Below are 137,251 nucleotides of genomic sequence, written 5' to 3'. Positions count from 1 at the left end.
TAGAAGAAAACCTAGGCAAAACCATTCAGGACATAGGCATAGGCAAGGACTTCATGACCAAAACATCAAAAGCATTGGCAACAATAGTCAAAATAGACAAATGGGACCTAACCAAACTCCACAGCTTCTGCACAGCAAAAGAAACAGTCATTACAGTGAATCAGCAACCAACAGAATGGGAAAAAATTTTTGCAATCTACCCATCTGACAAAGGGCTAATATCCACAATCTACAAAGAACTAAAACAGATTTACAAGAAAAAAACAAATAAGCCCATTCCAAAGTGGGCAAAGGGTATGAAAGGATACTTTACAAAAGAAGACATATAATAGAATGAACTGATGAAAATTGATTATAATTTTATAGCTTTTGTTGAGCATTGCTGTTTCTTTAATGTTATAGTTTCTAGATTTAAGAAATCTCCTTCTCTTAAGATAACTATAACTCACAACAATTTAGTAGATTACACTTTTGTAAATAGAAATGAATCATTTATCTTTTTTCCCCAACTGATTTCTCCAGAATTTTGAAATTCTTACTAAATGTCTTATTTTCATGACAATACAGTTGTTAGCAGAAGTCCAATAAGAATCTGTTCACCTTAGAACAGGACATAATTGGAAACTTTGGTTATATTATCAAGGCTTTTCCTGGAATATTATATTTAGAAATAGTGTACCTAAGATCCATTATGACCAGCAATTAAGGTTGACTTTTATGGAGCCCATCCTTCCAAAGCACACTGAGAAAAGCTAGCCTGATACCTAGATTACAGGGTTCACAGCCTTTCAGGTTAGTAAGGAAGGTCATTTTCTTGTAGGCCCAGGTTTTGGGGACAGTTTGGGAGCCTCAAGAAGAGAGGAATTCACCCAAAGCTATAAGGACTGCAGCTGAAATTTGATAGTATGTTCTGGGCTTGGCTTTTAGCCTCAATATGGCCTTTAAAAGTCCAATCTGAGATTTTGTATGAAAACTTCCAGCAAAGAAGCTTGAAAGCACTTATGCGGTCAGCTCTCATTCTTGCTGCCCTTACATAATTGGGCAAAATCGAACAAAACTAGACTTATTTTAAAAACAAGAATAATCTGACTTTGATTATGATCAAAAATGATGGTTACAATAGAGAGAAAGTTTATGTTTCGATGGAAAACTATAACTCAGCCAGGCATGGTGGCACATGCCTATAATTCCAGCACTTTGGGAGGCCAGGAGTTCAAGACAAGCCTGGGCAACATGGTGAAACCCCATCTTTACTAAAAGTACAAAAATTAACTAGGCATGATGGTATGTGCCTATAGTCCCAGCTAATCAGGAGGCTGAGGAGGGAGACTTGCTTGTACCCAGGAGATAGAGGGTGAAGAGAGCTGAGCTTGTACCATTGCACTCCAGCCTCAGCAATAGAGCCGGACCCTGCCTCAAAAATTTTTTTTAAATAAGAAAACTATAGCCCTTAAGGGTTATCAGATTCTAGTCTTGTTTCTTGTCTTTGGGCTGTTTTTACCCTTTTGAAAACTGGATGCTGCCATCTGATGAATTTTTTTCCCATGACGATATTTGTGGAACAAGAAGCCAAGTATTGTCTCCCCTACTAATGTATCTATTGTCACTTAATTTGAAGGCCTCTAACCCTGGAACAAAGTTAGAAAAGGAAAATTTTGCTCCCCAGAATGCATAACCAAGTTGTGATACATTCATGCAATGGAATACTATTTAGCCATAGAAAGGAACAAGCTATCAACTTACACGAAGGCATGAATGAATCTTTGATGCACATTGCTAAGTGGAAGAAGACAGTCTCAGGAGAATCCACACCATGTGACCTCATTTAATGGATTCTGGAGAAGGTAAACTACACAGATGGGAAGACTTCAGCTGCATTGAGTGGGGGTTCGAAGCATTCCATATGATACTTTAATAGTGGATACCTGCCACTATGCATTTGTCAAAACACGCAGAATTTTATAGCTAAATGGGTAAATCAAACTCTATTCTAATTAAATAATATTATTCAGGATATGGAGTATCCTAGCACAGAATACACAGTGTGAAAAATAATTTAACTATGCTACAAATTACTATGGTTTGCATGTGGTTTGTTCCTGCAAAAACTCATGTTGAAATTTGACCCCCAATGTGGCAGTGTGTGAAGGTGGGGCCCAGTGGAAAGTGTTTGGATTATGGAGATGGATCCCTCATGAATAGATTAATGCGCTCCCATGGGGGTGAGTTCTGTCTGCTCTCACAGGAATGGATTAATTCCTGCAAGAGTAGATAGTCAAAAAGAGTCTGGCTTCCTTGGCTTCCTTCCTGCTTTCCCTCTTGTTGTGATCTCTGGTGTACCCCTTGCTCCCCTTCCACTTTCCACCATGAGGTGAAAAAGACTGAGGCCCCACCAGATGCAACTGCCCAATCTCAGACATTCCAGCCACCAGTATCGTGAGCCAAATGAACCTTCTTTACTTACAAATTACCCTGCCACAGGCATTCTGTCACGGAAGCACAAAATGGACTAAGACACAAATGTGGGAAAAAACCTCACTGAAGGTGAAGGGAAAATGGTGCTGACCTAAGTCCCTTTGAAAATGAATAGAATCTGTAGGCTGGAGGCAAATGAACTATACTTCATCATTGGATTCCATTTTATAAAGTTCTTTCCAACAGGGGTAATTGTGAACAATTGTAAAACCACAGTATCTGTATCTGGAATAAAACAATGAGTGACATAAGTCGTAGATGATAGGAACCAGGTCTCTCACTGCAGTAGTGGGAGGTTACAAATTAGCAAGGGGAGAAGGGTAGAAAGATTCATGTGATAGTAGATCAGAGATGAAGACATCGATGTAAACTTATGTTTGGTTTAATACAGATTCATACAGTTCCACATTGAAACCTTTGTAACTGGGTGTGTATAGGTAGGTGACATACACATATATACTTCCTAGCATTGCTAAGGAGGGACAAGACACAATGTGCTCATTCGGCAGCCAGCTATAAGTTTTCCTACCATTCTGAAAGGAATCAGGCTCTTTGAAGAAATGTCTGATACTAGAACTGGAACAGTAAATATATGAGCCAGGATAATCTTGAAGTATCAGAAAGTAAGTAAGTACTAAAAAAAATTGAAATATGTCAAAGAAAAATTGGAGCCAATAAAAAGAGCTACCAATGACCAACACAGGAATGAATTGTGCAACATCATGCTGCAGTGTTTCATAGTAACTAACGCTTCAGGTAATTATCTAGGTGTCCATATTTGTATATGTAGGTGAATAAGCAAACGAAGTTGAATAGAAATCTCCTTTGCAAAAGAATTCCAAATAATTGATGTAGACACTCAGCCATCAAGAAGGTGGAGCTAACTCCTCACTCTGTGAGTATAGGCTTTTACATATGTGTAAACTTATTTATAGTATTTTTTTCTTGTGCTGTGGTTGTGTCCTGGGTTCCTTCTCTAAAATTCTGTTCATCTTAGACCAGGAAAAAAAAGTAACCTTGGCTGGGCGTGGTGGCTCACACCTGTAATCCAGGCACTTTGGAGGCCAAAACGGGTGGATCACCTGAGGTGAGGAGTTCAAGACCAGCCTGACCAACATGGTGAAACCCCATCTTTACTTAAAATAAATAAATAAATAAATGAAGTAACCTTACAGACTCTGCTTCAATTCATGGCTAAATATTTTAAAAAGAGTGACTTTGTAAAAATATGTTCCAATGGCAAATTGATTCATTGTGAGTGGATCACTTATTCCAAATACTTCTTGTCTTTATTTTGTTCCAGTGCCTACCTTTGAACCATAATACACCAGAATCAAATATTGGCCACTGGGAAAAAATATTCAAAGAAAGAAAGAATGTGAACCGAACTTGCGACCATCATCAATGTTTCACCACAACGCTTTCTAAAACAGAAGAGTTTAAAAGGATATTCAAAGTCACTCTCCTCAACAAGGCTTTGCAGAAAATGAGGAAACTAGAGAAACAAAAACGGCAGGACATTCTATGGGAGATTTTAGATGTTTCTATGTTTTATGGGGAAAAATCACTTTACCTTTTAAAGAATCACAAAGAATTATTGGAAACCCGAATTCTGGAATGTTTACAAATTAAGTTGAATTTCTATGTAATTATGTCTATACAGCTAGTCATGAAGTTGATGATTTTAAAAAAATGTGTGCCTTATTTGTGTAATAAAATACACAATGAATAATTAACACTCATAGAAAAACATGTTAGACCTTGTGAAAGGAAAATAAATCTTGGGGACCCAAAAATCACTAAGCTAAAGGGAAAAGTCAAGCTGGGAACTGCTTAGGGCAAACCTGCCTCCCATTCTATCAAAGTCACTGTCTGCTCACCGAGATGAATGCACATCTGACTGCCTCATTTGGAAAGGGTAAGTGGCACCTCAAAAGAACGAAACCATTCATCTTCATCTACCTATGATCTGGAAGCCTCCTGTCTGGCCTTCTCTTCCAGTTGTCTCACCTTTCAGGACTGAATCAATGTACATCTTATACATAATGATTGATGTCTCACGTCTCCCTGAAATGTATAAAACCAAGCTGTGCTCCTACCACCTGGGGCACATGTTGTTGGGCCCTCATGAGAATGCATCACGGGTGCGGGCACCCTCAAACTTGGCAAAATCAACTCTGTCAAAAATCTGAGACCTTTCTCAGATTTTCAGGGTTCATACATGTAATGTAGGATGCTAATGTTTGTAAAACCGACACTATTCTATCTACTATGACAACGACACTGCCAATTAGCCTTAGACTTTCTCCACAAAATAAAAAATGTTGATGAGGTACAAATAATATATTTAAACTTAAATAATGTTTCAAGTTTTAATATGCCTACTTTTCATTTTTAATACTGTTTTGACTACTTTAAAGCTTTAAGAAAAATGAGTAATTAAAACATGAATAAAAGTGTTTACAGGGGGTGGACATGTTTCCTCCAGCCTCAGGCTTGGGGTGACTTGAAAGACCCCTGCCCATTCCCAGCTATCATGCTAGCTGTCCTGGTGGTGGCTCTAAGCATTTCTCCTTTCTCTATGTGAAGATCAAATTCCAGAAACAAACCCAAATCTTACAATATGTTATGACACGCTATGATGAGCAGCCAAAGCCTCAAGCAAGGATGCTTCTGAAAACAAGACTTGCAGAATATAATGTGTGGAAGTAAAGCCAGTGTCGCAGTTCCTTCCTCTGCACATGGGGAGCAGACAGGAAGCTTTTGCCTCACCTTCGTCACATGGCCTGCAGCCACGTCCCCCCAGGTCAGACTTGAGGAGAATGAAACTTTGGTCTTCACTGTGGACACACTACCAGGTGCTCTAAAGCCATGGCCTCTCCTTGGGTGGGTCCTGAGGAGAACAAAGCTCTGGTTCTAACCCTAACCCTGTCCCTAGACTTTGACTCTGACCCTAACCCCTGATCCATACCCTGGTCCCTAATTCTGACCCTGACTTTGACCCTAGCTTTTATCTTGACCCTGACCATGACCCCACCTCTAACCACACTTCCAGCCCTGACCCTGACCCAGACCCCAATTCTAACCCTGACCCTACTATTATCACTACCGTCTATCTCTAATCTTACCCTCCAGTGCTAAATAGCTGTACCCAAAAGCACTTTTGGATTATTTAACTTCTTTTCCTTGAATTCTCTAAGGACATCCTAAAGGAGATGTCATTATGTATTTTGCATATGGCTTCAGATAAGAAGTTCTAATACTTTGCAAGACATAAGAAGTGTGAAGGGTAACAGCACTGGGTTGTTAGGAATGCATGCTGGCATTCACGGTACTCATTGGCGCTGTTCTCCAAATATTTTCAGTTCATTTTTTATGAATGCATTCTGACTGTTCCATCCCACCTACTTACATTTTGCATGGCCACATAACTTCTTCTTTTTTTTTTTTTTTTGCCATTGGAGATGATAAGAAATAATATGCGACTTTTTCAGGAGATATCTCTAAGAAACAGAGTTCTATCCAGCATGCTTTTGGTCTTATTAATGGTACCTCCTTCAGCCTTGATTCCTGTTAGGATGACACCACAGCACAGAGCTACCTCTCCCCTGACCCATGATGAGATGTAAATAAATGAGGAAGAAGATTTTTGAGCCACTGAAATGTGGAGGTTGTTTGTCACCATGGTTTAACGTAGCCCCCACTGACTGATGCAGGGCTGAAGAATGAGTCAGAACTGGATCTGGACATATGAAGGGCACTCCTCCAGGCTAAGAAAAATTCAAGTCTTGTTGCAAAGATAGCAGTGAGCACGATGTGTTATTAGGGTGAGTGTGGGATAGATAGGGTATATCAAGTGAGAATAATGAGAAACTCAACTTTAAAAGACAGTGCTAATTTGGACTGTGGAGAGATTCCAATGTCCTACTTAGCATTTGAGACTGTGATGGCTGAACAAACTCATTAAGAACCCTAAATGAAGGCTTGGGATAAATATCCGAGGGTGTCTAATATCCCAATTTTTCAGCATGGGCAGAGTCCTTCGCCCATTCTAGGGAGACTTCCAAAAGAAAAAAAGACTTGTATTTCTCCAACAACCCACATTGAGAGACTTTCCTGCACTTTTGACCTGTGGCTAACACTCCTCACCTTTCATTCTGTCCTCAGTGTTTTGGGGAAACACCTTTAACTCTCTATGACTTACAGATTATTAAGTGGCCCTTATAATTCCCTCCCGAGATAGAAAAGACTAATGATGAGGGAGTCTGAGCTCACAGCAGCAAGCGGGCATGTGTGCTCGGCAGCCACGTGGCCCATCTGCTAGATTACGTCATACGATGTTCTGCAACATTGCTTAACGCAAGGGGACACTCTCCTGACTCAGGGGGTTTAATTGCTCACCTACTGCTTTTTCTGCCCCCCTTGGGCTCCTAAAATGAAAAGTACCCTGGGTGATACAGTGAGTCAAAGGGGTGCCAACCGTATCACAGCAAAATAAAGATCCCTAAAAAATCCCTGGCCTAAGATGACAGCCTCGGCTGGGTAAGTCTGAATGTGCTGACAATGGACATGGGAGAGTGAAGGTGGTCAAAATGTCCACATTAAAGAACTTCCACGCAGATTGCAAGAAAAGAGAGAGGAATGGAGATGGCAGCACGAGTCCCTTCCATAAAGGCAGATCTTTTGAGATCAGTTACATTTATTCTGACAAGAATTAGAGACAGAAACCAAAGTTTAGCCTGAGGCTACAATTAATTGGGCAGTAAGCCAGAGGCACATGTGGTATAGACAGATGTAAACGTTCTCCCTTATATTAATATCAATACTAAAATAATATCATATAAATACAAACACTTGGGTCTACAGTAGTATCTAAAGGAGACCTCACAAACAGGTTTGGCTTTTGAAGGTTAGTACTGATGGTCTAGATAATTCATTTTGTTCCACAGAGAGAAAGTGAGGAATTTCTTGGGTCCCTTCAGGAATGCGTCTGGCTTTGCCTCATCTTGTATGTTTGAACTATGCATACAGCAGAAGAAAACACAAGGATGTCACAGATTTAAGGTGTGAAAAGTCACTGGGTGCTTTAAGAAGCCTGGGATTCTTCTGCTGGAAAAATAAGTTTGTTGAGACAAAATGAGTTGGAGAAGGCTGTTATTGAAGTGAAGAATTGCTTTTACTAATCTGCTTATTACCCTTACCCTAACCCCTACCCCTATCCCCACCTTAACCTCTAAACCTAACCCTAACCCCCTGACCCTAACCCCACGCCTACCCCAATCCCTGACCCTTGACCCTTTACCCCAACCCCCAAACCTCAACACCAACCCTAACCTTAACCCCTAACTCTAACCCTACCCCTACCCTAACCTTAACCCTTTACGTCTGCCCAGATTCTCCAGCAGAAGCAGGGACCCTTGGCTCCCAGCCGTGCACCACTGCATCTGGCACAGGACTCCATAACAGTCCCCAAATAGGCACATGAATGCCCACTGTGCCAGCCATGCAGTGCAAGTCCAGGGTGTATTCTCACCTCCAGAACCAGGGCCCAGGGCCTGCATCAGGCTGATCAGGGCCGAAGTGAGCTGGGCACCCATGGTCTTCATAAGACCAAGGCTATCCCGTGCCTCCTGTTAGACAGCGAGCTTTCACACAGTGAGGCTGCACACATTATTCTGTGTAGATGCCCACCTAGGCCACTGAGAGAAAGGGTGGTAGAGGGACTCTCATGTCGCCCTGTGGTATCCATGCTCTGGTTTATACGACTGCAAGCCATTTACGAGAAACTCAAGCTGATACGCTACTTGTTCCCAACGTTTTATTGGCAGAGGATTTACAATTTACTCTCCCAAACGAGCTAGCCACAGAGCACACTGAATACCTCCCCCTCTTAAGTCACTTTGAGGGCCTCCACATCAGTCCTAGAATCGGAAGATTGGTGGCGAACAACTGGGATGTTGAGGGGGTACTGGATACTTGCTGGACACCAGCCTCCCCTTACCTAAGACTGCAGACAGCACAGATCCTGCCTGACCAAATCAGACATCTTGACACACACAGCTCTCAATAGCAGGACTTACAGATGCGAAACTCTAAGGCAGGGATTGTCTCAACTCCTTGGTGTCCCAAGGAACTAAAACACTGCCTAGCACAGGTGCACCATCAACCTTATCACTAAATAAACCTCTGTATTTTATTCATCTTTGATTGTGAAAATGATGTGATAAACACATTGGACTAAAGACCTTTGAGATCTCTTCATGGGATCCTATCTGGTGGACCCCCAGGTCTGCCAACACAGAGAAGGCATCTGTAAACATCTGCAGGACAGAGCCAGACAAAGCTGTCTCTCTCAGCCTCAAAGTGGCCTGGCAGCCACAGAAACGGCCATGTTGGGTCCACCTATACGAGGAGTCAAGCTTTTAGCTTGAGGCGCCCCACTGCACCCGCAAAACCACGTTGTGCCTAACAAAGAAAAATCAGCCAGCCTACTCTCCCTAATGAAAGATTCTCCCCGGGACCTGAAAACTTGGGGGATAACTCCTCCCTCCTCAGGCCCGGTCCCACGGTACAAGACCACCTGCACCAGCATCGTCGGGCAGCAAGAGAGCAGAAGCCAGAAGAGGGCAGGCCGGAAGATAAGTACCCCCTGAAGATCAAGAGAGAGGCCGTCTAGGTCCCACGTAGCAGTTATATCAGACTGGAACACTTCCCATTTACAGGAGACTAGAAAACCCCTGCCTCACCCTCACGTGGGGCTGATGCCATTTTAGCCCTCAGCCATCTGCACCCAGGTGCTCATTAAAACAGCATGTTGCTCCACACCGCCTCGAGTTGTTAGTTGGCACTCTCAGAGTTCGAACCAAGAATAGAGCCTTGCACCTAATATCCCAGGTGGTAATCCAAGAGGAATATCTGCTTGACACCCCTCCTCCTTCACCCTCTGTATCCAAGTGATCACCAAGGATACAAGCTGGCCAGGCAAGGTAGCTCACGCCTGTAAGCCCAGTACTTTAGGAGGCCTAAGCATGTGGATTACCTGAGGTCAGGAGTTCGAAACTGGTCTGGCCAACGTTGTAAAACCCTGTCTCTAATAGAAATTCAAAAATTAGGCGTGGTGGCAGGCGCTTGTAATCCCAGCTACTTGGGAGGCAGAGGCAGGAGAATCGCTGAACCTGGGAGGCAGAGGTCGCAGTGGGCCAAGAAAGCACCACCGCACTCCAGACTGGGCAACAGCGCAAGACTCCATCTCAAAAAAAAAAAAAAGAAAAAAGAAAAGAAAAGAAAAGAAAAGAACTAGTATAGTTTTGTCACCACAAAAGGGGTCTATCTAAGACTCCAACAACGGGTTTTTGGATCTCACACGAGATGGAATTTATGGCGAGCTGCAGAGTCTAGTGACGTTAGGAGAGTTTATTAGCCACTACTAAGTTACAGAGCAGGGAATCCTCAGAAAGCAAGGGGAGGAACGCACCTGTTTTAAAGAAAAAAATATTATTTTTGAGACGGAGTTTTACTCTTGTTACAATGACATGATCTCGGCTGACTACCACCTCTGCTTCCTCGGTTTAAGGATTCCCCTGCCTCAACCTCCCAGGTAGCTGGGATTATAGGTGTGTACCACCATGCCTGGCTAATTTTTTTTTTTTTTTGTATTTCTTTTCCATTTTATTTTTACTTTATTTATTTAATTTTTTAAAATTCAGTCCCCATAGAGACTGCCAGTAATTGCCAATGCAATTGGCAATGACTATATTTCCAGTCGTCATGGTGGGGTATTGGGGAAAGTTCAATTAGCAATAATCATGCCTCAGATAAACCTCATTGGCTATGATACTGCCACTGTGCAAAGCTACTTTTTTTGTATTTTTAATAGAGACTGGGTTTCACCATGTTGGCCATGCTGGTGCCCAACTCCTGGCCTCAAGTGATCCGCCCTCCTCGGCCTCCCAAAGTGCTGGGATTACAGGTGTGAGCCACTGTGCCTTAATGTTTGTTTATATAGGTTATTAAGAATAGTGCTGTCTCTTACAAAGGCCTGTGATCAGTTTGTGTCAGGCTCTCAGTATTGGTACTTTTCTATGTTACTAGTGATTTCAACAATAATTTATGAGTGTACTATTATCTTTAAAGTTAAACTTATTTTTAAATTAAGAATGCTTTTTGCTTAACCTACTCTTATATTTTTATAAGTTCTGGGTTCTTTATTTAGTTATTAACTTGTTCCTGAAACCATAAATATTTTATAACCAAAGGTGCTCAACCCCTAAATTTATGATCCGACAAATTTAACGTGTGTGTGTGTGTGTGTGTGTGTGTGAGACAGAGAGAAAGAGAGAGAGAGAGACAGGTTCTCACTCTGTGTCCCAGGCTTGAGTGCAGCAGTGCGATCATGGCTGGCTCACTGCGGCCTCAAACTCCTGGGCTCAAGCGATCTTCCCGCCTCAGCCTCCTGAGTAGCTGGGATCACAGGCACGCACCACCACACCAGCTAATTTTTATATTTTTTGTAGACATGGGGGGGTCTCACTATTTTTCCAGGCTGGTCTTGAACTCCTGATCTCAAGTGTTCCTCCCACCTTGGCCTTCCAGAGTACTGGGATTACACTTATGAGTCCCGCACCCTGCCCGGATTTAACTTTTTCTATAGCTTTTAATTAAAGTCACTGTGGTTAAGATGCCTCTGACAGTTTTGCATTTTAAGTATGAAGACTATGTTGAGTGACCTTTTCCATGTTGTAAAATGTGCAGCCATGTTTATTTCATTCCTATGGTTTCCAATTAATTTTCCCTTCTTCCATTTTAGAAACACATGAGCTAGTGTGCTCTGTGTTGGTTTGCATTTCCAGAACGATGGCGCTGAATACTCTGCGCTCCGACTTTAAGTGGTACAGTGGGACGGCCACCAGAGGGCGTGTCCCCTCCACCAGCGCTGTGAGTGCCAGGGCCCTGCAGTGCCCCCGGCCACCAGCAGAGGGCGCGCTGGAGCAAGGCGGCATAACTGCTGAATAGCCAAGCTCCTCTAACAAACGGAAGCCCCGCCTTTATATAGGCTTACAACTCGAGACATTACATGTGAAAGGGTCTTGGGTTTACAGTTTTAGAAATTACATGTGAAAGGGTCTTGGTCCATGGAGTAGGCATGGGGTGGGGGTTTGAACTTAAGTTAAAACAATGCCTTCCAGAAAGATTCCCCCACACCATGCCTGCGATCTATAGGAGGGCGATTAAGGTGGCGTCTGGTAAGGCCAGCCTTTACTTCTATTGAAATGCAGTGTGGAAGTCAAGGGGAAGGTGATCTTAGATGCTTGGGTCTCCTTCCTCACCAGGCAACCTCCTCCATGTACACAGCCACTATCCCACGTGGGCTACTTTCCAGCCTCACTCACAATCGCTCTGAGCAACTGTGGAAAGAAGACAGCTGTGGAGCCTCTCCCTTGCCCAAGTCACTCTGCTGATAGACCTGCATAACTTGTCTCACTGAACCCTGGACTGCCCTGGGAAGAATACCTCTGCCCCTGTATTTCAGACAAAGACTATGAGGCGGTCGGGCATGGTGGCTCACACCTATAATCCCAGCACTCTGGGAGACTGAGGCAGGTGGATCATGAGGTCAGGAGTTCAAGACCAGCCTGGCCAAAATGGAGAAACCCCGTCTCTACTAAAAACACAAAAATTACCCAGGTGTAGTGACGGGCACCTATAATCCCAGCTATTCGGGAGGCTGAGGTAGGGAACTGCTTGAACCGGTGTCAGGTCTCCATATGCAAACCTGGAGCCTGAAAGTCTGAAGTCCTGCTTGCCTCCTGTCATGACTGGCAAGAGAAAATGTACAGCTCAATTTACCCAATGGACAAAAAGGCTCAAATAATGATACAACTTAGCAGCCAAATTCCTATCAAGTACAGACTACGGACATACTGTTCCCTCTCGACCTGCAACCGGGAACTTGCACATTGAGTGACGTCATTCAAAATTACCCTGCCCAGCCACACTCTTCATTTATTCTCTGAAGGGTGGTTCCAACAGACTCTCTGGGGCTTTCTCTGCATCATGAGAGGCAGTGCAGCTCTGCCCTTCACCTTCCTGCAGTTTGTCACCTCTTCCTAATGATCTCAGAGGAACTTTGTCTCAGGCCAACTGTTGGTTCCTTGGGCTCTTTCATTTCCCCTAAAAATCACTTACTCCTCCTCTAAGTTGCCTCCATCTCTATCTATTTCCCTCTCTCCCGAAAAGACAGCACTCTTTAAGCATCAACCATCTGGCCCTTCTTGCAGTCTCATTTTTCGGCTGGCTCCCATGTTTATGCCTGTTCTATGTTTTTCTTCTCCTGTTAAGCTGTCTGTTGTTGGTTCATTTCTGCAGTGAACCTTTAGAGAGGAAAGTGAAAGCTTTCCTTCCAGCCAAACAATAGAATTATAATGCAGAAAAGGTTAGACAGAATTTCCCATTTAAGTGCCAAAACTTCATACTCCATTTCTGATAAAGAGCACAAAGGTTAAAAAAAAAACAAACTTATTTTTAACCCAAAGCTCTGTTGACATTCCATTAAACAAACACCAACCTACTTATTTTTCATAATGTAAATGGCAGATATTTTTATAATTCTTATGCTAATAAATCATTTCCCTGATGTTTTTGGTAAAACCCAATATTCATAATAAAGTCCAGAACCATGAATTGTTTTAAATAATTTCTTCTTATGTGTGATTATAAGTATACCTCTACAGGAAGTTAGTATACTCTCACACAAGCTAATTTTTCAGAGGAAAAGTCCAACTGTAGAAACTCCCAGAAACACAATAGTGATAAGCATCCACAGAACGCCAAGAAAGTCATGCCCAAGATACAAATAATCTGGTGGAAAACTGACGGCCTGGAATAATAACAGTTGAAATAATGAAAAGGTCAGTGACATTTACAATATTTCAGTAAAAAATGATAATCTTCAGAAACCATCAACCTCCTTCAAGAGGTAACCACACCCCTCAGATATCACCAGGGTATTCTACGGCTTCGAAAAAGATTGGAAGTTACCAGTCTCATGTTTTTGGCATGGCTGGTAGTGTTTTTAGGCATTCCAAATGTAGGGTGTCTTTTTTTTTTTTTTTTTTTTTGACGTAAAGCAGGCATATCCAATTTTTTGGCTTCCGTGGGCAATATTAAAAGAAGGAAACTTGTCTTAGGCCACACATAAAATACATTAACACTAACAATAACTGATGGTCTTAAAAAAAAAAAAAATCACAAAAAGGCCAGGTGCAGTGGCTAATGCCTGTAATCCCAGCACTTTGGGAGGCTGAGGCTAGCAGATCACCTGAGGTCAGGAGTTCCAGACCGGCCTGGCCAACATGGTGAAACCTCATCTCTACCAAAAATATAAAAATTAGTCAGGTGTGGTGACAGGCACCTGGAATCCCAGCTACTCAGGAGGCTGAGGCAGAAGAATCGCTTGAACGAGGGAGGCGGAGGTTGCAGTGACCCGAGATCGTGCCATTGCCCTCCAGCCTGGGAGACAAGAGGGAGACTTTGTCTCAAAAAAAAAAAAAAAAAAAAAAAAAAAAATCACAAAAAATCTTTTTTTTTTTTTTTTAGAATGTCCTGCTCAGTCACCCAGGCTAGAGTGCAGTGGTACAATCTTGGCTCACTGCAACCTCTGCCACCTGGGTTCAAGCCATTCTCCTGCCTCAGCCTCCTGAGTAGCTGGTATTACAGGCACCTGCCACCATGCCTGGCTATTTTGTCTATTTTTAGCAGAGACAGGGTTTCACCATGTTGGTCAGGCTGGTCTGGAACTCCTGACCTCAACTGATCCGCCGGCTTCAGCCTCCCAATTACAGGCATGAGCCACCACACCTGGCCTGTCATTTCTTTATATTTGGATAACACAAGGACTTTAAGACCCTTTCTCCTTTGGTTCAATCAATGATCTGCACCATACACACTTTACAAAACAAAGGACAGTACAGTCCTCATTCACATCCTGATCATGTCACTCCTAGTGACTCCCATGTTGCAAACCTCCCAGCAGATGCAGCCCTTTCCTCTCCATCTGATGGGCTTCTCAGCTCCCATCGCAGTGCCTGGACACAGACTCCCTAGAGGCAGCCCCCAAGAGCAGAAGACATGGATGACTCAGAAGTTCCTAAAAAGTCATCAAACCAGACGACACAAAACTCAAATTTCACTTTGTTTTGGTTTATTCTGTTTGAGACAAGAGTGCAGTGGGCAACCAACTAATCTTTTCTGGAATCTTTTGTAGAGATGGGGTTTGTCTCTGATGTCCAGGCTAGTCTTAAACTCCTGGACTCAGGTGATCTTCCCACATTAACCCCCTAAAGCACTGAAATTACAGGCCTGCACCGTGAATTTGCCACATGACACAGCCCAATAACAAAGAAGAAACCCCACGGGTCCAGCATCTACTCATATGGGTGGACTGGTGGCTGGGAAGTCCCAGGAGGAGCCAAGAGAGCAGCCACAGCACCCGCATGTCCTGGTCCTCTCAGGGCGCCCTGAGGTGGCCAGGACAGAGGTGGGGGTGGCTTAGGGATGGGGGAGGGAAGGGGATGGTGGTGGGGTGGGTTCTGAGTTGGGGAGGGGAATGGGAGGAAAGGGGAGAGAGGGGAATGGGGGATGTTAGGAACCTGGAAGAGGGGTTCTGGGAAAGGATACGGTTCAAACTAAGTCTTCAAGGGCTAGTGGAAGGTTCAGCTAGAAGTCAGGGAGAAAGTCTGTCAGGGAAGCCACAGGATATGTGGGGCAAGCAAGCAGGGGGCTCACGAGCAATCAGACAGAGACTAGGGCTCTGGTTTCCACCATACCTTCTCCTGTCTGGGCGCTGCCTAAGCAACTCTGGGGCTTTATACTCCCTCTCCACCAATCCCTGGCCCTGGAACGTGGTACCTCACAGTGGACATTCATGGAGCACCTGTGTCCTCCAATGCCCCTCCCCCATCTCAGACCCCACGCGCCTCCCAAGGCTCTCTGGAACCTTCACACACCTGATTTCTGGTCTTCCCCACCAGCTCCCTGTCCCTGCTTCTGGGCAGCTCCTTCCTTCCTGAGCTCCCAGGGTTTCTCATGGTCAGTCTTGGCTGCAAAACCTAAGAAATAAATGATGGCAGGACGGCAGGAAGAACCTGACACACAAGCAGAGTGGGAGGCTCCACAGCCCCCTCTCGGCCATTCACATTCTAAGCAACAAAACATCAGAAGGATGCGGAAAGTCCCAACAGTAAACCATCTCCATCACATCCATGGAGCCATCTGTCCATCACCCTGTATCTCGGCAACAAATGTTGGAGCTACACTGGTTTTAAGCATACATGGTACATTTACAAAATTAATCTGACTTATTTTGTTCATCAAGCAAATCTCAATATATTTCAGACAAATTCAATCACACAGCAGGTTTCTGATTACAGAATTGTGCTAGAAGTCAATGATTAAAAGCTAACCAAAAATTATTATATGCTTGGAAATTCAAAGTGCCCTTTTAAGATATCAACAGAAGAAAGAATCCAGAATAAAACAAGACTGCCTTTACACACAGTGAGAAGATCATAACATGGCAATCAAATGTCTCCCTCTGGCCCGGGAATTCCACTGTGTGGCACAACGTTGTGTGGTCTCAAATCACCCCTAACACACCTAGACACGTTAACATCTGAAACAGGGTGATGGTGTCACTTATCTATATTATCTTACTGCCTGTGAAGGTGGACTTTTAATTCTGAACCCTAGTGAGGGGGAGAAAACCAAGTTGATTCTCATGGTTGAGCTCCCAGGGATGTCCAAGGAATCTGTGCATTTCAAGAGACAAAGTTCATCAGCCTCTCTCCTGGGGGATTTGACCACAATACCCAGAGGGTTTGGCAGCATCACGAGTGATGGCTAGGGAGTGCCAAGCTGGTGAGCAGGACCCAGGGGTCTGGTGACCAGGTCAGACCCCCACTGTCCATTATCTTTCATGGACCCGTCCTCAGCTAAACTTCCCAAAGGCCTGCCTCTGCCTATTCACACGGACTGTGCTCAAATGTACTCAGGCCTCTCGCAGCTGAAAGCCACTGCTTTAAATCTCCTTACAATTTACTATGACATAAAGTTATTGTAAACTGCAAATATATCTATTCATGCTACAAATGGAAAGCCAATGCCTTTACCATAAATAGAAATACAACCCTGAGACACAAGGAAAACCAAAAACAGGGATAACACAACTATGGCATTCAATTCTATCCATCTGCTGTCAGCTGCATAAAGAGCCCCAGATTTGGGTTGTCTTGCTTGTAAAAGGGTGACCAAGTGGGTGTGGAAGTCAGATGAGCTCAAAAGTAAATGGCAGAGAGTACCACGATGTCCATGAAGGGTTGCTGGGGTCACCCTGATTACAGCCCAAACAGAGACAGGGCAAGGAAGGAGATGTGGGCAGTGTTTGGGGCCTCCAACTAGGGAGGTGATTCATGCAGCCCAGGAAAGGCTCCTCAAAGCCAGGGTCAACCTCCCTTGCAGGCAGGTCCTTCATGGAGGCAGGGCCAGGCACCTTAGATTTGAGGCCAGCTGTGCTGCTGACCAGTTGTGTGACCCTGGGCTGCTTTCCTTCCACACAATGTAAGTGTCAATGGCTGTGTCAAAGACTGTCTGAGGATAGGAGGAAGCAACCTGTTGAGCACTTGTGTATCAAATGTCATCACCTCCCAAGGACATCTTTCCTTCCAGAGCTGGCACCTTGGAAGGTCCTTGGCCACTAAAGACAGTAATGATGACGACAGCAGCAAATCATCACTTATGCCTGTTGAGGGAGAGCCAGGGGTAAGGCTCCTAGGTCTTTGATAAGAATGAGGGTCTGTGGACTGCCGGGGACAGCTGAGTGAGTCCTGTAGGTCTCCTGGGTCCCCAGGGGCCAGGTCTGTCTTCAGTGGCATTGGGCCTAGGCTGGGATGCTGAGGCAGCCACTGGAGCATCAGCAGGACAAACGGGCACAGAGGCAGTGGATCCATCAGAGGTGGCAGGTGTAGGATCATCTGTCCACCAAGTAGAGTCACCAAGCCTGGCTGACCACTGCCCCTACAGACAATGCCCTGTCCTTTGTCTCACACCTTGACAGGGCAGCGGCTGGCACCTGGGGCCTCAGGGAGCATCACTCTAAGACCTCTGAGTCCTGGTCATTGAATGGGCACTTGAGTCACCCAAGACCATTGGAACAAGGAGGAAGAATCAGGCCCCACAATGTTTTGGGACAGTGTTTAGCACAGAATGCATGCATGACACAGGGGAACTGTTGGTGTGGGAGCCAATATTTTATAACCTCCAGCCCTAATCTGAGCATTCTCACCTGTGCCATCTGAAAGAAACAGGAGACTTGCAGGAAAGATAGTGCCTGGATTTAACTTAAAGGAACTAAAATGCTGAATGTTCACACTCCTGATATCCTTCCAAATCAACTCTCTCAGTGCTCCCATCTTCACCACTATCATGTGGGGTAACTGAGGCAGGCAGAGATTTACTGATTCAGTGCCACCCAGTTGACTTCTGAGTTCACTGCTGATCACATCTGAACAAACTGCTTTTTTCTGAGGTTTACCCTGTTTGATCATGCTGCTGATGATTTGGTGCAGCTCTGGGACAAACTCTACCTGGTAGAGGATAAAGGAAATGCACAGTGACTCAGTCCTGTTTTCATTTCCCATCAATTCCCTACTCTCCTCCTCTGCCCTTCCACAGTCTCCTGCACAGGCTGACACCGTATGGTGGCCCTAATGGAGTCCACTGAGTATTTCAGGTTCTCTGGGCCCCTTGAAGGTGGAGGTAGTTATGGGATTTGCTTCGACTCAGGAGACATGAGTGGGAGTGAAGTGTGCCACCTCGAGGCAAAAGAGTTGGGAGCCATTGAGACTGGCCACCCCTTCCTTCATCTCTTAGAGCTGCTGACAGGTCCCATATGAAGGCTGCACCTTTATTCTGGTGACAGATGAGGGGATGTGGAGCACAGGGCCCAGGAGCACCATGGAGGACGTGCAGCATGAGCAGACAAAGAGCCTTCAGTGTTGTAGATATCCATTGTTTGGGGCTGTTTATTACCTACAGTGATACCTGGTCCATCCTAGCAGGCACGCACCATCTATTCCATGGTCTATGAAGCAGACTAGCCTACTGTCAGAATATAAATTGGTTGTCAGGCGCACGTTGGGCTTCAGTTTCAGCTGTGCCACTTAGTAACTGCAACCTCAGGCATTTAACTTTCAGTCTCTGAGCCTCAGTTCCAACTCTCTAAAATGGGTTGGCTATATTATCTCAGGTAGTAGAGAGAATTAAATGAAATAAAAATGTATGCAGAGCATTGAGCCCAGGGCCTGGCATACACAGTGAGTACTCAACATTAGCCACGTAGCTTCAAAATGCATATTGACTGTCAATACCCAGACAACGCAGCAAAGTATTACAAAAAGAGAAATGTAAACTTATTTGCATATGTATTCTTTAAATCTTTATTTTTAAACAGATAGAATAAAACTATGGGCCAAGCACAGTGGCTCACGCCTACAATCCCAGCACTTTGGGAGGCCATGATGGGCAGATCACAAGGTCAGGAGTTCAAGATCAGTCTGGCCAATATGGTGAAATCCTGTCTCTACTAAAAAAATACAAAAGTTAGCCAGGTGTGGTGGTATGCACCTGTAATGCCAGGTACTCAGGAGGCTGAGGCAGGAGAATCGCTTGAACCCAGGGAGACAAAGGTGGCATTGAGCTGAGATTGCAACACTGCACTTCAGTCTGAGTGACAAAATGAGACTGTCTCGAAAAATAATAAACCATGTGCATTCTTTTATAACCAGTGTTTTTCTCTTAAATAGTATATCATTAAAATATTTTTAGCTCAAAAACAAAAGATCATTTTTCAGATTATCATTTTAAATGACAAGATAATGCTCAATTTTATGAGTAAATTTAATTATTACTATTGGACTTTTTGTGAATTGCAAACAGCATTCAAAACAAATGAAGTAGAATAAAAAATATGTATTACATGTTGCAAATATGACTTTAAGTCTTTTATTCAGAAATATAGAACATATATACGTAATATAGAATTTATTTATTATGAGTCGTGTTAAAAAATAGTTTAGAAGCTGCTGATTTGTTTCCTTTTCAAATGTTTTTGTTTTGTTTTGTTTTGTTTTGTTTTGTTGACAGAGTCTCACTCTGTGCCCAGGTTGGAGTGCAGTGGCACAATCTCAGCTGATTGCAACCTCCACCTCCTGGGTCCAAGCAATTCTCCTGTCTCTGCATCCTGACTAGCTGGGACTACAGGCATGCACCACCATGCCTGGCAAATTTTTGTATTTTTAGTAGAGATGAGGTTTCACTATACTGGTCAGGCTGGGCTTGAACTCCTAACCTCAGGTGATCCACCCACCTCTGCCTCCCAATGTGCTGGGATTGCAGGCATGAGCCACCACACCCAGCCTAAATTTTGCAGGATAATTAGTAACCTTTAGGCCAAGTGCAGTGGCTCATCCCTGTAATCCCAGACCTTTGGAGGATGAGACAGGAGGATTGCCTGAGGTCAGGAGTTCAATACCAGCTTGGCTAACATGGCAAAACGCTGTCTCTACTAAAAATACAAAAATTAGCCAGGTGTGGTGTCACAGGCTTATACCTCCAGCTACTCGGGAGGCTGAGGCAGAAGAATTGCTTGGACTCAGGAGGCAGAGGTTGCAGTGAGCCAAGATTGCACCATTGCACTCCAGCCTGGGCAAGGGAGCAAGACTCTGTCTCAAATAAATAAATAAATAAATAACCTTTTAAAGTATCGTTGGGCACTTTTCTGGTTGTTTTTCTTTAGGTTAACATGCCAGCAGTGATTCTTTTTGAGTTTCTGACACAGATAGCAGTTTTTATCCAAATAAGTCAATTACTCTGCCCCATCCCTAAGACACTGGTATGGAAGGAAAAAGGAAGAAAAAGCCAGTACTGTGACTGCCTACGCTTCCCCCAGCGTGCCCCCCTGTGAGACATGGGGCAGCTTAAGCCAGGAACTGTTCAAGGGTGCCAGGCCTCATCTGTCTGCACTCACTCACCTTCCTCAGGTCCTCACATGGGGGATGGCACTGACTTTACATGCTGCTGCTGCAGCTCCTTGGTGAGCTGGCCCTGGTCATGGGACAGGAACTGTGGGGTCAGGACAATAGAGGGCTTCACCACCTGCAGAATGGGCACAGAAGCTCATCATGAGTGCCAACCTATTAGACAATTTTTAAAAAAATGTTTGTTGAGTGAGTGGAAATACAAGGTGATGCTTGAGTCTATAGTGGTCAAGAGCATGGAGGCCTCAGAAAAGGTCAGAACCAAGTTTAAATTCCTGTACTTTGGATTTCTACTTCACGCCATGCAAAATTACTTTACCCCCTTCACCTCAGTTTCCTTCTGTGTGAAATGGGAACAATAAATTTTATTCCTCATTCAGTTTCTGTCAAGGATTCATGAGATAATACCTCTAAAACATCCAACTCACTTAAATGTATCATCATTTCTGTCATAACTTGTGGGATCAATTTCACTATTATTGTATATACAGTTCTGTGCCTGAAACCTACAAAATAAACAAAAAAGAAAATCTTAACTCTAAAAAGTATCAGTGATTTGTCATTTTTATATTATTAATCATAACCATATTTAATCACACAAGGTCTTGTAGATGGCAGGTGCTCAATAAACACTTGTGGAATCAATGCATGTGGGCTCCACAGCCACACTGTTTAGGTCCTATTCGGCTTCCACCACTTATTAACTGAGTGATCTGGGCAAGATAATTCACCTCTTTATGTTTGTTTCCTTCGCTATAAAATACAGATAATAAGAATCCCTAGCTCCTTAGGTTGTTTCCAGGGGTGAATAATTTGGCACATGGTAGGGGCTTTTTAAACACTAGCTGTGATAATCTCCTTCCAAATCTTCCTTTTCAGAGCCACAGATGAGACCATAGTGCCACCTGGTGACCCTAGAGTGTGAGTACACATGATCGTCAATATGCTCTCTCTCCACCACAGGTCCCAGACTGGCTAGTTATCACCTGGAGGTTTCTGCTGCATCTGCCTTCTCAGGGCTCACATAAAAACTTTTGTATTTTCCTCCTCGCATTCCTGCAGATGGGGTTCAGGTTGCCCGACACAGCTGGGTGATCCACAGAGCAGTGACCGCCTATGCCAGCCCTGTGAGGTAGCTGGAGAATGCTCCTTCCTTCTCAAGCTCTGGGCAGATGCCAGGGCTGGGGTGACCCATGCCCTCAAGTTTCTTGCTTTGGAGGGTCACATTTTCTGTTGGCAAGGAAGGCAAAGGTCACAGGAAGCCAGAGACCCTGGATCTCTCTGTGCCATGGGCCCAAACAATAAAGACTCTATGCTAAAAGCCCAGGGCTTCTCGCCTCACAGCCTCCGCTGAGGGAGGATGAATACTATGTCCTCCCAGAGCTTTGGGAGCTTGTAGTAAGCAGCATCCCCAGCACGAAATCTCTTGGAAACCTCACACTGTGTCTAAAACATTCGTGCACATTTTGCATCCTATTTCCCATATGTCAGCATGTTTTAGAAAAAAACTTCAATTTCCTAAATACACAAGAGAAATGGGTACTGTAGGACAATGTGGCTTTTTAAAACGTTGTTATTTAGGCCAGGGATGGCCTAAATAACCCTGTACACACTCGTCCTGTGTTTGATTAAATTCAAGTATTCTTTTTGATTACTAAGCACAACTGAGCTTTAAAAGGGCTAAAGGGTTTTGTTTGTTTGTTTTTGAAACTGAATCTCTCTCTGTTGCCTAGGTTTGTGTGCAGTGGCATGATCTTGGCTCACTGCAACCTCTGCCTCCCAGATTCAAGCGATCCTCGTGTCTCAACCTTCCTAGTAGCTGGGATTACAGGCATGCGTCACCATGCCCAGCTAGTTTTTGTATTTTTAGTAGAGATGGGGTTTCACCATGTTGGCCAGGCTGGTCTCGAACTCCTGACCTCAGGTGATCCATCTGTCTCAGCCTCCTAAAGTGCTGGGATTACAGGTGTGGGCCACTGCGCCTGGCCTAAAGGGTTAAGGTTTTTATATCCACGTAACTTTCTGTATTGCTTTTGAAGTCTCTGGTTAAATGAATATTCTTTATATTTATTTATTTTTGAGGCTGAGTCTTGCTCTGTCGCCCAGGCTGGAGTACAGTGGCACAATCTCGGCTCAATAAAACTTCCACCTCCTGAGTTCAAGCGATTCTCCTGCCTCAGCCTCCTGAGTAGCTGGGACTACAAGCACGTGTCACCATGCCCAGCTAATTTTTTGTATTTTTAGTAGAGACAGGGTTTCACCATGTTAGCCAAAATAGTCTTGATCTCCTGAGCTTGTGATCTGCCCACCGTGTTCTCCTAAAGTGCTGGGGTTACAGGTGTCAGCCACCGTGCCCGGTCTGAATATTCTTTTAAAAGTGGCCTGTGATTCTCTTTTGACCAAGTGTTTTCAAACTTGGTATCTTTGATGGGTTTGGCTAGCATCAAAATCCTAAATCAAGTATTCTTGGTTTAAAATTAACTTTGGGATTTTTCAGTTGGGTCCCTCGGGGAGTCTAAAGAATGTATGTCTGATCTTGTAGAGATATATTAAGTGACTAGATTTATTTGGCAGGTTGTATGGGCAGGCATTGTCAAATGTGGTGATACTGCATGGGAGGGCATCGTCAGACAAGGTGACAGATCTCATCTCAGTTATATTTATGGGTATATTGTTGATATACATGTTCCAAAAATTATATACACATACAATTTTAATGTTATGATTTGAATTTTGATTGGTATGCTAAATATTTGCCAAAGTCATACGTGTATACACATGTTATTAATGGCTTGGCATGGTCGCTCATGCCTATAATCCCAGCACTTTGGGAGACTGAGGCAGGTGGATTAACTGGGGTGAAGGAGTTTGAGACCCACCTGACCAATATGGTGAAACCATGTCTCTACTAAAAATACAAAAATTAGCCAGGCATGCTGACACATGCCTGTAGTCCCAGCTATCTGGAAGGCTGAGGCAGAAGAATTACTTGAATCAGGTAGCAGAGATTGCAGTGTGCGGAGATGGCGCCACTGCACTCCGGCCTGGGTGACAGAGCGAGACTCCATCTCAAAAAAAATAAAAAAATAAAAAAAACACAGTTACTAATGCATTCTCAAGATTTTATGAAATTTCTAAAAGTCTGGTGTTCTGGCCAGGTGAGGTGGCTCATGCCTATAATCCCAGCACTTTGGGAAGCCGAGGCAGGCAGATCACAAGGTCAGGAGTTCGAGACCAGCCTGGCCAACATGGTGAAAAATCCTGTCTCTACTAAAAATACAAAAATTATCCAGGCAAGGTGGTGCACGCCTGTAATCTCAGCTACTCAGGAGGCTGATGCAGGAGAATTGTTTGAACCCAGGAGGAGGAGGTTCTGGTGAACTGAGATCACTCCACTGTACTCCAGCCTGGGCAATAGAGCGAGACTCCAACTCAAAAACAAACAAAAAAACGGTCTGGTGGTCCTGATGTGATGCTGTCGGTCATGATTCCAGTTACTGTCTTAAAATGCTGCAAAGAAAATAAGAAATTAAACTTTCTTGTGAATTGGGAACTTTCATCAATTCTCATCATAACTACTGTTTCCATCATCCACAGTTACCATTTTGAATTCTACTCTAAAAATATTTGAAATCAGCAATAGTCCAAATTTTCTTTTTTTTTTTTTTTTTTGAGACAGAGTCTTGCTCTGTCACCTAGGCTGGGCACCTACTCTACCGCAACCTCTGCCTCCTGGGTTCAAGCAATTCTTCTGCCTCAGCCTCCAAAGTAGCTGGGACTACAGGTGCCTGCCACCCCACCCAGCTAATTGGTGGCAGTATAGACGGGGTTTCAACATGTTGGCCAGGCTGGTCTTGAGCTCCTGACCTCATGATCCACCAGCCTCAGCCTCCCAAAGTGCTGGGATTACAGCCATGAGCCACCGAGCCCTGCCCACACATTTGCCTTTTACAGAAAAAACTCTAAGGAGCCCTCTTGAACACAGGTTTCTGATAACTCACATCAATGTACTACCCAGGCTTCCCCACTATGTGACGCAGGCATGTGAGAAACTCACGCTTATCCCTGAATACATTACAAATAAATATATTTTTAAAAATCAATAGGCTGGGTGCAGTGTCTCACGCCTGTAATCCCAGCATTTTGGGAGGCCAAGGCAGGTGAATCACTTGTGGTCAAGAGTTTGAGACCAGCCTGGTCGTCACAGTGAAACCCCGTGTCTACTAAAAATACAAAAATTAGCCAGGTGTGGTGGTGGATGTCTATAATTCCAGCTACTCAGGAGGCTGAGGCATGACAATAGCTTGAACCTGGGAGGTGGAGACTGCAGTGAGCCAAGATTGTGCCACTGCTCTCCAGCCTGGGTGACAGAGTGAGACGCAGTCTCAAAAATAAAAATAAAAATAAATGAACTGAAAGCTAATTTCTAGAACTCTATTAAGGAAACCTAAGGATTCAAAAAACGGATAAGCAAGATCGAGCAAAACAAAGTCTATTAAGATAATGTTTTTATAACTTGTATTTAAAACATTTTTTATTTATTACTTTTTTTTTTTTTGAGACAGTCTCACTCTGTGGCCCAGGCTGGAATGCAGTGGTGCAACCTTGGCTCCCCGCAACCTCCACCTCCTGAGTTCAAACAATTCTCCTGCTTCAGTCTCCCGAGTAGCTGGGACTGCAGGCACGCGCCACTACGCCCAGCTAATTTTTATATTTTTAGTAGAGATGGGTTTCACTATGTTGGTCAGGCTGGTAGCAAACTTCTGATTTCAGGTGATCGCAGCCCCTCCCTCCCCCTGCCTGGGACTCCCAAAGTACTGGGATTGCAGGTGTCAGCCCCATGCCCGGCCCTTTACTTCTTTTGTTTTCTAGATTTAAGAAATGTATTTCTTAGAAGGCATCTAAAATTTACACTGATTTGGTAAACCACAATTTTGTGAGCAAAGGTGAGTGGAAGCTTTTGTTTTTCCTCTCCCTTCTTGATCCTTCCAAAGTTTGGAAACTATTCATAAATATCCCACCCCCCACCCCCCTCCCCGTTTTTTGTGAGACAGAATCTTGCTCTGTCACCAGGCTGGAGCACAGCAGTGGTGTGATCTCAGTTCACTGCAACCGCTGCCTCCTGTGTTCAAGCAATTCTTCCACCTCACCCTCCTAAGTAGCTGGGATTATAGGCATGCACCACCACACCTGGTTAATTTTTTGTATTTTTGTAGAGACAGGGTTTCTCCATGTTGGTCAGGCTGGTCTCAAACTCCCAACCTCGAATGATCCACCTGCCTCGGCCTCCCAAAGTGCTGGGATTACAGGCGTGAACCACTGTGCCGGAGCGAGATAGGCTGATATTACTCCCAATATCGCAGGGTGTATACCACCCCATTGTGACATCGTTTCTAATTTCCAGGAGGGAAGAAGACAATATTACTCCCCAAATCGCAGAAGGTGTACACCTTTCTGTGATAACTGCTCCTAATAACCAGGGGGGAAGACGATAATATTACACCCAATGACACAGGGGGTGTACACCTTCCTGTTTTACTGTTCCTAATATCCAGGAGAGAACGATACTAATTCCAGTATGTCGGGGGTGTACACCCATTCTGTGATATGGTTCCTATTATCCACATGGGAAGATGATAATATTACTCCTAATATCGCAGGGGTGTTAACCCCACCCTTGTGATTGTTCCTAATGTCCAGGGCAAGGGTGGCGGAGAGGATATTACTCCTAATATCACAGGGGATGTACACCCCCACTATGATAGTGTTTCTAATATCTAGAGGAAGAGTGGATGATATGACTTCCAGTGTCAGAAAGTGTATGTCCCACTGCAATTTTTTTCCTAATATCCAGGAAGGGAGAGGATTATATTGCTCCCAATATCACAGCCCCCTGTGTTGTTGTTTCTAGTATGGGGAGGGAGAGGATATTACTCCCAATATTGTATGAATTATACACCAATGCTGGGCTATTTTCCCTGGTATCAGGGGGTAGAGGATAATATTCCTCCCAGTATCGCTGGTGGTGTACACACTGTCTTTAATGTTGTTCCTAACAGCTAAAGGTGCATGGGGGATATTACTCTTCATATTGCAGGTCTATAATACTGTTATGGGGGGGGGAGGGAAGAATATTACTCCCAATAAAGCAGCAGTGTCCATCTCCCTCTGATATCGTTCTTAATATCCAGGGGTAAAGAGGATGATATTACTCCCAATATCCTAGAAGGTGTACAGCCACCCCCCCCACCATGATAGCGGCCCTAATATCCAGGGATGTACATCACAAGGGATGTATCACCCCTTGTGATATTGTTTCTAATGCTTAGGTGGGAGAGGATACTATTACTCACAATATTGCATTAAGTTTACACGCCCCTGTGATATTGTTCCAGTATCACAGGCGGTGTACAATGCTTCTGTGAAATAGTTCCTAATATCTGGGGAAGAGAGGATGATTATATCCTCAATATCGCAGGAAATGTACACCACCACTGTAACATTGTTTCTAATATCCAAAAATGGAGAGGATATTACTCCAAACATCACAGAAAGCACACAACCCCCCTTTGTTCCTAATATCTAGGGGATGAGAGATGACATTATTCCCAATGCGGCTGGGGCTGTACACCCGCCCTGTGATATTGTTCCTAATATCCAGGGAAGGAAAGGATGATATTACTGCCCGGTGTACGTCCCTTCTGTGATGTTATTTCTAATATCCCGGACAAAAGAGGGTATTACTCCCAATATAACAGGAAATATACTCCTTCCCCATGATATTCTTTCTAATATCCATGGGGAGAGGGAAATATTGCTGACAAATATCACAGATGTAAACCTCCCCTGTGATATTGTTCCTAATATCCAGGGAGAAAATATTACTCTCAATATTGCAGACGGTGTACACCCCAACTGTGTATTGTTTCTAATAAACAAGAGGTGGGGGTGAGAAAATGATATCACTCCTAACAACGCCAGGGATGCACACCCTCACTCTGATATTGTGTCTAATATTTGGGGGGGTATTACTCCCAATACTGCACGGTGTGTAGCGCCCCCCACCCCGTGATATTGTTCCTAATATCCAGTGGGAGAGAATAATACTCCTAATATCGCAGCGGGTGTACACCTCCCCGTAGTTTGTTTTTAATCTCCAGGGGATGATAGGATGAATTACTCCCAGTATCACAAAAGGTGTACACCCCCTCCCGTGATATTGTTTCTAATATCCAGGGGATATTATCGAAGGGCATGTACACCCCCCCCATGAAATTGTTTCTAATATTCTAAGGTAGAGAGGATCATATTACTCCCAATATTGCAGGGGCTGTGCACGTCACCCTGTGATACTGTTTCTAATATTCAGGGATGGGAGAAAATGACATTACTCCTGATTGGGCAGGTGTATATAGTTCCTAATCTGTTCTCACAGAACGATATATCCTTCCTAATATCCAGGGGAAAAGATGATATTGATCCCAATATCGCCTATGGTGTACATAACCCCACATGATATTGTTCCTAATATCTAGAAGGAAAGAGGATATTACTCTTAATATCGCAGAGGGTGTATACTCCTTTTGTAACATTGTTGCTAATATCTAGCTTCCCAGAATCCCCCCCAGCCCCGACCTGAGCCCACCTGGCCTGAGGCAAGGCTGCAGCTACTGGGAGGTGGGCAGGTTGGGGGGGGGCGGCCCAAACTAGGCTGCGCTTCCGGCCACCATCCCAGTCACCACAACAAGAGGCGCAGGGCGGCTTGGGAGCTGTTGAAGCTCCTGAACTACTTAAGGACTCAGGTGTTGCAAGGCGGTTAAGTTTTGCAGCCAGTGGCCATGGGGCCGGGGCTGCGACTAGACTGAAGTTGAGGCCTGGGCTTGGGAGTGCAGCTAGCCCAGAAGGAGCTGAGAAACCAGAGCAGAAAGCCATGCGGGTGCATTGCGGTCCCCAGAGCTCCCGTACTCTACAGCGGCTCTGGCTTCCGTAGGCCCCGCCCGTCTTGCCCACCCGGAAGCAGCCTCGCCCCGCCCACGTGGGCCCCGCCCCGCCCACGTGGGCCCCGCCCCGCCCACGTGGGCCCCGCCCTTGGCAACCAGACTTGCACTCCTCTTGCAGCAGTCCCACGTCGTGCCGATGGCCCACTACCAGGTGGTGAGCGTGTCTGGCTCCGAGGAGTTCAACCGGCCGTAGAACAGCACAATGGCAAGGCCATTTTCACCTACTTTACGGGTTCTAAGGACGCTAGAGGGAAAAGCTGGTGCCCTAACTGCGTGCAGGGTGAGGCCGGGATTCGGGGGCTCCTGTCCGGCGGAAATGGCAGGAAGGTCGAGGCTACGGCCAGAAAAGGGGCTTAGTGGAGGCAGAGTGTCTTGATTCCAAACATCCGTGGGGCAATCTGATCTGTCCCCGTCTCCTCCTATAAAATCCTACCTTGCCCTACCAAGAGCGCTCTTCTTTTTATAATTTTACCCGGATGATCTTGGAATCTAGTTCCTTAAAACTTCTCACTTACCCAGTAGTATTAGTGTCTTACAGGATGCATGTGTTGGTCAGCAAATGCATGTGCTTTCCATTGCTATGGGCGCGGTGGTGCAGGGGCAAATTGGGACTGGGATTTGGTCCTTACCCTTAATGTGGCTCTAACACCAGAAGTGAACGCCTGACTTCTGTTGACCTCTTTAGTTACCTGCAGGTTAAAGTGAGTATTTACCAAGACCAGGGGAAGGGGAGAAGAACACTGTTTATCAGTGCTTGATTGTCGAGTTGACGTGTTTATCTCAACTTTTTTTAAGCTGAACCAGTCGTAGGAGAGGGTCTGAAACACGTTAGTGAAGGATGTGTGTTCATCTACTGCCAAGTAACAGATAAGCCTTAGTAAGTGACAGTGTATACTCTATTTCACAGACGTGCGCAAATTGTAAACTTAGGCGGGAAGGGCCTCAGGGACTCACCCAGTTTCTCTGTTATAAGTTTATGTCTGACAAGATAAACAATTGGAAGCTATTAAATACAAATTTAAAATGCCCACCTGAATTAAGTAAGGGTAATTCAACGAATTTGGTCTGTGTAAACCCAGAACTTAGCTGGCTTTACTTTTATATCTTAGTCATGCTTTAAAACTTTGCACAGGGCAATTAATAGATTAAACCATAGTCCTCAAGGTTAAGTGTTTGCAAGAACAATGATTAATAAAAAATGTAGGGATATGTCAAATATTAAGCAAACTGTAATAAACCAAGTAAATTTTTTTCATGATGACTTTTTCTTTTGGAATAGTTGGAAAGATCCAAATAATGACTTCAGAAAAAACTTGAAAGTAACAGCAGTGCCTACACTACTTAAGTATGAAACAGTAGGTATCTTTCTTTAAATATGCTGGGCCTGTAATTCACTGTCAAAACTCTTTTAACTTGCTCTGGATCCAACTCTGATAAGATCTTGACACTGCATCTCAATTCCACTGCAGTTCAGAGTGCTGCTGAGAGTCCATTCCTATGGCCAATGCCAATAAACTGATAATGTAAATATCTAGCTATTAGGTCTTTTTCATGGTAAGTCACAGTTAACAAATTCTATAATCAGAAAGTAGGCTGACTCATAATTCCTTAAAACACCTGCATCAAGAGTTGTTTTCTATGTAATTCATAAGTCTGGTTAAAAAGGGCACCTCCTCTACTTCAGTCATGCCCCTGGGATCCTAAATTACAGAGTTGAGGGGAAGAAGAGGGTACTGGGCTTGCTGTCTCCTGTTTTAGTCTGTGGAGCTTCCTGGCATTTGGGGTTTAAGTCCCTTGAGCCAAGTATGTTAGTGATTCATCTTACAGCAAATATCTTGATTCCTAAAACTTGTTATAACTGGTTGATAGTTTCTCAATTGAGTAATTTGTCTTCAAAGATTAGTGTCATTCAAGGCAGAACTCATTCTACTCCTAGTAATGTTTTATAGGAGTAGTTAAGATTAGACTGTTCTTCTCTTACAGCCTCAAAAACTGGTAGAATGAGTGTCTTCAGGCCAACCTTGTGGAAATGTTCTCTGAAGATTAAGATTTTATGATGGCAATCATGTCTTGATTTCCTGATTTTAGTATCAAAAAACTGTATACTTGCTTTGAATTCATGTTAGCAATAAACGATGTTAAAAAACTGGCATGTGTCTAAACAATAGGGTGCTATTAAAATGCCCATGAACCTTTAGTTTGCTTGTAATATATCTTCAGAAGTAGCAGTAAAGGCTCAAAGGAATGTATTATTGAAAGTGACAGAAATGCATAAAAGCTCCTAAAGGTACAGAGGACACCTTCCAAATCTCTAAAGATCAGGATCTTTTAAATTCTATGTATCTGCAAAGCAACTGATACTCCTGAAACCCCTTCTTTGATTTTGGAATGTAGAACCTAACCTCACCACTGAAGGAAAGCACACTACCCGTAATCCAGCTTCTGCTTAATTCAGGCAGTTTTGTTTCATTTATTAAAAAACAAGACTCCTGAGTACTAGAGGCAGTTCGTTTTACAGCTATCTCAACGTGCTTTACTTGGGATGAGGCAGGTGGCAAAGAGGGGCTAGAGAGACTATATAACCTAGTGGTGGGAAGAACTCCAACCTGGGAGTCAGTCACACTGATGCTACCATTTACTAGCTGTGTAACCGTAGGCAAATTAAGTTACTCACCCTGTCCAAACCTCAGTTTTGTCTTCTATAAACAAGGTTCTGAGAATTCAAGGAAGAACTTAACATAGCACCTGGTTTGTGGTACCTCCCAAATCACTGTTAGCTTTTCCAAGTGAGCACCAGTATTTGAGGCTCCTCATCTTTGTTCTGAAGTCAAGAGACCAATTAGTAATTAACCACTAGTTGTCCTGCCATAACTAGGTCAAGTGAGGTCACAGTGATTCTTAAAGCCACCTTGCAAAGCAGGTAATAGAGATATTTCCTTTCCTGCAAAATTTAAGAACCTTTATGCAGCTCCTGTCTGGTGATTTAAAGAAGTCACTGACTCCGCTACTCTCACTTCATAGGTAAGAGTGGTAGAGTAGTTGATCTGAGACACAGTAAGGTTCCAGGAGAAGGCTTGCCCTACTATATGTCAGGAAAAGCTAGCTTTAGAATTCAGTATACTTGGTGGCCCACTCCTACCCCATGCCCCCCTGCCTTCTTAATTTGGTCTAAAGCACTTAATATTGCGTTCTTAATTTGGCCTAAAGCACTTAACTTTTCCATTCTTAATCAGCTGATTATGCTAAATGCTTAAAAAAGAAACACCTTAAAATCCACGTGGAAATCAAAGTAGAACACTTCAGGTTTAACAGTGATAGTCTATTGACAATAAAAAGTTAGCTGGATTGAAAAGCGCACTAAAGGTTCTAAGGGCTACCATAATAAGCTAGATAGGAAGAGTTTTCATTTTTTTTTTTTTTGTCTTCACTGTACAAAAGAAATATATATATATATGTATCTTCAGAGCCTCGTCTGTATCCAGTTTTTCATTTTCCCGATGTGTTATTTTGCTGTTGCTGCTCTGCCAAGGCTTGCAGAAGGCGCATCCACTTCCGGAATAGTGCTGCCAGTGTAGAATCTGCTGTTCATCAATAAATTTCGCACACTGGGCATTCACCAGCTCCTTTTGGAAGTGTTCATATTGGAGCAGCTCTAATGTGTAAACACTGAGGGTACCTGGGTTTAAGTTTATAAGTGAATGAACAACATAATTTAAGTAAATAATGCCAAGGTCTAATTCAGTTATTCTCTTAAAAATGATCTTGTAGCCTACCATTTCTATAACATTAACTTAGTACACTCTAGCAGCATAGGGTTTTTCCCCCGCATAGTCATCAAAAGTCAGTGTTCAGCAAAATTTTCAAGTGAGGAGGTTTAAGTTCAGAAAGATTAAATTAACTTGCTCAAGTCTACAGAACACAGTAACTGGTAAGCAGAGTGAAAATTTAGGGACAAACCTTGCTATTCCCTTCTAGTGGTTTCCAAGATGAAGAACATGAACATATTTTAGTAATTATGTGTTTAATTGATAGTTACTGGTTTTTCCATCAATAGTGATAAAAAGACAATTTTCAGTTTGAAAGAGGACTATGCATATACATTGTACTCTTGTCCACAGGGATATACCAATTCTGAAATTAGGTATACTCCAGGACTGGACAAGTAAATATACTGTGGATACGGAGAGCCAAATTTTGGCTATCAGAAAAGGAGTTATAGACAAGCAAAGGAAAAAGGCTAGAATGAACCCTGTGTTACTGAGCTGGTATTGAAAACAGTATGCACTTACGACTTTTAATATATAGAGACATAGATATATACGTGTGTGCATGTATACACACATACATACATATATAGAGTTCTTGAGCTTTGTGTACTAAGAGGGCCTAGAAGCAATGACACTGTGGTACTAATAAACACAGTGCCCGGTTTCCAAGGAGCAGGTTTCCTTGGAGAAAAGGCCGATTCAGGGATAAGACAGGGAAAGGACAAGATGAGCCTGGAACATTACGTAGTGCCAGAAGAAAACGTGCTAAAATTCTTAGGAGGATCAAAAGTATTCAGGAGCCAACTTGAAGGGACTCCTAATGGCCAAATCTGGAATACTCAGAGCAAGAAAATACATAATTAAAATTCACAGAATAAAAATAAGAATACAAAAGTCCATCCTAAATGGATGTAAATTTCTTTAATAATAAATAGAAAACGAGGAAAAGTACTTCCCTACAATCGAATTCCAAACTAATAAATGGAGAATGATAGAATTAGAAAACCACCACAGTGAAAATTGTTTCTTCAAAAGCAAGTATCTTCAAAAGATGCTAAAATTAATGGGCAAAAGTATATGTAATATGATATTTACATAGTCTCAAGGGATTTCCCCATAAGATACTTATTAAATATACAAGGAAAAATAGTAACTTGATACTGAGAAACCTAGAAGGTACCCCCCTCAACCAAGTTATCAAAATTAGTATCACCAGCAGTGGGACAAACAGACTTCATGTGACTATAGATATATGACAGATACAAAATCATTTCTGTTATAGTCATGGCAAAGAAAAGACCACTGAGATTAAAGGAGACTAAGAAAACAAGACAATAAATGCAATATGCAGGCCTAGACTGGATCCTGTACTGCATACAGCACACCAGCAGGACAACTGGCAAAATCTGACCTCTGTAGATTGGGTAATAATATTAATGTTCTGATTTTTGCTGATTGTATTGTTAAACATTTGGAATATCTGAGTGAGGAAAATATAGGAATTCTCTTTACTATTTTTTCAGGTATTTTGTAAGTGAAATTATTTCAAGTTGAAAAGACACAAAAGCATTTAAATGAGACAAAATACATTGAAATATAGGAAGTATGCAGATAAAGCCAAAGTTGTAGAAGTGATATGCAAATGACTAAAGTTTGGAAAATACGATGCTAGAGCGACGCTTCTAAAACTTTAATGTGTGTATGAATCACTTCTTAAAATGCAGACTGATTCCTTAGGTCTGCAGTGAGGCCTGAGCTCTGCGTTTCTAAAAAGCTCCCAAATGGAACCAATGCTGCTGATCCGAACACCACACTGAATAGAGGGCTTAGCAGCATGCTTCTAAGAGAGTAACTTCCAAGGGAGTAAAGGTTTGCTATCTACCCACTAAAAATACACAGTTGCTCTGATTGCTGGCTGCTTATGCTAGAATGCTCTATTCACACCTGCCCTGGCTAATTCCCTTTCATGACAGCATGAGTAGTTAAAATGACCAGGATATAAGTTCCAGCCAGGTAGCCTTTAACAAGGTACTTAACCTCTCTAAAGTTCAGTTTCTTCAGCTGTAAAATAATATGACAAGCAAGAGAAGTCTCAAGTAGCATTTGGTCGGTAACTAGAATTTAGACAGGCAGCGATTATATCAGAATATATTAGATGACAATAAAGAATCATACTCTGGATAGGCTACAAGTCAACAAGATGAAACAGAAGTAGTAAAGCAAAGTTCTGCATTTGGTGTTTTAGAAAATAAACAAGATAGGGAGAACTCAACAGCATTGATGAAAATAAGAACCGAAGGATTTAAGTTGACATTAATGCTCCCAGCAAGTCAACAATGTGATCCTCTCCCCACCCCCACTCCAAAAGTAATATAAACATAAGTTTAATTAATAGAGGTGTATGTCCACATAAAGAAAAGAAAGGACCTCTGGCCCACTGTACTCTGACCACATCTGAAGGCCTGTATTTAGTTCTTGGCTGAACTGCATAAGGTACAACTGCCAAATATCCAAAGGAGGGAACCTGAACTCATGAGAAGCCTGGGCACCATGGCACAATGGCTGAAGGGAGTTAAGAAAAACAGATGTAAGAGAGATGTTATAGTGGCAGCTACTGGTTAGCAATGAAGCAGGCCAAGTGGTAGAAAGTCTCTTCCACCAGGTGGAAAGCAGCTAGGAGTGACAGCTGCTCTCAGCTTCAGCCAGTTGTTAACTTGAAGAATTAAGATCTATGGCTGCTAGATCTTCCAGATTTTAAAGAGTAGCTGGCAATCTGCATTTATTAAATAAAACTTTTCGATCTTTAAATGCTGGCAAGCATTAAAAAAACATAAAAAACAAAAAACTAAAATCTTGGGCAGACTAAATAAAATGCCCAAAATGGGCTAATTTGTAATCTCTCTTGAATGTAAATATCTAAAAGGCTGTTGTCCTCAAGAGGGTATAGAATGGTTCTAGCTTAATCCAGGGACAAAGAGATTGAAGCTACAAGGAGGTATATTATATCACAATATAAGGAAGAACTTTATAACTTCTGGCTAACAATCGAATCCGCTGCCCTTGACAGAGTAACAGGGGATCAATGGAAACTTCCAGAGTGTAGATGACCATCTCTCAGCAACATTGTGGGTAAAATTAAACTTACTGGTGGATAAGGCTTCCAACACTGAGTGTAAATCTACACACATACAACACTTGTTGACATATACTTTTTAAAAAGTCTTTTCTTTGGATTATTAAACAGATAAAAAGCCAGAAAAGATACAAATGGTCCTGCAGGCAACACAAGATGTATATGCTTCATGAGTCATCTGTTACTGCACATAGAAAAGTGACTTTGAGACAAGTTTGAAACATTTTCCTCTCAAACTTTTTTTTTTTTTAAAAAGGCTCACTACTGCTTTCCGACTACCTGTTTAAGACAAAGCAGGGGTGTGAGTTCAAAGTGTAGTTGTTTTTTTACCATTAAAAGGGAATTGCTTTCTGGTTATAATATGCTTCCTGCAACTTAGTAAGCTTTTACAGGAAAGTGTCTGCTGAACAACCTGAATAGTAAACATATACTCATAAATGAATAAATGGATGTGAAGCATTTAGCACTGTTCTTGGCACATAAAAGGCCTTAAAGAAAAGATAGCAGCTCTAAGACTCAGGTAAGACTCCTCCAAACAACCCCAAACACCTTCCTTACAGATACCCTCTTTTTGTGTTCTTTAGTTTCAGCCCATGGCTATGTCACTACATTTACGGATTGTGAGTTCTTCAGGATCAGAAACCTGGTGAGATGGGAGGTTGGTAAAAGACAGGGTCAGACAAAGCAGAGCCAGATCATAGAGGGGTTTAGCCCAAAAAAGAGAGACTGGATTTTATTCCGCATGGAATGGAAAGCCATTGAAAGGTTCTAGGCAAAAAGTAAAGTGTTCTGATTTACATTTTTAAGTAATTAAGTTGGCTTCTGTGTAGAAAGCTGTTTTGCTTTGTTTGGTTTGGGGGTAGGGGCAGGGGGGCAGGAAGGTAAAAGTGGAAACAGAGATAACCAGGGAATAGATTACTGCAGTGATACAAGTTAGAGATGAGGGTGTCTTGTATTAACGTGGCAACAACTAAAAAAAGTGGAGAGATTCGAAATATATTTTTGCCAATGTGAAACTAAGAAATCTATTATATAACAAAGTATACACATGCTTAGGATTATAAAAATTAAACTTACTTTAGATACTTGGCATATTCTGGGTCTTTCCAGTAAAGCAAGTATTTAAGAAAATTAACAAAAGCTTTGTCTTTGAAGTAACCTCTCTAGGCAAGAATTGAAAAGCATTAAAAAAAAAGAAAATCTGTAGTTCAAACCAGTTCTTCAGCTATGATTTGTTACCCCTAATATAAAGGATCTAGTTACATAATATCCCCACCACCAACACACGTCGGATTCAAAACACAAGTCCCAGTGTGCACAATTACATCTATAAACCAGCATAAGTGTAATTTCATTCCAGTGAAAATGTGTACAAGTAGATACTATTTTGAATTGCAACTCTTCAGTCAGAAATTAATAGCTACTCAATTAATTGAACGAGGTGCTTAAAAACTTACAATTAAGGTAATTTGGGTTGGCTAAACATTGCACAAATTCCAATTCCAATTGAAACCGAAGTCGATTTCCAGAATCATCGAGGAGACAAGAGAGCAAAAATCACCAAAAATAAAGGTCACTGTATATAACACTGATTTGTGGTAAGGAAAGAATAAAGAAACCTGACTAATATTGAGATGTTCTTCCTAAACTGGGAATGGGTGGAGATAAACCTTTCTTCGAAATCTAAGAAAAGCGGAGCCTTGATTAAAAGGATTAAGTTAGAAATTTCTATAAAGAGAAATCATCAAAGAAAACAGCCACACAAACGGAGCAGAATTCTTACCACTTGTGGGCCACTTTGCAGGAATTTTAAGTGATCACTTAGGTAGGCTGTAATAATTGTGACTTCTCCTATTTTAATAATGCGTTGTAACAACTGTTAACGGTGATTAAGTTTCGAAAAAGCTACGTGCTGAATCCGTTAAGAAAAGCTTAGCATGCAAGCCGAAAAAGAGACTGCAGAGAGCCTAAAAGGTCGTGGAGTGTATGCATATATGAGAAGCACCAGCAGCAGAATGACACACAAGTCTAGCGACGATATTTCAAACATGCAAGCTCGTGAGAAGCAGAAAACCAATTAAGGAGGACATGATTTAACACCCACGTCCTCTCTTAATCTCGCCCACGCTGGGGAGCTGGTGGTTTTTGAATAGCAAAGATGTGGAATAAACCAAATTAGGAGAACTGCGAAAAGTACCTTGGTCTTTCTAGACGCCACAAGAGCCTTCTCTCCTCCCTGTCCAAATACGAACCCTGCCGAGTGAGGCCTGAAAGGCGGCCCCGGGGAAGCGGTCTGGGCCTAGGAGAATTCCATCTGTGAAGACTCCAGGCTCAGAGAGCCACTCACCTGTCTCCATAGCGACAGCGGCGACCGTAACAAACGGAGACACCAACTCGCCACCAGCAGGACAAAGCAAAAGCCCAAAATGGGGAGGGAAGTTCCGGAAACCACGGCTCCCTCTTCCGGTCTCGGGGCATTGTGGGATGAGGGGCGGGGAGGCTCCGCCCATCCCCGGCCAGCTCCACCCCCGCTGGCTCCAGAATGGCAGAGGGTGGGGATGGGGCCTTGGGAGCGACCGAGCGGCAGGAGCCCAGTGTTTTAGCCATCGAAGGACCATGGTGCTTCCATGTCACCATGTTGTGGTGCTCCCGCCTGTGGCAGTACAGTAGTTTTCCTCTGTTTTGCCTGCGGTGGCCATTGGTATGTGGGGTGCCCAGAGGCCTCCCTGACCCCCTCACGCCTGGCAGAATGGCCTCAGCTCGAGGAGACAAGCAGGCTTCGCCCCGGGTGGGGACCGCCTGCTACACAGAGACATCCACGGTCCTCGTGGAGACCTGGTCCCACCGCGTGGAGACGTCGTCCCAGCGGGTGGAGACCTCCCAACGCTGCAGTGAGGAGCTCTCCCTCTCACCGTCAGGAAAGCGGCTCCCTAGCGTCCTCGAGGCGTCCTCCCTGCACGTGGAAGCCTCCTTGAAGCACATGGAAACGGCCTCCCACCACGTCAGGGCCTCGTCCCTGCAGATGAAGACTTCTCTGCACCGCGCGGAGAGCCCGGCCCCTCGGGCCAGGCCGGCTGCTCCCCACCGAGGGAAAAAATGGCCTGATGAGATGCTGCTTCCCAAGGGCCACCAAGGAGCCAGGGCCCTCAGCCAGGACAGAAAGGCCTCCAGCTGCCAGGTGGACCAATGTTTTTTGGTTTCATGGAAACAGCCCATAAATCAATGTAAGAGACAGCCAAGCCGCCATTCCAATAAACATCCAAGGTTTATTGACCGTCGTCCTGCAGCATCTTGGACCAGCCTACTTTTGACCCAGCGAATTATTTTCACTTGAAGCCAGCACAAAAGGTTTTCAGGCCCAGGATGTTGTATAAATCGGGTTGATGGACAAAGAGGCTGTTTGAGCCTTTGAGCCAGGCGAGTTTGGGATCCAAAGCCCTCAGATGACCTTAACCCCTTAGGAACAGAGACCAAACTGAAATCATGACCTGTGGAATGATTCCGTGCCTGCTAAAAGCTTGAGAGGCAACAGACTCATAAATTAGTAATTGGGCTTTGTTTACGTTTCAAAGTAAATGGTTTTCTTTATGTTAAGTCTTTGTACCTGGCACACCTATCCATACACTTTTTTAAGGTAGGTTAGATGTACTTAAAAACTACAGCAAACCCACCAGCAAGCAAAAATAATCTTAGAAGAGAAAGTGAAAGGAGGTCATGGAAACCTGACCTGAGGTTTGAAGAAGATGGACAAGAGTCATATTTATTGAGAACCTGCTCTGTGCCAGGCACTACAGATGCTCCTCCACTTTCGATGGGGTTACCTCCCAATAAACCCATTGTAAGCTGAAAATATGGTAATTTGAAAATGCGCTTACTATCTACAACCTACTAAATATCGTAGCTTAGCCTAGCCTACCTTAAACACGTTTAGGACACACTAGCCTAAAGTTGAGCAAAATCATCTAACAGAAAGCTTATTTTATAATAAAATGTTGAATATCTCATGTAATTTATTGCTTACTATACTAAAAGTGAGAAACAATGGTTGTATGAGTACTTAAAGTAGTATTTTTACTGAATGTCACTTTTGTACCATTGGGAACTGTCTGTATTCTGGGAACTTGGACTATAGCAGTAAAAAAGGCAAAGACCCAACTCTAGTGGAGCTTACACTCTGGTGAAAAGGTAAACAAGCAATGATGAAAGGAGACAATTTTCTACTGTGATTAGCACTATAAAGGAAATATATGGGTAATGTGATAGAGATTACTTACTCATTAGGTGACATTTAATCTGAGATATGTGTGAACGAACAGTGATCTGGAAAGGGGACATTCTAGGCAGAAGGAACAGCAAATACAAAAGGTGGATGGAACAAGTTTTGAATGCTCAAGGAACAGAAAGAAGGCCAGTGTGGCTGGAGTGAGATAGGGGCAATTCTATACACATGGAAGCAGAATGGAAGACAGGAGATTAAAGCAAGCAGGGGCCAGTCCACAGAAGGCCTTCTAAGCCACAGTAAGGAGTTTGAGATTTATTCTAAGGTCAACAGGAAAACATTGGAGGGTCTCCAACAGGGGAATGACATGATGGCATTTACATTTTAAAAATATCCTTCTGGCTTCTGTGTGTAGAACGTGGGACAGTGGTTCTCAACGAAGTGTGATTTTGTCCCCCAGATGATATATGGCAATTTCTAGAGACATTTTCGTTTGGTGGAAAAGTTGGGGGGTGGTGCACAGAAGGTGCTACTAGCACCTGGTGGGTAGAGGCCAGGGATGCCACCTCACATCCTACAGTGCACGGATCAACACCCCCACCCTCTCTGCCAACAACGAAGAATCACTGGTCCCAAAATGTCAATAGTGCCGAGGCTGACAAACACTGACAGTTCTAGCAGTTTGAAAAGCTAGAACATGGTCCACTGGGGCAGCACCCCACTTCTGCACATCAGGATTGCAGTGAGACCTAAGAAACAGTCATGGAAGAGGGTTACCTCTAAGGTTAAGGAGAAGTCATCAAAGAAAACAGCAACACAAACGGAGAATTCCTACCACTCGTGGGCCACTTTGCAGGAATTTTAACAGTGATCACTAACGTAGGCTGTAGTAACTGTGGCTTCCCCTATTTTAATAATGCGTTGTAACAATTGCTAACAGTGATTAAGTTTCGCAAAAGCTATGTGCTGAATCTGTTAAGAAAAACTTAGGATGCAAGCTGAAAAAGATACTGCAGAGGGCCTAAAAGATCACCGAACGTACGCATATATAAGAAGCACAAGTAGCAGAATGAAACACAAGTCTGGCGACAATATTTCAAACGTATGCAAGCTCATGTGAGAAGCAGAAAGCCAATCAAGGACGCGCTTTAAGACATAAGGAGGACACGCATTAAGACCCAACTCCTCTCCCTTAGTGTCGCCCACGCTGGGGAGCTGGTGGCGTCGTGTTTGAATAGCAAAGATGTGCAAACAAACCAAATTAGGAAAACTGCAGAGTACCTTAGCCTTTCTAGACGCTACAAGAGCCTTCTCTCCTCCCTGTCCACATACCCTGCAGAGAGTGAGGCCTGGAAGGAGGCCCCAGGGAAGCGTGAGAAGCGGTCTCGGCCGAGGAGAGTTCTATCTGCAACGACTCCAGGCTCAGAGAGCTACTCACCTGTCTCCATAGCGACGGCAGTGGCCATAGCAAATAGACACTGAATCAACACCAGCCCAACAGAGCAAAAGCCCGGAGGAGCTTAAGAAGTTCCGGAAACCACGGCTCCCTCTTCCCGTCCCGGGGCATGTGGGATATGGGGGCGGTGGCTCCGCCCATTCCTGGCCTCGCGGGCTCAGCCCAGGCTGGCTCTCTAATGGCAAGGGTTCGGTGCCCGGCTGTGGGAGCGCCCGAGGGGCAGGATCCCAGGGAGGCAGAGAGTTTTACCCTCAAATGGAGTGAGTACTGGCTGGGCGCGGTGGCTCACGCCTGTAATCCCAGCACTTTGGGAGCACGAGGCGGGTAGATCACGAGGCCAGGAGAGCAACTTGGCCAAGATAGTGAAACCCCATCTCTACTAAAATACAAAAGTTAGCCGGGCGTGGTGGTGCGCGCCTGTAATCCCAGCTACTCGGGAGGCTAAGGCAGGAGAATTGCTTGAACCCGGGAGGTGGATGTTGCAGTGAGCCGAGATCGCGCCAGTGCACTCCAGCCTGGGCGAAGAAGTGAGATTCCGTCTCAAAAAAAAAAAAAAAGGATGGTGGGGGGGAATGAGTCCCAGAGTCTGGCACAAGGAAGACAAGTGTGCAAAGTTGGTGGAATGAATTCAGTAGCCTACATATACCTTCCTCAAGCGCCACGGCAGACTGGGTCTCCTTGCCTACTTCACCCTTTCCTGCAATCCAACTTGTGAGGCGTGTGTGCGTGTGTGCGTGTGTGTGTGTGTGTGTGTGTGTGTGCGCGCGCGTGCGCACGCGCTTCCCTTTAGATGGAGGTTGGCTTCCCAGCCATCCAGACTTGCCCCAAAGTCCGTGGTACACGCTCGCATTACTCCTTTCCCCACCTCGCCTGCCTGCTGTAGCAGGCTTTGATTCCTTCTTCCTGCGTGTTTTGGACAGAAAACACGCAGGTGGCACACAGTAAGCGCTTAATAAATGTCCCGGCTACGCGATCTCCTTGGAAGTGAGGGGATGCTCCTGTGCGCCCCTCGTTGCACAGAGCTCCCTTGTCTGAAAACTCAGCGGTCACTGGAGGGGTCGTCGGCCCTCTCAATTTCTCTATTTTAAAAAGCCGTTTCAAGCGCCAGCGCTGTTGAATCTCCGACCTTTCGGGCTTTATCGCCTGGGGTGGGGTGGGTGGTGAGAGGGAACGGATGGGAAGCCAAGACAGGAGAACACTCCCGATTTGCCGACCCACATCTCATCGTATATCATATCAACCTGGAGTTCCACCGGGTCCTGTTACTTTTTTTTTCTTCCACCAACCCCAAATTCCCATCACTGGTCTAGCTCTCCCCCAGTTCCCCAAATCCGGATGTCTATCCCAGGGAACTTCAAAGAAACTTGCCCGAATGAGGTCCGCCCCTCTTCCGACCTCCCAGAACTCTCCTCCTGCCTCCCCTGGTGTCACCCGCGCCTCCTCCCTTGCTTCACCTCCCTCACCTCACCTCCCGCTAAAGAATTCGGCGCAGTCAGTTCTAGACCCTGAGCATCTCCCGCGTCCTTGCTCAATATCCGCCCCGCCCCCGACCGCTCACGTCCCCTTGAACCTGCTGAGCCCTGCTCCCCACACCCCCATGCTCTTGCTCCGAGCTTCGGAGAAAGAAAATGCGCACAGAGCGGGTGGCCCCGCAACTCCACGGTGAGGAAACGGAGGACGGAAGGTGGAAAGGCGCACTCCTTCCTCCCTTCTTCCCTCCCTAGGGTGGGCAGCTGGTGACACACAGTAAACGCTCAATAAATGTTCCCGCTGCTCGATCTCCTTGGAAATTCAGGGATGCTTCTGAGTGCCAGCTTTGGCGCCTGGAAACTGCAGTCGCCGGAGCGGTCGTCGATCCTCCTGCCTTCTCGATTTTAAAAGTCGTTTCACACCTCCAGCGGCCTCGCCACCTCTGCTGCAGACCTGCCAAGCCCTTCTGAAGCCAGAAGGACTTCTCCCTAATTCACTCCCGCTGCTTAACACGTTTGAATGGCTTCCGCTTATTCTCGGGACCAAATGCAAAGCCTTTGGGGCCACCTTCAAGAGCCTCCCGACCTGCTGACCCTGTCTGTCACGTTCTGTCCCTGCCTGTCACGCCTTTCCCCTATCTACCCTCTCACTATTCCTGGCTGAGCCATCCCCACCTCCAGGTCTCCGGGAAGGCTGTCCCCAGGCCGGTGGGGCCCCTGAAGGGCCTCGGGGGAGGGGGTCGCACAGCGGGAATTGCCACCAGCACGTCCCGGCTTCACAGCGCGCTTGTCCAGGGCACGGCTCCGGGTTCCCAGCGCCCAGCCCAGGGCTTAGAACAGTCAATGACCACAGGGAAGAGAAAGTGAAGGAAGGAGCAACCCTTCTACCTGCTGCCCTCTTCCCCTCAGAACCGAGTCCCGCTCCCCCGCTCTCTTCGCACCGCTTTTTCAGAGGCTCCGAGGAAGGGCGTGGGCGCTGGAGGGCTTAGCCGAGTGCCCCTTGGCCAAGCCCCACCGGGTCCGAGCCTCTGCTGCCGCCCGCCCACAGGAGACCAAAGTCCAGGTGAAAGTACCGGAGTACCTGGGGCCGCTGCTGTTTGTAAAACTGCGCAAACGGCACCTCCTCCAGGGCGACGCCTGGTTCTGCAGCTGGATCGAAGTCAGGTTCCCTTGTTATCGCTGGGTGGAGGACGACGAAGTCCTGAGCCCTGGTGAGCGCGGGGCTGGGGATGTCAGGAGGCCTCTGGGGTGCGAGAGAAGCTGGAGGGATGCGGGTGTGGAGGAGAGGGTGCGGGATGGGGGCGCTGGAACCTGAAACGCAGGGGTCTTCGGGGGTGTCGAAGGGGCAGTGGATGCAGCTGGCACAGAGTGGCTGGAGGCTGGGGAAGGGTCGCGGTGCTGAAGGGGCAGGGGCCACCCAGAAGGCAGGGGTGATGAGGCTTTCCTGGCAGGAAGGAGAAGAGACTCGCAGAAAAAGTCATTGGCCAAGCCCTCCCCCCTCCTTCTAGGCCACACTGTGGTCGGCGACCCCCAAGGCCTGTTCAGGAAACACCAGGAAGAGGAGCTGGAAGAGAGAAGGAAGCCGAACCGGTGAGCCCTCCTCCCCTGACCCCAGGGAGCTCCTGATGCCTCTAGCACCCCTGCCTGATTTCACTCCTGCCCCACAGGTGGGGAAACTGGAAGGATGGGTTAGTTCTGAATGTGGCTGGGGCCAAACTATGTGACCTCCCTGTGGATGAGCGATTTCTGGTAGACAAGAGAGTTGACTTTGAGGCTTCTCTGGCCAACGGCTGAGAGCAAGGGGTGGCTGGGTGAGAGGGAGGTAGAAGGCAAGGGACTTATGGGCTGCACTGCACGGGCCCAAGACAGGTGCCTGTGGTTGTAATGCTGGAGTCTCAGAATGATGTTCAAACCCTTTGCCCCATCCTTCCCTGAAGGCTGGCCAACCTTGCTATCAAAGACTCTTTAAATGTTCTGACTTGCTGGAAGGCTCTGGATGACTTCAACCAGACTTTCTGGTGCAGCCAGAGCAAGCTAGCAGGTCAGTCCCCCACCCTGATACATCTGCTAGGACGCTTACCCCCAGATCTCACCCAATCCAGGGGAATTGGAAGAACCAGGTTGGGGAGACCAGAGACTTGGGTCCTCTGGTGGGCTGGAGTCAAGAAGTCATGTGTGATGAGGTTGGAAGGACCAAGAGCTCAGATCCCACAACTTGCTCAACAGCTGCCTTCCCCAGAGTGTGTGCGGCACTTCTGGAAGGAAAATGCCTTATTTGGGTACCAGTTTCTTAATGAGGCCAACCCCATGGTGCTGAGGTGCTCTAGTCACCTTTCTGCCTGCCTTGTGTTCCCTCCAGGCATGGAGGAACTGCAGGCCCAGCTGGAGAAGGAGCTGGAGGTAAGGCCATCAGAGCCCTGAGGAGGCTCAGCAGTGAAGTGAGGCAGGCTGGCATCAATGATGCCGCTGCGGGACCCACTGTGGGCCTGGCTTGCTGCCAGCCGGCAAGGAGGGATTCTGCAGGAGAGGCCCTGAGGGGTCCTGGGGAAGCTCAGCTGCACAGCCTCCTTTCCACACAGAAGTAGCATTCTGCAGAGGGACGGTGTGCAAGGTGGAATGGTTGATAGAAACAGGGTCAATCACAGTAAGGTGACTGGGCCTTGGTGCGAGGGATTAAGGGAGTGTGCAGAGTGTGCAAGGTCAGAGTGCTGTGGCTGTTAATCAGGAGGCAACTTGGAACAACAGAGAGGAAATTCATGGGATTACAGGGCAGTTAGGCTTGGACGTAAACGCTGGTTCTGTTATTTGTAAGCTGTGTGACCTCAGCTTACCTCTCTGATTATCTGCTTTTACTTCTGTAAAATTGAGGCTCATTCGACTATGTATAAAAATTATAAGGCTGGGCACAGTGGCTCATAACCTGTAATTCCAGTACTTTGGGAGGCCGAGGCAGGAGGATTGCCTGAGCCTAGGAGTTGGAGGCCAGCCTAGGCAACATGGTGAAATTCTCTCTACAAAAATACAAAAATTAGCGCCTGTCATTTCTGGTGTAGTGGCAGGCACCTGTAAGTCCCGGCTACTTGAGAGGCCAAGGTGGAAGGATCACCTGGGCCCAAAGAAGCTAAGTCTGCAGCGAGCCATGGTGATCCTGCCACTGCACTCCAGCCTGGCCAACAGAGAAGACCCTGGCTCTAAAAAAAAAAAAGTGATATGAGCAATAAGCACATGATCCATTACCTGGTACAAAGTAGGGGATGGAGACAAGTCAGCTCCCCTCTCTGTCTTCCCCTTTGGAGGAATCAGAGTAGGAAGAAGATGCCTTATGCTGATAGCAGCCCTTGGACTCTTCCCTACCCAGTGAGGCACACTGTTTGAAGCTGACTTCTCCCTGCTGGATGGGATCAAGGCCAACATCATTCATTGTAGCCAGCAGCAACTAGCTGCCCCTCTGGTTATGCTGAAGCTGAAGCCTGATGAGAAACTCTTGCCCATGGTCATCCAGGTGAGAGGACTCAGGATTTCTGCTCCCAGTCTCCGGCCTTCTCAGTTCAGCCCCATATTGAAATGCACTGAGCACCATCTGCAAAGGCGCTGGGGTGTAAGACGTCGGGAAGACCTGAAAGGAGGAATGTGCCAAGTCTCTGAACTGAAGCCTTGCAGTGTAGCTGAAGACACAGACTGGACCAGTCTGCAGAAGCTTCAGGACTGAGGAAGTTCCTGAGGACAGAGACAGCCCAGGAGGGATCTGGGGAGGTGGGTGTCACAAGCCTTGGAGGAGGGCCAGGTCTCAAGACAAGCAGGAGGGAGAGGAAGGACCCATCTTCAGGGGCAAGACAAACTGGGTAGAAGCTGAGGTAGAGGAGTCAGGACAGTTGGACTGGGGGTCAGACTAAACCAGGCTAAGGAGAACGAGGTGGGGAGCTGGAGAAGGCCGTGCTGAAATGTGCTGCGGGCACACGGTGTGGGCAGTCGTGTTTAGGATGAGTTAGAGAGGGGAGATGCTAGAAACGGGGATTAGGGTGACACACTCCAGTACTGGCCCCAGGAAGAGGGGAGCTCACATGTGGGTAGTGACCATCGGGATGGAGAGGACAGATGGATGCGAGTGCAAAGAGAGATCAAGGAGAGAGGAAAGGGAAGCCAGGCCAGGTGCCTGCAGAAATAGCACGGATAAAGAGGACAGGGTGCTCAGGTAGGCTTTTGTCTGGCCAATATTGAGGTAAAGGGAAGACACTGAAATTGTCCAGCAGGCAGCTGAGAACTAGAGATTTAGTCCTTTGTGTAGAGGTGGGACTGAAAGATGAGATTTCGAAATCAGAGCGTGGGATGAAGGAAGCAGGCAGTTTGAAACTTGTCCACACTGTGGGGACTGAAAGGGGAAGTGGAGGCTGGAGGAGGCCCTAGAGGGGCAGTTTCTGCAGAATGCTGGAGGCAGAGCAGCTTGCAGGGTGCCAATGCAGCGAGCGGGGAGGAAAGGGCAGGGAGGAAATGGTAGCTACAGGGAGCGGCAGCAGTGAGACGGGGAAAGCAAAACACCTTTGGAGGACAAGGGCAAGGTTAAACACTCAAGGGAGGGGATCAGATTGCGGAGCGCCTGGCACTCATGCCTTCTCTCCCCACGTCTTGCCCCTGCTCCAGGTCCAGCTGCCCAGCACAGGATCCCTGCCACCTCCGCTTTGCTCGTCCATAGATCCTCCAATGGTCTCGCTTCTGGCCAAATGCTGAGTGCATAGCTCTGACTTCCAGCTCCATGAGCTGTGGTCTCATCTTCTGGGGACACTTGATGGCTTAGGGCATTGCTGTGGCCATGCTGAGGTGCCTTCCATTGATAAATCCTATCTTCAAGGTAACACCTTATTCGCTTTTCTCCCATATTCAGCTGAATACTTGATGGGGACCTTTGTTTCTCTAGAGTTATCTTTCTGTACCGTGCTCTCAATTTCTGCATGCTGCCCTGTGAATTCTGGCTGTATTGGCCTCCCAGTACTGCCAGGTCTTTCTGTCTCCTTAAATCAGGAAGATGGTAGGACTCTGCTGGGGTTCCTTCTTCCTACTCTGCAGCTGGGAAGCTTTCTCCAGGCAGTAAGCTGGGGCAATTGTGGGGCCCACTTTTGTCTGTTTCTTATTTCAGGAAAGAGGGTAAATCCAGTTCCTTGTCCTTCACTCCAGCTGAAAGTCTCTTTCTCATTATTTTATATACATTTTGTTGAAGATTAACTTCATAATTTAGTTTTTAGACAACAGAATATCAGACAGGACTGTGACTACATTTATGGAGTGGTGACTTTTGGGACCTCATGTATCTCTTTTCTCAAGGAGAGACTAATAGTATCTTTATTTCTGAAGAATCATTGCGTTGTGTGAGATAGAAAAGAATGTTTTTTCTTTTTGGTATGGAAGTTTAAATATAATACTGGTTAACCAATAGAATTGACTGTGGCAGTTGGACTTTGTGCCTTGGCTCTGACCCGCTACCTTCTATACTCAGCTTTATGCCAAGGCTAGGTCTCTGCAAACCAGATTTCTGCCTTGCCACCTGGCTCCATGTTGAGCTCATACCAGCAACTACTTCACCCTGGTAGCGGCAGTTCCTTCTCTTAGTGGCAGCTGAATCCAGGTTGCAACTTTCTAATGTTTGAAGAACCAATTTTATCGCATCCCGGTTCAGAATACCGGTACCAGCCAACTGGCGCCCCTGATCAAAAGTCTGAGTTGCAGCTCTCCAGGGTCCTTCCTCCAAGTTTCTAAAGTTTTAGTAATTCTAAGTTGTTCTTTCCTGTCTACGAGTGGGGTAGAGCATCTTTTCAGATGCGTATTGCCACTGTGAGTTTTGTTTTCTGAGACTTCTCTGTTCATATCTTTGCTTGTTTTTCTTCTTTCATGTCTTTTTCTTACCTGAGTCCTTTAAATAGTCTGAATACAAAGTCTCACTTATTTGCATTGCAAACCTGTTCTCAAAGTTTTTGGCTTGCTCCCATCTTTGAATTTTTTTTTTTTAAGTTTCAAAAGACAGTTTCTCAGCTTTATCTATGTGCTTTTATCTTACTGGATATAGGAAAAGAAGTTCTAGTCAAAGGTTATTAGATTTATTAAACAAGAGTTAAAGTTCCTTGGGTTCCTTTCCTTCAGGGTTGACATTAGCTGAGTGCATAGGTAACTGGTTTCTAAGAAGTCATAATCTCATTAAAATTCATCAAGAAATTGCTCAAGCATTTAATCAGACATACAACTGATTTCCAAGAAGAGTTTTGTGGCTTATATTTCCCAAACATGCTTGCCCTAGCCAGTGTGTGGGACACTCTTCTTTTACAGCATATATGTTTCATGAAAACTTGTATATCAGTACATATGTACTATATCTTGAAGCAAACTTCATTTTTGACTCTGTGTCACTGTCCATGAGGTTTGAACAACACTGCTGTTCTTAAGAGCTGAGATCTAATCAAGGCCTCAGGAATTCCTGGGGTCCCTGAACCTGTCCTTGCCTGTAGTAAACCTCTTTATCTTTGCGGGCACCTAGGGGAGGTTCTCCTGGATGTCTGCACAGACATCCTGCATAGCTGTTACACTCAGAAGTCTATCCATCCCAGGTCTGCTTTTTGCCTCATAAGATTTCATTTGCAAAAGGATCCCAATGCTGAAACAAAATCTTTGAACATCAGCAAGCTAATCTAATCCCATTGTTTTCCTATCAGGAAACTGAGGCTCAGAGTGAAAACACCTTGCCAGTTACATGGCATTTGGCCCACCTGCAGTGGCACTGTCCCCACCAGTCTACTAGAGTAGCAAAGATTTCACCATGGAAACTCATGTACTTAGTGTTAATGGCCTGTCCACATTTCCCTTTGAAAAGACCAGGAGAAGCCGGGCATGGTGGCATGCACCTGTAATCCCAGCTACTGCAGAGGCTGAGATGGGAACTGCTTGAACCAGGGAGGTTACAGTGAACTGATATCGCACCACTGCACTCCAGCCTGGGCGACAGAGCAAGACTCCATCTCAAACAAAATAAAACAAAACAAAGCAAACAAACAAAATGAAAACAAGAAAAGAAGAGCTAGGCATGGTGGTGGGTACCTGTAATCCCAGCTACTCGGGAGGCTGAGGTAGAGAATTGCTTGAATCTGGGAGGCAGAGGTCACAGTAAGCAGGGGTCATATCAGTGCACTCCAGGCTGGGTGACAGAGCAAGACTCCATCTCAAAAAAAAAAAAAAAAAAAAAAAAAAGACCAGGGGAGAAGGGCTAAGTGGTTACATTGCTCCTTAGTGTATATTCATTGATCAGATTCTTTTGCCAGATCCAAGGCTACATCACCCATTAGTCATGATAGGGTATAGTCCTAAGGCCTGTGAATTTTTCAAGGGCCTGCAAAAATGGTTGAGGTTCGAAAAATGCATTGGCTTCAAAATACAGAAAGAAAACAGGCTGGTGTTTTCTGGGATTAATGGTGGCTCACACCTTTAATCCCAGCACTCTGGGAGGCCAAGGCTGGCAGATCATGAGGTCAAGAGATCGAGACCATCCTGGCCAACATGGTGGAACCCTGTATCTACTAAAAATATAAAAATTAGCTTGGCATGGTGGCACATGCCTGTAATCCCACGTACTCGGGAGGCTGAGGCAGGAGGATCGCTTGAATCTTAGAGGCAGAGGTTGCAGTGAGCCGAGATTGCACCACTGTGCTCCAGCCTAGTAACAGAGTGAGACTCCATCTCAAAAAGAAAAAAGAAAGAAAATTGAAATTAATCAGTGATAAAGTTTGGATATTTGTTTCCTCAATCTCCTGTTGAAATTTGATCCCTGGTGTTGGAGATGGGACCTCGTGGGAGGGGTTTGGACCATGGGGGTGGATCTCTCATGACTGGCTTAACGCCATTCTTGCAGAATTGAGTTCTCACTCCTGGCTCCAGCAAAATAATGCTGTTAAAAAGAGTCTGGCTTTCGGTTTTCAGCTCAGAGGAGGCCAAGGTGAAACTTTCTCCCGTCATCCTGAGTCCTGGTTCATCCAACACCAGCTGCCTCCACCATGCTGCCGAAGTTCACCCCAACGAGATCAAAGTCATATACCTGGGGTGCACCAGGGGTGAAGTCGGTGCCGCTTCTGCATTGGCCCCCAAGATCAGCCCCCTGGGTCTGTCTCCAAAAAAGGTTGGTGATGACATTGCCAAGGCAACAGGTGACTGGAAGGGCCTGAGGATTACGGTGAAACTGACCATTCAAAACAGACAGGCCCAAATTGAGGTGGCGCCTTCTGCCCCTGCCCTGATCATCAAAGCCCTCAAGGAACCACCAAAGATAGAAAGAAACAGAAAAACATTAAACATAGTGGGAATACCACTTTTGATGAGATCGTCAACATTGCTCCACAGATGTGGCACCAATCTTTAGCCAGAGAATTCTCTGGAACCATTAAATCCCATTAAACAGATCCTGGGGACTGCCCAGTCTGTGAGCTGTAATGTTGATGGCCGCCACCCTCATGACATCATAGATGACATCAACCGTGGTGCTGTGGAATGCCCAGCTAGTTAAGAGGCACAAAGGAACATATTTCAATAAAGGATCATTAAAAAAAGTCTGGCGCCTCCCTCCTCTCTTGCTCCTTCGCTCACTCCTTGTGATGCCTGTCCCCCTTCACCTTCCACCATGAGTAGAAGCTGCCTGAAGCCCTCACCAGAAGCATATGCTGGTGCCATGGTTCTTGCACAGTCTGTAAGATTGGGAGCCAAATAAATCTGTTTTCTTTGTAAATAACCCAGCCCCACGTGTTCCTTTATAGCAATGCAAAATGGACTAAGACAGTAAGTCCCAGTGTGCCTAAATTTTAGTATGCATCGTATGATATGGATCAGGATCTCCAAAAATAAGAACATGTAGGACCTAGGAAGGCATCTCTGGAAAGGCGTCTACAGATATCTGGGCTCTGCGGAGATGACAGTGTGGCGCCTTCTCTCTATAAGGCATAAGACTGATAGATTCAGCACAGCATTTGGTCAGGAGTGGCCTAAGACAACACATTTCTTTTTTTTTAATATTATTTTTAATTTAATCAATTATTTTTTTTTTTTTGAGATGGAGTCCTGCTCTGTTGCCCAGGCTGGAGTGCAATGGTGCAATCTTGGCTCACTGCAATCTCTGCCTCCTGGGTTCAAGTGATTCTCCTGCCTCAGCCTCCTGAGTAGCTGAGATGACAGGCGTCCACCACCATGCCCAGCTATTTTTTTTTGTATTTTTAGTAGAGACAGGGTTTCATCATGTTGATCAGGCTGGTCTAAAACTCCTGACCTCAGGAGATCTACCCACCTTGGCCTCCCAGAGTGCTAGGATTACAGGTGTGAGCCACTGTGCCAGGCCCATTTCTTCCCATTGACTGAGAAATTGCTATGATGAGTAGGTGACCTCAGATAAGTGAATTCATCTCACTGGGTCTTATCTTCCCCACTGTTAAATGAGGTGTTTGGACACATCTTTTTCTTTCTTTTTTTGAGACAGAGTCTCACGCCGTCACCAGGCTGGAGTGCAGTGGTGCAATTTCTGCTCACTGCAACCTCCAACTCCCTGGTTCAAGCGATTCTCCTGCCTTAGCCTCTCAGGTAGCTGGGACTATAGGCACGAGCCACCATGCCCAGCTAATTTTTGTATTTTTAGTAGGGATAGGGTTTCACCACGTTGGCCAGCATGGTCTCAATCTCCTGACCTCGTGATCTGCCCACCTCAGCCTCCCAAAGTGCTGGGATTACAGGAGTGAGCCACCGTGCCCAGCTGGACACATCTCTTAATCTGCGATTCCCAAAGTGAGAAATGCAGGTCCCTGCTCGGGTGCAAGGTAATGTTAGGCGATATAGAAAGAAACATTTTTTATTTTGGTAGTTAAATATTTAGTGTGCATCAGGAAAAAATATAACTGGACCTCAAACTTGCCATTTTTCAATGTTTTTGTTTACTTAGGCTATTGTGAGCATTTAAAAATGTTTAAGTGAATTGATTTGAAGAAAAGAGACTGATTACATGAGCAGTTGGTCTTGGAAGTGGCTAAAATTTCAAAAGTGATGTGGTACACAGAAGTTTGGGAAACTATTGTACTAATTTAGCATACTAAATTAATGTTTCCAAATCCCAGAAAACCTAAGAGTGTTACATCAGTTTAGTGAATTGCAACATTTTTAATTAAATAAATAAAATATAAAAACATAGAAAACATCAGAGAGCTCACACATAGTAAAGGTAATTTTTTTGTTTGTTTGAGATGGAGTCACATTCTTGTCGCCTAGGCTGGAGTGCAATAATGTGATCACAGCTTGCTGCAAACCCAGCCTCCCGGGTTCAAGTGATTCTCCTGCCTCAGCCTCCCGAATAGCTGGGACTACAGGCGCACACCACCACACCCAGCTAATTTTTGTATTTTTAGTAGAGACGGGGTTTGACCATGTTGGCCAGGCTGGTCTCGAACTCCTGACCTCAGGTTTCCGTCTGCCTTGGACTCCCAAGGTGCTGGGATTACAGGCGTAAGCCACTGCGCCCGGCTGGTAAAGATTATTTTGTGAAACTTTTTGTTTGGAATCACAGTGTAAAACGTATTCCCGGGAGTCAGGGTCTAAAGAGTTGAAGAAAATTGCATCTCTAAGGTCTCTCCCAGTGAGTGTCCCCGAGTTCCTGGCCATCTGTTCAGTTTGTATCATGACAGACAATGAACAGCAGAGGGCAGACAATCCCCACGGAGCAGCAAAGGCTGGACTTCGGAGGAGTTGGGAAACGTGGGAGAGTGCCAAGCAGGACAGAAAACTGAAGCCAGGCCTGAAGCTTCTGAAAGAGACGGGGCACAAGAGATGGTCCTCCCAGGCATCACAGCACTCTGTGTGATATGACTGCAGCTGCTTTCCAGTCTCCATTTACAGGCTGGATCCTTGTCTTTGGGTGTTTCTTACCTCCCTGGGAATACTTCAGGTATCTAGTTTCTCTTAAACCAAAGTCCTGTAAAACCATCTTCATGGCCGGGCGCACTGGCTCACACGTGTGATGCCAGCACTTTGGGGGGCCGAGGTGGGTGGATCACCTGAGGTCAGGAATTTGAGACCAGCCTGGCCAACATGGTGAAACCTCATCTCTACTAAAACTACAAACTGAGCTACAAAAACATTAGATGGGCATGGTGGTAGGCACATTTGATCTCAGCGATTCAAGAGGCTGAGGTAGGAGAATCCCTTGAACCGGGAGGCAGAGTTTGCAGTGAACCTCGTTGGCACCACAGCACTCCAGATTGGGCGACAGAGCGAGACTCTGTCTCAAAAAAAAAAATCTTCATATGACATACCCACATTGAGTCAGGAAGGACTCTCCCATCCTCCCTCAGTTCTGAAGGGATGTTTCAACATTCCCTTCCAAAAGGAACTTTGATATCTTTTTTTTTTGAGCAGGAGTCTTGCTCTGTCACCCAGGCTGGAGTGCAGTGGTGCAAAAATCCCTAATATATCCCTCTCACCACCCACTACCCATCTACCACATTCTTTTTTTTTTTTTTTTGAGACAGAGTCTAACTTTGCCGCCAGGCACCAGGCTGGAGTGCAGTGGCACTATGTCGGCTCACTACAACCTCCGCCTCCTGGGTTCAAGCAATTCTCCTGCCTCAGCCTCCGAGAGTAGCTGGGACTACAGGTGTGCACCACCACGCCCAGCTGAGTTTTGTATTTTTAGTAGAGATGGGGTTTCATCATGTTGGCCAGGCTGGCCTCGAACTCCTGACTTCAGGTGATCCGCCTGCCTCGGCCTCCCAAAGTGCAAAAGGATTATAGATGTGAGCCACCGTGCCCAGCCTGGAACTTTGATATCTGAGAGCAGTGAACACACACTGAGCTTTCATCTCCCCCAGGCACTGTGTAGTACTCTACAGGTACTAACTCAGCCATGCCTCACACCTGGATGAGGTAGGTTGGGACACAAGGGATTGGGAAGATTAGGTGACTTACCCAGCATTCCTGGCTAGGAAGAAGCAGAGCCAGGATCCAAACCCAGGTGCGCTGGCTCACTGCAACCTCCACCCCCTGGGTTCACATGATTCTCCTACCTCAGTCTCCCAAGTAGCTGGGATTATAGGTGCACACCACCATACTCGGCTAAATTTTTTTTTGAGACAGATTCTCACTCTGTCACCAGGCACCAGGCTGGAATGCAGTGGCGCAATCTCGGCTCACTGCAACCTCCGCCTCCCGGGTTCAAGCAATTCTGCCTCAGCCTCCCAAGTAGCTGGAGCTAATTTTTTGTATTTTTTTAGTAGAGACAGGGTTTCACCATGTTGGCCTGGATGGTCTCGATCTATTGACCTCGTGATCCACCCGCCTCAGCTTCCCAAAGTGCTGGGATTACAGGCGTGAGCCACTGCGCCCGGCCAAAATTTTGTATTTTTAGTAGAGATGGGGTTTCACTATGTTGGCCAGACTGGTCTTGAACTCCTGACCTCGAGATCTGTCCAACTTGGCCTCCCAAAGTGCTGGGATTACAGGCATGAGTCACCATACCCGGCCTCCTCTGTTGTTTTCTGTAAGCCTGAACTCTCTCTCCCTCTACCCTATGACTAGCAAATGTCAGTGGTCCCCAGAATTCTTTCCTCAGCCTTAGTTTCTCACTTTGCACGCTGCCCCAGCACTCACAGTGGCAACTGCTGCCTGACTGCACATGTCTCTCTTGCCCAGGCCTCTGTCCTGAGCACCAAGCTGTTATGGCCTGGGCATCTTGTTCTGGATTAATTAGATCCATCTTTTATTCAGAGCATCCAAAATGCCCATCTGCCTCTTGTCCCCAACTCCCCACTGTGACTTTGGTTGTATTCCCACACACGTCGGCCTGCTTTTCCTCCGGGGGATCCCCATCTGCCCAGCCACCTGGTAGAAGTCGCCACTATCTTTGACTTTTCTCTCACAATTACCCACTCTCCCCACCACACAAATCAACCCAGTGGATCCCCCTGCTTTGTCTCTTGAAACCAGCTCCAAAGCCATTGCCCTAGTTCAGGATTTCATCATCTCTTCGCTCTGTCTCCTTTCCTTTCTTCTGATCTATTTCTAAAATGGCTTCTAGGCTGGGCACGGTGGCTCATGCCTGTAATCCCAGCCCTTTGAGACCAGCCTGGCCAACATAGTGAAACCTCGTCTCTACTAAAAATGCAAAAATTAGCCAGGCATGGTGGCAGCCGCCTGTAATCCCAGCTACTCGGGAGGCTAAGGCAGGAGAATCGCTTGAATCTGGGAGGTGAAGGTTGCAGTGAGCTGAGATCGTATCACTGTATTCCAGCCTGGGAAACAAGAGTGAAACTCCATCTCAAAAAATAAATAAATAAATAAAATTAAAAGTAACATGCTTGTAATTTTTTGGAGGGGGGAGGTGGATGGAGTCTCATTCTTGTCCTCCAGGGTGAAGTGCAGTTGCACAATCTCGGCTCACTGCAACCTCTGCCTCCTGGGTTCAAGCAATTCTCCTGCCTCAGCCTCCCAAGTAGCTGGGATTACAGGCACACGCCACCAAGCCCGGCTAATTTCTTGTATTTTTAGTAGAGATGGTGTTTCACCATGTTGGCCAGACTGGTCTCAAACCCCTGACCTCAGGTGATCCACCTGCCTCAGCCTCCTAAATTAGTGCTGGGATTACAAGCATGAGCCACCACACCTGGCCCTTCTAAATATTTTTTGAAACACATTTCACTCCTTCACCTGCTTCCTCAAATACTTTTGGTGCTTCCCTGACTCCTCCACTTCACCCAGCCTCCTCCACCCGCCCAGCCTCCTCCACCCGCCCAGCCTCCTCCACCCGCCCAGCCTCCTCCACTCCGCCCAGCCTGGCCTTTGGTTCTCTGGCATCATTTGCCACCAGGTCCCTGTAGGTGCTGCATGCTCCAGCCTCGTGTCCCTAATGCTCCTTCCTGAAGAGCACACTTAATGTCAACTGGTTTCAAGTCAGGCTGGGACTCCAGGAACACCCTCTGGCAGAACAGGAAGAGGAGGGCCTGGGGATGGAGTTTTTTTGGGGGGCCCCATGTCTTGTGCGGGCAGCATGCCAGGCATAGCTTGTTCATTGTCTGACCCAGTGGGTGCTTCTGGATGAAGGTGGGACACACACCAGCACCCAGCCAAGAACACGAGTGTGCAGGGCCCAGTTCCAGCTGCGACCCTGAGACGAAGCAGGAGCCTAGCTGTGACGCAGGAAATGCTGTAATTTCCTGGATCCCAGGAAACAGTGCCATAAGCAGGCCTGGCTCCCTGTGGCCTCTCTGATCTCCTACTACCTTCCTCCCTCTCTCTTTTCCCGTCTTGTGGCGTTTGTGCTAATCCTTCAACATGCTTAGTTTATTCGTGCCCCAGGCCCTTTGCACTTATCACATGCTCTGCTGAAAATGCCCCTCCCCAGATTTTTTAGTGTTTTGCCTATTCACATCCTTTAGGTGTCAAATCAAATATAACTTTCCCTCTGAAGTTTTTCCTGATTAAATACTCCCTCCGGTTTCTCCACCTTTATCACTCTTCCTAAATCTTTTCTATTTCTCTCTAGCACCTACTAAAATGGGGCCTGATATTATTCATTCATTGCCTAATTGTTTACGGTCTATGTTCCCCACGGGAGGACGAGAACTTTGACTTGTTTACTCCTATGTCCCCAAACCTAGAACAGCAACTGACACAGAGCCAGAGTGCAGTCAGTGTTGGTGGAAGGAATAAATGAATGAACCAAAGAATGGCCAGGATGAACTTCTTGCCAGTGGTTCACTGATGAGAAGCTGGGGAAGGCTGAGGCGAACTCACATTTACCCCTGGACCTCGGATGCTCCTTCTGTCAGATAAACTCCTGTTTTTCCTCAAACTCCTGCTCCGTTTCCACCTCCCCCAAGGAGACTTGCCCAGTCCTCCACCCGACTCTGAGCCCACTTCCTGGGTGTTCTCACTCCTCACTCTGCTGCCTGTTTGTTTTCACAGCACCCATGTGGTCACTCCATGAATTATTCTTTGTTGTTTGCTCTGTCTCTCCCGTGAGATTGAAAGCACATCAAGGGCAGGCTGTCACAAAGCCTCTTTGTGCTCTGTAGCTATCCATGGAGTGAGTGAACAAGGTTAGGTTTATCTGGACCTGGGCATGGTCAGTGAATATTCTTGGCGTCTGTAAGGAAGGGCATCCCCTTGGCAGGTAGCAGGGCAGGGATAAGGGGCAGAGCATCTCCAGAACACGATGACAGGCACATTCGGAAAGCTAGACAGGCTTTGGATAGAGATGGAATTGTCTGGTAACACATGCCTATTCATACTACATGGTCATTATGCTACATTCTTAGAATATGTGAAGTTCTCACCTTTCATTCACCCACCACAATCCGCCGAGTTCCCGTTCAGTGCCAGCTTCTTTGATGGGTAATTGTGGGTGGGGAACACGCAGAACTGGAGGATCAAGTTTAGAATGAGATCCTGCCTACTGTTGGGGCAGTCCAGGAGAGGTGATCCCAGGATCCCTTCTTCCTTTGCCTTCAATCTATTCTAAATTGCCTCCAACCTATTCTAAATTGCCTTCAGCCGGTGATGCGCCCGCTGGGAGTCCAGACGTCAGCTGGCTTAAACAGACCGCTGTGCTTGCAACCAGCAAGACACTTCAGAACTTGCAAAACCACTGTATATCTTTCTTACATTAAGACCCAACCCCATGATCTCTTTTCTTTTCTGGTTTGGCCTCTCTAGGTGTGACATCAGAGTCACACCTCAGTGGATGTGACTCAGTGAGCACCACTTAGACGCCCCAGGGTCACCTCCATGAGCTGGCCAGGTGGGCAAGCTTTGCTGAGCTTGTCTCCCCACCAGACTGAGGTTTGTGGATTAGGCTTCATGACTGGGGCAGCTCCAGACAGTGAGCAGCAGGGCAGGCCCCTCTGTGGGAAGACAGGAGTGTCTGTATGGCCAGCCAGGATCAAGAACTGTTCACCCTTCACCAGCAGGGGTGGGGCTGCCCTGAGCTTTTGGGTAGCTGTTTTATGTAATTATTAATTTTAATGTACAGATGGTTTTATTTTCTGCTTATTTTCACATGTTCTAAGAACCCTTAAGTGTTCTACTATAGAGTTCTTTTTCTTTTTTTTGAGACTAAGTCATTCTCTGTCACACAGGCTGGAGTGCAGTGACACAATTTTGGCTCACTGCAACCTCCGCCTCCCGGGTTCAAGCAATTCTCCTGCCTCAGTCTCCTAAGTAGCTGGGATTACAGGCACCTGCCACCACGCCTGGCTAATTTTTGTATTTTTAGCAGAGATGAGGTTTCGCCATGTTGGCCAGGTTTATCTCGAACTCCTGACTTCATGTGATCTGACCTCCTTGGCCTCCCAAAGTGCAGGGATTACAGGTGTGAGCCGCTGTGCCAGGCCTATAGTCTTAATATTCCCTGTTTTAAAAAACATATGGAGGCCGAGGCGGGCGGATCACGAGGTCAGGATATCGAGACCATTCTGGCCAACATGGTGAAACCCCGTCTCTACTAAAAATACAAAACTTAGCTGGGTGTGATGGTGCGCACCTTTAGTCCCAGCTACTCAGGAGGCTGAGGCAGGAGAATTGCTTGAACCCAGGAGGCGGAGGTTGTAGTGAGCCGACATAGTGCCACTGCACTCCAGCCTGGCAACAGAGAGAGACTCCGTCTCAAAAAAAAAAAAAAAAAAAAAAAAAATCATGGTGGCCACAACGTATAACAGAGAGTGCCGCACTCAACATCTTTAGGTTTGCATCTTTCATGGTTCTGTTGAATGACTTCCATACAACACATTCCCAGAAGCAGAATTACCACATTAAAAGGTATGAACATTTTCGTAGCTCTGGAAGCGTATTGCCCAATTTCTTCCCTAAAAAGGCGGTGCTAATTTACACTGCTGCTGGCAGAGTGAGCTGGTTTCACCACAGCCTCAACAGCATGAGACATTATAATTTTGGCAATGTCTGCTAATTCTGTAGGTGTAAAATTAATGGCACATCAGGGGTCCTTTAATTTGCATTCCCTGATGATCTCCAGAGTGAGTCTGTTTGTAGGTGCTGATATGCACAGTCTGCCTAGTGGGAGCCTCTCCGCCCTGTCTCAGCCACTGTCTGTTTCTCAGCCTGTGTCTCCCCACACCTCTGTTCTTGCTGCTTCTCTAAGCCTGTCTGTCTCACTCTCTCAGCCTCGGATTCCTCTGACTTTCTCTGGTTTCTAACTGGCCAGGTGTGAAGCTGGTTCATGGAGGTCCTAGCCAAGCCCCGACAAGCTGCAGTTTAGAGTCTGGGCACAGGGCTCTAGGCTCCTGCCTCCAAGGGCTTCCTCCCTGGGGAGCTACCTCTGTGGACTCACATGGCACCCTTCTTTCCACCAGGACCTCATCAAAGGCTCCTTTGATTTTTTCAGGTAGCCTCACCTGGGCACAGTGGCTCATATCTGTAATCCCAGCACTTTGAGAGGCCAAGGCAGCGGATCACCTGAGGTCAGCAGTTCAAGACCAGCCTGGCAAACATGGCAAAACCCTATCTCTACTAAAAATAGAAAAATTAGCCAGGAGTGCTGGTGTGCACCTGTAATCCCAGCTACTCAGGAGGCTGAGGCAGGAGAACTGCTTGAACCTGGGAGGCGGAGGTTGCAGTGAGCCAAGATTACACCATTGCGCGCAAGCCTGGGCAACGACAGTGAAACTCCATCTCAAAAAAGAAAAAAAAAAAAGGAACCTACCTAGACCCACATAGACTCACATTTGGTTACTAAGAGTTGGAGCTTGAGTTTAACTTGTGCCGTTGGGTTCTAGGGCCCTTGCACTTCACCTCCATGCCATAGCTGCTACGTTGGATCCAGTGATTCTGAGATCCCAAAAGTAGCTGGGAGTGAGCAAACTGTTCTGTTCCTCAGTGGCTCCCTCTTAGGAAGTGTTCCAGATGCCCCTCCCTCGGGACAAGTCACCACTGTCATGCGTCCTGGCTGTTGGGAATGTGTGTTCTGAAAGAGACAGAGAGTGGTGTCCCCAAAGTCCAGATGCATGGACAGTAGACAGGTCCACAGAGCTGGCAGTGGCTCAGCCTGCCTACCTTCTCCAATGAGCCCCTTACCTGAAGGGGCAGAAAGAGTTCAGGCCAAACCCCACTTGGCACCAGGTGGAAAGGGGACCACCAAGGCCTTTTGGTTCAGCAGGGTCAGAGCAGGGCTCTCACACTGCCCACTTTTGATGGCACTGAAGAGTCTTCAACACTTGAGAAAGTTTCAGAAAGACTTTAGAAAGGCAGCTGACAGGCCAGGCGTGGTGGCTCACGCTTGTAATCCCAGCACTTTGGGAGGCCGAGGGGGCAGGCAGATCACGAGGCAGGAGTTCGAGACCGGCCTGGCCAACACAGTGAAACCCCGTCTCTACTAAAAATACAAAAATGAGCTGGGCCTGGTGGCAGGTGCCTGTAATCCCAGCTACTTGGGAGGCTGAGGCAGGAGAATCGCCTGAAGCTGGGAGGCAGAGCTTGCAGTGAGCCTAGATAGCGCCACTGCACTCTAGTCTGGGCAACAGAGTGAGACTCCATCTCAAAAAAAAAAATAAAAGGGGGCAGCTGACTTCAAGGGAAGTCTGTGCAGCTGTACTTGGCAGATCCCTGTGGTCAGTGAGTTGCTGACTCCAGGCTCTGGACCTGTCCTGTTGCTGCTTGTCACTGAGGCAGGCAGCTCTTGAATGAGTGGGTCTCTGCAGTTGCCTCTCAGACCCTGCGGGTGGTCCCAGCCCATTAGAATCATAGCCTGATAACAGCCAGAAGGGAACTCTGACATCAACCTCTACCCTCGCATTTTATTTAATATTTTAACGTTAAGCTTTAAAAAATTATACAAGTAATACATGCCTGTTTCTAGGATATTTGAAAAATACAGAAAACTATAAGGGAGGAAATATTAATCCTCCTCTCAGTTCATCAAAGATAACTGCTATTCTATTTCAATATCAACCTTTTCTGTGCTCACATATTTTTATTATCACTGAGATCATATATTATATGTGATTCTGTGTCTGCTTTATTCACCTCAGATTATACATAGCCTTTTCAACATAATGAAATATTCTTTAAAGACACCATTAATGACTGCATAATAGTCTTTTGAGCTGACACACCTTAATTACTATTACCTAAATGTTAGGTATATATGTTTTCAGTTTTTCAAGGGTATAACAACATACTTAAGTAAGCATCTTGGGCCAGGCATTGTGGCTCATGCCTGTAATCCCAGCATTTTGGGAGGCCAAGGCAAGTGGATCACCTGAGGTCAGGAGTTTGAGACCAGCCTGGCCAACATGGTGAAACCCCATCTCTACTAAAAAAAGTACTGGGTATGGTGGCTCACACCTGTAGTCCCAGCTACTTGGGGGCTGGAGTTGGGGAGGCTGAGGTGGGAGGATCACTTGAACCTAGGAGGCGGAGGTTGAAGTGAGCCAAGATAGCCCCACTTCACTCCAGCCTGGGCGACAGACTGAGACTCCATCTCAGAAACAAAACAAAACATACTAAAGTCAGCATCTTTATGCATAAACGTTTGTCCACATTTTGATTTTTCCCTTAGCTTAGATTCCTGCTCATGGGGTATGGCATGTTTTAAGACTTTACATGTGTATTTTTATTTTACTTTTGAAAAAGGTTGAACTAACACATGCCCATCTCTCCACACACCATCAACTACACCAAGAAATATCATTTAAAGAAACATTGACTAACTCAAAAGTCAATATTTCTGTTGCCTCCTTTCAATGATCAGTCAACTGAGGCTTGGAGAAGAAAAGGGACATGCTGAGGGTCGTTCTAGGAGTGTGTTATTTCATTCTGTCTTCACAGCAACCCTGCATGAATAGTGAGAGGTGGAGGAGCTAAAGCACATAGATTAAAGTCAAGGAATCTGCCTGGCCAGGCGCGGTGGCCCACACCTGTAATCCCAGCACTTTGGGAGGCCGAGGGGGGCAGATGACCTGAGGTCAGGAGTTCGAGGCCAGCCTGGCCAACATGGTGAACCCCTTTCTCTACTAAAAATAGAAAAATTAGCTGGGCATGGTGGTGTGTGCCTGTACCTGGCCAACATGGTGAACCCCTTTCTCTACTAAAAATAGAAAAATTAGCTGGGCATGGTGGTGTGTGCCTGTAATCCCAGCTACTCAAAAGGCTGAGGCAGGAGAATCGGGTGCAGCCAGGAGGCGGAGGTTGCAGTGAGTCGAGGTCGTGCCATTGTACACCAGCCTGGGCAACAAGAGCGAAATTCCATCTCAAAAAAAAAAAAAAAAAAGAAGAAGAAACAAGGAAGCTGCCCAGACAACTCACATTTAATTACTAAGACTTAGAGCCCGAGTTTGAGCCTGTGCCGTTGGGTCCCGGGGCCCTTGCACTTCACCTCCATGCCATAGCTGCTGTTCCTGGCTAGGATGCTGGCATGTGGATTGTGGCCAAGTCACAAAGGAACTTGGAGTTTGGATTCACCCTACAGACAGAGAGCATCAAATCTGGGTTTTACAAAGGGAGACAGGAAACAGGGAGGCCAGCTGAGAAACACAACATACGGATAACGCGATCTGCAAAGAGGACTCGCACGGATGCACACGTGCCTGTGGTTGCGGGAAGCGGGCTGTCGGGAACACCAGGGGTCTCAAAGGCCTCCCCCCATGCCCTCTTCACTGAGCAAAAGCCATTTTTATCTGCTACGCGTCAGGCAAAACCTGTGCCAACTGCCAAAGCCTCCACCTCAAATCTAGCAAATAAGAGAGAGGACGGTGTGGATTACGTTATATTTAAAACAAGCCCACACAATGCCTGTAATTTTTTATTCTGACTCCGTAATTATAGCTCAAGACCCGTCGGATCATAGTTATCCCCACACCGACCTGCTGTTGGGACACATGGAATTAAAGGCTTTGCTCTCTTCACATTCTATTTTGGAGGCCAAGCACTGGCAGGTAACGGGCCTTTCTCAAGGCCTGTCTTGTTGGAGCCCCTCCCAGGGCAGCCTCCACGAAGGCCAAGTCAGCACCGGGGTTTGGAGATGGCCACCGATGGCGTGGGAGCCGTTGGGATGCTACCACTTTGCCCGACCTGAGCCCTGGACCGCAACGGCTGAACCGGGGGCCTGAAAACGCAGGTAAGCACCGTTCTTGGAGCCGACCTTGGACAGGCCTATCCCAGAGCCTCTGCATTCTGGAATATTCCCAAATGCTGCTCTCCCCTGGCCCTAACCAGAGTCCCAGGCTCAGATGGGCCAAGCCCTGATCATTTGGCTCAGTAGTCACAGACAGGCTGGTATTGCCCAAAGAAGTGTAAGTTCAGAGAAGAAATAAAACGTCCAAGGAGTGTGAAGGGGCCAGGCTTACAAGGACAGCTTGGCTAACCGGGCCTGGGCCAACTTTCTTCCAGTGGGCTACCCCAACTCCCAGGCCTGGACACAGCAGGGAGCACCATCCCTCAGTCCCACCATGGCACCCCAGACAGAGCCCCTGCTCGTGGACCTGGGTTACCAGCAGGAGTCAGGAGGGCCATATGCCCTTTCTCCACATGGCCCTCCCAGGCCCAGTCCCACCTCCCATAGCCTTGCGGGAGAGGCAGAACAGCACCCATTCATCAGGCGCTGCAGGACTTGCTCTATCCAGGCCCTTCACACACCATCTCATTTACTCCTCCTGTCACTCTGCCAAGGAGGCGTGGTTAGTGTTATCACAATTTCCAGCTGAGACATGAACAGATGGAGCTCAGAGAGGCGCTGTGTGTAGCTCAAGGCCGCCCAGGTCAGTAAGTGAAGGAGTCACAGCTGGGACCGAGTTGTCGTAACACCCCTGGACCACACAGCGCATCCACAGGCAACAGGCCTGAGACCACCAGGCCTGCTCCTGGCTGCCTTGGGCATTGCCTTGGGCAACTTGCTAAGCTCTTAGGTCTAAGGAAGCTCAGGCCCGGTACCTGTCTCCCAGCCCCGTCTTCATATGTTCCACATTGCTCCCTTGCCTCAGCCACACCAGAGGACAAGCCAACTCCCTGCACGGGGCCTTGTTCCTTGTTCTCACGTCCCCACATGGATGATTCCCGCTTCCAGCCAATGGTGCCTCTTACACATGCTTCTGTTTTAACCCTGAAGACATTGTACTGTCACTATTCTTTTTTTATATAGATACTTTAAGTTCTGGGGTGCATGTGCAGAACGTGCAGGTTTGTTACATGGGTATACACGTGCCATGGTGGTTTGCTGCATCTATCACCCCATCATCTACATTAGGTATTTCTCCTACTGCTATCCCTCTCCAATCTGCCCACCCCCTGCTATCCCTCCCCAGCCTCCCCCACTCCCCACCGACAGGCCCTGTGTGTGATGTTCCCCTCTCTGTGTCCATGTGTTCTCACTGTTCAATGACCACTGATGAGTGAGAACATGCGGTGTTTGGTTTTCTGTTCTTGTGTCAGTTTGCTGAGAATGATGGTTTCCAGCTTCATCCATGTCCCTGCAGAGGACATAAACTCATCCTTTTTATGGCTGCATAGTATTCCATGGTGTATATGTGCTACATATTCTTTATCCAGTCTATCATTTATAGGCTTTTGGGTTGGTTCCAAGTCTTTGCTATTGTGAACAGTGCCGTAATAAACATACGTGTGCATGTGTCTTTATAATAGAATGATTTACCACTGTCTCCTGCTAGACTTCTCAAGGGCAGGGCCTGTGTCCTGTCTCTTTGTTGCTAGTTTTATACATAGCACATAGTAGGTGCTCAGTAACTGTTCTTGCAATTAAAAAAGAAAAATCTTTTTTTTCTAGAAATCTAGAAAACTCCTATTCAATTCACACAGACCAAGCTAACCCCATTTACTAGATGTGTCCTTGAGGACAGGGACAGAGCCTGATTCTTCTCTGCGACCCCATCTCTCAGCACGAAATAAGCATCTAGCAAGGGTCAGTAAATGTAGAGCTGAATTGCTCTTTGCAGTTACAAACACTCACACACACACACACACACACACGCACGCACACACACGCACACATACCACACACTGCTTCAGCCCCAGATTAAGAGCACCGTGACCTGAACCAGCCAACTGCCCGTGTTGCTGGCCAAAACCACCCCAAGCTGGCATGCCGGGATGTTTGCTAAGGAAGAAAACACTGAAATCCTAAATATAAAAAATGAAACAGTGAATATGTGTTCTATTTATATGAAAATCAGGTCTGTTTTTAGGTAACAGCCCTCCCCTCTCACCTCCCCAAGGTGGGTCCTGCCCTTGAACCAGTTTCTTCTACACCCCACCCAGTAATCATGGCCCTACCTGCCTCACCTCCCCACCCCTGTTTGCTCTCTGGGGTTTCCCTCGATTGCAGGGTGTGAGCTTCCAGACATCTCAGGGGCCTGTCTCAGACTGGCCCCCTCCCTCCCTCCCTGATACTGGAGTTACAGAGAGGCAGGCTGGAGCCAGGGCCCTAGGAGAGAAGAGTGGGCAGGCAGGGAGTCAGCCTGTCACAGGATCTGCCCCTTACCTGATCCCAAGCACAGAAGAGGCATGGCTGGTGCACAGAAGGAGCCAAGCCCTGCTCCTCCTAGGCCTCTGCCAAGCCAGCAGGGTCCTGCTCCTTAGCTTGGAGACCCCATGGTGCAGTGCAAAGAGCAGAGGCTTTGGAATCAGGTTCCGTTCCTGGTCCTGGCTCCTCCATTTAGACAAGGTGGGTTTTGGAGGTGGGTCATCCAAGCCTCAGAATCCTCAGCGGTCAAAGGGGGGCATCACCTGCAGAGAGGACCCACCAAGTCACACTTTGAGGCAGGAATGACACAGTACTAGCCACTCCAGTGGAGGGACTATTTGTGAAACCCAGCAGGGAAAGAAATTGGAGTTTGAGAGCAGCAGTTTTGACAGCTTAGAAATCATTGGGAGGCTTCCTGTGCACACATCAAACTGCAAGCTCCAGGTAGCCCAGCCCTGGTTCTGTAGGTGGCCAGATAGGCCCACCTGGGCCCTTGGCAGCAGGGGAGGAGCCGGTGGCTCTGAAAACAGCACTGGCTATGGCACCGCAGGGGCCAAGAGGACTTTGTCACCTGGCTGCTGCCCTTTCTCCAGCCTCCGGACTCACCCTCACCTCCTCCGTCCATTCCCTTGCCTTCAGGGGTCCCACTAAGGCCTGAGGACCACCCTGCTCTCTGGCAAGGTTCCTACTGCTGCTGGAACACCAGATATGAGCATGGGTGCCAGGAGCCCCTCACTATGCTGGCGGCCCCCTCCAGCCTCAGCTAGGTTCTAGGAAGAGACCAGGGCAAGCCTGAAGCTGGGGGCTGGGCCGCCCTCCCAGCTCAGCACTCAGGCAGGCACCCAACAAACCACAGCTGTGGCTTCCAGAGAGCCAGGCCTCCCACCGCAGGGACAGTAAGCTGAGAAGCGCTGTAGCTATAAATGTGAAGTGGTGAACCGCGGGACACTGCCGCAGCCCAGCAGCGGGCAGGAGCCTGTTCCCAGCCTCCCTGCAGCGCCAGCCCACCAAGCCTCAGACCTGCCCTGCCCATGGGGTCTCGGAGCCCTGTGCTCTGAGCAGGGCTGTTGGAGACCGCATGGAGGGGGTCCCAGAGACAGTGCAGGGCAGGGCAGGCACGACCCTCCACAGCATTTTCTTCACCGTCGGTGGCGCTGGTCTCCTCACAAGCATAGTCTTGTTTTCTGATGACTTACGCAAGAAGAGGGAAGGGGCCACATCATCATTTTGGTGCTTGGTGCTTCTAAAGGTCTTACTCCTGCCCTGGGTGGCATCAGGTCACAGCTACAGCCCCATCTGGAGGGTGCCCTGAGGTGGACCTGGGACTCATGTGGTCCGGGTGGGCATCCTGAGAAGCTCTGCAGAAAAGGAGACCCTGGGGAGGAGCCACAATGGCTGACATGAGCCCCCAGAAGCTCAGAAGTGTCATTGTCGCCATTTCACAGGCAAAGAACTACAACCAGCGAGGAGAGCCCGGAGCTCAGCTGTGCCTCCTGGTCTCCCGGACACTCCTACACTGCAGACTGGGGTGGCCCATGTGGAAGAGTCAGGAAACAGAGGAAGGGAAGGAGAGCCTTTTCCCATCTGTCCACTCAGAGCCTACCCAGGAACGGTCTCTCCTCCAACACCTCCTCCGCTGGTCTGTGTAGGGAAAACGTCGAGGGGTGAGGGGTCATCTGGCACAGCCTTCCCGTTAGGCTGGGGAGCTGGCCAGGTAAGGTCAGGTTACCTCAGCCTGTGTATGGCTAGCCCCACAGGAGAACTCAGACGAGCGTCAGCCCTTCTTATCGGAAAGAGCCCAGGAGCTCCTTCCTGGAGCATGACCCTCCACGGGATTGGCAACAGGAGTGAACAAAACAGACAAAAATCCCTGTCCCCAGGAGGCTTACATTCTTACAGATGTGGGAGAGACAGACAAAATAGAAAGTAAATTGCATAGTGTGTCAGAAGATGAAAAGTGCAATTGACAACAATCAAGGGTGCTGTAGAGAGAGAGTATGGAGCAGGTGAAGGAGTCGTCATCTGAACTAGGCTGAGAAGGGACCATTGAGCAGTGAGGGAGCAGGAGGAGACCCTGCATGCTCTAGACAGCAGGGGCCAGGGTCCTAGGTCAGAGTGGGTCGGTGGTTCTCAACTATGGGCAATTTTGCCCTCCAGGGGACATTTGGCAATGTCTATAGACATTTTTCCTTGCCACAGCTGGAGGGCGGGGCGGGGGCGGTTGCTACTGGCATCTAGTAAATATTAATAGAAGCTAGGATTCTGTTCCACAGTGTACAGAACAGCCTCTTACAACAAAGAAGTGTTTGGTCCAAAATGTCCATATTGCTGAAGTCAGGAAATCCTGAGTGAGTGAAGGGAAGAAGAATAGGAGAGATAGCCAGGGAGAGAAATGCCAACCCTTTTTTTTTTTTTAACTGAAAAAGCTGACTTAGAAATTCTTATGGAAAAATATGTGAAAATAGCTAGGCAAAAATAATGAAAAAGAATAAATAAAGTAGCCTCAGCAGATCTTCACATATATTATAAAAATCCTTACGACAGCCAAATGACTAATTTCTTAAATACATAAAGCATTCTTACAAATTAATAAGAAAAGGACTTAAACAAACAAAAAAATGAGCTCTTGGGGCTGGCTGCTATGGCTCACGCTTGTAATCCTGGTACTTTGGGAGGCCGAGGTGGGTGGATCGCTTGAGGTCAAGAGTTCAAGACCAGCCTGGCCAATGTGGTGAAACCCCATCTCTACTAAAAACACAAAAATTAGCTGGGAGTATTGGCGGGCACCTGTAATCCCAGATAGTCAGGAGGCTGAGGCAGGAGAATCACTTGAACCGGGGAGGTGGAGGTTGTAGTGGGCCAAGATTATGCCACTGCACTCCAACCCTGGCGACAGAGCAGGACTCGGTCTCGAAGGAAAAAAAAAAAAAAAAACTCTTGGAAAAAATAGGCAAAAGAGGGAAGTCATGGAAAAAGATACAAATCAATTATAAACATGAGAAAAAACATTCAATGTTACTTGCAATTTAAAGAACTGCAAATTAAAGTCATGAGATGGCATTTTCAGCTGTCAGATTCACAAAGGTTTCGGGGGTTTGTTGAGAGCAAGTCTCACGTGCAGTTCTTGAGAAAATGTATTGGAACAGCCTCCTGGAGGACAATTTAGCAGTATCTGTCCCAGATTTCCATACGCACCCCTTGTCTGATCATGTCATTCTAGGAAACTATTCTTACAGGCACACGAAGAGGTGTGTACAGACATGTTTATCACAGCATTAGCAATCCACTGGAAACAACCCAATGACGGCCAGTAGGGGACTTGATTATTCTGTGACACATACTTACAATGGAAAACCATGCAGATTTTTATTTAAAAATTTTTTTCTTAAAATTTATTTTATTATTATTTTTTCTTTTTGAGGCAGAGTCTTGCTCTTGTTGTTCACGCGGAACTGCAATGGCACGATCTTGGCTCACTGCAACCTCCACCTCCCGGGTTCAAGTGATTCTCCTGCTTCAGCCTCCCAAGTAGCTGGGATTACAGGCATACACCAGCACGCTGGGCTAATTTCGTATTTTTAGTAGAGACAAGGTTTCTCCATGTTGGTCAGGTTAGTCTCAAACTCCTAATCTCAGGTGATCCGCCTGCCTCGGCCTCCCAAAGCGCTGGGATTACAGGCGTGAGCCACTGTGCCCCGTTGCAGCTTTTAAAAAACTGAGGCTCACTCTTAGGTGTGCATCAGGAGACATGAAAACATATGCTTACAAAAAAAAAAACTTGTACAGAGATGTTTATAAACGGCTTTATCTATAATAACACCAAATTGGAACAGCCCAAATGTCCAACAGGAGACTATGCAAATTATGGCATATCCGTACAATGGAACACTATTTAGCAACAACAATAAAATGAACAGATATACAACAACAGGAATGAATTTCAGAAGTGTTTAAACAAAATAAATCAGACCCAAGAGTACGTATTGTATGATTCCATTTACATGAAGTTCAATGGACCCGACCAATCTCTAGTGACAGAGATCAGAACGTGGTTGCCTGCAGGAAGTGTTACTTGAAGGGCAGAGGGAACTCTGGGCAGGAGGATTACGGAATTTGGATGTTGTTTACAAGATGTAAACATTTGCCAAAATCGTTGGATTGTACACTTAAGAACTGTGCAGTTTTTAAACTTAATTTCACCTCTATTTATCTATCAATCTATCAATCTATCTATCTATCTATCTATCTATCTATCTATCTGGAGTCTAGATAGATAAATAGATAGATAGATAGAGTCTCGCTCTGTTGCCAGGCTGCAGTGCAGTGGTGCGATCTCGGCTCACTGCAACCTCCACCTCCTGGGTTCATGTGATTCCCCTGTAGCAGCCTCCCAAGTAGCTGGGACTACAGCTGCGCACCACCATGCCCAGCTAATTTTTTGTATTTTAGTAGAGATGATGTTTCACCACGTTGGCCAGAACGGTCTCAATCTGCTGACCTCATGATCCACCCACCTTGGCCTCCCAAAGTGCTGGCATTACAGACATGAGCTACCCGACCCCTTTTTTTTTTTTTTTTTTTTTTTGAGACAGAGTTTCACTCTTGTCACCCAGGCTGGAGTGCAAGAGCACAATCCCTGTTCATTGCAACCTCTACCTCCCAGGTTCAAGTGATTCTCTGGCCTCAGCCTCCCCTGTAGCTGAGATTATAGGTGCCCACCATGACACTCAATTTTTATAGTTTTAGTTGAGATGGGGTTTCGCCATGTTAGCCAGGCTGGTCTCGAACTCCTGACCTCAGGTATTCTGTCCACCTCGGCCTCCCAAAGTGCTGTGATTACAGGCACTCAGCCTAATCTCACCTCAGTTTATGACTAACATTAACTATTGAATGAAAAAAAATTAGCCAACCTTAATATGCCCCAAAATAGAATGATCTCCAAATAAATTCTTAGTTGGTGGAGGGGGAGGTGAGAAAAGAACAGAAAGTGTGTATTGTATGCTCCCATATGTAATAGAGTTAATAGATATCTATTACATAATCTTTCTAGATTATATAATCTTTCTAGAAGGATATGTAAGGAACCGTTGACAGTGGTTCCCTTTCGGCTGGGATAGTTTGGGGACACAAAGTCTGAAATGAGAGGAAAATGTCTCAATACCTTTCGTGCCACTGGAATTTCTTGTACTGTGTTTATATTAATTTTTTACTATAAAAAGTAGTTTAAAAAATTCTTGACTGGTCAACAGGGTTTTCTGAGATTGAACTTTCACATTTCTCTGCCCTTGGTAGCAGAAAGCAGGGACGCACTGCCGGCCATGGGTGGCTTGTGGCTCTGTGGTTGGAAGGGGGCGTTTATACAAGCAGATCAGGGAAGCAGCTGGAAGATGCTCCTGGGGCGAGGAAGTGAGTACACCTGAATTCTGGCTCAGGAAGCCAAGTGAAATTAACTGAATCTTGATTGCAGAGACTTCAGCCTGAAATGGCAAACTTGCAGTTGAAAAATGTAAAAGTCCATCCTGTGGTATGGAGGATTTATCTTGATAAAACTTTTTTTTTCTTTAAGTGTGAATAGATTTTTTTAAAAGTCTCTGGTAGGTTGGGACACAAAGGCTTCTCAGAGGCTGTGTGACTATGGGGAGAAAGTACCTGGAAGAAGGGATTCCAAGCTTAGAATAGAAGAGCCAGCTGTAGTTTTCAATCTGACAATACAGCATTTGGACTTTATTTCCACGGACAAGAACGTGCCGTTAAAGGTCTTCCGAGGATATCCTTATTTATTCATTTCAAGGATAGGACTTTGTGCTATGAGTTGATATCCTGCTTGGAACCCAGAGCAAAGGGTTGTTTTGTTTATATGCGAGAGATGGTGGAGAGGAGACAAGACATCACCTGTCCCAGGTAGATGCCAGAGTGGGAGACCCAGGTCCTCCTCATAGGAAGCTCTCAGCTTAGGATGAATGGGGAGAAGACCTGTGTCCTGCCCTTAGGAGTATTTAATTCAGAGATCAGAGGATAAGGAGCCCAGGGACTTGATTTTGGAATGCAAAGAATCCTTGTGGAGTCATAAGCCCCTGCCAAAAAAAAAAAATAATAATTAAGAGCACAATCCTGGTCAGAATTGTGTGTTCAGCTAACCTCAAGCCCAAATGTCTGATCCAAGCACTAAGAAGAGAGAACTTGGCCAGTCTCAGTGGCTCATGCCTATAATCCCAGCACTTTGGGAGCCGAGGCAGGTGGATCACCTGAGGTCAGGAGTTCCAGACCAGCCTAGCCAACATGATGAAACTCTGTCTCTACTAAAAATACAAAAATTAACTGGGTGTGGTGGTAGGTACCTGTAATCCCAGCTGCTTGGGAGACTGAGACAGGAAAATCACATGAACTCGGGAGGCGGAGGTTGCAGTGAGCCAAGATCATGCCACTGCACTCCAGCATGGGTGACAGAGCAGAACGTCATCTCAAAAAAAAAAAGAAGAGAGAACTCAAAGACCTAGGACAGAACCTCTTTACAAAATGTCAGAGGCAAGCTATAGATGGGAGAAAGGCCTGAGAGGGCCTTCAGCGAAGCCCCATAGGGAAGCAGGCAGTGGGACCTTGGAACAGGCTCCAAGCTGAGACTGCATGGAATTGGGGGCTGCATCTGGCCCAAGCAGAAAGAGAGTCAACTGGGGTAAGAGGATCCGTGACCCTGGGGAAAGCCCTTAGAGACCCTCTGGTCCAGTCCCTTCATGAAGGAAACTGAGACCCAGAGTGTAGAATGGCTTATCTGGTGTCAGATGTCAGGACTGAGCTCCATCCTCAGACTCTAGCCTCCCAATCCATGGGACCCCCTGCAGAAGGACTTTCTGTTGGGAATTGGAGGCATTGTTTAAGCCCTTGATCAGACAACCATGTACTCACTTCCTACCTAGCAACATGCTTCTACTGAATTCTACAGAAAGAGAGCCACTCAAGTCTCATGGAGTGATCAGACCACACACTTACCATCACCTACCCAACAGCTCCTCCCACCTTTTTTCTGCCAGAGCCTAGATTTTGTAGTAGGTGGAAATATCTTAATTTGGGGAAACATAGACCGATTCTCCAACCTCAAGAGTCTTAACTGGCCACAGTATTCCAGTGGTATTCCAGTCCCCCTTTGTCAATGATGGGTCTAAGGGTAGGCATGTGATCCACTTCTGGCCCATAAGACATAAAGGGAAGTCTGCATGGGGCTTCTAAGGAAGCTTTTACTTTCTTAGTAAAAGAGAAAGATGCAGTTGACACCCTCATGCCCTTACCCCATCCACCTTTCGGCCTTGAAGGAAAGCAGCTCTGTATGTAGCCTGGGGGTCAAGCATGGGGGTAAAAGTGTGATGGCCTTAAGATGACAGAGTACACTATGGAACCCAAATCCTTGGAGGCTGAAATGAGCTGTTGGGCCAATGCTGGCAACCATCTATTGCAGGCTTCCTGAAAATTAACATTAAATGACCTTACGGTTTAAGCCACTGTTTGCGGGGCCTTCTCTTATTTGCCATCAAAAGCAAATAAGAGAGCATGTATGGCCAAGTTAAGTGTTCAAAAATCACACATTGACTTAGTGGAAATTACGTTTCCAATCCAAATCTTCCAACTCCCCACTGCTCCTTCCACTAGCCACGAAGGGCCTTGGCCTCATAGGGCTTGTAGGGAAAGTGAGTGGCCAAGAGCAAGTCATGCCAAGGGAAGGTCTCTGAATATGGGTCCCTCTCTGTTGCCTCTTCTGAGATAGGCTGAGGAAACTGATCGCTGAGACAGAGTGATCCTTGCCCTAAGACGCCAAGTGTTTGGTTGGGGAGGTCATACATGTTAGTGCAACTCCAGCCAGCTCCACAGAAGTTGTTTAGGATTCGCCTCTGGTCAGCCTCTTCAGGTGGGAGTTCTGCACTCTGGAAGCTCTCCACACAGCTTTTTGTCAGCCCTCAACCAGAGGGCATCTGGGTGAGTCCTCCATCCACCCACCAGTTCCTCCCCCATTACTCCTGGCTGTTCTACTCATCCTCCAGTGCCCACCTTGCATGAACTTCATTGGCCTTGCCTACAACCACCAGCTTGCACTTACTTGACCACACTGACCAATCATTTATTTATCCATCACACTAACTGTATAGCCTGCTCTGGGTCAGCCATAATGCTGACACTAGGCTCGGTGGGCAGTCAGAGCCCCCAGTCTGGTGAGGCAGGCCAGTCAACAGCAGTGGTACGGAGAGCAGTGCTGGGGGGCTGGGGAGGAAGGAAGCCAGCAGTTGTACCTTGGTCGGGGAGGGGGCAGCCTTTTTCCTACTTCTCTCCCCAACCAGACACTTTGCTTGTTAGGGCAAGGACCACCCTGTCTCATTGATCACTGTCCTGTGCCTTTCTCAGAGGAGGCAACAGACAAGGAGTCATGTTTGGAGCTCTTCCCTTGGCATGGACTTGCTCTTAGCCACTCACCTTTCCCTACAAGCCCCGTAAGGCCAAGGCCCTTCTTCATGGCTAGCAGAAGGAGCAGTAGGTATGGAGTTGGAAGCTCTGGGTTGGAACCGTAACTGCCAGTAACTTGACCTGTGACTTTGGACACTTCGCTTGGCCTCTCTGAACCTCACTTTTTTTTTTTTTTTTTTTTTTGAAAGACAAAGGATAATAACACCTTCCTATCTCACAGGGTTGCTGCAAAGATCGAATGAGATAACTAGTGGATTCACCAGGGACAGGAAGGCCCGGCACCCAGGAGGTGGGCAGGGAGTAACCGTTCATTCATCCACCTCCCTGGGCTCCCCACACTGCAGAAAACCAGAGACGAGTCAGCAGCACAGTGGAACTTTCCATGGGAGACAGAGCATTTAATGAGAGTAAGACCTGGACAGTGCGGTCAGGAATTGTCCCACCCAGGGAACCAGACACACACTCGGTCCTTGAAGGGGTTTCCTGAGGCTCTCATACTTTCTCCTGCCCTGGAAAATGCCATCCAGGAGCTCATCTATCTGCTACTGCCTCTCTTCCAGAGCAGCGCAAGAAGGAAATACAACGGGCTTGCCGGGGCCAGAAGGTACTTGTCTCTCATGTCTGTATCTTACAGGGGAGTTCTGAGGATTCCAACGGCCCCCGTGGAGTTGCTGCCCCACTTTGGGGTCTTTGTCCAGGTAACTTCAAGTAGATTGGCTCACTGGCAGGGGTTGTCTGTTGAGGAGCCACCAAGCACTGCTCATTCTCAGCAGTCCTCTGTTGTCACCAGGCATGGCTGTGAAGGCCAGTCAACAAAGTGAAGACTTTCCCCGAGGAGCTCACGCTCTGGCATGAAAGACTCTGAAGTGGCCTAGCTAGGGGAAATTCGCAGCTGTGTCCACTCTGGGCCTCAGGTGAGGGAGGACCTAGAGAGCCTACTGTGGCGCCCAGACCGCCATCACAGCTCATACTTGGAGTGTGATCCGAGCTATTTGGGAATGGCAGGGAAAGCATCTCCCAGAAAAGATGACCTGCCTGGGAGAAAAGGGGGACACCAGAGGCTGCCAGTCAGGGCATCTCGGCAAACGTTAGCCCAGACAACAGGGGTCCCAGGAGTTGAAGGAGGCTCACTGGGGAGGTGGGACGGGGTCCAGTCCGTTAAAACAGAACGAAGTCACGAAAAGAGCAGGCTGGCCAGTGGTGCGCTGTAGGTGGGGAGCCAGGTGTCATCCTGAAGTTACAACTCAGATTCCTCATCCTTTTTTTGGTGGTGGCCACACGAGGAGTTCTGAGAGGCTCTGGTTCCCACTCTCACTCAGCAGTGGGAGGCTGCTCCAGACCAGGCACTCTGTCCCTGGCTGGGGTGTCCCCTTCAGAATGACAGAGATGAACTGAGGCAGCTCAAGGTGAGCCAGGAGGGACATGGGTGCTGGTAGGTGGTTGTCTTAGCTCTCAACCAGAGGATCTGATTCCCACTTAAACTACCTAGGATGAAGCGAGTGAAAACCAGAGCCCCATGTAGGGGATGCTGGAGGCAGAGCGGGTACAGGAGTCTGCATCCTGACCCCTTGGCTACCTGCCCTCACAGCGATAATGGCAAGGCTTGGGAAAGAGGGGTCCAGCAGCCCTTGAGGGGTTTCCTTCACTTCTGAGCCTGCCCTCCAGCCGCCCATTCCCATCTCTGCATCCGGGCCTGGAGGAAGAGATGGCCCACTGGCTGGGTTTTGATGGCATGTGGACATCATTGAGTCACTTTGGGGCATGACCCCAAAACTCTGTGCAAGGTGTGTCAGAAGGTTCCATAGTCCTGAGGAGGGGCTGTGTGCGTGGTCTTGTGGCTCTCCCTAAGTCTCGACATGTGTCACATTAGCCCAGTCAGGGAAATGATCCAAGTCAAATATGGCCCGTCCCCAGGTGTTGACAGACAAAAACACACAGAAGACTCCAATGATGTTCATCATGAGTCCTGTTTTCACCTGGAAAAGAGACAGGGTCAGAGTCAGCACCCTGAGACCTGCTGGGAACTCACACTCTCAGAGAGGAAGACAAAGGGCCAGTTCCCTGGGCCTCGTCCATGCTCTGTGCTCCCCCAACACCCAGACAGAGCCACTTCAGATCCTCCAGGTATCCCTGGTACTCAAGGCATCCCTGGGAAGTAGGCAGAACAGATGGGTTCTTTATGCCCATGAGCATTTGGAAAATGACCTCAGAAAAGTGGTGGGAGGCAGCAGCCTAGGCTATTCAGGGGAATGGTGACAGGGCCCAGCATGTGAGTTCAGGTTCACTGCTCACCCCAGTGCCCTAACCATCCTGCAAGGACGTGCCAGCTTCCCTGTGGACCTCCTTGGGCTCTTTCTGATGGCTGCTCTGCAGTCTTCCCCCATGATGGCTAACCACTGCTTCAATGGCCTGTTGTAGATATTTTACTGGGGATTGGAATCAGGTTTGCAGTACATGGCTTCTGGGATCCACTCTTTTTTTTTCTTTTTTTTGAGATGGAGTCTCACTCTATCACCCAGACTGGGGTGCAGTGGTGTGATCTTGGCTCACTGCAACCTCTACCTCCTGGGTCAATCGATTCTCCTGCTTCAGCCTCCTGAGTAGCTGAGATTGCAGGCACACGCCACCATGCCTGGCTAATTTTTGTATTTTTAGTAGAGACATTATTTCACCATGTTGGTCAAGCTGGTCTTGAACTCCTGACCTTGTGATCCGCCTGCCTCAGCCTCCCAAAGTGCTGGGATTATAGGCATGAGCCACTGTGCCCAGCCAGGACCCACCCTTTTTATGAAAATGCTCCATGGAGTCCCTGAGATACCCAGCAGAGGCTCTGAGATAAGGAACATCTGATTGGTCCAAGGTGCATTTCTGGCCTCCTGGGTTCACACACTTTCCCCTATCCCACCCCAGACCTGCAAAGCTGCCCTTCTTCTCCCATCAGAGGTGATAGAGCCAAGCTAGGCATGAAGATTTCTTCCTCTGACTGCATTTGTTCCCAAGGCATCATCTACCATCTACTCCCAAGGAGTGGTCTCTCTCTTCTTCTCTGTGCTCTACCTCTTCAGACACCCGTCTGAATCTTTGTGACTGTCAGTAGCGACTCCCTGTTGCCTAAGCCTGCCCTGCCTATCTTCATGTTCCGTCCTTGGCCATGTGAGTCCAGCCCCATCTTCGCCCCTTCCAAGGACTCCCCTGATGCCTGCACAGGCTTCTCCAGGTGGGAGGTTCTGCAGCCCACTTCAGAGAAAGAATAGTGTGTGAGGTTTGAGATCATTTAAAAAAAAAAAAAAAAAAAAAAGAAAAGCTGCATTGTAAATGTAGACAATGACTACAGGTCTGGAAGTTCCGTAGTATTCTCAAATCATACGACATCATTTTGAAACTCACACGTCATTCATTAATGGGGCATCTGTTATGACAACTGAATTATAGTTCCATGGGAGTAAATAAAAACAGCTGTGTTACCATGTTAGCAAACTTGAGGTACCCATAGGTTAACACAATGGAACACGATGAACCCCGTCTCTACTAAAAACACAAAAATTAGTGGGGTGATGTGGCTGGCACCTGTATTCCCAGCTACTCAGGAGGCTGAGGCAGAAGAATCGCTTGAACCCAGGAGGCAGAGGTTGCAGTGAAGAGCTGCATTATAAATGTAAACAATGACTACAGGTCTGGATGTTCCATGGTATTCCCAAATCATATGACACCATTTTGAAACTCACACATCATTCATAAATGGGCATCCCTTATGACAACAGCATTATAGTCCAATGGGAGTGAATAAAAACAGCTGTATTACCATGTCAGCAACCTTGAGGTGCCCGTAGGTGAACACGATGGCATTCGGAGGGGTGGCCACGGGCAACATGAAGGCAAAGGAGGCACTCAGGGTACAGGGGAGCATGACATACAGCGGATTGAGGCCGATGGAGCGAGACTGCAGAAAAACACAGCACTGCAACATCACTGTACAGGACACAGACGCTCTTGGGGATGGGATTCTGAAAAGCATTCTCTGAACGTGCCAGGTACGTTTGAACCTCTGTGCCTCTGTCTTGATTCCTCTCCCTTTTGCCATGTCTCTAGCAGATAACTTTACCTACCGAACACTGAAGGCTCAGAGGCAACCTCCCCTGGAAGGCCTTTCTGAATCCCCTCAATTCATTCAACATATATTTCTTGGGTACCTACTATGTGCCAGAAACCGTGCTGAGTACTTAGACTGCACTCAACCTTCCAGTGCCACGTGCAAATGTCTGTCTGTCCTGCCACAGACCGAGAACCCAGAGGGCAGGGACCACATCTTCTCACCTGCATATAAATCTTGGATGTGTGTGTTTCTATACACGCATGGGATCATTTTGCACATGGAATTTGGTAGCCACCTTTTAAATTCTACTTTAAAATTCAGCCACATTTAACAGCACCTATCAGAGAGTAGGCATTCATTAAATATTTGTTGAGTGTATGAATGAATAATTCCTAAAAGCTATCAGATCAATTATGCATCATGCAGATTTACATGCACATGAGGGCAGACACATGCAAACATGTTTGTGGCGACAATATAACAGGAAAATGCAGGAAGCCCACTCCATGGTCACTAATAGCAGGATGGTTAAATAAAATATGATACATACAAGCCATGGAATAGTATGCAGCTATAAACAATCGGATTGTTTTTGTGCTACTATGGAAAGATTGCCAAGACCTATGATTAGATTTTTTTAAAAAATTAAGATGTATGGCCAGGTGCTGTGGCTACATCTGTAATCCCAGCACTTTGGGAGGCCAAGGCAGGCGGATCACCTGAGGTCAGGAGTTTGAGACCAGCCTGGCCAACTTGGTGAAACCCCATCTCTACTAAAAATACAAAAATTAGCAGGGCGAGGTGGCTGGGGCCTGTAATCCCAGCTAATCGAAAGGCTGAGGCAGGAGAATTGCTTGAACCCAGGAGGCAGAGATTGCAGTGAGCCGAGATCGCGCCATTGCACTCCAGCCTGGGTGATAAGAGCAAAACTCCGTCTCAAAAAAAATTAAGATGTGTAATGACTATAGAATGATGCCATTTATTTAAGCAGAGAGAGAGAGAGAGAGAGAGAGTGTGTGTGTGTGTGTAATATATCCAGAAAGACACCTGAGAAATTAGTAACAGAAGTCATCTCTAGGGAGGAGGCTAGAGGTTTAATGTCTGTACACATCTTTGCATTATTAGACACTTTCAGCCATATACCATCTGCAATTTAGAGAAATAATACTATGAGCATGTTCCCATTTTATTATGCTTCAAAACTGTGATTTTTAATGGCCTGAGAGTGTTATGTTATATGAATATATGATAATTTATTTCATAGCAAACCCTCATTACTATGAATATATTTGTATAATAATTCTGCGATACAACCTCATAATATATGTTTGTAGGCATCTCTGATTATTTTCTTAAGATGTATTCCCAAACATAAAATTGCTGAGTCAAGGGGTCTGAGTAGATTTAATGCTATGGTTCCTGTTCGCAAACAGCCCTCCAAAATGACTGCAGCAAGTCCCACATCCTCTGGAATCACTGAGACGTCCCAGGCGGGGGCCTGGCTCTTCCCTGGTGCCTCTCCTCCACCATCCTCATTTTCTTGGCTCTGGGTACCATATGGTGTCTGCACCCCACACTCCTTGGCAACTCAGCTCAATGACCACCACCTTTTCTTTTCTCATAGGTAGGCATGAGACAAGATTGTGATGGGCCTTAGAGGTAGCTGGGGGAAATTTTACTTGGGGTTTCAGGTTCTAGAAAAGCTTGTTTTCAAAGGGCCCCTTAGAGCCTGCAGTTGTCTGGTTGGGACCCCTGCTGTTCCCAGTTAGGGCTGGAGATGACAAAGCCAGGGCCTTTGCTAGGAGAGAGGAGGCATCGCCACCACGCGCCTGGCATCAAAAGGTGCTCCTCTTACTGGGCATCTGTCTGGGCAGCCTGCTTAGGAGAAGAGGAGACAGGCCACTTTGCTATTTTTCACACTTTCATCTCCTTGCTATTTTTAACACTTTCATCTTCATTTGGAAAGGAAAAAAACCACTTAGTTTTGCTTTTTATACACACAGACGCCCAGGCAGCTGAATGGAAATTTACCAACTTCAGTCCTGTGTTCAGGCCCTTTGTAAATCTGTCTCTCAATTCCAGAATAATGACAGCCTCTCCCATGCTCATTTTGCAGTCTACAGAGGCTTTTCATAGCCCTCATCTTAATTGGCCATCAGCACAGCTCCAGGAGGAAAGAAGTTAAGGGCCATGTGCAGAGATCCCACATCTTGAACTCACGTCTTCTGACTGCAAGACCAGGGCTCTTTTCATACTATGCTGAGGCTGGTACGTCTTTGCAATGGGTGACAGAAGGAAATGCGAAAAAACGATAGCCACTGATTTTCCTATCAGCTCTGCTTTGTTTTCAATCCCAACTCAAAAACATGCTTGTCCACAGAACAGAACGCTTTAGCCTGGCACTCAGCAGCTTTTCCCACGAGCAACAGCTACCTCTCAACCCCCTGTGATCCTTTCTCCCTGTGCTCGTCAAGCAAGGCCTCCAGGAGTCCGTAGTCCTGTGTACCATTGCCTTTACGTGCACTGCTCCACGTTCCCAGAATTCTTTCTCTCCTTCCACCCGTTCCCAAGTCCCCACTCCTCCAAGGCCTCTTCCTGGGGGGTTCCAGCCAGTGCTGCTCCTGCTCTGCAGTCCTTCTGCACACCTGTGCTCCTTGCCCAGAGACCACGGCTCTGGCCTGCTCCTCTTTAGCCCAAGTCCTGTCTCCCCAGCTTGAAAAATAATCCAATTAAATTTATAAAACAAATCTGAGAACTTGGTCCATGTTTGATGCTTTGGCCAGCATGAGGTGTACAAAGACGAGTGGCAAAGCAGCGGAGGCCCCCCCAGGAGCAGAGGCATCCAGGGTCCACAAATCCACGTCACAGCCAGACCTGGGTCTCCAAAGCCTGGTCTGGCTCTGGCCTGGACTGCTACCTCTTTAGGGACCCAGAACATGGCCATGTGTTGACAGCTTCCTGTGAAATGGAAGGGCCCCTCCTCACCATTAGGTTACTTACCATGGAGGCAAAGATGGGCAGGAACAGGGTGGTGGTGGCCACGTTGCTTGTGCACTCAGTGAACACGGCAACGAGCAAGGATAAGATCAAAGTGATGGCTGCTGGGGGCACTGCGTGCAAGGGTTCCATCTGCTTCCCCATCCACTCAGACAACCCCGAGGCCTGGGAAGCACCAGGAGGGCAGTTATTGCAGGGCTCCTGGCTTGCAGTTCCTTCAGGGCCAGAGTAAGCTTGGCCCATCCTCTCCTCCTGACCCTCTTTCTCTACACCTCATAGGTGACCTCATCCATTCCCACCATTTTCATCCCCATCCTCTCTGCTGTCTCCTAAATCTGTACTTCCAGCCAGCTGGCCTACTATCTGGATTTACACACCCATATGCCTTCTGAAAATGTCCACCCAGATGTCCCATGAGCACAACAGACTCAATATGCGCCACCCTGCATTCATCCTCGATGGCCCAGAATCTGCTTCTTTCTCTGAGTCTCCCAGTTTGGTGAACAGACTCACCATCCACCAGCTGTCCAAACCCAGAAGGCTGGGAACCATGCTGCCAGGTCTGTGTTCCCCTCATTCCTTATACCCACTCAGCCACCAAGTCACCCAAACGTCTCACATCCATCTCCTCCTCTTAAGTCCTCCACAGTTTTGGAAGCTCAGGGGATTCATTTTGACCAGAAATTGAGGGTTTAGATTTAGGGCTTTGAGCTGAGAAGAGATTGTCCAGGGAGAGAACGAGGTGTAAAGAGAGGAGAGGCCAACGACAGAGCCTGGACGGACACTCCTATTTCATGGAGAACAGAGGAGAAGTCAGCAACAGAAGCTGAGCAGGAATAGTCCGAGTCTCAAGGGAAGCTGGAGATGGTGCTGTGCTGGGGTCCAGAGGAGGAGGGAATGTCAAGGAGAGAACGCCCACAGAGTCCAAAGTTCTGAGCCTGAATGAAATGAAGGCTGCAGAGTCTCCGCTAGTTCTCCTCCATGCCCTGCCCATCCCAGGCCCCGACTCCAGACATCAGAGTGATTTCCTGACCTGCAGATCTGACCAACTCACCCCCTGGCCTCAGTCCTTTAGTGGCTGTCTATTGCCTTCATGATCCAGTTCACACCCTGCTATCTTGGGGCTCTCAGAGAAGTGGCTTCTGGTAGCCTCACTAGCCTCATCTTCTACTTCTCCTCAGCTAAATACCTCATATTTTCTCCCTTGCTTGGGTCCCACTTCCTGAAATGCCCTTCCACATATGTGCCCCTCCCTAGTCTTGAAGTCTGTCAAGAACAGGGACCATATCTCAATCTCCTCTGTAATCTCTGTGCCTGGCCTAACACTAGGGACATAATAGGAATGTTGGATGGATGGATGGATGGATGGATGGATGGATGGAGGGAGGGATGGATGGAGGGATGATGGCTGGCTGGATGAATAGATGGATGGATGGATGGATAGGTGGGTGGGTGGATGGATGGATAGATGGATAGATGAGAGGGTAGATGGATGGCTCGGTGGATGGATGGATGGATAGGTGGGTGGGTGGATGGATGGATAGATGGATAGATGACAGGGTAGATGGATGGTTCGGTGGATGGATGGATGGATGGGTGAATGGATGAATGGATAGATGGATGGGTAGGTGGATGGATGGATGGATGGGTAGATAGATGGGTAGATGGCTGGCTGGCTGGATGAATGGATGGATGGATGCATGGATGGAGACTTGAATAGATGCATGGATGAATGGATCAAGAGATGACTAGATGGATGGATTATTTCACCCCCACAGAAATTTAGCACCCACTAGGCACCAAGCTGTGTCCTAGATAGTGAGGAAACAGCAATAACAAGACCATGTCTATCTATTACACTCCTGAATGGGTGGACAGTTGGTTGGAGGACAGCAGCAGCAAGCTGGTTCAGCCCTCCCTCTGGCTCATTTCTTCGCTAGGAGGGAAGTAGAGAAAGTTATATTTTTGTGTATTTTCCAAAATGTTCCTCTCCTCCTATGCTGCTACCTACTTAGCTAAAGAAAAAGTTTGAAGTAGCTACCGTTTTAACAAAGAGCTCAGCCAGCTGAACAACCAAAGGTAGTAGCAAACAATATTGGCAAGGACTTGAAAGAAAGATTTCCCTCAGAAAAATCAAAGCAGAGGTCACTAATATCAACCCCCAGAGGGTACCTGACAGTGTCCTCTGACCCTCTTGGCTAACCAGGATCACTCATTCACTCACTCCTGCAATCACTCAAAGGTTACTTTCTATCTTCCAGGCCCTATGTGTGGTGTAGAGTCCCTGTTCTCAAGGAATGTGCAGTTTGATACAGGCACAGAAACACACAAGCTCAGAGGTGGGAGGGTAGAGAAATGTCACCCTCTTGTCAAAGAAGAGGGCTCTAGGCAGCCTGTGGCTGGAAAAGTTACCTCGCATCCTTTAGCCAGAGCAAATCCGCCCCCTAGTAGCAGCACTATGCCCCAGGGCACTTTCTCTTGGGTGACCTTCCAATCCAGCAGGGCAGGGGGATAAAATGGAGTTTTCCTTTCTGAGAAGAAAAATAAACACACACACATACACACACACACACACACACACACACCCCAGAGCAGCATTAGAAGACAAAAGAAATCTAATATCAAGGGGAAATCAAGCCAATAAGAACAACAGGGTACCATCTCCTACCTATAAATGAGCTAAAGTTTACACTAATATATATGCATTGCTGGTGAGGATATGGTCAAACTATGACTCACACTGCCAATAGCATGAGAAATTGGTACAACCTTTTTGAAAAGCAATTTGGCCATACATTTTAAGAGCCATTAAGACTTTATATTCTACTGCCCCAGCAATATTACTCCTAGAAGTTTATCCTAAAGGAGAAATAACCCTCAAAGGAAAAGCTATATACAAGAAAACATTAATTTCTGAAAATAAAAAATTCAAAACACCCAAAATGTTCTATAACAGGAGAACGATTATATCCCCTCTACGCAATATAATACCATTATTAGAGAAAATATACTTGAGGACCATAGCAATAGTGAGAAATGTTTATAGTGTACTGTCAATCAAAAGCAGAAGAAGAAACAACAAAGAAATAGGATTCAAACTGTTTGTGTTTTGATTATAATGTAATATATATGCATATTAGCAAAGATATGGAGGAAGAGAGAAAACAAAAAATTACTGATGGTTGTTATGGGAAATTTAAAACATTTTCTGTTCCTGTTGCAATATAAATAAAATTTCAAGTGTTTAAAAAGCAAAAGAGAAGACATTTTGCACTAAATAATACCACCAGTGGCTTGAAAGCCACTGTCTCCTGGGCTTTTGTTATGTAGCTAATCCTCTTGGTTATGATGGATTTTCTCCCTCCAGAGCCCAGGGCATCCCATAGTAATCCTTTGCTTCCTGCGCTCCAGTCCTGATGACTAGAAGATCAGGACAGGAGCCTTACCTTCCTCAGTCTGGCTGCAGAAGTTGAACTTGGGCTTCTGTGAAGGCACAATGAATAGCAGGATGGCCACAAAGATGGCCACAGTGGCATCGGAGGCATACCTAGGTGAGGAAAAGCACAACTCAGCTGCTGCAATGACAGTCACTCAACAAAGCCATTCCAACACCAGCAGTTCTATGTCTAAATTCTCCTATGCAAAGAAACAGGCTCATATAGCCCTAAAAGTCAAGGTCAAGTATGGTGTGGTAGACTTAGTCCTGGCTAGAAATCAAGATGCCCACACTCTTGGCCACCAACTTTGGGTGACCCTAAACAGCCTCCTTCCCTCTCTCGGTGCATGCATTCTCCATAGGTGTATTTCAGGACCTCTTCTTGACCAGGTTCTCTAGAATTTTGGGTTCACCAGGGTGGCCACAGGACTTTGGTGCTGACCCAAGCCAACCTTCAAAGCGAAATGGCCATCATAGGCAGCATCTCCCTGCCCACATCTTTCGCTTTTTCTAGGATGTACATGTTTCTCAATCTTTCTTCCATTCTGACAGCATCTTAGCCAGGAGAGAAACTACATGTACCCACTTTGCCAAGCCTCTGTCTATGAAACTCCCTGGATGTGTGCCTTTGGAGGGATTTGACCAGATGTAAAGATAAGAAAGGGAAGATGGCAGAGCAGAGATTTAGAAACCAGAACTCTGGGAGCCCTAATCCTGGCCCAAGAAATCTCTCTCAGCACAGCTCTGGCCACCCTGCCTGGCCAAGTATTTTCTGCTCAGCTTACTCAGGGAGGAGAGGTTACCACAGGAACACATTTGGGGTCTTATTGTAAAGCTTGGTCAAAACACAAAAATAAGTCATGAAACCAACAGAGTGCTCTCTGAAACCCAACTCCCAAAAAAAGAGAAACCTTGACCAAGCATGAGTGTCTAGCCCACATTCCTCTTGCCACCTGTAGCTAAGAACTGCAGCATTTAGGCACCAGTGCACTAAGCCAGCAAGTTCTTTTTCTTTTTTTTTCTGTTTTTGTTTTTGTTTTGTTTTGTTTGAGATGGAGTCTCACTCTGTCGCCCAGGCTGGAGTGCCGTGGTGCAATCTCAGCTCACTGCAACCTCTGCCTCCCAGGTTCAAGCGATCCTCCTGCCTCAGCCTCCCAAGTAGCTGGGACTACAGGCCTACACCACCACGCCCAGCTAATTTTTTGTATTTTCAGTAGAGACGGCGTTTCACCGTGTTAGTCAGGATGGTCTCGATCTCCTGACCTTGTGATCCGCCTGCCTCGACCTCCCAAAGTGTTGGGATTACAGGCGTGAGCCAGCGCACCCAACCCTAAGCCAGCGATTTCTATTGAATCAAAGACTTACTTTGTCTCACCCTCCACCCAGGCGACAGTCAGCCAGCCGGGCATGAAGCCGGGGTCTCGGGAGAACCACAGGACGACCAGCAGGAGAAAGCAGATCAGGACGTTGACCTCCGCGAAGGAGAAGGGCCCCAGCTTCCTGTACTCCTCCTGCAGCATCTTGAGAGCAGCCTTCTCATTATTCTTCCTCTCTAGCCCACAGCCCCAGGACTTTTTAAAACTGGAGAATGCAAAGATGAGAGAAGGGCAGAGCAGACTGGTTGGCTCATGTGCTGGTCAGATGGAGCATAAACGTTCTACAGCAGAATGTGGCAGAAAGACACATAATGCTGCCCTTGCCTGCTGTGGGGCCTGGAGAAAGGCCCTTCCTGCCTCTTTCCCTCTCCTGTTCTTCCATCCCAGAATATAGTAGGGAAAAGTCTCTGTAGAGAAGCTGGAGGGTCTTGGCAGGTGCCCAGTCACCTGGAGACTGGCTGCTCCAGGGTCACTTGGGGAAAGGCCATAAGAAGTCCCAGAGCCTGCTCAAGGTGGGACCAGGGCTCCCTCACATCTTTCCCAAGTCTCCCTCCTTCCACCTCAACCTGGAGCTTTGATGGTGTTGGGATGCCAACCCCATCACCGAGGTGGCTCAGTAAGACACAGGGAGTGAGTATGAATCCTGGCAGACAGGGCTGGTAAGGAGCAGAATGGGTCTTTGCATTCCCAGGAGCTGGAGGTGCAGGATGAGGGATTCAGGAGGCCCTGGGGCTAGCAGCAGGCATGGCTAGGGCAGGAAGGAAGCCAGCCCAGGATGGGCACCTCCATCCTGGATGGGCTTCCTTAGGACCAGTGTCCATTGCCCAGGGTGTCCTGCAGGGCCTCCCCTAAAGTGGCGTTGGCATGAGGAGGCAGAGACGAAAGGAGGTTCTTGGAGGAGATGCAGAGGGTAGCTCAGCTGTGGAGAGGGGATAACTGGGGCCCCTGTGCACGGGACTAAGGCATGCACAGGGGCCCCAGTTTCTGAAGATTGCATTCACACATTCCAGTTCTAGCCACTATTGATTTGAAGGGGTGGGCAAGGCCAAGAGTATTGTCCTTGGGGAGCCGTCCCTTGGGAGAGCCCTTCAGGGGCCCCTAAGACATAATCCTAGGAGGACAGGGGTTGATGGAATAGGTGCTCATTCCCAAAGCCAGTGCTGGATGTAAATAGCCTTGGAGATTGTGGGTCAAGTGTTGGTGTGATGGTGGCTTGGCCCAGAGCATGGGGACACCAGGACATCAGGACATGGCTTTCTGGGGTGCTCAGGGGTCAAGAAAAGAGGAAACACTGATCGGATCTCGGGTCTGCACAGCTGGCCAGGATCTCCCTGCTGGCAAGGGGGCAAGGCTCTGTGTCGTGAGGGTCCCCTGCCAGGGACATTCTCTAGACACTGGGCATGAGGATGACTCTACTGGTGTCAGAGGGAGCCTCTCTGCTGTCATGCCCTTGGTAAAGTTTGTGATCTACCAAGCACCTCACATCTGCTGCCACTTGTCGTTCTAGAGACTCTGGGGCTCAGCCAAGGGCTTCAGGTTTCTAGGATAAGGGGTGACCTTGCTATTCCTAGTGGCCCAGGACCCAGAGCCTACATTTGGTGCTGGCAGCTCATCCCCAACAGCACAGTAGTTGCAGACTCTGAGGCTGCATGGAATATGCAGTCGTCCAATGCTGGTGCCCACAGGGTACCGCCAAGCCTTCAGTCTCCCGTGCTAAGCAGCTTTGCTCTCATCTCTGGGTTAATTTCATCTGATGACTACCAGACTGGCATGAGATGCAAGCCAATGGATCCAGTTGACCTGTGAGGGACCTAGGTCGGGATCAGAGGCGGGGACCGCAGTGTCTTTCTGCCTTCACCAAGACGCCCTCCAGTGAACCTGGACTGAATATGCTGCAGAGCCAAGAAGAGGGAAGAGATTCTTGAGCCTTGAGTACCTCTGCCCTGACAGAGGTCCCAAAACCCTCGTACCTATTCCAGGAGATGAGCCTGGTTGGGACAGTTAGGTATAACCAGTAATAATATCCCACGTAGTTCTCGGTGGTCCTGCGGTGGGGTCTGGCCCCCTTTGCTAGATATAGTCTAGGAGGCTACACTAGACTCCTCAGCAAGGTAGTTTTTCTGGATTAGGCTAGAGGCCAAGACCTTAACCTTGTTCTCCACGGCCATTCAGATGAGGAACTCAAGTGGGAGCAAGAGCTGACAGTGCAGCTGCATCCTGCAGTAGAGACAGGTGCTCCCTGGCCTCAGGAGGGGAGATCTATGAGGCCACAAGGCAGGCAGGGATCACCAGGTCCTAGTTTGCGGTAGGACATGGCCTGGGCCACAACGCTGTTCCCATCACTCAAACCAAATGTAAAAGCTGTCCTCTACCTTCCAGATCTGGAACCAAAACAAAGCTCCTGTGAGCCACCCTGGCCAGCCACACTGCAGGCGTCTAAACTGGAGTGGCTGTCAGGAGGGGGTGGGACTGGGCTGCAGATACACACCCCACTGCGAGCATGCTCAGAAGCCCCCTGCTGCAGACACTCCCAGGCTCCCCTGCCAGTCAATAAGAAGGCCATGCCAGGCTGGGTGGACTACAGCTTCAGGTTCTTGGCTGTGAATCTCCAGGGCCCTGACATCCACCTCTGGCCAGAAAAGAAGCTGATGATGCCCTTGTGGTCCCAATGCCATGCCATCTTCCTCCTCTTCCTCAGTGGGCCTTAGGGTTCTAGGGCAGCCCCTGGGCCGCAACTAATGCTCTGACACCTGGTCATGCTTATGTCTAGAGGCAACTAAGGGCAGCAACCCTCAGCCTCCCCAGGAGGGGTTGTCATACAGTGGAGCCAAAGTGCCTAGGCTCAAGTCTCAGTTCCCTGCTTCCCTGTGACACAACCCTGTGTACACGACATCACCTCTCCATGCCTCAGTTGCCTGGTCTGTAAATTAGGAATAATAATAATAGTGCCAACCTCATAGGTTGTTATGAAAATTAATTAAGTTTAAGAGTGCTCAGGCCAGGCGAGGTGGCTTACATAATCCCAGCACTTTGGGAGACTGAAGCGGGCAGATCAGCTGAAGTCAGGAGTTCAAGACCAGTCTGGCCAACATAGCAAAACCCCGTCTCTATTTCAAAATACAAAAATTAGCTGGGGGTGGTGGCGGGTGACTGCAATCCCAGCTACTCAGGAGGCTGAGGCAGGGAGAATCGCTTGAACCTGGGAGGCGGAGGTTGCAGTGAGCCAAGATCGTGCCACTGCACTCCAGCCTGGGCGACAGAGTGAAATTCCATCTCAAAAAAAAAAAAAAAAGTGCTCAAAATTGTGTCTGGCACATCATGAACAATCAATAAACGTTAGCCATGATTATTTCTATTGCCCCATGAGGAGACACAGATGCCCACTGGCAGCAGGTTCGAGATCATCTCCTGGGAGGCCTGTTAGATGGATGTGAGCAAATGAACAGGACTTTGGTATCGATGCAAGACGCAGGGCAGAGAGAGCTGCTGTCAAAGGTGGCCAGGCAGCCATGTGAGCAGCTTCCCTTCCCCGTCCACAGGTAGGACAGAGTGAGGTTTGGGCAATGATCATTAACACTGTTATTGTTGGCTGCGTGCGGTGGCTCACTCCTGTAATCCCAGCACTTTGGGAGGCCAAGGAGGGCGGATCACGAGGTCAAGAGATTGAGACCATCCTGGCCAACATGGTGAAGCCTCGTCTCTACTAAAAATACAAAAATTAGCCAGATATGGTGGCATGAGCCTATAGTCCTAGCTACTCAGGAGGCTGAGGCAGGAGAATTACTTGAACCCAGGAGGCGGAGGTTGCCGTGAACTGAGATTGTGCCACTGCACTCCAGCCTGGGTGACAGAGTGAGAATCCGCCTCAAAAAATAAAATTATTATTCTTACTATCATTATTATAACTGTTTTGAATGTGTATAGTAACTTTGAGACGGAGTCTCGCTCTGTCACCCAGGCTGGAGTGCAATGGCACGATCTCATTTCACTATAACCTCCGCCTCCCGTGTTCAAGCAATTCTCCTGCCTCAGCCTTCCAAGTAGCTGGGATTACAGGCACGTCCCACCACGCCCGGCCAATTTTTGTACTTTTAGTAAAGATGGGGTTTCATTTACCATGTTAGCCAGGCTGGTCTCGAACTCCTGACCTCAGGCCATCTGCCCATCTCAGCGTCCCAAAGTGCTGTGACTAGAGGTGTGGGCCACCACACCCAGCTAATTTTTGTATTTTTAGTGGAGATGGGGTTTCACCTTGTTGGCCAGGCTGGTTACAAACTCCTGACTCAGGAGATCTGCCCACCTCGGCCTCCCAAAACGTTGGGATTACAGCTGTGAGCCACCGTGCCCAGCCTGTATAGCAACATTTTAATGGCAGTTTTCAAAACAGTTCCTCCTTCAGAAGAAGACTTAGGAAAATTCCCTATTTTCCTCATGAAATCATAGGTTTCTGTGGGCACTTTTGCCTCTCGGCTCTGCAGTCTCTTCCCTCTGGTCACATCTTCCCCTGTTTTTACTTGGCTTGAGTTCTGTGTGGATTGAGGCATAGAGCATATGCACTTAGCTCAGAGCTGAGCACTTTCTATCCTGCTGTGGCATGTTCACCCTTGCACCACAGATAAATTTGTGTGTTCTAAAAGAACAATAACTTTTTTTAGATATTTGCAAGCCACCAGTCATGGTTCCTGTCCAAAGTCTGGCTGCCATCAAAAGTGGCCTCTGATGAACTTGCCTGTGTGCTGGGAACGGGAAGGTAAACTTTCCAGGACCCACACACTGCTGGGAACACCAGAGGCATGCAGTAAAGGTCTAGGTTTGGATTGATTTGGACGTCATCACTCCTGGTTTTACTTGGCTTAAACTCCCTGTGAATTGAGGCACAGAGCATATGAGCTTAGCTCAGAGCTGAGTCACAGATTTGCTGTGACCTGGCCTGATGGACCCACATGGGCAAGAGGAAGCTTGTCCGGTAATATCAAACAGGCACGTGGGGACCAGCTTATCTTTAATTGTTTTAACCCACTCACTCTTCCTCCCTGTGCCAGAGCTGTGCCAGGAGCTGTGCCCGGCATCACAGTGGCTCTGGAGGAATTCTAAGTCACTGGAACCCGAATGCAGATACTGAAGGATAGGGCTGTGATATGACCAGGGACAGCTCAGAGATGGAATGGGGGGTGGGGGGAAATTCAGGGAAGCAGCATTTGCACTGGCCTTGAAGGCTGAGGAGGTGGGAAGGTAGAGAATGGCATTCCAGGAAGAGGGGATCATGTGTGCGGAAGCTCAGAGAGCAGCCCAGGGTTGAAGGAACAGGAGGGCAGACTAGCGAGAGACGGGCTGGAGGAAGGTCAGGGCCAGAGGAAGGCCTGTGTAAACCCGCCTGCGGAGTCTGAAGGCTTTTCTGCAGCCTTGAGGCATCATTAGGCATCATTTATCATCAGGCTGTGAGCAGCTCAAACTTACTTGAATCTCATGTAAATACACTGGAGCCACAGCCAGGAGAGCAGGAGCATTATCAGCATGTTGGGAAAGGCAAATGCAAACCAGGAGGCAAAGTTCACCAGGTCCTTGCTGTCAGGAAATAATCTGCAAAGGAGACACCGGTCCCCACCTCAGATGCTGAGCTGCAGGGAGTGGGCCAGGCCCTGTGTGTGGGGAGCAGACCAGCAGCTGGGCCCTGAGAGGTGGGCCTGAGTGGAGGCCATATCCTCCTGAGGTCTAGCCACCAAGTCCATTGCTAAGCATTATCCCCTAACTGAGTGGGAACACAGAACATGGCCACAGCACAAGACAAGGCCAAGAAATGACCCACTGACCCTTCTATGTGTCCAGGCCTTGCTAAGAGTCTCATGAACGCTGCGGCTCATCCCTCCAGAAAAATACACCTTTGTATACATATGCATGTAATTTGGCTGATAGCTTTGGGGATCCGAAGAGAGACCTCAGCAATTTCACCCTGTAGGTTTCTGCAAAGGATGCCCTCCCCAACCCTTGGCAAAGCAAGCCTCAAAAGCTTCCCAGAGTGGAGGCTGGAGAACGGTCACTTCTGCGGCAGGCTCTGCCTCTCATTCCCTAGGCTCTGCTAGCCCCAGGGGCTGTCTCCTTTAGCTCAAGAATGTCAAAGCAGGCCAGGTGCAGTGGCTCACACCTGAAATCCCAGCACTTTAGGAGGCCGAGGCAGACAGATCACAAGCTCAGGAGAGTTCAAGACCAGCCTGGCCAATACGGTGAAACCCCGATTCTACTAAAAACACACACACACATACACACACACACAAATTAGCCTAGCGTGGTGGCACATGCCTATAATCTCAGCTACTTGGGAAGCTAAGGCAGGAGAATTGCTTGAACCGGGGAGGCAGAGGTTGCAGTGAGCTGACATCGCACCACTGCATGCCAGCCTGGGCAACAAAGCAAGACTCTTTCTCAAAAAAAACAGAGTGTCAAAGCAGACACAGAGCTTTCCCCACCCAGCCTAGACAGGCTGCTCCTCCCAGAGAAAGTTACCAGAGAACTATAAGGATATCATTACGGAAAACACTCCTGACATTAAAACCAACAGGTTGTTGAAGCTCAAGTTTCTACCCAGCCAGGCTCCAGGCCTGTCCTTGCCACCTCCTACTTCCTGTGCCCACTGCCCATCCCACCCCTATCCAGGCTCCTGTCTGCACTGGATGGCACCTCCTTATTTTCATTCCTGCCCACTGCAATTAGCACATACCTCAATTAATGCATTTATTTACCAGACGTGCCTGGAACCCCCCGGCATCTTGCCACCCTCAACAGACCATGAATATCCTGTGGCAGGGTCCAGCTTTCTCTCCCTCTTGTGATCCCAGTCCCACCCAGCAGAAGGCCAGGCACAGACATGGGGTCCTCATGGCCTGTGTCCCTTTGTGGCCAAGGCTGGAAAATTCCAAACCATCTCATGGTTCAGCTGACACCTCACAAGGGGACCTGTCACCTCAAAGGCAATTTGTGGGACCATAAGGAAGCAGTGAGGCCTTGAATGACCCAACCCCAGCCCTTCATGGCATCTGTAGGCCTCAGATATCATGGGACCATCACCATTAACAAGCACAGGGAGTGATCCAAGGGAGTGGTGGGGAGTCTTTTAGAGGTGTCTGTTTTCTACAAGTTTCAACCAAGGACCCAGCGTCTAGGAGTACATTGTCATCTCTTATGACTTTAGCTCAGAGTTCAATCCACAGTCACTCTCTGAGCCAGAATCCCTGAGCCCAGGGGAGATGGTAGGACTTGCATCAGAGCAGAAAGTGGACTTGGGTGTTAGCTCCTTGGCATTAGCTCCCTATGGGCTTCTGTGTGGGCACAGGGGTGCCAGGACACAGAGGCTGGAAGGGGCCACATCTTTCTACCCCTGCCAGGCTCTCCCAGGCCAGATCTGGCTGCCTCGAGCTCCAGGACCCTGCGGAGGAGGAGAGAGACGTGGGCAGGTCCCTCCAGCCCTGGTACCCACTTTGTTGTCCCCAATGTGACCAAGGACTCACTCGTTCATCTGGCCCAGGAGCACCACGTTGGGTCCTGTCCCAGTCAGGGTGGCGGTACCCCCAATGCTGGCCGCGTAGCAAACACATAGGGTCATGGCCTTGCACATCCTCTTTCGCTCTCGGTCCTCCTGCTGCCCCAGAGGAGGGCCTTCAAAAATCACTTGGTTCCCTGTGGTGGGCACAGCACTGTTAGCTAAGCCGCTGATGGGGGCTGCCCACCCAGCCCCAGCTCCTGACTCTGCTGCTGACCTGAGGATTGGGACATCCCAGCCCTGCTGATTTAGCTGCCCCATTGGGTTCCATAAGAGTTGTCAGCAGGGATGTGCCCGACTCCTGTCTGTAGCCCCAGGACCTTGCCCTGGGTCTGGCAATCAGGCCATCAGCCACAGACCCTGTGTCTACCGCACCGTGCCTGGGATGGTAAGGAACATGGTAGATGGCAAGGCAGATACTAACTTGCCCTCCCTGAGCTTGGCACCTAGCAGGGAAGCAAGCATGGGACACCAAGACCAAGCTCCATGGGAGCAGAGAGTGGAAGGATTTGAGCTACTCAAGAAGGTCAGAGAAGGGCTCCTTGAGGATGAGCAGGCCTAGCAAGGAGTGAGGGGCACCCAGTAAATGCTCAAAAGATGCCCAAATGAATAATCGAGTGGACACATTGATTTCAAAGCTCTATTAAAGGATCCAACTTTTATGCAAGAATCCCATTCCTAAAACTGATGACAACAGCATTTTCTAATTGTTTTCTCTATGCGTATTTAAAGGAGGGCTTCAGGAAGCAGACAGGGAGAAGGAGGTGGCCAAAGCGTTTGCCAACAGAGGGAGGGGAAGGCTGCTGTTGCAGCCTGGCAGTGCCGCCAGGGGCTCACCTGGCAGCTCATTGGACTTGCCCTTGTCCGCCAGCTCCAGGGCCCCCAGGCCGGCCTCAGTGGCTGTGTTTGTGGCTTCCATCTGCTGCAGCATGGCCTCCACAATGGGCACCATCATGGCTGTGGCGGCCGTGTTGCTGATCCACATGGACAGGAAGGCTGTGACACCCATAAAGCCCAGCATCAGCCTGCAGAGGAGGGGCAGGGAGGAAAGCCAGAGAATCCCCACCCTACCCCCCAACACTTCCCAGGGAGCAACCATGGACGGGGTCCACCCCTGCGGGGTTGCACAGGTGTTGGGGCCAGTTCAAGACTGGCTATTTGAATAGGGATGACAGGTTCGTGGCCTTCCCTCCCTCCCTTCTTCCGTCCTTTGCCTCCTCCCTTCCTCTCTCCCTCCTGCTTCTCCCACATACATTACTGATGTCTACTGTGTTTGCTGCTGGGGTTACCAAGAGGCCTCAGATCCAGTCGTGGTTCTAAGGAGCACCCCTGCCCCACCATCTAGCAGGGGAAGCCCAGGCATCCAGATGGTGCCAACTCAATATGGAACTTGCCCTAGGGTGTGCTGGAATACTCCACGTGCAGGCAGTCCCAGCTTCCCACTTCTGGCTAGGAAATCCCCACCCACCCCAAACCCTGCCGCACCTCTCGGAAGTTCAGAAGGGCTAAGCAGAGTAGGTGTAGGGTGAGCTGGGGAGGGAGCTTGGGTGAAGTGTGACTCTTCTCCCAGCTGGAACTCCGCCCCCGCCGTCTCCCCCACACATACACTTTGACCCCTCCACGCTGCAGTGGACCTGATCACACAAACAGTATTCAGAAAACAGGCTCCCTTTGCTTATAACCCCTGCTCCCTTCTCTGCCATCTATCAGGAAGACTCCTTGTGGTCCCTCAGAACCTGCCCAAACAATGTCCCTCCTTTTGGACCACCCTCTCAGTGTGCACCAGGTGGGGCTGGCCTCACCCTTCTCAATCCTTCCCACCACTCTCATCATCATTGTGCTGGGGTCAAAGCACCTGTTTCAATGTCTGCTCTCTCCTTAGGCTGTGAGCAGGGCAGGGCCTGACTCTGCTCTGTGGCTCCACACACCCTAGCTGTACAAGGCTAGGAACAGAAGGAGCTTGCATGGCTGGGCACGGTGGCTCATGCCTATAATCCCAGCACTTTGGGAGGCCTAGGCAGGCGGATCACGAGGTCAGGAGATCGAGACCATCCTGGCTAACATGGTGAAACCCTGTCTCTACTAAAAAAAAAATACAAAAAAAAAAAAATAGCCAGACATGGTGGCAGGCACCTGTAATCCCAGCTATTCGGGAGGCTGAGGCAGGAGAACTGCTTGAAACCGGGAGGCAGAGGTTGAAGTGCGCCAAGATCGTACCATTGCACTCCAGCCTGGGCAACAGCACAAGGCTCCGTCTCAAAAATTGAAAAAAGCTTGCCTGTTCTCAGTCTGCATGTCCTGCTGCAGTCAGGCTCCTCCTCAGTGTTCCCAGTTCACCCGGGGGTAGGAACCTGAAGAAGGGACCTAGGAGCTTTTCTCCACCAGGACCCAAGCTGGTGTCCACACAGGTAGACATTATGGACCCATAAAAGCAAAGCCTGGGACCCAGCCTAGGAGGAGGGTGAGAGTTTGCATGATTGGAGGTATCTTAGAAGGACCAAGGCTGCTACATGGTGTTTCAAGGCACCAAGGTGACCCCCCAGGACAGGCAGTGCCTTGGACTAACTGGAGACGCTGCTCAGAGGAGCCAAGTGGCAGGAAGGAGAGAGAATCGTGGATGAACTTGGGTTTGGAAGGGGAAGCTCTCCAGCATGCTGAAGAATGAAACCCACTGGAGTGGCCTCCCACGCTGGCCACTCAAGAGGGCCAAGAACAAGAATTCTGAGGGCTTCGAGGTCCACTTTCTTGGGGTCTCTCATTTCTGGAAAATACAATGGCTTTTGATTTGATGCTAAACCAATCACTAGAAGGAATCAATGCCAGGATGGGTAACAGAGATCAGAGAGCCACAAAGTCACCCGCTCAGGGGAGTCTGAGGCACCAAGGGAGCCCCAGGCATGGGTCACCTGTAGGGCGGCCTGGAGTCTGTGTGTGCTCAGGGCCCGGCACAACCCCCACACATGGGCAACTCAGGAGGAATTTACTGTGAACTGACCAGCAGCTGACTCTCGAGGGCTGAGCCCAGGACATGCCAACATTGAGGGGACACATTGCCTCAAAAGGAAGATGTGCCCTGAGTTTTTGATTAGAGAGGACACAGGCCTTATCAGATACGCTGGGTCCAATCCCCACATGACTATGAGCAAATCACTTTATCCCTCTCTGCCTGGAATGCCTCATCTACAGAATGTAGGTGGTAAGAATACTCAGCTCTCAGAGTTGTGGTGAGAATTAAATAAGGCAATGAATAAGCTCCTGGTATCATGCCTGGGGCTGTGTAGACACTCAACATACCCATTATGATTATGATTGATTATATCGACTCCATGGCTTAGCTGGAAATGGCCAGCTAGATTGGCAGGGGAGATCTTGGAAATGGAGAGAGAAGCTGGGATACAGAGTGATGTCGGGGAAGAAAAGAAGCTTCTTTACAGGGGGAATAGATGCCCCAGCTTGGAGAGAGGAACTTTCTGCTTCCTCATGAGCTGGGTAGTTGAGCCACTTCTGGTCTGCTTCCCCTTCCTCATCAGGCACAGCTTGATCCAGCCTCTATTTGATTTGTTCCCTGTGGAACCCTGCAGCTAGCTGCCTCCCACTGGAAGCCTTCCAAGCCTGCAAGGACTCTTGCTGACCCACCTCCTCTGGATTCAGAGGCCCTTACCTACTGCTGCTCACCATGGGCCACCACCACACGTGCATCTGGTGTCTCCAGCTAAAGCTGTAACTCACTCCACCCAGCCAAGCCCAGGTAATCCCATGGCCAGTCCTCACCAGTGGGTGGTCTGGTCCGTACCACCCTCTACCCCCTTCCAGCCCTGGGGCCCACGCAGAGCCACATGTCAACAGAGAGAAGGCGTAATTACTGTGCAGGCTTGGCCCCCACCCAGAGGAGCGTGCGCAGGGCGATCCTCTTGTGCAGGTTCCAGCGCTCCACGGCCACGGCCACGATGAGGCCACCCAGGAATAGCATGTTGGTGTCCTTCATGTACTGGACACACACCTAGAACATGGCACGGAGGCCCCATCAGGGCTGCCCCTTGCCAAACTCGTGAGCCACCCAAGTCCCCGGATGCTGACTTCAGGGACAGCTTGGAGTGGGAATGCAGGCTCCAGTGGTGTCTCCCTGCCAGGGGGATCCACAAATGGAGCTTCTCCAGTCACCCTCAGGCCTGCATGGCTCAAAGGGGGCACTAGAGAAAGAGGCAAGGGGAGAACCAGGAAGTCACCAGGATCCCCTGGGTCTGCTCACCTGCTTGGAGTCCAGAATCTGGAAGAGTGGGAAAAGCAAGACAGGCATGAGAGAGGTGACAGCCAGAGGGATGACTTCTGTGCACCAGTAAATGGCCATGAGGATGATGACGTAGGCACACCTGACAAACTGAAGAGACGGTCCTGAGGCCTCGGCGTGGGGCCGCCTCGCTCTCCCCACCCCCAGAATACCCCGGACAGTGGCTGGCATGGATCGCCAAAACACAGCGGTGTCCTCAGAGGGAATCGCCTCAAAGTCATCCTGTTCCCCAGCCCTGGTCAGCACAGCTTTCCGGGGTCAGGACAGGGAGGCAGGCGTAGGATCCATCCTCAAAGGACTCCTGCCCTGTTCCCATCCCTCCTTCCCCCTCCCTACTTCCCAGCTGTGTGGTTCCAGGGAAGTTCTTTCATCTTCTCAAACCTTGGATTAGCTGCCTCTCAAAAGAAAAGACCAAGAATAGGACAAGGAAGAAAAGGAAAATGAAGGAAAAAGGAGGAAAAGGAGGAGGAAGGGATAGAAGAAAGAGAGGAAGGGGGAAGAAGGGGAAGGAGAAGGAAGAAAAGAAAGGAGGAAGAGGAGAAGGAAAAGGAGAATAGAATACTTTTTTTGAGACAGAGTATCGCTCTTGACACCCAGGCTGGAATACAATGGCATGATCTCGGCTCACTGCAACCTCGGCCTCCCAGGTTCAAGCGATTCTTCTGCCTCAGCCTCCCAAGTAGCTGGGATTACAGGAACCCACCACCATGCACGGCTAATTTTTTTTTTTTTGTATTTGTAGTAAAGACGGGGTTTCACCATGTTGGCCAGGCTGGTCTCAAACTCCTAACCTCAAGTGATCCGCCCACCTTGGCCTCCCAAAGTGCTGGGATTACAGGCATGAGCCACCACGCCCAGCCTAAAATACCATTTTTAATGACATGTTGTAAGAATTAGACAAAATCATTTTACAAAATAGTGAAATTCTCTCCATTTTGAAAGCTAAGTGCAATTTTTCTCCATGTTCGCCTTCAATTCCACTTCCTTTTCTCAATGTTCTACCATGGTCATTTATTCATTTGGCTAGTAATGTTCATGCTGATCATTTTTAAAACTGAAATACTCTGTAGGTTTGGCAGATCATTTCACTTCCGCTTTGCCTTCCTGCATCTGAGTAAATGCGATTTCTTTAGGCCCTCAAAAGAATGCTGTGATCACTCTACTTTCTTTGGCTCACCTGTTTTTAAATCGGTCTTTCCCTTTTTAGGAGAGGCTCCAGGAAGCACTTCCTGGAATTCCTAATACCTATTCCTAATTTCTTTCTCAAAGGGCTGCTCTGACTTTCTCTGCTCCAGCAATGTGCCTGTAAACCAGCTCCTCCAGAAAATCACCAGCACGGGGAGTTTTCAAGGTTTGCTTGGGGTCTTCTTCTTTTCTTTTCTCTTTTTTTGGGGGGGAGGGGATGGAGTCTTGCTCAGTAGCCCAGGCTGGAGTGCAGTGGCGTGATCTCGGCTCACTGCAACCTCCGCTTCTTGGGTTCAAGTGGTTCTCCTGCCTCAGCTTCCCAGTAACTGGGATTACAGTTGCCTATTTTTAAGAACATTTTTAATAGGGACAGGGCTTCACCATGTTGGCCAGGCTGGTCTCGAACCCCTGACCTCAAATGATTCACCTGCCTCATCCTCCCAAAGTGCTAAGATTACAGGCATGAGCCACCAGGAGGGCCTTGGGGTCGTTTTCATTACAATTGAGAAGATGGCGCTTGGTGTTCCCACTGGCATCTCTCTAATGACAAAGGCCTCAAGCTATGCTATTCATACTTACATTTCTGTGAACGTTCCATTCACCACCTTTAGCCACTTAGCACTGGGATTTGGCTTTGGGGTGAGACTGGGCTGGGTTTTCAAACAAGCACTTGCTGGCCTGGCCCCTCTCTCATCCTAGAACTTTGCATCAATAATTTAACCTCTTTGGTTTGAGGACTTATCACAATTTCAAAGACATGAAACCAACCTAAGTACCCATCAACCAAGGAGTGAATAAAGAAAACGTGGTAGATACACACCATGGAACACTATTCAGCTATAAGAAAGAATGAAATGATGTCTTTTGCAGTAACTTGGATGCAAGTGGAGGCCATTGTTCTAAGAGAAGTAACTCAGGAATGGAAAGCCAAATACTGCACGTTCTCACTTATAAGTGGGAGCTAAGCTATGGGTACCTGAAGGTATATAGTGTGGTATAAACGACACTGGAGACTGACAAGCAGGGAGGTTGGGAGGGGAGTGAGGGATAAGAAACCACACGTTAGGTACCCCATATACTACTCAGGTGATGGGTGCACTAAAATCTCAGACTTTGCCACTATACAATTCATCCCTGTAAGCAAAAGCTACGTGTACCCCTAAAGCTATTGAAATAAAAATGATCATAATTACATAATAAAAATAGCCACCTCCCTAGGTTGTTTTATGTTTCATCAGCATTCTTATTATCATTCTAATTTAATTACCCAGGCTGTACCCTCTCCCTCATTCCAGCCCCCTCCAATTAAATCAGTCGCCGACCTACCGCGCTCACCTCTTATTCTGGGGCCTCTTTCCCACCCCTCCTTTATCCCCATGGCCACTGCCTTTGCTCAGGCCGCATCTCCTCCTCTCTCCATATCTCACGGCAATTCTCCTCTCATTTGTTCTTCCTATCTGCATCAACCCATACTGTCCTCCCTCTTTCTCTGCAGCAAATCTGATCATAGCACCGTGTTATAGCGAACCCCAGGTTTCTCTTCAAATAATCAGTATGTCAGTATGTCCATCTCTCTTATTATTTAAATCTCTATTTTAAAGTTTAACTTCCTTGTAATTCCAGTAAACAACCTTCTCCACCGGGCTCATCAGTAGTTCACCTCTGCTCCCCTTACCCCCTTACACCCCCTCCTCCATCCTGACTCATCCTGGTCACCTAGTCACCCCAGCTACCTGCTCTGACATGCCCACAACCGTCCTTCCCACAAAAACACCCACCCTGCCACTCCAGCTTGGACCCCTGCTCTTTTGAAAATAGCCAATCAGGATTAGTCTACTTTGTGCAGTCTAACCGTAGCCAATAGGGAACGACACAGCAGTAGGGATGACCCCTGTCAGCCATAAGTACCGCTTCCCCGCTTGTCCAAGAGTGCAGCAGCCATCATTGCTCCATCATGTGTCCTGCATCCTTCTATACAAGTAAACTGCCATGCTGAGAGGACATATCTTCGAGTGCTATTTCTTTTGCGTCATCGAAATTTTACTTATTAACAACCCCTTTGTTTAAAAGACTCCTGTTGCCTTCAGGACAAATCCCAAGTGCTTCAGCAGGACTTAAAAGATCCTCCTCAAGGGACCAGGCTTTATGGATCCCCTCAGCCTCCTGTTGTCACCCACTCACACCCTCGGTTCCAGCCACCCCAAAGCACTTTCAGTAACTGAGGCAGCGAGGTGGGTGCTCTTCCTCTCACAGCCTCCTCCTCTTATCCAGGCCCTGGGCCTGGGGTGAGGACTCAGGGTTCAGCTCCAAGTTCCTTCTTAGATGTCTCCCTATGCCCCCTCCGCAGCCTGGTTTGTGCCCTTCCTCTGAATACCACCCCCCCACCGCAGACGTTAGCATATGGGATTGTCCCTGTTTCCTCAACTGTCCTTCTACCACCACAAGCAGTGTGTGACTCGAGAGCACAAACAGTACAGTGAGTCCTCCCTTCACACCATCGACTGGTTCTCGGAAGCTGCAACGTGGAAGCCGAACAACAGAAACCAACACTCCCATAGACCAATTGCTAGAAACAACAGTGTCTACAGCATATTCCTGATCATGAAAACATCACAGAGCTTCTATATAAACACTTCCAATATTAAACACCAAAATAAACGTGAGCTATACAGATATTTAAGAAACATGAATAAAAACAGGTGAGATAATTATTTACCCACTTACAACAGGTTAGGGCCTTGGGTGACCAGAGCCTGTCCCAGCAGCTCAGGGTGCAGGTGGGAACCAGCACTGGACAAGATGTCATTCCACTGCAGAGTGCACACTCGCATGCACGCCCACACTCACTCAGGTTGGGAAAGAACACACACTCCAATTCGCCTAACATGCACATGTTTGAGATGTAGAAGGAAACCACAGTACCTGGAGAAAACCCTTGCGGACGTCAGATAATGTGCAAATTCCACGGACAGTGACCCCAGCCAGTAATCATTTTCTTTTCTTTCTCTCTTGCTTTATTTACTTATTTATTTTTGAGACAATGTCTCACTCTGTTGCGGAGGCGGGAATGCAGTGGCACGATCACAGCTCACTGCAGCCTGCATCTCCTGGGCTCAAAAGATCCTTCCTTTCCCCCTGATCAACATGATAATGAAATCATGTTGAATGAAACAACATTATTCAAGAACCTGCTGTATTTCTGATTCACTCTGCCCTCTGCATCTAAAACAGGCCTAACACTTAGGATATCTTTGCAAATGCTTATTAAAGGAATCAACGGCATTCATCCGCGTTTAGCTATGACAAAGCTGCTGAAGAACAGATGCACCTGGACGCAATCACTGCTTGTCATCACCCAGAAGAACATGTATTATTTGCACAACACATTGCAGGAAGACTTAGAAATTCCTTGTCTGGGTTGTGTTATCAGCCACAAAAAAAGTAAATCTTTCTTCAGCATCCCATGAGCAACCCAGGGCACCTCCCTACTGGCAAGGCTGGGTTTCTCAGCCAGGCACACTGACACTGACATTTTGGGTTAAATGATTCTTTGTTGTGGGGGCTGTGCACAGCAGGATGTTGAGAGCATTGCTGGCCTCCACCTATGAGATGCCAGTAGAACCGTCTCCAGTTGGGACAGCAAAGTCTTTCTACTTTGCCAAAGCTCCCCTGCTGTGGGGCAGGGTGGGGGCTGGAGAAAGGATCAATGCTGGTTTACAGCCACTTAACTAAAGACAGAACAGTAGCGTGACTGGAAGCCCAGGCTTTGACACCAGACAGACGTGATTGGTGTCCGCTGTCAGCTACTGTCTGGCCCTTGGCAGTCACTAACTTCTCTGGGCCTTGGTGTCAGGGGTGTACCCCTGGGCAGGCCATGAGAATGATCCCCTCCAGGAGCAGATAATGAGAAGGTGCATTGGAGAGAATTTTAAAACAATAATATTAGCTAAAAATCAGTTTGTTTCTTACTATTATCATGAGACAGCAATTCTAAACAATGTCACTCAAAGATTGCTCCTCCTGCTCCCAACCCTGGTCTCTCTCCTCTTGTTTCATGTCTTCATCTTCCAATTGGGGATTTAGAAGTGCTCATTTTTCACATATGGCACACAAAGTCCTCGGTAGCTTTTGATTCTCTAAATTTAGAAGCAGTAGGTGGCACATGTCACCAATGTACATTCCTGGAGGCGTCAAACATACCCACTAGGAAAGAGGATGAGACGCAAAGTTACCTGCCTCCTCAACTCCACCCCGCTATTTGGAAGCCCAGGAGGTGCCTCATCCCTGAAGTCAATAGGCTTGACCCTTCCTAGTCTAGAATGGCCCCCACAGTGTCAGGGGAGAGGGTAGGATAGGAAGGGGATGTTAGAAAAGTCTGACATTAACAAGTCACGGTGTCCTGGCACACCACTTAATGAAAAAGTGCAGGCAAAACCTACTCTGTGTGTATTTGTGTGTGTGTTTGGGAAGAGAGAGAAGAGATTGATCGGTTTCTGGAAAGATGTTCATCAAATTATGAATAACTTATGGAATTTGAGAGTATTTTCATTTTTACTTTATACCTTACAGATTTGTAAAATGAATCCTTTTACATTTTAATAAAATAAATGATACAAGAAATTTATCATTTATTTTTTTAAATTATTATTTTTTTTGAGATGGAGTCTTGCTCTGTTGCCCAGGCTGCAGTGCAGGGGCGCAGTCTCGGCTCACTGCAACCTCCGGCTCCCAGGTTCAAGCGATTCTCCAGCCTCAGCCTCCCAAGTAGCTGGGACTACAGGTGTGCACCGCCACACCCAGCTAATTTTTGTATTTTTAGTAGAGATGGGGTTTCACCATGTTGGTCAGGCTGGTCTCAAACTCCTGACTTTGTGATCTGCCTGCCTCGGCCTCCCAAAGTGCTAGGATTACAGGTGTGAGCCACCACGTCCTGCCTTAAATGAATTTTTAAATAAAAAAGGACCTAGAGAAAGGATAGAGAAAGTAAAGCAGAGATGAGGCCAGGAAGAAACCAAGGTAGAGACAGGAAAACTGGAAACAGCGGGTGAGGAGAAGGGCCTGGGTGTTGGCAGAGGGTAGTGTGCCCTGGGAGTCACCTCCTGGCAAGGACTGTGCTGCTCAGGCTGCCAAGGTCCCGCCGGCTTCTCAGCAGCTTCCCAGCTGCCCTGCCCGTGCTGTGTACCCTCTGGATTTCCTTGTACAATGGGGTGGCCATGCAGGGTGGAGGCAGGGTGACCGAAACAGAGGCACAAAGGGAAAAAACAAGAAGACAAGGTACAGGGTCCTCAACCAACCCAATCAGAAGGAAAGCTCCTCAAGGCAGTCTTTAGAAGGACTCTCCCTGGGCCCTCCTCTTCCCCTCTCTGGTCTTCACTCACAGGACAGCTTAATCTCTCTCTCTTTCTCTCTCTGTCTCTCTCTCTCTCTCTCTCTCACACACACACACACAACAACAACACATGGTGAGTTGGGGTTCCAGCTCAGTGTGTGTGCGTGTGTGTGTGTGTGTGTGTGTGAGTAGGGTCTCCTGGGGAAGGAAGGTCGGCCAAGCTACTATAATTATTCCAGGGAACATCACTCTCTGCCAGCAGAACTAAAATCCCAGCTCTCCTGCCTGGCTCTTTTCTTTGGGCAATAATGGCCACAAACCTTTTGCTACAGAGGAAGTATGACTGCTCACAGATGGTGTGGCAATTCCAGAGCCTCCACAGTTGGATCTGCTGTCCTTGGCACACCCAGGGCCTGTGCTAGGCCCACCCAAGGGCTCCTCCCAGTCTCTCGGCCCCCATCCTAGGTACCAACGTTAATCCCTTTTGATTCCCAAAGCCTTAAAGTGTCAGAACCAAACCACCTAGTCCCATTGTACAGATGAGAACACCAAGGCCCAGAGAGCACAGGCACTTGGCTAAAGTCACAAAGATGAGAGAATGATGGAAGTCCAGTTCTCTTGCAGTTTCGCTTTCTGACGCCCCAAAGCACCCCCTTCCTCTAGAGCTGCCCCCAGAGCATCCCATGAAGAACTCCTCTGTTTCCCAAACCTGCCTGGGGAGGCTGGGGGTGGGGGGAGCTGGAGGTTTCCTGTCTGGGCTGAGAGTGAAAGGGCTAAAAGAAAGAACAAGGAAGGAGCAGCCAGCAGCCACAAAAGGCTTCAAAGGGCTCGGTCCTCTGCCAAACTGGCTGTGCACAGCCCAGCGGAGCCTGCCCCCACCCTGCGGCCAAGACCATTCATTCTCTCTCTCCCTCCCAGAAGCATTAGGAGGCCAGGGCCTGGGAGGAAGCTTCCCTGCAACCCCAGGTCCTGCCACCCAAGGCGTGAGCTCTGGGAATGTGTCCCGCCTCCTGCCACAGCCCCAGCAGGCAGCGGGCAAAGCAGGCCAACTCCCGACTGGCCTGCAACCTGGAGCAGGATTTGGACTCAGCTGTGGCTCTCGGGGTTGGAAGAAGTGTGGATCATAGACAGAGACACTAAGGCCCAAGGAAGGGCCAGAGAGTGGCAAAGACTGCAGGGTCCACGTGGCGACGATCTTTTCCTGTAGGTCCCTCCTGACGGCAGAAGCCACCTACAGCTTGAAGTCTCCATGGGCGAAGGGAAGAGACAGAAAAGATGGAGGGAAAGGCAAGCTCCCAGGCTCCCTGTTGGCATAGGTGACATTTTGGGGAAAACGGAGTTATGCACTGTGGGGAGATTCGATTCGGAGCCAGGGCTGAGTCTAAGGCTGGGATCTGTGTGGCTGAGATCTGTGCTCACTTCGAGGTTTCTGTGCTTGCCTTGACGGCTCCTGCGCCCGGGGATCCATAAACCCCAAGGTTGGTGCACCCTGCGGTCGCCATGCCCCTCGGATTCTTTTCAGGGCACCTCCCATCTGGCACCTGGAGCTCCCGAGTGCGCGCGCCTGGGGAGAGCTGTGCCCCGCGCGGAATCCGTGCGCTTCAGCTCGGGGCTCCCAGGTTCGGCGCCCGTTAGTGGGCACCGGGCGCCCGGTGTCCGCGGGGCTGCCTGGAGATGCAACTGACCTTGGCGGGCATCAGAATGATGAGTGGCAGCAGCAGGAGCGGGGTGATGAACAAGATCACGAAGGACTTGAACTTGGCGACATAGCTCAGCGCCGAGGCCATCGCGCGGGAGGGAGACTGACGGGAGAGACGAGTGAGGGGCTGCTAGAGGCGCCGCGGGCTTAAGAAGCGGCCGCAGTCCGCGGGGATTGGGGAGGGGGCGGTGACAACTCCGCCCCCCACAGTGGGGCCTCCCCCCGGCCCTGGGGGCGGGGCCACCCCTCGGGGTCGGTGGGACGCGCCTGCCCCCAATTCTGCCACCCCGCGGCAGCGGGAGGCCTCTTTGGACTCCAACGCTTCGGGCCAGCCCTCTAGGGGCAGCCTGGGCCCTAGCACCTCGCGCTCTCCAGGACTCTGCTGCGCTGCCTGGGCAGAAGTGCGCCCCGGGGCTGCCCAGCAGGGCGTTTCGGTCACTGGTGCTGCCAGCTTTGTCGTGAGGCTCCCTCCCGCGTCCGCACCTGCTCTTTCTTGGGCTCTGAAGGGTCCTAGATGAAAACCTCTGCAGGCCTCTGGGTCTCTCAGGTCTCTCTCCCGGATCTCCCTCTCCTTTTCACCTCCTTACTTCCGCCCCTACCATGCCTCTCCCCAAGGTGTCCCCGCGCGCCCCGCGCCCTCCGCACCGCGGGCCTCGCTTCCCAGTCTCCCCTGGCTTCCTTGCCGCGTCGGCCCCACTCCAGGTGCAGGACCCCTTTTCCTCAGCACGCCCCCTTCGGCCTGGAGCTCCTGGGTGATCGCAGGGGAGGCGAGGCCACTGTCCTCCGCGGTCCGGGCGGCTCTCGCGCTCCAGTGGACACCGCGCCCCGCAGACACCAGGCGGGCAGATGCGGGCGCGCGTCTTGAAGGGGCCGCACTGAGCCCCAGCAGCCGCAGCTGCCCGCCCTACCCAGGTCGCTATTGCCATTTTTTACAGAGGAAAAGACACTACTAAGGCGATTCTGAGACAGTCGTCCATGTGTTCATTCAGCCCGCCAGGCAGCAGACAGGTACCGAGAACCTCTTCTCCGCTAGGCCCTGTTTTGGGCACTGGAGACACACGGATGCAAAGATATCCCCACCTCTGTGATTTTCTTCTTTCCTCTCTTCTGCCTGCCTTCTCATTCTGCAGCTTCCTTTCGGGAAGTCTCATCCTTGCTGGTGGCTTAACCACAGCCTGCTCCTTAGTCATTATCATCCTCTGCTTTCAACCCAGCCATGATGCCAGAGTCCCAGATTTCCTTATGTCCAACCTCCCACAGACTGGACGTATCTCAGTCCGGAAAACTCAACACATACTGAATCACGCTCATGAGTCCCTTCCTGTGACCTGCACCCAAAGACACACATTCCTCCAAACCCCTCCTTCAATTGCCTCCCTCATGCCCCCTCTCTTTCTGATTCTCATTCATTTAGCCCTGGGTTTTCCCCTTTCCTCTTTTCACCAGGGCACTCAGCATAATTTGTACCTCTTATATTTATTGGTGTAATTTTTATTTTTTTACTTTTTTTTTAAGTAAAATAAAAATACAAAATACAAATAAAAATAATTAAAAATAATTGACAAATAATTGTCTATATTTATGAAGTACCATGTGATTTTTCAGTGTATGTATAATTGTGACATGATCAAATCAGGCTAATGAGCATATTCATCACTCAGATATTTATCAAATATTTGTCATTTCTTTGTGGTGACAACATTTAAAATATCTTGTAGCTTTTAAAAAATATATGATACATTATTATGATGTCATTTCTATTTACTGTCTGTTTTATTCATCACTGCCTATCCAGCTAGCACCTTTCCCAGTGCCTGACCCAGGGTGTGCACTCAAGCCTTTTTCTCTGGGATGAATGAATGAGAGCGAGTAAACATCTTCAGTTCTTTTTTTTTTTTTTTTTAATTTTACTTTAAGTTCTGGGATACATGCCCTGAATATGCAGGTTTGTTACATAGGTATACACGTGCCATGGTGGTTTGCTCCACCTATCAATCTGATATCTAGGTTTTAAGCCCCATATGCATTAGGTATTTGTCCTAATGCTCTCCCTCCCCTTGCCCCCTAGCCCCTGACAGGCCTCAGTGTGTGATGTCCCCTTCCCTGTGTCCATGTGCTCTCATTGTTCAACTCCCACTTATGAGCGAGAACATTCAGTGTTTGGTTTTCTGTTCCTGTGTTAGTTTCCTGAGAATGATGACTTCCAGCTTCATCCATGTCCCTGCAAAGGACATGAGCTCATTATTTTTTGTGACTGCATTATATTCCATGGTATATATGTGCCACATTTTCTTTATCCAGTCAATCACGATGGGCATTCGGGTTGGTTTTAAGTCTTTGCTATTGTAAATAGTGCTGCAATAAACATATGTGTACATGTATCTTTAATAGTAGAATGATTTATAATCCTTTGGGTATATACCCAGTAATGAGATTGCTGGGTCAAATGATATTTCTGATTCCAGATCCTTGAGGAATCACCACACTGTCTTCCACAATGGTTGAACTAATTTACACTCCCACCAACAGTGTAAAAGTACAACTTCAGTTCTTAATACAACTGCTTCTGAGGGGATTCACCACAGCATGGACTCCGAGGCTAGTCTGCCTGGGCTTATATGCTGCCCTAGCTCATCCTGGCTGTGTGCCTCAGACAAGTTGCCCTCTCTGAGCTTATCCCGTCATAAATGGAGATAACAGCACCAACTTTGATTTTAAACAGCTGTTTTGGAGATTATATGAGTTCATGCTCAGAGTGTAGATGGGAACTCTCTGTACTATTTTGTAACACCTGGTGAGTCAAACTATTTTAAAATAAAAATCATTTTTAATTGTGACAAATAAAAAACATACCTCAGACTGATGAATCCAATTCTTCCCAGCTATATTTTATGGCTGATATTGGTAGCTGAGAAAATTGGGATACTAGCCTAGGCACCATAGCTCACATCTATAATCCCATCACTTTGGGAGGCCAAGGTAGGCGTATCACTTGAGTTCAAGAGTTCAAGACTAGCCTGGGCACCATGATGAGACCCCCATCTCACCAAAAATACCAAAAAATTAACCGGGTGTTGTGAGAGGGTGGCTTGAGCCCAGTGGGCGGAGGTTGCAGTGAGCTGTGATTGCTCATTGCGATGAGATTATGACATCCAGACAAGCCAAGGAATACAGCAGGTGACTAGGATTTTCTCAGATTTTGGATACTTTCATTTGCATCTTACTTAAACTTAAGTAAGTAAGTTTATTTGCACTTGGGCTTAAAGAGGTATGTGAGTATTTCTATGGACAGAGCTGCGCCCTTGGTCACTAGAGTAGTCTTATCAGTTTCCCCCCATATTTTAACTTGAGAACACTGTTTTATTTGTAAACAAGCTTTAGTTGCTAAAAAGGCAGGTCCCGGATGTTGTCAATAGAAGAGAGTATTGGTCGGCGTTCCTGGGTTGGACTTACAACCACCATATTTATGGGGGTGCTGCAAGTCAGCTGGGAGTCCATGGTTTGGCAACTCTGCTCCAGGCTGTGGGTAGATGGTGGGTGGTTCCACGGCCTTCTGGTTCTGCACCGTGGATGGACATCACCCAGACTGAGGAAGCAGAGGCTCTTGGGGACATGTTGTTTTCATGGCAGGAGCCAAGAGTGCTGGTGGGAATTTGCAGTACCTCAAAAAAAGCTTCTGCTCAGGGATAGCGTGCTTCACCGATCTCACCTTCTACTAGCCAATGTAAGTCTCATGGTCAAGTCCAGAATCAAGAGTGGGGGAAATATACTCAGTCTACGGGAAGGGGTGGCAAAGTTGGGGGGAATTAATAACTGTGAACAAATAATACAATGTACCACCTACAGTAAATACTATTGAGTCCGGGGCAAGACACCTGTATCTCTCTCTTAGTAAAGTGTGTGGAAATGGTATCAACTTATGTGAGTTAGTTGAGTTCAGTTCTACGAGTTATATGAATTCGAAGATGGTTGTCACAGGGATGATAATTAGCATATATTCAAATTGGAACATGAATCAGACTCTTTTTGGGGGCAGGAATTAAGTCTTATTAGGATGATTAATATGACAGTAAAGTCTAACTTTGCCAATTAGGGTTTATAGAGGATGCTTCCCATAACCAGCTGAGCTAAACTTGTAGCTCCAAGCTTTTGACAAAAGTATATTTGAAACACACGCTACCAGAAAATCATTTACTATTATCTTGGCTAAGATGTGTTGAAATTAACATTTTTATTACCCAAGATCTTTCTGAGTATACCAGGTCTTAAAAGATGCCTCTCAAGACGATCACTTGAACTCAGGAGTTCAAGGGTACAGTGAGCTATGATCATGGCACTGCTTTTCAGCCTGGGAGACAGAGCAAGACCCTATCACTAAAAAAAAGAAATGAAAAGAACATAGGCATAAATAAACACCAAATTTAGTTTAGCTTTAAACTATTTAGGTTAGCTCAGGTTGGAAAATTCAACACATCCTGAATCAAGCTCATGAGTCCTTTAATCACAGGGGGCCTGTGATTAAAGAGTGATACTTCAGCTGTATCTGAAGTGTTTTATTATTTTTAACTGGTTATGTTACAGAGATGTTTATCATATTATCCTTTATTCTTTTAAAAATATTACAAAGAAGGCACAATACATGTTTCTAGCCTTTTTAAAGGAACCCACATGCATTTAATACTAGAAATGTATTCATGAGATTCAAGGCATAAGATTAAGAAAAAAATATTTCAGACAAAATAAAGAGAGCTGATATCCCACTTACTGAAAATGTAGTCTCCTCCAAAACTATCCTTTTTTTCCGGAGGCAAGGGTTGTTAAGTTAGAGAGAGAGCCACCCAGGATGAAAAGGCTGCACTGTGTGTTTTTAACTTAGGCAAGTATCTTTTTATCACTGTGTATATAAATGAAGCCTGAAGGAAAATGTGAACTTTGATCTCTTTCCAAATTGATGCTGAGTCCAAAGTTTTGTGTCACCATAGTACTAGTAGCCTTGAATCCACAGTTTCCTTTGGACTGAGTGAGGCTTCATATTTTCCCCTGCACTCTATTTAGCTCCTTTTTTGTTGAGTGGCATGCAATTCTTAAGCCCTTCCCCCCCACCCCCAGATGCATTAATCAATAGAAAAGATAAAAATATTTGTGTTGGGGGATATCTTTCCATCAGTAAAATGTGTACATTTTTATGACACATGGCATATCATTGTTAAAGATGCCATATAAAGTTTACCCTCTGGATTAAATTAGACGATGGTTTCCTTTTTAGAGAAAGTTGTCAGAATTCCCCAGTAAGACATCTGTGTTGGGAATGGAGAGGATTAGTGTGAGATATTTCATAAAAAGAGTCTGTAGGACAAATTTTTCCTCTTTACTGGAAGATTCTCAATAGTGCACACACACATTTAGTAACATCTATCTCAACAAAACCTTGTCTTCCTTAACTGCCCATCCCCTACCAGCTAAAGCCTTGTTTTTCTCATGCCTTAGTGGCAAAACTCCTAGGAAGAGTTGTTTATACTCACTGTCTTCACTTTTTCTCCACCCAGTCTCCATTGAACCCATTCCAATCAGGATTTTGCAACTCTATTCAGACTGTCTGTCAAGGTCACAGTCACCTCCAAATCACTGATCTCGTGGCTGGCCACCTTTCAGCCTTTATCTCTCTCTGCCCCTTGGCAGCATCTGTTATTACTGAGCATTCTGAATTACAATGCCTTTTCCACTTGCCTCCCAGACACCACACTCCCTGGTTTTCCTCCCACCTTCTCAGCGGCTTCTTCTCAGTCTCTTTTTCAAGTTCTTCTGAAACTCCAAACATTGGCGTGTCCCAGTGCTCAGTTCCTTCCTGATTTCTCCCGTTTCATGGCTTTAAACACCATCACATGTAGACAGCTCCCAAAAGTATGTCTCCAGGCCAGCCCCAGCCTCTCTCCTAACTCCACATTTGCATCTCCAACAGCCTACCTGACAATTGTACTTGAATTTCTAAGGGGCATCTCACACTTAACATGTCCCAAATAACTCCAGAATACCATTCTCCAGCACAAACTGGTCTTTCCCATCTTAGTAAATTGCAAGTCCATTTTTCCAATTGCTCAGCCCAAGGCACTTGGATTAGGCCAGGTACAGTGGTTCATGCCTGTAATCCCAGCACTTTGGGAGGCCGAAGCGGGTGAATCACTTGAGGTCAGGAGTTCAAGACCAGTCTGGCCAACATGGTGAAATCCCATCTCTACTAAAAATACAAAAATTAGCTGCGCATGGTGGCATGCGCCTGTAATCTCATCTACTCAGGAGGCTGAGGCAGGAGAATCGCTTGAACCTGAGGCAAAGTTTGCAGTGAGTCAAGATCACACCATTGAACTCCAGCCTGGGCGACAAAGCAAGACTCTGTCCCCCACCCCAAATAAAAAAAACAGTTGGATTATTCTTGACTTTCTTTCACACCCAGGCTTCCAACCCAGTCCTCTGGGCTCTAACTTCTAAATATATCTGTCATGCAATTATTCTCATCACCTCCATGGGAACCAACCTGATCTAGCCCCATGCCTAGATGTCTTTCCTTTTCTTTCTTTTTTTTGAGATGGAGTCTCACTCTGTTGACCAGGCTGGAGTGCAGTAGCATGATCTCAGCTCACTGCAACCTCCACCTCCTGGGTTCAAGTGATTCTCCTGCCTCAGCCTCCTGAGTAGCTGGGATTATAGTCATGCACCACCACACCCAGCTAATTTTTTTGTATTTTTAGTAGAGACGGGGTTTCACCACGTTGGCCAGGCTGGTCTCGAATGCCTGACCCCATGATCCGCCAATCTTGGCCTCCCAAAGTGCTGGGATTACAGGTGTGAGCCACCGCTCCCAGCCCCGCATGACTAGATTTCTAACTGATCTCCCTGCCTTCACACTTGCCTCTGTTCAGTCTATTCTCAGAAGAGCCCCCAGAGATAACTTTTTAAATCATAATTCTGATCATGTCATTTCTCTGCTCAAAACCCTTCATTGACTTTCCACCTCGTTCACCATTTGACAATGACTTCCCCAGGGAAAAGATTTACCCTGAAAAAAAAAAAAAAAAAAAAAGAAAGGGCTCTGCCAGACCGGGGAGACACCAGCCTTTAGCAAATGGAAGGAGGAAAAGATGCTGATGGAGAGGACAAAAAAGGTGCACCAATGGAAGAAGGAGGAAAACAAAGGCAGAGGAAACCAATGAAAGCCAAGGATTGGAAGGGATTCAGGGAGGAGGGAGGGGCCTACAGTGCTGACTGTTGAGTGCATGACGACTGGGCAAAAAGCTCATTGCAGATAGAGTGGAGTCCAGTAGCAGTGGAGGCAGAAGCCAGATTGAAACAGAGTAGGGAGAGAATGGGAAGCGATGCAAAGCAACACCAGCAAGGTTAGACTGCTGCTTCCAGAAGTTTGACTGCGAGGAGAAAAGAAAAGGGAGGTGTACTTGAAACGACTAAAGGGTCAAAGGAGATTTTCCGTTTATTTGCTTTTATAATGGGAGAGACACGCACAAATTTATATCTGGGGGGAGGGGAGGAGAGAAGAGGCTATAGGAAGTAAAGAAAAAGAAAAGAAATAGAATCGGGATGCTATGAAAGAAAGCTATGGAGGGCTGGATAGAACTGCCTTTGATAGGAAGAAGGAGCTTGGTAGGGATGAATGAGAGTGCAGAGGTGCAGATGTCAGGGAAGATAGAGCTATATCAGTAAATAAAGCCCAAAAGAAAGCAGAAAAAGCTATGCGTGTTACCACAAAGCTAGTGACTAGACACTGGGACCTCTGCTGATGTTAAACTCAGAAAATCCCAAAGCCTCCCAGACTGAGCTGGCCGACAGAAAGAAGCAGGAAGCCCAGACTCCACCTTCCCTTTTTCTTACAAATCTCTTGCAATGCACCTCATTGTCAAAATGAGAATCACATCTGAAGCCTTAAGCCCTAGCTACCAAGGAAACTGCAGTTGGGAAAGTACACAGGAGGAGGATAGAATGGATGTTGAGGCCCAGTTTTCCATATCCAATCACCTATGTGTGTGTGTGTGTTTTTTAGATGGAGTCTTGCTCTGTCGCCCAGGCTGGAGTGCAGTGGTGTGATCTTGGATCACTGCAACCTGCATCTCCTGGGTTCAAGCAATTCTCCTGCCTTAGCCTACTGAGTGGCTGGGATTACAGGCACCTGCCACCGTACCCGGCTAATTTTTGTATTTTTAGTAGAGACAGGGTTTCACCATCTTGGTCAGGCTGGTCTTGAACTCCTGACCTCGTGATCCACCCGCCTCAGCCTCCCAAAGTACTGGGATTACAGGTGTGAGCCACCACACCCAGCATATGTTGTATGTATGTATGTATATATATATATATATACACATACATATGCAAATATATATTATAATGTGTTTTTACATGAAATATAAAATTATAAATGCAATGCACCTCATTGTCAAAATGAGAATCACATCTGAAGCCTTAAGCCCTAGCTACCAAGGAAACTGCAGTTGGGAATATATAATTATGCATTATATGTTATATATTTTTAAAATATTTTTAATCTATTTTTGAGAGACAAGTGAGCTATAACCACATTACTGTACTCCACTCTGTCACCTGGGCTGGAGTACAGTAATGTGGTCATAGCTGACTGCAGCCTTGAACTCCTGGGCTCAAGCAATCCTCTTGTCTTGGCCTCCCAAAGTGCCGGGATTACAGGCATGAGCCACTGCACCTGGCCTATATTTACTTTTTATATGTAAATGTCATGTATTTAGACATATATCATCTTTATTGAGCTATAATTCACATGTCATACAATTTACCCATTGAAAGAATACCATCAATGGTTTTTAGTGTATTCAGAGTTGTGCAACCATCATCACAGTCAATCTTAGAACATTTTTATCACCCCAGAAAGAAACCCTGGAGGTGGAGCAAGATGGCCAAACAGAAGCCTCCACAGTCATCCTCCCTCCTGCTGCCTTCTGGACAGCAGGTGACTCCAATTCAACCGCTCAAAAATGATATTGCTTCTGTTATATCATTTTGAATTCTGGCTTCTGCCTCCATGGCTACTGAACTCCACTCCATCTGCAATGACCTTGTCGCTCAGTCCTCATGCACTTGACAGGAGGTGGTGCAAGATGGCCAAATAGAAGCTTCCACCAGTCATCCTCCCAAATTTAACAACTGCCTACGCACAAAAAAGCACCACTGTAAGAACCAAAAATCAGGTCCATGATCACGGTACCTGGTTTTAACTTCATGTCACTGAAAGACATACTGAAGAGGGTAGGAAAGGCAGTCTGAAGTTGTTGATGCCATCCCTCCCCCACCCCCCGGCAGTGGTCATGTGGTACAAAGAATTTGTGCATTTAGGAGAGGGAGAATACAGTGATCATGGGACTTTGCATTGGAACTTGGTGATGCCTTACCACAGCAGAAAGCCACACTGGGCAGAGCTCAGCCAACACCCACAGAGGGATCCTCCATCCCAGTGGGTGGAAGCTGAGTTCTGACAAGCCTCGCCACCGCAGGCTAAAGTGCTCTGGGGTCCCAGATAAACTTGAAAGGCAGTCTAGGCCATAAGGACTGCAACTGCTAGGCAGGTGCTGGTGCTATGCTGGGCTCAGAGCCAGTGTCTCACTAAGGCCTGAACCTTGTGAGATACCAGCCAGGGTAGCCAAGGGAATGCTCGTGCTACTCTTCCTCTAACCCCAGGCAGTGCAACTCATAACCACAGGAGAGACCCCTTCCTTCTGTTTGAGAAGAGGAGAAGGAAGAGTAAAGAGGGCTTTGTCTTGAATCTTGGATACCAGCTCAGCTACAGTAGGATAGGGCACTGGGCAGAGTCCTGAGGCATGATTCCAGGCCCTAGGTCCTGGATGACATTTCTAGACATACCGTGGGCCAGAAGAGAGCCCACTTTGAAGGGAAGGACCCAATCCTGGAAGAATTCATCATCTGCTGACTAAAGAGCACTTGGGCCCTGAATAATCAACAGTGGTAGCCAGGTAGCACATGCCACGGGCCTTGGATGAGACTCTGAAATGTGCTGGCTTCTGGTGTGATGCAGCACATTCCCAGCTATAGTGGCTATGGGGAGAGATTCCTTCTGCTTCAGAAAAGCAGAGGGAAGAGTGCAATGGACTTTGTCAGCATAGGTACTAGCTCAGCCATGGTGGAGCAGAGCACCAAGCAGGCACTCAGGGTTTCTGATTCCAGGCTGGGCCCTTGGATGGCATTTCTGGACCTGCCCTAGGCCAGAAGGGAGCCCACTTCCCTGAAGGATGAGACCCAGGCCTGGCAGCATTCATCACAAGCAGGCTGAAGAGCCCTTGGGCCTTGAATGAACATTGGTGGTACCCTAGGAATATGCCACCTTTGACCCTCTGGGCCTGTGGTAGTGGTGACCATGGGGAGAGACTCCTCTGCTTGTGTAAAGGGAAGGGAAGAGTATAAAGGCTGTATATAATAGTCCCACAGCTAGTGCCATATTAAATGGGGAAAAACTGAAAGCCTTTCCTCTAAGATCTGAAACATGACAAGGATGCTCACGTTACACCTGTTATTCAACATAGTACTGGAAGTCCTTGCTAAAGCAATCAGACAAGAGAAAGAAATAAAGAACATACAAATCAGGAAGGAAATAGTCAAATTATCCTTGTTTGTAGATAGTGTGATCTTACGTTTGGAAAAACCTAAAGACTCCACCAAAAAAAACTGTCAGAACTGATAAACAAATTCAGTAAGTGCAGCATGCAAAATCAACATATAAAAATCAGTAGCATTTCACTATATTAATAGTGAACAAGCTGAAAAAGAAATCAAGAAAGTAATTCTCTTTACAGTAGCTGCAAGTAAAATTAAATATTTAGGAATTAACCAAAGAAGTGAAAGATCTTTACAATGAAAACTATAAAACACTAGTGAAAGAAATGGAAAAGGACACCAAAAAAATGGAAAGTTATTTCATGTTCAAGGATTGGAAGAATCAATGTTGTTAAACTTTCCATAGTATCCAAAGTGATCTACATATTCAATGAAATCCCTGTCAAATTACCAATGGACATTCTTCTCAGAAATTAAAAAAAAACAAACCCTGAAATGTATACAACCCAGAATAGCCAAAGCTAACCTGAGCAAAAAGAACAAAAGTGGAGGAGTCACATTACCTGACTTTAAATTATACTACAGAGCTGCAGTTACCTCACCAAAACAGCATAGTAACGGCATAAAAATAGACACAGACTAATGGAACAGAATAGAGAACGCAGAAACAAATATACAAATCTACAGTAAACTCATTTTTGACTAAGGTGACAAAAACATACATGGTGAAAAGACAGCCTCTTCAATAAATGATGCTGAGAAAACTGGTTATCCTAAAATTACAAGATCATCTTAACAGATGAAGAAAAAGCATTTGACAAAATCCAGCATCTTTTTATGATTAAAAACCTCAGCAAAATTGGCCTACAAGGGACTTACCTCAATGTAATAAAAGACATCTATGACAAACCCATAGCCAACATAATACTGAATGAGGAAAAGTTGAAAGCATTCCCTCTGAGAGCTGGAACAAGACAATGACACTCACTCTCATTGCTTCTATTCAACATAGTACTGGAAGTCCTAGGCAGAGCAATCAGATAAGAAAAATTCATATGGAACCAAAAAAGAGCCTGCATAGCCAAAGCAAGACTAAACAAAAAGAACAAATCTGGAAGCATCACATTACCTAATTTCAAACTATACTCTAAGGCCATAGTCACACAAACAACATGGTACTTGTATAAAAATAGGCACATAGATCAATGGGACAGAATACAGAACCCAGAAACAAACCCAAATACTTACAGCCAACTGATCTTCAACAAAGCAAACAAAAACATAAAGTGGGGAAAGGACACCCTATTCAACAAATGGTGCTGAGATAATTGGCAAGCCACATGTAGGAAATGCAAATCAAAACCGTAATGGGATACCACCCTACTCCTGCAAGAATGGAATAATAAAAAATAAAAATAAATAGATGTTGGTGTGGATGCAGTGAAAAGCGAACACTTATATACTGCTGGTGGGAATGTAAACTAGTACAACCACTATGGAAAACAGTGTGGAGATTCCTTAAAGAACTAAAAGTAGAACTACTATTTGATCCAAAGATACTTGCACATGCATGTATATAGCAGCACAATTTGCCATTGCAAAAATATGGAACCAGCCCAAATGCCCATCAACCAAAGAGTGGAGAAAGAAACTGTGGTGTATATATACAACAGAATACTACTCTGGCACAAAGAGGAATGAATTACTGGCATTCACAGCAACCTGGATAGCATTGGAGACTATTATTCTAAGTGAAGTAACTTAGGAATGGAAAACCAAATATTGCATGTTCTCACTCATAAGTGGGAGCTAAGCTATGAGGATGCAAAGGCAGAAGAATGATACAATGGACTTTGGGGGCCTGGGGGAAAAGGTGGGAAGGGAGTGAAGGATAAAAAGTCACACATTGTGGTCAATGTGTACTGCTTGGGTGACGGGTGCACCAAAATCTCACAAATCACCACTAAAGAACTTACATAACCAAATACCACCTGTTCCCCCCAAATCTATGGAAATTTTTTTAAAAAGACAGTTGATTTAAAGTCTGTGTCTAATAATTTCAATGTCTGTGCTTCCTGAGGGAATATGATGGTTAATTTTATGTGTCACTTTGGCTAGGCTATGATGCTCAGGCATTTGGTGAAACACCAGACTAGATGTTGATGTAAAAGTGTTTTCTAAATGTGATCAACATTTACATCATTAGACTTTGAGGAGAACAAATTACTCTCCATAATATGGGTTGGCCTTATTCAATCACATGAAGGCTGTAAGAGAGAAGACTGAGGCTCCCTGAAGTAAAAGAAATTCTGTCTCCAGACTGCCTTCAGGTTCAACACTACATCAATTTCTGCTGGAATTTCTAGCAAGTTTTGGACTTGCCATTTCCCACAATTATATGAGTCAATTCCTCTAAATCTTTTTCTGTCTTTCTTTGCCTCCTTCTTCTCTCCCTCTCTCCTCTCTCTCTCTCTCTCTCCACATATATATGATAGCTACATAAATATATTCTGTTTCTCAGAAGAATCATGACTAATGGAGACAGTTTCTGTTAACTTTTCTGCTGTAAATGGACCATATTTTGCTTTTTCTGTAAATGCCTCATAATTTTCGGTTGAAAACTGGACATTTTGAATACCATAATGTGGTAACTCTGGAAATCAGAGTCTTCTCTGTCCTTGGGGCTTGTTAATGTTGCTTGCTGAAGGTGTAATTGTGTTTTTAGTAACTTTTAAAACTATTTTTTGTTGTTTATGGTTTTTGAAGTTTCTGTTACTTTATCTTGTGGTCACCTAGTGGCTTGACAGAGATTTCCTTAAGTACCTGGTGACAAAAATTTAAAAAGAAAAAAAAAGGAAAAATATACCCTTTCAGTCTTCGCCAGTTGGCTCTGTGTTGGGACACTTTCTCAACACATATCCAGGCTGTTTATAACTCCGCCTTAGCCTTTACTTCCTGCTTGCACTGAGCTTAAGGTTTATCCTCAAGTGAAAACTTTAACATCTTCCTAGGTCTTTTCTGAGTTTTCAACCTACCCAGGGTGTGCACATGGCTTTCTAGATTCCTCTAGCCTATGTAGGAACTTTTCAAAGCCCTTGTCTCTCAAAGTGCCTCTCTTTCAGCTTTTCCTCCCAGGCTTCTGCTGTGTCTATTATTTACCCTAATTGTAATACCTCACTAAAAGCAGCAGTGTCTTGTTCACTTGACTTTCAGTGTTTTCAAGGAAATTTAAACTGCTGCGTGCTAAGAGAGTTCTAAGATACTTAGATGCTACAAAGGCAAGGGTCTTGAATCAGTTCTTCAGGGAACCTCTAGATAGGTTCAAATATACAAACAGAAGTCCTTGAGAACAAGGTTCACTCTGCTTCCCCTAGAACCAGGAACGCGTACTGGGAACATGGGTTGCCATTTTCAAGACTGCCACCAAGCTGGAGAGAAGAATGGAGCAAGAGTAAATTAAAATGCCACAGAGCTTTTCTATCATGTTTAAGTCATCTTCTTCTTGATTCAGCATTTGTGTGGTTGCTGTAAACCTTAGGATGTTTTCTGAAGTTCCAATAAAGTTGTTGCTGGTAGTTTTTGCTCAGTTTTTGGGTGTTTATGTGGAGGAGCCCTCGGAGTTCCTTACTTCACTATTTTCACTGACGTCATCACTTAAAGTGCATTTTTAAATGTTCAACTATATGGAGATTTTGGTTACCTTTTTATTATTGATTTTTAATTGCACTTTAATCAGAGAACATGATTAATATTGATTTTATATTTCTTGAAACTTGTTTTATGACCTCTGTGATCAGTATTTCCTACGTACCCTTTCATTAAGTATGCAATGTTTCAAGGGTCTCAGTTTTACTGGAGGTGGGGACAGGTGTCAGTTTCAATGCCTAGTTCAAGAGAGCCGGAAACTTTATATCCTTTTCCATGCGGCTGTTAAGACTCAGTCTATTATTTTAAAGAATGGAAAGCCTCTCCTGATCATCACCACCATTAGGATTGCTAGGGAATAAGCTCACTTTCTGAATGCCCTGGTTTTTAGTTCAAGTTTGGTCCCTGAAGATTTCCCTACCTTCTTGGGTGCTCATATATGCATTTTAAAAGTTTTCTGCATTTCTAGGTGCTTTGTAACAGTGGTTTTTCAGATTTGTTTGTAATATGGTCAAAAAGAGAAGTCTTCATTTTCTTTCTATTCTTCGTTTTATCTCTAACCTACCTTTATTTACAAAATGAAGTATTAAGTTATACTCCTGTGGTAAGTTGTAGAATTTCTGCTGGCCCACTATGAACAAGCAGCTGAGACAGTATGGCCACATTGCCAACACGAGAAAATGCATGGGGGGAACTTTTTACTCTTCTCTGTCTTAATAAAGATAAATCCATTTATGTGATCTTTCCTGGTCAGGCTCTTTTGCTGCCAAAATAATTAACTGATATAGACTGGATTAGAAATATAGTACTTAATTGACTAATATTACATAACTGAGATTGGAAAGTAATCTCTATGTGGTTTATAACCTTCAAAGAGAATGTCAAAAGTTTTGAGGATCTTTGGATCTTTTTCAGTGAGAAAATTAAGACACAATCGGCACTCTTTTTTTAAACGGCACATCCAAGTCTTATACAACCAACTACCATGGTAACTGAGGTGCACACTTCTACTGGCTCTCCCCCATCACTCAGTGATGGGGTACTCTGAAAATTCATCACAAATTATCATGCCCACTAAATTATAATGCCCATAATTTGAGATAAATATAAATATATTGTGAGACATCACATGTTTCATCTTTAGGTTTCTTTGGGAATTGGTCATTTTCAGACATTTTAGTAAAGCTATAAATAGGTTCATGAACATTAGAAATGACATATGTAGCCAGGTTTGTCCTATGCACTAAGAGTCGGCTGAGACATGTTGATTCTCTAGCATGCTCCATTAACTTATTGGACAAAACATGAAATACATCTTCTGAGAAATTAGACAGCATAGAACCATGATTTCTGAAAAAAGGAACCTGACAAGGTATGATTCCAGCCTTTCTTCCTGGAGAAACTCTCCAGGGACAGCAAAGCAGCAAAGGGAGATAGAATCTGCGCAGAGCACAGCTGTCTTGCTGAGTTGAAGATACAGAAATCGAGTTTAGGGAGGCTGAGGTAGCTGGAGTTTTCGGAGTGTTCTGAAGCTCCATATATTTATCTATAAGAGTTTTCTTGAGTTTTTTCTGAATATAATGCTACACATAAGTAGGGCGAGACTCCCCAAGACCAGATAAAGAACAACAGATAAAGAGAAACTATCAGAGATTTATAAACTGAAAAATTACCAGAGCTTTCACTGAGTCAGGAGAAATTAAAGTTTCCAACATCAGGCGTAGAGAGACCTAAATGAACAGGACATTTTGTAAAGACCCCAGAAAGTTCATGCCTTAGGTGTAGAGCTAAACTACCCTGATAGTAAAAGCTATTATACCTCTACCTGGGAAAACAATCTTCAAAGCAAGCTTTCTGAAGATCAAGCCGATCTGCAAGTAAATAACTGCCCGCCAGAACCAAACTCAACCTTCTTAAAGGAACATAACCAAATGCAAAATGTAGCATTCAAAATGTACAACATCTAATTAAAAATTAGCAGATATGTGAAGTGTGAAAGTAAGACCCACAGCAGAAGAAAAGTCAGTCAAGAATTTACAGAGATGAATTCACAGACAAAAGATTTAAAACAGCTATTATAACCATGATATGGAAACATTAACACAATAAAGAGGAAAAGGAAAACTAGAAAAAAGAAACAAATGGGGCTACAAGAGCTCAGGTGTACAAATCTGAATAAAAATTTACAGATAGACTTACTAGCGTATTAGATATTGCACAAGAAAAGATCAGTGAACTTGAAAACAAACAACTTAAAGTTTAAACTGAAGCAAAGAGAAAAAAAGATAGTTGGAAAATTCACAGGGCTGCAGTAACATGTGAGACAATATTAAGCAGTCTAACATTAAGTGTAATTGGAGTTCCAGACTGGCATAGGAGCATAAAATAAAGAGGCGGGCCTAAGCTCCCTGGATAAACCAAAGACACAGGAAGCTCCCTGGATAAACCAAAGACACAGGAAGCCTACGTAGCAACTGGACTGCGTCCTTGGCAACCCAGCAGCACCTTGACAGGCAGACAGGTGACCTCATCAAGCAGCTCCCTGAGATCAAAGCTAGATAAATCCACGAAGATGGGAAGAAACCAGTGCAAAAAGGATGAAACCACCAAAGACCAGAATGCTGCTTCTCCTTCAAGAGATCACAACTCCTCACCAGCAAGGGAACAAAACAGGATGGAGAATGAGTTCGACAAATTGACAGAAGCAGGCTTCGGAAGGTGGGTAATAACAAACTTCTCTGAGCTAAAGGAACATGATCTAACCCAATGCAAAGAAACTAAAAACCTTGAAAAAAGGTCAGAAGAAATGCTAACTAGAATAACCAGCTTAGAGGAGAACATAAACAACTTGATGGAGCTGAAAAACACAGCATGAGAACTTCGCGAAGCAAACACGAGTTTCAATAGCCGAATCGATCAAGCAGAAGAAAGGATATCAGAAGTTGATATACAAAGCAAATGGAGAGGGATGAATGGCAAAATACTATCAACTGACATGGAATTCAAGAAAAAGTATTAAATGGGAGAAAGAGGTATAACATGTAATAAGAAAAAGGGCACATGAAGAAGCCATGTATACGTCATAAGCCCTAGTGCAATGAACATATCATCAGAAAAATATATAAAGTAAAATGATCCTAGACCTATAAAAATTAGATTAATTTTTTAAATGATTGGCCAGGTACAGTAGCTTATGCTTGTAATTCCAGTACTTTGGGAGGCCAAGATAGGAAAATCATTTGAATCCATGGGTTTGAGACCAGCCTGGGTGACATAGTGAGACCCTGTATATACAAAACCAATTTTTTTTGTAATGAATCAGTTGTGATGGCATGTGCCTCTAGTCCCAGATACTCAGGAGTCTAAGCTGGGAGGATCACTTGAGCCCAAGAGCTTGAGGCTGCAAATGGTTACATTATTGAGAATAGGCTACAATACGTTATATTAGCAAATAAACTCCAACATTTCATGATTATTACAATAACGAAAGATTGACCTGGAAAGTAACACGGGATGTTTTTAAAGTCCAGACCTAGAACAGGTTCACAGCATTGTTGACCAGATTCTATCATTAATCAGATTACAATCATATACCTCCTCACTACAAGTAAGTCTAGGAAATATAGTTTTCCTCTGGTCACCTAAGAAGAGGAAACAGTGCAGTAAACACTCATTATTTTCTTTACCAAACTAGATTTTGAAAAAATCTAATAAAATCAACATGCCCCTGGCAAGAATAATCAAGATAAAATGTGAAAATGTACAAGTAAAGAAAAAGCAAAGACAAAGAATACTGGGAATGAAAAGGATATATAACTGCAGATACAGCAGAGATATGAAAACAGATTACTGTGAACAACTTTGTCACTAAATTTAAAAATACTGACGAGAAGGACAACTCCTAGAACCGTGTAACATACTGAAACTCACTCAAAAAGAAATGAAGAACAGAATCAATTCATAACCATTGAAGCAGTTGCTAAAATGTTATCCACAACATTGTGCACCCACCAGGCCCAGAGAGTTCAAAATATGAGTTATAGGAAATATTCAAAGAATAGATAAGCCCATTATTTATACATTGTTTTTGAAAATAGAAAATATACTTCTATTACATGAGGTTGACATAACCTCAACACTAAGGCAGTTCAAAGGAGAGCAGTTCAGAGAAGGAAAAGTATAAGCCTGGTTCGCAGGTAAATATAGCTACAAATCCCCTAAATAAATTAATACCAACTTCCATTCAGTAAAGCATTTAAGAAGCCTTTATTCTCCAACTCTCCTCAATCAACAGTGTGGCTAAATATAGAATCTATGCTGAAATCGCTTTCTCTCAGGTGTTTAAAGGAATTTCTTCATTGCCCTTTAACTTCCAATGTTGCAATTTAAAAGTTCAAATTCAGTCTTACTCTTGACTTTTTAAAAATAAAACCTGCTTTATTTTTTATCTCTGAAAACATGCAGGATTTTCTTTTTTCTTTTTTCCCCATAAAAATTTATAGGATCTTTTCTTGTGCATATCTAATATACTATGAAGCCCATCTGTAAATTTTAATTGAGATATTGTATATATGAGCTCTGCTAGCCCCATTTGTTTCTTTTTTCTAGTTTTCATTTCCTCTTTATTGTGTTAATATTTCCATATCATGATTATAATAGTTATTTTAATTCCAGAGATAAAGGATCAGAGATAAAGTACAGAGATAAAGGAATTTACAGACAAAGGATTTTCAAACTGATAGCCTGGAAATTTAAATTAAATTATTTATTTCATTATTTATTCCTCTCCATTTTCTCTACTCTCATTCTGTGACTTGTATTATTTATATGTTGGATGTCCTGAACTAGTAGTCTAATTTTCTGTTTCTCTCCTGTATCTCCTTTCTGTTTATATTTTTGCTTTATTTGTAGGAATTTTGCCTACCTTTACCTTCTGAGATTTCTATTGAATTTTATTTCATTTCTGCTACTATATTTTAAATTTCCAAGAGTGCCTTTTTGTTCTTTAAATATTCCTTTTTCATAGCATGCTCTTCTTATTTCAGAAAATATTTTATTAAAAACTCTTTCTAAGTATATTAATATCAGTTCTTTCAAAGGATTTTCATTATGGGGCTGTTTCTAATGACACAAAAAAGGAAAATCTTAAATTCTAATTCATAGGATAATAAATTAACAGCTTGGGGCATAGTCATACAATTGGACATCTTGTAGCAATTAAAATGATTAAACTACAGCTATATATTTGAATGTGCATAAATCTTAAAAACATAAGACTGAAGAAAATAAGTAAGCTGCAGAGAGATATATACATTTCAACTCTATTTACACAAGGTTTAAAACACAAAAACAATCTATATGTTATTTATGGGTCCATACATGTATAGTTAATGCTTAAAAATTATACAAGAAAATAATAATCTTCAAATTTAGGGGAGTAGTTATACATATTGGAAGGCAGGAAAATCAAACTGAGTACAGAGGAGACTTAAACTGTTATTGCTAATATTTTATTTCTAAAGTTGAGCAATGATGAACAGATTATTCATTATATTTCTTTGGTTTGCCATTTACAAATATTCATAATAATGTTTTTACTTGGATAACATAATGAGGGGATTAGTTCAAAAACAAAGTTAAAGTTTACAGGAAGATGACATTTTATGTAAAATATAAATAGAAAGGGAACATCTGAAAGTCAGGTCTCTGCTTAGTAAAGTTAGAATAAAAATACAAAAACAACCAAGAAGATATCACCAAAACCCCAGCTGTCATGTACAAGGTGTAAGTAAATAAAAATATAATTTGCTTAATTTAAAACAAAAAGGGACAATGACCTATACACAATCAAGAAGGAATTGCAACAGAAGAGAAATTGCACGTGCAGAAGTTAAGATTTTTCTAGCACACTAAAATGACTTCCTCTTTAATACATAAAGTGTGACTGATATGGACCTAACTTGGAAATTGGTATACGCAGTATTTGTCATCTGCCCTGGGGTATGGCATAGATGGCCCTGGAGGTATGAGAGGAGGAAGGAAAGGAAGCAGAGAGATGGCACTTTTGATCATATATGATTTCAATGTTCTCAACCGTATGTCCTAGAATGTCTTGATGACTCTGGACAGCTGATGTTTCTTCCTACCAACAAGGCCACTGTCTAGGTAAAATAGGCCAGTGCGGCCTGATCTGTATTGCCTCACTTGATTTTGCCTTCAGCATCCCTACATGTAAGTGTCCCTGTAATGAAAGATGACAGAGCTCATTCTCCCAGCAGCACCCTCCTTTTTTGTTGTTGCTTTTTCTTTTGAGATGGAGTCTCGCTCTGTCACCCAGGCTGGAGTGCAGTGATGCAATCTGGGCTCACTGCACCTCTGCCTTCTTGGTTCAAGTGATTCTCCTGCCTCAGTCTCCTGAGTAGCTGAGACTACAGGTGTGTACCACCACACCTGGCTCATTTTTGTATTTTTAGTAGAGATGAGGTTTCACCATATTGGCCTGGCTAGTCTCGAACTCCTGACCTCAAGTGATCTGCCCGCCTCAGCCTCCCAAAGTGCTGGGATTACAGGCATGAGCCACTGTGCCCGGCCCCCAGTAGCATTCTCTATCTGGCTGGTAATCGTGGTCATTGTGGTAGCCCTAAACTCCTACTATCCCTGCCGCTTCTACCACTTGAGAGGGTTGAGATGGGCCCAAGAGAGAACTAAAGAAACATGTATAGCAGTACCAAACAAATAGATTATCCAACAATAGCAAATTAATCTTTCTACCCACCCCACCTCTTCCCACTTGTTCCCCAGAGGCAAATACTTGTAGCAGTACTTCCAGCATTTTTTCCAATATTAACCTCCATATTTCTAAGTAAAATAAACTCCTGCTTATTTTATGATTTCTCAATTTTAATCATCATTTGTTGACTTCATATCATAAAATTGAATATTTGGTTCATTATTTCTCCTTTTCCCCATATCTCCTCAATACAGTCTATAATAATTTTGGTTAAATTGGTATTCAGATGATTAGAACATTGAAATGTTGAACCAAGTACTAGAATTAAATTTCATTTCTTTTGTAATTTTTAAATTTTTCTGAGAGGTTGTACTTGTTTTCCATTGCTTAGTTTGTTAAAGTACCTACTACTTAGTCTTAATCTTCCTGCATTCTCAGATAGTCTCCGACACCATTTTCCACAGAGTCAAAGACCTAAGACATCAATTCCCCTTTCTAATTAAAAATAAACAACTCCCTTCATTCATTCTGCTCTAATCTGAACCAATAACTCTCTAGACTTGTTTGCACAGCTCTCATCTGGGACTTTTCTTTGCTGCATCCTGAACACTCCCTTTGCATCTCTCCTCTGTTCAATCCCCGTAACTTCTGGAGCCTGTGCCAGATGCCTTCTTGATAGAGTATATCCCGTATCAGCTTCCCAGAAAAAGAGTTTATGAGGTCAGTGTGAGTGGCCTGACTGATAATTTGGGTAGTTATATAATTCTCTGTTGAAAACCATTTTCACTCAGAATTTTGAAGGCATTATGGTATTATCTTCTAGTGCCAGTGTGGCTGTTGATACCTTCTGATCTTTATATGTGATCTGATTTTTCTCTCTGAAAGTTTTGGAAGCTTTTAAAAAAGTCATTGGTTTTCTGGAATTAATGCCTTGATACGGATCTTTGCATATTCTGCAAAGATATGTCCCTTCTGCTGAGAGCTGGGTAGGCCCTTTCAATCTGCAGTTCTTTCGGTTTTGAGAAATCTTCTTGATTTATTTCTGCATTTTCCCTCTCCAGTTCATCCTTTTTAAAAACATCTGCAGATTAGATCTTGGCCCTCCTGGACTGGTATTATATCATTCTTCTCTCTCTCATTACCATCTTTTTGACTTTTTGTCTTGAGCAATTTTTTCAACTTTATTTTCTACCTCTGCCACTGAATTTTTTTTATTTTAGTGATCCTATTTTAATTTCCAAACATTCTTTCTTGTTGTTGTTTCTTTTGTATAATGTCTTGTTTCTTCCACTGAAGCAACACCTTCTTTCTCTGAGCATTACTGTATGTGGTGATTGGGGTTGAGATTTTTTTTTCCCTGTAAATTTTCTTCTCTATATCTACTTTCTTTTTCTTTTCTTTCTTTCTTTTTTCTTTTCTTTTTTCTTTTTCTTTCTTTTTTTTTTTTTTTTTGAAGCAGAGTTTCACTCTGGTTGCCCAGGCTGAAATGCAATAGTGCGATCTCAGCTCACCACAATCTCCGCCTCCCAGGTTCAAAATTCTCCTGCCTCAGCCTCTTGAGTAGCTGGGACTACAGACATGTGCCACCTTGCCCAGCTAATTTTGTTTTTTAGTAGAGATGGGGTTTCTCCATGTTGGTTAGGCTGGTCTTGAACTCTTGACCTCAGGCGATCTGCCTACCTTGGCCTCCCAAAGTACCAGGATTACAGGTGTGAGCCACTGTGTCGGGACTTCTCTGTATCTACTTTCTCTGAAATGCTTTTTGTTTTGGTATTTTTGTTTTTGCTTTTTTAAATTTTTCTAGTTCTGATTAAAGACCCTTCTCAAATGTGCAGTGATCCTGGCTGTTACTGGTTTTTTAAGAGCAAGGCACCAAAGAACAATGCCAGGGTGGAATTTATTAAGTTACTCTAGAGGATTGGGTAATTGACTTCCTTCACTCATCTAACTGATTCCCAGATGTCAGTATCTGCTGGTCTAGTCTCTTGGGCCACTCAGAGAAGGATCTTACAAATGCTTGCCTGGCTAATACAAACCTGGGAAATGGATGGGGATGGGGAGCTGCAGACCCTCCTGCTCAATATGTAGATTTTCACTTAACCTCCATGTTTGCATACAGCCCTGCACAGTACCCAGTGTTCTGAGTCCAGGGACTTTCTGGTTCACTTCAAAAACAAACTCGCCAGTATTGGAATAGAGAACTTGAGGTCTAACTATTCTATTTGCAGATTTTCAACCAGTCATGCAGTTTTCAGCCCCACTCTCACACCTACTGTCCATGGAAATCAGTGCCTCCAGTTCCTAAGCCTTCCAAAGTTGTGTGGGGCAAAATCCTTCCTCTCCAACTGCCAACTTGACATCTCTCCTTTGATACTCAATAGGCTATCTCATTTAACATATCGGAAGCTTTCTCCTGATATTCCCCAAGTGAGTTCATGGCATCTTTTTTTCCCAATCACTCAGGCCAAAAACCTTGAAGCCCTTCTTGTGTCTTCTCTCATGTCCCACATCCAGTCTCTCAGCAAACACTGTTGGCTTGCTTTCAAGATATACTCGGAACCTGACCTTTTGTCATCTCCATTGTTACCACCTTAGTCAAAGCCACCCTTCTCTCTCACCTCGATTGTTGTGAGATCTTCAAACTCTATCCATGCTTCTGTTCTCACTCATAAGTGGAAGTTGAAAAGTGAGAACAGATGGACACAGGGAGGGGAACCAGGGTCTGCTGCGGGGTAGGTGGTAAGGGGAGGGAGAACATTAGGACAAATACCTAATGCATGTGAGGCTTAAAACCTAGATGACGGGTTGATAGGTATAGCAAACCACCATGGCACATGTAGACCTATGTAACAAATCTGCACATTCTGCACACGTATCCCAGAACTTAAAGTAAAATTTAAAAACAACAACAGCAACAAGAACAAAACCCTAGCCATGCTTCTTTTATTGCCCCCTAAAGTCTGTGTTCAGTACAGCAGCCGCAGTGATCTGGTTAAAATGTAAGTCAGAACATGTCAGGTCTCTGCTCAAAATCCTCCATGGGTTTTCCAGCTTACACAGAGTAAAAGCCAAAGTCCTTACTGTAATCTGCAGGGCCCTATATGATCTTCTCTCACCTATTGTCTTTCTCATTCATATCTCATTCCTACCCGCCATGCTGACTCCATTCCAGCCACACTGGTCTCCGTGCTGTTTGAGAAACTAGCCATGCATGCTCTCACTACAGGACCCAGCTGCATTAGCCATTCACTGTCTGGAGGTCTCCACCCAGGAATCCATGTGGACCCAGCTTCTTCACCTCTTTCGGGTCTTTTCTCAAAAGATATCTTCTCAGCAAAGCCTTTTCAAACCAACTAATCTAACATTTCTGCCCAATTCCATTATATTCTATATTCAGCTTCCATGCTTTATTTTTCCCTCATAATACAATATATTTGATTTGTTTTTATCTGTTTTTCTCAACTAGAATATAGCTCCATAAGGAAAAGCATTTTTGCCTATTTTGTTTACTGCTATATCCCTGGTGAATTATATGCCAACAGTGAACAATCTAAAAAAGAAATAAAGAAAGAAATCCTGTTTACAATAGCTACAAATAAAATTAAATACCTAGGGATTAACCAAAGAAGTGAAAGATGTCTACAGTGAAAACCATAAAACATTAATGGAGGAAATCAAAGAGGACATCAAAAGTGGAAAAATATTTCATGTTCATGAATTGAAAGAATTAATATTGTTAAACTGTCCATACTACCCAAAGTCATCTACTGATTTAACCCTTATCAAAATATCAATGACATTCTTCACAGAATTAGAACAAACAATCTTAAATTTATATATATGGAACCACAAAATATCCAGAATAGCCAAAGCTATCCTAAGCAGAAAGAATAAAACTGGAAGAATCACATTACCTGACTTCAAATTATACTACAGAACTATAATCACCAAAACAGTATGGTACTGGCATAAAAACAGACCCATAGGCCTATGGAACAGAATACGGAACCTAGAAACAAATCCACACATTCACAGTGAACTCATTTTCAACAAAGATGCCAAGAACATACACTGGGGAAAGGGCAGTCTCTTCAATAAATGGTCCTGGGAAAACTGGATATCCACATGCAGAAGAATGAAATCTGATTACTATCTCTTGCCATATATGAAAACCAAATCAAAATGGACTAAAGACTTCAATCTAAGATCTCAAACTATGAAACCACCACAAGAAAACATTGGGGAAACTCTCCAGGACAATGGACTGGGCAAAGATCTCTTGAGTAATACCCCACAAGCACAGACAACCTAAGCAAATATGGACAAATGGGATCACATCAAGTTAAAAAGCTTCTGCACAGCAAAGGAAACAATCAACAAAGAGACAACCCATGGAAAGAATGGGAGAAAATATTTGAAAATTACGCATCTGACAAGGGATTAATTAACAGATTTAAGCTCAAATAACTCTACAGGAAAAAAATCTAGTAATCCAATTTCAATGTGGGCAAAAGATCTCAGTAGAAATTTCTCAAAAAGAAGATATGCAAATGGAAAACAAGCATATGAAAAGGTGTTCAACATCATTGTTCATCAGAGAAATGCAAATCAAAACTACAAGATATTATCTCACCTCAATTAAAATAGCTTTTATACAAAAGACAGGCAATAACAAATGCTGGCAAGGATGTGTAGAAAAGGGAACTTTTGAACACTGTTGGTGGGAACGTAAATTAGTACAACCACTATTGGACTAATAGTGGAGAACAGTTTGGAGGTTCCTCAGAAAACTAAAAATAGAGCTACCACACAATCCAACAATCCCACTGCTAGGTATATATCCAAAAGAAAGGCAATCGGGGAGGTTGCTCAAGAAGGCTGACTAGAAGCAGGTAGTGTGTGCCACTCTCATGGAGAGAAATAGAAAGGGAGGGTAAATTTAGCACCTTCAACTGAGTCATCCAGGTATAGGCATTGCAATTCATCAGGAAAACAACTTATCCCACAGAGAATGGAGAAACGAAAGACAGGACAACTGCCCGCGTGGGAGTGACATGGAGCCTGAGAGCCTCCATGAGTGGGTGAACAATCCCAGACACCCATGGATTTTTACAACCCTCAGGTCAGGAGATCCCTTCATGAACCCACTCCACCAGGGTCTGCATTCTGACATGCAGAGCTATGCGGAATTTTGGCAGAGCAGCCACTCAGGCATACACAGAGCCCCAGGAGCTTTAGATAATTGAGCAGCTTCCTGGCAAAAGCAGCTTTAACTCTATCAAAGTGGGAGGTTCTACCCCTAGAAAAGGGACTGAATCCAGGGGGCTGAGCAGTGACCATCTGCAGGCCCTGCTTCCATGGCGCCTTGCAGGATGAGACCCACTGGCTTGGAACTCCAGCCAGCCACTGGTAGCAGCATTACATCTCCCTGAAACAGAGCTCCCAGGGGGAGGGACAGGCCACCATCTTTGTTTTTTCAGAGGCTTAGGCATTATTGCCTTCAGGCTCTAGGGAGTCCGAGGTGACTGGGGACTGGAGTGGTCCCCTGGCATAAGGCAGTGGGTCTATGGAGAAGTAGCCAGACTGCTTTTTCATGCAGGTCCCAGATTCTGTTTCTCTTCACTGGGTGGAATCTCCTGACTGAGGTTCACAACCACCCCAACCAGTGAGGTTGACAACCACCCCCCACCAGGTCCATACCTTCCTGAGATGAGCTTCTAGAGGCAGGGGCAGGCTGCTGCCTTTGCTGTTTCACAGCTTTCCTGTTGATACCTTCAAGTGCTGGAAAATCTGAGGTGGCTAGGGACTGAAGCAGACCCCTCTGCATACTGTAGCAACTGTAGGAAAACTGGCCAGACTGTTACATAAGTCCCAATCCCATATCTTCTCAGTGGGCAGGTCCTCCTGGCCTGGGTCTCCAGTCGCCCTCTGCTAAGGCTATCAAGCCATTAGCAGCTTTGCAACTCTCTGGGACAGAGCTTCCAGTGGGAGACAGGTTGACATCTTTACTGTCTTGCAGTTTTTGCTCTTGCTGTCTCCAGGTTCTGGAGAATCCACAAGGACCAGGGGCTAGTCTGGATCCCAGAGCACAGAGCATCCACCTCAAAGAAAAGTGTCCAAACTGTTCTCCACGTAGATCCCAGTTCTCACTTCTCCTCATTAGGAAGGACCACCTGACCTGGGACTCCAGCACAACCACCCTGCCCCTGCCTGACTACTTCAATCAGAGTTAAAGGAACAACCACACACAGGCATGAGAAAGAACCAATGCAAGAACTCTGGCAACTCAAATGCCCAGAGTGTTTTATGTCCTCCAGATGATCACACTAGTTCTCCAACAAGAGTTCTTAACCAGGCTGAGTTGGCTGAAATGACAGAAATAGAATTCAGAATATGGAGAGGAATGATGATCATTAGATTCAGGAAAATGGCAAAACCCAACCTAAGAAAACAAAGAATCGCAATAAGATGATATAGGAGCAAACAGATGAAACAGCCAGTATGCAAAATAACTGATCTGATAAAGCTGAGAAACACACCACAATAATTTCACAATGCAATTGTAAGTATTAACAGCAGGACAGACCAAGCTAAGGAAAGAATCTCAGAACTTAAAGACTGGCCCTCTGAAATAAGACAGTCAGACAAAAATAAAGAAAAAAGAATAAAAAGGAACCCCAAAAACCCTCCAAGAAATGTGAGATTATGTAAAGAGGCCAAATCTACAAAGTATTGGCATCCCTGAAAGGGACAAAGAGAAAGCAAGCAACTTGGAAAACATAAATTCAGGTTATCATCCATGAAAACTTCCCCACCTCACTAGAGAGAGGCCAACAGTCAAATTGGGGGAATAAAGAGAATCCATGCAAGATTTTATACAAGATCATTCCCAAGACACATAATTGTCAGATTTTCTAAGGCTAAAATGAAAGAAAGAATGTTAAAGGCAGCTAGAGAGAAAGGGAAGGTCACCTACCAAGGGAATCCCATCAGGCTACAAGCAGACCTCTAAGCAGAAACCCTACAGACGAGAAAAGAATATAGGGGGCCTATATTTAATATTCTTTAAGAAATCTTCAACCAAGAATTTGATATCCAGCCAAGCTTCCTTAGCAAAGGAGAAATAAGATCCTTTTTAGATAAGCAAATTCGGAGGGAGTTCATTACCACTACACCCACCTTACAAGAGACTTTGAAAAGGAAACTAAACATGGAAAGGAAAGACCATTACCAGCCAATACAAAACACACTTAAGTACACAGACCAGTGACTCTGTAAAGCAACCACACAAACAAGCCGACATAATAACCAGCTAAGAACATATGGCAGGATCAAATCCACACATATCAATACTAACCTTGAACATAAATAGGCTAAATGCCCTATTTAAAAGGCACAGAGTGGCAAACTGACAAGAAAGCAAGACCCAATGGTATGCTGTCTTCAAGAGACCCAATGACGCCCATAGAATGAAAATAAAGGGATAGAGGAAATGGAATACCAAGCAAATGGATTTTTTTTTTGAAAAGCAGGAGTTGCAGTCCTAACTCCAGACAAAATAGACTCTAAACCAACAAGAAGAAAAGACAATAAAGGGCATCACATAATGGTAAAGGGTTCAAGTCAACAAGAAGATCTGGAAACCATTATTCTCAGCAAACTGACACAAGAGCAGGAAATCAAACACCGCATGTTCTCACTCATAGGCGGGTGTTGAACAATGAGAACACATGGACACAGGGAGGGGAGCACTACACACTGGGGTCTGTTGGGGGGAAATAGGGGAGGGACAGTGCGGGGTGGGGAGTTGGGGAGAGATAGCATGGGGAGAAATGCCAGATAAAGGTGATGGGGAGGAAGGCAGCAAATCACACTGCCACGTGTATACCTATGCAACAATCTTGCATGTTCTTCACATGTACCCCAAAACCTAAAATGTAATAAAAAAAAGAATTTCTAATACATAAAAAAAACAACAAGAAGATCTAAGTATCCTAAATACATATACATCCAAAGAAACTTAGACTTGCACACAATAATAGCAGGATTCATCAGTGCTTCACTGACAGTACTAGACAAATAATCAAGGCAGAAAATTAACGAAGATATTCAAGACCTGAACTCAACATTTGACCAAATAGATCTGATAGACTTCTACAGAAATCTCCACTCAAAAACAACAGAATACACATTCTTCCCACTGCCACATGGCACATACAATAAAGTTGACCACACAATAGGACATGTAACAATCCTCAGCAAATGCAAAAGAATCAAAATCAAACCTAACATACTCTTGGACTATAGCACACTAAAAATAAAAATAAAGACTAAAAATGTCACTCAAAACCATGTAATTATGTGGAAATTAAACAACCTGCTCCTGAACGACTTTGGGGTAAATAACAAAATTAAGGCAGAAGTCAAGAAGTTCTTTGAAACCAATGAGAGCAAAGGTACAACATATCAGAATCTCTGGGGTGCAGCTAAGGCAGTGTTAAGAGGGAAATCTATAGCACTAAATGTCCATATCAATGCATTAGAAAAAAATCTCAAATTAGCCACCTAACATCATAACTAAAAGAACTAGAGAAGCAAGGACAAACCAACCCTAAAGCTAGCAGAAGACAAGAAATAAGCAAAGCCAGAACTGAACTGAAAGAGATTGAAACACAGAAAATCACTCAAAAGGTCAACTTACCCAGGAGGTAATTTTATGAAAACATTAATGAGACAGGCCACTAGCTAGATTAATAAAGAAGAAAACAGAGAAGATCCAAATAAACACAATTAGAAATGACAGAGTGTTACTACTGACCCCACAAAAATACAAACCATCAGAGACTATTATGAACACCTCTATACACACGAACTAGAAAACCTAGAAGGGATGGATACGTTATTGGACAAAAATAACCTCCCAAGACTGAACCAGGAAGAAGCTGATTCCCTGAACATACGAATAATGAGCTGTAAAATTGAATCAGTATAGATAGCATATCAACTAAAAAAACACCTAGGACCAGATGAATTCATAGTGGAATCCTACTAGAAGTACAGGGAAGAGCTAATACCATTTCTTCTGAAACTATTCCAAAAAATTGAGGAGGAAGAACTCCTCCCCAACTTATTCTATGAAGCCAGCATCATCCTGATGCCAAAACCTGGCAGAAACACAACACACACACAAAAATTAAGACCAATGCTCTTGATGAACATTGATGCAAAAAACGTCAATGAAAAAATTGCAAACTAAATCCAACAGCACATCAAGAAGCCGATCCACCGTGACCAAGTATGTTTTTTCCCTGGGATGCAAGGCTGGTTCAACATACGCAAATCGATTAATGTGATTCATCACATAAACAGGACCAAAGACAAAAACCGCATGATTATCTCAATATATGCATAAAAGGCTTTTGATAGCATTCAACATCCCTTCATGTTAAAAACTTTCAACAAACTAGGTATTGAAGGATATATCTCAAAATAATAAGAGCCATCTATGATAAACCCACAGCTAATATACTGAATGGGCAACAGCTGGAAGCATTCTCCTTGAAAACCAGCACAAGACAAGGATGCTCACTCTCACCACTCCTATTCAACATAGTGTTGGAAGTCTTGGCCAGAGCAATCAGGCAAGAGAGAGAAATAAGGGGCATCTAAGTAGGAAGAGAAGAAGTCAATATATCCCTGTTTGATATGATATGATTCTCTCTCTAGAAAAACTCATACTCTTGGCCTGAAGGCTCTTGGATCTAATAAACAACTTCAGCCAAGTTTCAGGATACAAAATCAA

The 137,251-nt window shown here is 46.0% G+C and overlaps 2 protein-coding genes, 1 long non-coding RNA gene, 1 other non-coding gene and 1 pseudogene across 10 annotated transcripts; 2 read left to right on the top strand and 3 right to left on the bottom strand.

Moving 5' to 3' along the window:
* Positions 1-10,181: 10,181 nt before the first annotated feature.
* Positions 10,182-10,329, bottom strand: LOC116553617. The gene has a single exon (XR_004269840.1). It is a non-coding gene; the product is annotated as a U4 spliceosomal RNA (small nuclear RNA).
* A 19,118-nt stretch (positions 10,330-29,447) lies between these two features.
* LOC116553258 lies at positions 29,448-51,305 on the top strand (annotated as a pseudogene).
* On the bottom strand, positions 31,849-36,998 carry LOC116553267. Its single transcript, XR_004269681.1, has 2 exons — positions 36,542-36,998; positions 31,849-32,240 (listed from the first exon to the last, which is right to left on the bottom strand). It is a non-coding gene; the product is annotated as an uncharacterized LOC116553267 (long non-coding RNA).
* Positions 37,815-40,016, top strand: CUNH17orf100 (chromosome unknown C17orf100 homolog). The gene has a single exon (XM_032280596.1). It carries the CDS (start codon positions 38,007-38,009, stop codon positions 38,796-38,798), a length of 792 nt encoding a protein of 263 aa, XP_032136487.1. The 5' UTR covers positions 37,815-38,006; the 3' UTR covers positions 38,799-40,016.
* Positions 51,306-74,912: 23,607 nt separating the features above from the next.
* Positions 74,913-106,790, bottom strand: SLC13A5 (solute carrier family 13 member 5). 7 transcript variants are annotated; one of them, XM_032280585.1, is made up of 12 exons: positions 106,459-106,790; positions 98,221-98,349; positions 97,835-97,971; positions 94,809-94,996; positions 93,940-94,108; positions 91,895-92,017; positions 86,427-86,642; positions 85,072-85,172; positions 84,038-84,156; positions 81,629-81,790; positions 78,338-78,475; positions 74,913-76,511 (listed from the first exon to the last, which is right to left on the bottom strand). In XM_032280585.1, the coding sequence occupies exons 1-12, from the start codon at positions 106,558-106,560 to the stop codon at positions 76,380-76,382; spliced, it is 1,716 nt and encodes a 571-aa protein (XP_032136476.1). In that variant the 5' UTR covers positions 106,561-106,790; the 3' UTR covers positions 74,913-76,379. The 7 variants fall into 7 exon arrangements, with proteins under 7 accessions (XP_032136476.1, XP_032136477.1, XP_032136479.1 ...); XM_032280586.1 differs by having other exon boundaries at positions 98,221-98,238; positions 106,459-106,664; XM_032280588.1 differs by lacking the exon at positions 78,338-78,475.
* Positions 106,791-137,251: the final 30,461 nt, after the last annotated feature.

Source organism: Sapajus apella, unplaced genomic scaffold, assembly GCF_009761245.1.
Source record: "Sapajus apella isolate SASKATOON/1434 unplaced genomic scaffold, GSC_monkey_1.0 scaffold12, whole genome shotgun sequence".
Lineage (NCBI taxonomy): Eukaryota > Metazoa > Chordata > Mammalia > Primates > Cebidae > Sapajus > Sapajus apella.
Note: the sequence above shows the minus strand (reverse complement) of the source record. Positions and strands in the feature narration are given on the sequence as shown.

Coding starts and splice junctions, on each gene's coding strand:
- CUNH17orf100 (XM_032280596.1), top strand. CDS start 38,007: ATGGCAGAGGGTGGGGATGGGGCCTTGGGAGCGACCGAGCGGCAGGAG.
- SLC13A5 (XM_032280585.1), bottom strand. CDS start 106,560: ATGGCCTCGGCGCTGAGCTATGTCGCCAAGTTCAAGTCCTTCGTGATC. Junction 97,972..98,220: donor AGATTCTGGACTCCAAGCAG/GTGAGCAGACCC, acceptor GCCATGTTCTAG/GTGTGTGTCCAGTACATGAA. Junction 76,512..78,337: donor ACCTCAAGGTTGCTGACATG/GTAATACAGCTG, acceptor TCTCTTTTCCAG/GTGAAAACAGGACTCATGAT.